This window comes from Syngnathus leptorhynchus, chromosome 1 (assembly GCF_054491065.1).
Source record: "Syngnathus leptorhynchus isolate UIUO chromosome 1, UIUO_Slep, whole genome shotgun sequence".
In the NCBI taxonomy this organism is placed as follows: Eukaryota; Metazoa; Chordata; class Actinopteri; order Syngnathiformes; family Syngnathidae; genus Syngnathus; species Syngnathus leptorhynchus.
In genome coordinates this window covers 10,641,251-10,763,969 of record NC_141195.1, presented here as the reverse complement: position 1 = coordinate 10,763,969, position 122,719 = coordinate 10,641,251, and the positions used below count along the sequence as shown (strand labels likewise).

The 122,719-nt window shown below is 39.5% G+C and overlaps 7 protein-coding genes across 11 annotated transcripts; 1 reads left to right on the top strand and 6 right to left on the bottom strand.

Annotated features, from left to right (window-relative positions):
• Positions 1–1,368: 1,368 nt before the first annotated feature.
• Positions 1,369–10,707, bottom strand: tti1 (TELO2 interacting protein 1). Its single transcript, XM_085924300.1, has 14 exons — positions 10,570–10,707; positions 9,400–10,144; positions 8,862–9,199; positions 8,505–8,787; positions 7,449–7,620; positions 7,073–7,365; positions 6,342–6,731; positions 5,828–5,987; positions 5,590–5,757; positions 5,169–5,320; positions 4,926–5,066; positions 4,620–4,824; positions 2,004–2,091; positions 1,369–1,738 (listed from the first exon to the last, which is right to left on the bottom strand). Exons 2-14 carry the CDS (start codon positions 10,123–10,125, stop codon positions 1,537–1,539), a joined length of 3,318 nt encoding a protein of 1,105 aa, XP_085780426.1. The 5' UTR covers positions 10,126–10,144; positions 10,570–10,707; the 3' UTR covers positions 1,369–1,536.
• A 1,029-nt stretch (positions 10,708–11,736) lies between these two features.
• Positions 11,737–17,314, top strand: zgpat (zinc finger, CCCH-type with G patch domain). 2 transcript variants are annotated; one of them, XM_085914395.1, is made up of 7 exons: positions 11,737–11,901; positions 12,893–13,550; positions 14,151–14,284; positions 14,530–14,688; positions 15,043–15,162; positions 15,998–16,400; positions 16,817–17,314. In XM_085914395.1, exons 2-7 carry the CDS (start codon positions 12,949–12,951, stop codon positions 16,953–16,955), a joined length of 1,557 nt encoding a protein of 518 aa, XP_085770521.1. In that variant the 5' UTR covers positions 11,737–11,901; positions 12,893–12,948; the 3' UTR covers positions 16,956–17,314. The 2 variants fall into 2 exon arrangements, with proteins under 2 accessions (XP_085770521.1, XP_085770528.1); XM_085914402.1 differs by having other exon boundaries at positions 11,737–11,937.
• Positions 17,315–26,068: 8,754 nt separating this feature from the next.
• Positions 26,069–34,699, bottom strand: LOC147061912 (neuronal acetylcholine receptor subunit alpha-4-like). Its single transcript, XM_085905084.1, has 6 exons — positions 34,618–34,699; positions 30,838–30,989; positions 30,116–30,160; positions 29,916–30,025; positions 26,671–28,078; positions 26,069–26,194 (listed from the first exon to the last, which is right to left on the bottom strand). Exons 1-6 carry the CDS (start codon positions 34,697–34,699, stop codon positions 26,069–26,071), a joined length of 1,923 nt encoding a protein of 640 aa, XP_085761210.1.
• Positions 34,700–55,765: 21,066 nt separating this feature from the next.
• Positions 55,766–63,305, bottom strand: tm9sf4 (transmembrane 9 superfamily protein member 4). The gene is made up of 18 exons (XM_085921550.1): positions 63,269–63,305; positions 61,946–62,056; positions 61,355–61,454; positions 61,133–61,289; positions 60,824–60,956; positions 60,435–60,558; positions 60,242–60,363; positions 59,554–59,665; positions 59,213–59,283; positions 58,989–59,121; positions 58,680–58,761; positions 58,514–58,589; positions 58,248–58,331; positions 57,901–58,076; positions 57,742–57,805; positions 57,485–57,604; positions 57,069–57,158; positions 55,766–56,527 (listed from the first exon to the last, which is right to left on the bottom strand). Exons 1-18 carry the CDS (start codon positions 63,284–63,286, stop codon positions 56,378–56,380), a joined length of 1,923 nt encoding a protein of 640 aa, XP_085777676.1. The 5' UTR covers positions 63,287–63,305; the 3' UTR covers positions 55,766–56,377.
• Positions 63,306–63,438: 133 nt separating this feature from the next.
• hck (HCK proto-oncogene, Src family tyrosine kinase) lies at positions 63,439–72,411 on the bottom strand. The gene is made up of 13 exons (XM_085906540.1): positions 72,247–72,411; positions 70,277–70,405; positions 69,472–69,505; positions 69,063–69,153; positions 68,740–68,835; positions 68,293–68,396; positions 67,210–67,359; positions 66,947–67,099; positions 66,692–66,874; positions 65,934–66,010; positions 64,936–65,089; positions 64,622–64,753; positions 63,439–64,419 (listed from the first exon to the last, which is right to left on the bottom strand). Exons 2-13 carry the CDS (start codon positions 70,394–70,396, stop codon positions 64,217–64,219), a joined length of 1,497 nt encoding a protein of 498 aa, XP_085762666.1. The 5' UTR covers positions 70,397–70,405; positions 72,247–72,411; the 3' UTR covers positions 63,439–64,216.
• A 2,953-nt stretch (positions 72,412–75,364) lies between these two features.
• Positions 75,365–82,417, bottom strand: rbbp8nl (RBBP8 N-terminal like). Of its 4 annotated transcripts, none has more exons than XM_085906502.1 (15): positions 82,340–82,417; positions 80,032–80,082; positions 79,873–79,962; positions 79,746–79,788; positions 78,877–78,972; positions 78,663–78,775; positions 78,411–78,486; positions 78,186–78,334; positions 78,041–78,090; positions 77,507–77,571; positions 76,491–77,220; positions 76,300–76,402; positions 76,152–76,213; positions 75,544–75,760; positions 75,365–75,467 (listed from the first exon to the last, which is right to left on the bottom strand). In XM_085906502.1, the coding sequence occupies exons 3-15, from the start codon at positions 79,931–79,933 to the stop codon at positions 75,409–75,411; spliced, it is 1,824 nt and encodes a 607-aa protein (XP_085762628.1). In that variant the 5' UTR covers positions 79,934–79,962; positions 80,032–80,082; positions 82,340–82,417; the 3' UTR covers positions 75,365–75,408. The 4 variants fall into 4 exon arrangements, with proteins under 4 accessions (XP_085762628.1, XP_085762649.1, XP_085762639.1 ...); XM_085906523.1 differs by having other exon boundaries at positions 76,152–76,210; XM_085906513.1 differs by having other exon boundaries at positions 76,300–76,399.
• Positions 82,418–100,273: 17,856 nt separating this feature from the next.
• On the bottom strand, positions 100,274–109,473 carry gata5 (GATA binding protein 5). Its single transcript, XM_085911588.1, has 7 exons — positions 109,195–109,473; positions 107,915–108,569; positions 105,463–105,632; positions 104,139–104,267; positions 102,913–102,997; positions 102,566–102,696; positions 100,274–102,130 (listed from the first exon to the last, which is right to left on the bottom strand). The coding sequence occupies exons 2-7, from the start codon at positions 108,453–108,455 to the stop codon at positions 101,996–101,998; spliced, it is 1,191 nt and encodes a 396-aa protein (XP_085767714.1). The 5' UTR covers positions 108,456–108,569; positions 109,195–109,473; the 3' UTR covers positions 100,274–101,995.
• Between the last annotated feature and the right edge of the window lie 13,246 nt (positions 109,474–122,719).

Sequence of the window (122,719 nt, the reverse complement as noted above, 5' to 3'; positions counted from 1 at the left end):
GTGTTGTGAGCAAAAAACCCAAGATGGTTGACCTATCTTTAGAAATGTTGCTACTTGAGCAAAGGCAAGGAAAAGTTATTAATATGCTGCTGTTTATTGAACTGACAGCGTTAAACACAGAAATATAAAACGAATACGCTCCCAAGGAGCAGTCCTTATATTTAGCGAGTGCTTTCAAATTATTTTATGTTATGCCTCCTGGGAACAGAAAATATTTCACGCCCTCCAATCCAACACTCCTTGGTGACTATAAGTAGGATCATTTGTCTATATATTTGCTATAAGTGCACCTCTGCATAACATTGTATTCTAATTAACATGATGTCACACGCCCCCCTCCCCCTTGGCATTGCACCCCCCCCGGGTGTGCCCGCCTCACTATTTGAGGACTGTATCAAACTAACTGCGTGTTAAATTGCCAACGCGAGATGTATAATTGAGCACCAGACGTCACTTGCCCCAACCCTTAAAACCACACATCAACAGACAAAAACGTAAAACTTTTTGTCCTAATTAGAATTTATAATCCCACTTCATGTATTTGTATTCTACTGTAACATACTAATTTGTCAAATGCTGTGTGTGTGTGTGTGTGTAGCACCATATGCAGGTGTGTGTGTGTGTGTGTGTGTGTGTGTGTGTGTGTGTGTGTGTGTGTGTGTGAGGACCCTCCCACCAGTGTTGCCGCTGATGACTAATGGTGCTGTTGTCAGCGCTGGCAGAGGGATAAATAGCTGCGGCACACAGTTGAGATAAAGACACGGCGCGCCACATTTGCTTTACATTAAGTCGAGCGGCCTAAATAGAAAAGGTGTCGTCCTTGTTTCCTCACACTGGAGGCCTGGTACATTCATCACGGCGCTATGAGGTGGCTTACCCGACCAGAAAGGTGATGCGATAATGGAGAAGGACTGGGCCTCTATTGTTGAAACATAACCTGAATGGTGAAGGCTTAAGAGCAATAACATGCTATGATGGGTGATATGTCGTCTGCTCGTGAATAACAGAAGGAAGGCCGTTCAAAGACTACCGCCACAGTGTTCACCTCGTTTCATTAACTTTTTGCTCGGCAGACGCACTTTCCTTCATTACACTTAGAAGCGTAAAAGCCTATGAATATATAAAAAGGTGCAAATAATAGAAACTAAGTCATTTAAGATGGTTTGTTTTAGCAATGAAGGACAATAATTCAAGCAAGGTTGTAACAATGAGGTATTTATTTGGAATACAGATGAGTGACAAACACACTCAGGTCAATTAATGTTCATTGAATGGAAATGACTTAACATCATGACCATCATTTGCATTTATATTGTTTTGGAAAACAATTTTTCAGTATATTCAGGAAAATTACTTTGTTAATCATAATTAGGTGGGGGTGGGGGAGTACACGATGAAAAGATGTGAGTAACAGGTAAAGATTACCTGGTTGATAATAGAAAATTAGAACTTCAGTGAAAATGTCAACATCTGTACAAACACGAGTCCTCTTCTTAAGTCAATTGTCCATTGGAAGTGCATCAGTCGCAATTAACTTTACTCATCACCAGTTTGCCCAAATTCCTCCCGCAGTAATTTGAGGACATTGTCCGAGTACTCGTCTCTGGGGCGTCCCATCCCGCTCAACTGCACTGGCTGCAGGTCGGGATGCGGTGGAACAAAGGAAGACGGGCAGTGGATCTCATTTAACGTCAACCAGAAAGCATCGGGGTCCACCTGGATCAAGTGGTGGAAGACACTGTAGAAGAGAGAAACATTCAATTCAATCTAGGTGACGTTTTGCAAATATTTGCGAGTAATTGGATTCTTTTCAACACTTCAGCATAAAAGTTGGTTTCAATGAAGTAATTTTGAAGGGTGATGAAGATCCATCATGATTATCTTGAGTTCACACTTGGGCAATTTAAATCTTACCTTATTCACGACTGTATTCCAATAATGAACGATTCGACATTGGCAACTAAAGACGGCTTTTACTGAGATTCGGTGATGTTTGGTTTTACCTCAAGCAGGCCTGTTGCAGTCCGATGGGTTGTCTGCAGCTCAGGTAGTGCAGGCACGCATCGCAAACAACATCTAAGTCTTCTTCATCTGCAAATACACAGTAAACAAAACGGGAACAAAAGATCAAGAAAAACTATCCAAAAGTAGTTTTGGAATTGGAAAGTGAACCAGCGTCATAGACTGGACTGTGTTAAACTTTCAAGGTTCCACAAGATTCTGCCAATTGTTTTGAACTGGTCACTAATTAATTACATCTTGAAGCAAAATGAAGTGCAGTCGGAGACAACAATTTTGCCACCTCAAGAAGGACAACACGAGAACATTAAACTCAATCCACGCCGACCTCCACTGTGGCACAACTCCTTGGGGGCCAAATTATTCTGCTCAATAAAACACTGGTAAGGACAGAAGGCGCTCAGAGCATTTCAGAGTTTGTTCAATATCCCTGTTGCAAGACGATGAAAGATGAAGACAAGAGAAGAATTTTTGAGACTTTGCATCTTTAAACCCTTAGCAGGGCTGGTAGAGCGAGGCAGACTCACAGCAGGGTGGTTGTGCTTATCAGGCTTTCATCTGCTCCCCTTTCCTATTTTAAAGCGGTGGTGGGTTGGTGTAAAAAGCCCAAGCGACTCCTTCATGTCTGGCTGGCTTCTTGCTGCACACCAAGCCATCACCCTGCCTCACCCTAACTGGACTATCGCAACCTGGCAAATGCCCACTTTTCTTTCCCTTCTACGTTGCGTTGCTTCAACTCTTTCATCACATTCTCTTCATTCCGACCTCCCCCACACACACCTCTTGTCCAATCCTCACATTCTCGGCAGACACTTAACCATTCCCTCAGGTGCAAAATGGGCTTCCTTTCAAGCCTCATTTCAAAACGTGTCGATTTCTCTCTCCGGGTCGACCCACACTCGCGGCGTGTCGAGAATAAAAGAAGCAGTGCACATTTCCCAGTTCAATGGGATTATTCAGCTACCACTTCTATCCCCTTTCTTCTCTTCTATCTGCTGCTGCTTGTACTCATGACCAGCTTCTTTGTGGATGCTTGGAATATAGCACCAGCAGTCACAAATACTCAGGTGCTGTTCGTGGTTCTGTGCTAAATGAAGAAAAGGTGGGATTGAAGCAGATAGAGCCGACCGGCGGACAAATAATACTTTAGTTGCCGTCTCGGTGTCCGCGGCTCGCTGTGTGACTGAGGCTCGCTAATTGGCTTGCTGCGGGCGTTCCAAAGGCAAGCTGGAGCCAAATCGGTATTCACGCGAGTGATGCGGCATGCAGACTGTTTCTCTCTTATGTTGCTCGGTGACATGGTCAACAACTCGCTAAGAAAGTCTTTTCTTGTGCTATCGGGGGAAAGCATAAATAAAAGTTCAACTTCATTAAAAACAAAAAAACAACACACTATGTCGCAAAAACTGTAACTTCCACTAACAAATATTAAACTACCATGTAAAGGTAAGGAGAGGTGAATTGCTACCACAGATGACATGGGTATGGGCAGTACTTAGTTTTGGTGGTGTTACCAATGACGTAGCACATCGAGTGCATGCATGACGTGTGCACCTTTTGAGCTGCTGACTGGGCATTCATAATAAGGAGGTGCTTCATTGATTTCAAGTGCTGCAGCGGTAACTTTATCTTATGTAAAACAACAGCTACCAAGGAAAGGGGAAAATCAATGTATACTTTTTTAACTTTTGGAAAATAAAAGAAAAATATTTTTACCTGAAGAAAATTAGACATAATTAAAAAAATATCCATGTTGCCAAAGGCAATTTTTACTCACATTTTGATAGGAGAAAATTTGGTTTTAATGAGTATGGCAAAAAATGAGTGAACTAAACACTACTTGTCGCTACTTGGCTCAACCATACAACAATTCCCTGCAGGATTTTCCTTAAAGAATATAAGCTGTAAATTGACTGGAACGGTTCTCATTACACTGGCAATTAAATTGACCCTGAGGGGGAAAAAAATGCTTGCAGCAGTTTCTGTAAATTAAGGCGTACTACATTCCACTGAGTATTGTGAGACATGAAGTAATATGAATACGTGCACGCCCCCCCCACACACACACACACACACACACACTGTAATTGCTCTCTGTTTATGTATAGATTGCAACGGAGTTAGACTCTTCCAAATAAAGCTAATCTCATGAGCAATAAAACAATTATTTTTAAGGTACAGTGTTTACAGTGTTTAAACAATATAAAAAGTGTTTGGATAAAAAAAATGTCAATCCTGCATGTTTTGATTTCAACTAGTTAATGTCTATTTTGTGTATCTGAATAGACGAATAAAGTAAATAACTCTTTATTAATTGTACACATACCCATTCGGTGTAGTTACTATTTTCCACTGTTGTATGTCTGCCATCTGCTGGTGTAACTGCATATGGACGTGCATGCGGTCATGTACCCACTATATGAGTGGTTTGGCTCCCACATTTTTTGTTTTTCCAATCTCTTAAATATTTTTAAATGAATGGGGGGGGGGGGGCAACCAGTAATTTACAGAATCGTTCTCAAAGCTTGGGTGATGCATTATGCACTGTTACAGCAGCATGCCCGGCCAGGAATTAGGTGGATATTTGTGTGTTCACTCACCCAGGTCCAAGTTCTGACAAAGTGAGCCCAGCCCTTCAAGTACCGTCAGCTGCAGTTTGTAGGCCAGCGTGTGAGTGTAGACCGGTCCTGATTTGGCACTAATGGAAGCCTGCTTAACCAGAGAGGAGGTAAGCTTTGGCAAAACCTCCTTTGAGACTCTCCTCCTCAGGAAGTCACCACAAGTATGACCCAAAGTACACAAAACCTGGAGGGTAGAAGCACATATGTTCTATTTGGTAGGGATCCAAATTGGGATTGTAGGAGCTTCTATGTAAGCATAATACTGTCTGATTATTTTGTACGTACCCTAAAGGCTCTGAGGACGGCTAGTGGGTCATCAGCGGTCAGTCTCTGCAAGAGAGGTGGCCAGCAACGATGGGCCATGGGTAACAATTCGTTTTCCCTCTCACTCAGCACACTAACACACAGCTCCAATACATCCAGCACCTGGTGGAAAACGCAATTAAGGAGGCACGTACAAGAATGCATTCTGTTTGGCTATAAGTCTGCTGTGTGTGCCCCAAGAAAAGTTAGGGTTAGCCACAGTACCTTAAGTCGGAGGTAGAGATTTGAGTCAGACAGCAGATGAATACAACGCTCCATAACGTCTTTGGTAATGCTGAGGTGGGTGGGAAGTTCTGCTTCCACATCACAACCATCAGTATCATTGTTTTCTTGAAAATCTGTGGGGGGACTAATCTCTGCAAAGACAGTTATGTGTCAGTTCATACACTGATGAATCACAAAATAGTACAATTTTCATTGAATCGCACTGGGTTGACATACACATTTCCTAGTAAATAAACAGCCTGGAGACCTGCTTATACTTTGACACTAACTTGACCTCGGAAGGCAAATTCATCCAGCTATCCCTTGCACAAAAAAAAACCCCTCATGATAATGCTGCATACTTGGGTTTACATTGCACATTCCTCTGCATGGGGTTAGTCCTGCAGCTACAAATTCCTACCCAAGTCTTCAGGGTCATCTTCCTCTATTCCAATGCCTTCTGCCAACTCTCTCTGTTTGCGGTAGTCCAGCAGGAACTGGCGGATATTAAAGACTTCCTGGTCGGCACAGGTTTGCTTTGACCGGGAAGACTCTTTGGTGTTTCCAGAAGTCAAAGGAAACCATCTCGCTGGATTAAAAGCACACAGGAATATAAATTAGAGTCCGCTCCTTCCGTGTTATCAAATGTGAGATCTCACCGAGTGCCTTCATGAGGGCGTGCAGTACAGAGCAAAAGAGAGAGGTGGTGTGATCGTAGCTGAGGTCGAGGGCCATGAGAACATCCTGGATGATGTCTCGGACCAGAGGCAGCAAAGTGGAGTCAGAGTGAGTCAACATCACGGTCAGCACCCTTGGAGCCTGGATAACAGGACGACGACAACATCAAACCCAGTAAGTGTCCACAATATGCGCACAGCATTTAAAGTGTATTTCCATGTATCGAGAATGGTGACAATCAAATATTCAAACAGTTGTTGGAGCGGGAGGAAATTACACACATTTTTGGCGGGATGTCAAATACGGGTACAGTACTCGTTTTCACGGCAGGGCTAAATCGATAACACCGAGGTTGAATTACGTGCAGAGGATTCTTAAACTGAATAACATCCTCTAAAACAGATAAAATGTTCTTAGTTGCTTGCGGGGGGTCGGAATGGACCAAGTGTGAGAATAGCAAGAACTTTAAAGGGCTTCTTGCACTATAAAACTGACCTGCGGATGCTGACTGAGCCTCTGCAAGTTAAGCGAGATGTCATTGAGCAGATAGTCTGAGTTCTCATTAATCAATTCCTTCAAGGATAAGTAGCCACAGGCCTTGCTGATGTCCCACATGGAGTCCAGTGCTGCTTGGCTGATCAGAAGCGTTTCCTCGCCCGCTTTCTCAAGTACAGGGTACAATGATGTCATTAGCAGGGGACGGAAGCGGTGTCCGAGGGCCTGAGCGAAGCAGGCCACACCCTCCAGCTGGATGCACAGCTGCCAAATGTTACTATTGAGTTGGTGGACTGTTGAAGTGGGCGGGGAGGCACGAGAAGAAGGGATGACTTGAAGGAGGTCCGCATGACTGTTGGATATGGAAAGGAGGACGGACGGCCGCAGTAGCTACAGAAAGAAAATGGGCAAATAGTAACACAACTTTATGGATTACTGAGATTCCTTGATTTCCTTAAAATACAGTATATCACATGAATTAAATTCAGTCAAATAGCAGTCCCAAATTCTGTCATCATTATGGAATAACCTTTAAAAAAAATCTATAATATTTACGGTTTATTTTGACACTGAACATTTCTTACATTTAGCGTAATGCTTGAACAGTGAATCCAAAATCTAAAAACAAGAACACTAAACAAAAATAAAGAAAAAGGTTTGTGGGTAAGAATTTTGAAGTATTTGCAACCTGAACAAATAATAAGAGCTAAACAAGCCATCTTTGGCTTCACCTGTTGGTCCAGTCGATCTCTGTCAGTCTCCTCATTGACTGTGATCAAGTTCCAGTTGTTGAGGCTGATGTATTCCTCCATGACCAGCATCACAGCTGCTTTAAGGTCTTCCTGAGATGGAGGAAGTCCTCCACCCTCATCCTCCAGGCACTTTCTCTCTGTGATGAGAGTCATGCCAGCAGCGCCTCCGATGATTTCATTAAGAACCATTGCGGCCTGCTTCCGGTACGCTGACGACTGTCGGTACAGATCCAAGAAGTGGTCCGTCAGCAGAAAAATGTTGCCATAGTAACCTACGAGTAAAACATAGTAGAATGACTTCAAGGATTTGGATGGCTACACAACATAAAATGCAAAATAGATGACATCCCAATACCTAATGTCCGACAGATCTCTGTGAGCACAGAAAAAATCTTTTCATCTGTAAAGAAAAGAAAATGCTTCCTCCGTACACGAGTCGAGTGATTGGAATCTGAGCTCGTTTCTATTGTGGTATAGTGACTTCGTTCTTCTACAATACGGACATCTGTGATGTCCAACTCCAGCACCTGAGAAAAAAGCAATTTATTTGAACAGCTTTGCAGAAAGCTGTGATTCTGTAAATAAGTACACACTTGCCTTTAAATGTACTATTACATTTTCTCATTGTCAACTGTGTTTGTGCAATGACAGTAGGTGAAGTGTGGGTGTTGAACTCTTTTAATCAGGAAAAGTGTTAAAAACATCTAAAACAACCTGAACTGTCCAGTTGTCATTTATTCAAAATCTTGAGAAACCCTCGTGAGGTTAAGCGGTTTGCATAATGGATTGATGGATGAATTCTCAATCTCAAAGCTGGTATGTTAAACAGTAGTTTAACTCTCTTTAACATGCTCTCTCTAAGTGGTATTTAAAATAATCACTCCCCCAAGATGAGTTTGATTATTTTTCGTTTGACTTTTAAATTCAATGATGTATTTATATTTAGTAACCAATTTATTTCACTTTTGTGGAGTACATTTTAATGGAGTTAATTTTGAAATGCATTTTTTTTAATTCATGCAATACAAACGAAACCTCCTGCTGCTGCAAATTCAGGAAAGTGAATATTTTCTGTTCTTCGCAACCAATAAAATGTCTTGACACTGCTGTACAAAATAGTTTAGAACAGTGCATTTTAACAAAATGTATGTTTCTATTTTTGAAAAATATATGAAAATATATGAAAAAAAATATATATATATACATATATACACAATAGTTCAAACATTCAAAATATTCTCTAACAGTTGATGACTTTAAAGTTATGCTGAGTTCATTTGCATTGACTATAAAAAAATCTGAGACAAACATCATTTGCATAATAATGTGGAACGTAAATTGGCGACATGTTCCACCCGTGCTATTTCCTTCTACAAAATACGGAATTTATTCACGACACTGTGCTTGTTACCTGCATCAGAGCTTTTGAAATCCTCTCGAGATGCACCGCAGAGTTCAGCACCACAGACACCAGTGGTCCGAGGAGCTTTAAATAACCCAGAAAGACATTCAGGACAAACAGCTTCTTCTGGTCATCAGAGGTCCGCATCAGTCTGGGTAGTGAAGTGGCCAAAGAGTGGAGATTCTCTGACAGGACATCAGTGAATGCTTGAGAGCTGCTTTTACATTTGATATCGTCAGCATTGACAGGCATCTGATTTTTCTGGGAAGCCTTTCTGAGCGCAACTTCGCACCTGCAAAGAAGAAAAGGTAACTGGAATAAGGTAATAAATCACCAGTTATTGAGCTTTCCGCAATAAAAACAAACCTATCTCTGACTCTGGGATCTTCATCATTAATTGCTCCCACCAGTGCCTCCAGAAGCAGCCCAACACACTCGCCCAAAGAGTGAGTACAGTTGTCCAACAGGTGCTCAGCCATCTCTACAATCTCCAGTCGAACTTTCCAGTGCTGGTGTGCCACCGTACTAGACAGGATCTTCTTTAGAAGCATGCACAGTTTTCCTGACGTGTTCTTCACCCAGTCCGATGTGCGATGGATGATCAGCTGGCCAATCTTTCCTAGGTCTGTTGAGGGAGATTTCAACGGCTCACTAGACTGAAGCTGAGTATCTTCCATGACGAGGCTGACGGTCCTGGCCCAAACCTAAATGAAAACATAATGTGAAAAGACTATTTCAAATTGCTTTTCAAAGATCGGTCCATAAACTCTCTTATATTATTCTTATTTTATGTATTTTATGAATGGACAATTACCTATAAATGACTTAAATCTGGTGAGTCGACCACAACTGGACAACTAATTAATAGTAAACCATGTTATGGAATAAATAGAACTTATGGTACCTTGATAGCTCTAACTGTGACTCCGTGGCCTTGTCTCAAATCTCCAGTAATGATCCTGGCAACTGCCATTGTAACGCCAGGTAAGAATGAAGCCATAGCATTGCCTTCAGCTTCGCGTTCATCTGAGGAGAGCACTACATGATCCTTATTGCAGTCACATTGCAGAGTCAACACCTGGAAGAACTTCAAGGCTGCTATTTGAACATCTCTGGATTTCTCCTTCTCAGCTAAAGCCAGAAGCAGTGAAACGGCAGCTCCCAGCTCAGGCAGCATTTTGTTTTCAAAAAACTGGAATACAATATCGCCATATGCAGCGTGAAGCAGGGCGTCCAGGCATCGCAGTGCCGTTAATTTCAGCTCCTCGGATGTATCTGCAGGTTTTCCAGGATTTTCAGGGGAACACAGACAGAGGAAGAGTTCTGAGAAGAGTTCATGGAGGGTCTGCCAGCTCTGAACGCAGGTGTTCTCCAGGACGTGACTCATAGCTTCAACCACAGCTTGCACCACTTTGTCCTTCTTGGGCCCGGGCAATTTGAGCACAAAGCGGAGCGGGAAGAGGACATAATCTTGGAGCTGCTGCAAGGTGGCATCGTTGACCTCTTTTAACTGAGAACTCAAAGTCTCAACATTGCTCAAAGTCGGCACGCGGGTTAACAGGACACAAGCTGGACGCAGGTAGGAAAAGGCAATCTTTGGATCACTGATAAGCGCCATGGTTGGAGGCATCGCAGCTGAGCCCCGTTTTCTGTATGGTAGGATCAAACATGAGAGAGCTCTGTATCATTCATTTATTTATTCATCCTCCAAACCGCATTTCCTCACTAGGATCACCTTTTAGATATGATAAAAAATCTGTTTAACCGTCTCTCTAACTATTATAAGTTGGTGTCACAAACAAATGATTAGTTGATAACTAGGAGAAATACATTTTTCGTATTGGAATTTCAGACATTTGTCTACTTTTAACAGCAATTGACATGATCCATATTTGCATAGAAAAATCTGAAGTCAATATTCACAAATGCACAGTACTATAATCACTGTTCTACTCTACTGAAGTAGGAACCACATTGTTGGCATCTAGCATCTGAGTCATCTAATCTAAATACTGCGAAACGACTTCCTGTCCCGCATGCTGTGTTAGTGCATTATTTAGGACTACCCACATACCTTCAATTTGATACGCTCAGAAAATCCATATTACATCACAAAACGCGCAAAAGATTTTGCAAGAAAAGTAAATAAAAGCGCATTGGCTGCTGGTGACGTTCATTACTTGCGCCAACCATGACGCTTATTATGTTGGACCAAAATGCAAGTAGACGTTAACTAAATCTACTTCTGAAGCGTCTTCAAAAATAAATGCACACGAGTATCAATCGAAAATGCTGAGTATTTTTCAATATTCAAATACAACGATAAATTAAATTTAATTCAGTTTATAAGCACATTTGTTAATTCTTGTGAAAGAAAGGGAAGATTTCAATTGCTGGTTTGTCCACTACACGTGTTTTTACTTTGGAAAAAAATAGACCGGTGTTACATGTCAAGATGCTCCCATGTTATCTTACTCCCCGTCTCGACTTACGACTGTAATGGTAAGGCGAGTTGCGCAGTTTTGTGTTTCGCGACTGCAGATTCGTCACAAGCGACTTGGAACTTTCGACTGCAGATTCGTCACAAGCGACTTGGAACTTTCCTGATTGCAAAACTTTTCAAATTCTCAATAAAAACACTGAACCAAATGTCTCGTTTGCACTTTTTCTTTCTTTTTATAAGCACTTATATATGTGTTTAAAAAAACACACCTCCATGCGCACTCTTCTCTGTTGGAACTTGCTTACCTTAAAGCATCCAAACATCGCATGACAGCTGATGCTGAGGTCCCATCAGACAATGGTAACATTAGCCCCCCCACCAGTTAACATTGGCGGGCCAGATCAACGTGTACCCTCGCTGGGTAATTTTGTGTTGTTGGCTATATTAAACATTATCTATCTTGATGAGTTTGTGTTGCGATAACACAGCTCTGCCATGTAAACTGTTCTTATTTCTTTGTGTCACGGGTTCAAATCCCGTTGACGACTTTTGTATTTTTTTTTTTATTATTATTATTATAATTTTTTTTTGTGTTTACTATTTTTTGCAGCTAGTCGGAAATGCAAACGAGACGTTTCGTTCAGTGTTTTTATTGAGAATTTGAACAGTTTTGGAATCAGGGAATTTCCAAGTCGCTGTGACGAATCTGCAGTGATGAAACACAAAATTGCGCAACTCGTCTTAAAATAACAGTCGTAACTCGAGACAGGGAGCAAGATAACGTCGGAGCAACTTGACATGTAACGCCGGACGTGATATTCGTGAAAACTGTTTTGGTTCAGCCGGTGCACATTTTCACTGTCTTCGTCTCTTATGCAGTATTTCAGTTACTGCTCACGTTTTAGGTTTTAATCACCCTTCCTGTCGTGGCATTAGTTTCAGACAATTAGCCAGATAACGAAGGTAATGCCAGGGGATTATTGTGATCATTTCTAATAGGTGACTCGAAAGCTGCTAACACTTTAGCCACATTTGCTCCTATGTAATTTAGCGCTGGACTTGCTAATTAATGTATTACACTGACAAGTTTGACAAAACCTTATGCGATTTCTAGACGTTTCGTGTACATTAGACGTAGATTTGCATTTGATCCATGCATTTTTCTTTATTCTCTTCATTTTTCTATTTTCTCAATGTTGCATGTGAAGTGCCCTGACCATGTAAACACTGACAAATTTCACTGATGTACACAAGCCGTGTTTACTATTTGGCACCATTTCACCACTCCACCGCAGATATCTTTCTACCCGATGCTATAATATTTTCACACTCTTGCGTTTAGGGGTGTGCCTTTCTCCAATAAATGATGATTCGATACATTCTCTCAATACATCGGGTGCAATACGATTCAAGGACCGATTATTTTGAAGTGGAATGTTTTGGTTCTTTTCATTGAGTGCGATTACGATTTGATTCGACAGTACGATTCGAGAGGGTACAATGTAATGAGTTTCTTGGCATTTTCAATTTCAATGAAATTGCCATTAGGTTACTGTAAATGTGACATTTCCTTCAATTATATCTCTTTCCAATAAAAGATATGGATATCTTTATATTCCAAAGCAAAACAGTTTTGCTTTGATTATAATTACATATCTACTTTTTAAATCAAAACTTATTTTGATTCATGTATTCATTGCAACTATTAATTAACAATTAATTGATTGGATCAGATCAAACAAATGATGTTTTGACTACGATTATTTCAAATCGAAAGTGCGTGTGTGTGTGCGTTTTTAGACAGCCTCATAGTAATTTTACAAGTACATTTTACAAACGCAAGTCAGAAGAGTTACGTTAATACAAAAATAAAGTTCAAATAGTTGTGTGCGTGTATGATACACACGGTGGTTGTTAATCCAAAGTGGTTTTAAATTATCCATTTTCCTTGCAGTTTCCCCAAAGGCTGGATGCCTCTCATTGCCATTCTGCCCAGTGTGGAGTGACACTATGGATGAAGAAACTCTGGAGGGTGCAATCTCGATGTATGAAGCCCAGCTGCAGCAGGTGGATGCCACGCTGGCTGCTGGCCTGGATCCCTCTCAGCAGTGTGACCTGCTCAAACTGAAAGAGGACCTGTGTCAGCTAATAGAACTCACCAAGGCCAGCCTGCTGTCTTTCAGAAAGAGTCTGCTTCTGGCTTCCCTGGAGGACACTAGTGGAGTGCAGGGCAATTCCCAAAAGCCTGCGGCTGACACGAAAGGCCATTTGGAGTCTGAGTTTGCTGCTTTCTACACTGAGCTTGGGGAGCCTTCGGGGACTAGCTCTGAATCGAAGGAACGAGATCAGGACACAGACAATTGTTTAGAAGATGAACGTGAAGAAGAGGAGGAGGAGGAGGACGTAGATACTTTGAGTGGTACCAAAGTAAGAGCACCTTACAGGACATCATGGGGGACCCTGGAGTACCACAATGCCATGGTGGTCGGGGCAGAGGAACCAGATGGAGAGGAGGCACGAGCTAGAGTTTTGTACATTTATCCGACGCAAAAGTCCATGAAACCATGTCCGTTCTATCTTGAAGATAAATGTCGCTTCCAGGATAACTGCAGGTAACAGTTTTTTGGGGAATGTTTTTTTTTACCTACACTTTCATCACTGGTTAGTCATGCATTTGTGCTTGGAAATATTGTCCAGCAGGTGGAAGCAAAGCTATATTGTCAATATTGTCATTGTGTGAGTGATAATGAAGATGATAATTATTATAGTAAGCAAAGCCATATTGTCAAAATTGTCATTGTGTGAGTGATGATGTTGATCATTATTATGATACAAACAGAATTTTCAGTTTCTTTCTTTCTTTCTGGCTAAGTAGTAATATACTGCGATAACGCTGGTATAATTCTACAGCAGTAAATTGACAGTGTATTAAAATTCTAAATTATTACTCCAGAAAATGATTGCATTTACTCTTTTTACTTGAATATAGAATCATATGTATACAAAATACTTTTCTCAATGATGTGTTGTGTCCATTTTGACCTTAGTTTAACTTGCCAAAAATGGCTCTTTGCATGATGTTTCAGTATTTTTCTCCCCTCAATGGGGATACACTCTTATGAACTGAAAATCGTGTCTCTTTTATTGTTGACATCCTTAAACCCACACTAGTAGAATCCCTTGCCTTGTCTTTTTATTCACCTTCCGCAAAGGTTTTCCCATGGTGAAGTGGTGTACGTGTCGGAGCTCAGAGACTTCCTGGACTGTGACCTCAGTAACCTTGAGGAAGGCTCGTCCTGCTTGACACGACATGAGGATGGCATCTGGTACCCAGCCAGAATTACAGGTACTGGGCTCATTTAAGACTTTACTAGTCAAGATTAGAGCTGCACAATCAAAAAACAAATTGACATCTAACCTTTTCTAACATGATAGTGCTCTGTTATAATTGATACTACAGGGTTTTAAATCACAATAATTTGTACTCATTTCCAATCCCTTTGAATCAGCCATGCCAGAAACCTTATTGCTTGACAAATAAAGATCACTGAAAGTCTTGTTTGTTGTTATATTTTTGTTCCTCCCTTTTAGATATCGACAATGGCTTTTACACAGTCAAGTTTGACTCTCTGCTGCTAAAAGATGCTGTGGTTGAAGCCGACTGCATCATCCCACCACTGAGAGAAGACGACCCACTCTCCTCTGACTCGGACCCGGGAGATGCTGAAGATGATTCGGTTTATGCTAAAGGTATTTTTCAATTAGATGTTAGACTCGACTTTGGTTTTGGCGGTACTGTTGAATTTGAGAATGGGAATATTTACTCTACATGGGTTGTGGGAAACTTTGACTTATTACTGCATGACATTGTGGATTGTTCCCTTTTCCAAAAATTTCAGTTATCTGTATATGAAGGACTCTAGAGGAAAAGTTACACTTTGGTACAACACACATTTTCTTCATGATTGTCATTTCCACATGGTCCTTACCCTAAATAAGCAAACATTTGACAAACAATGCCTCTTTTGAAATTTTCTCATGATAAAACTACTTTTGTTATCCCATTTTGAACTTTGTGCTTGATTGAAACTTATTTTCCAACAGTTTTGGAGTCCATGAGTGAATCGACTGCAACAAATACTTCAATTTTTGGAGGTTGGGAGGCTCACACAAGAGGCATCGGATCCAAGCTAATGCTCAAGATGGGTTATGAATATGGCAAAGGTTGGTGAAAATGTACTTATGGCGCAATTATTTTGAATGAAATGTGATGTACTATGTATACTACGCTGTTTGCTAAATGGTTGCAAATTGTCCAAGTCCTTGACTTTCTTTTTTTTTTTTTTTTGAAAACAAACTAATCTGCGGTCAATCTGAGTTCCGCAACAGGTGTTCGACCATTGAGGTTCCACTGTGTATCCTGTAAATATTCCACTTTAGTGTCAGTTTTGGGCAAATTGGGCCTTGAGGGGACAAATATATTCCGCTTGCTAGTTAGGGTAATGAAATTGATGATTGATTTATGACACAAGCCTATAGCCATGCAAAAGCACTCGCTGCCATTGCAATTAAGTAAAAGGTCAAAGTCGTGACACGAAACATCAGCCTGAGTTTCCTTTTTGCTCTTATAATGATCTGAAGTGTAAGGTAACATTGCCAAGACATGCTAAAGCAGGCAATTTATTTGATTACAGCCAGAAATATGAATTACAAGCCGTTGTTTGTCCAGGATGTTTTTTCCACCTTGATGCTTCCAGACAGGGTGAGCTTTCAATTTGAAAGTGAAAACAGAACATGACAGGGTCAAAGGTTCTGAGACGAGAACTGGTTCTTGGTTATTTCTTTCTTCCCGGTGCCATTGATATGCATTACCTCGTTGCTCGGGGTTGCAACATATCAATCAAAAAGGGACCACACCTAAAACAGTACCTTACTTTATCATCTACCTCACTCTAAATGGGAACAAGATTTACGTTTGGAGTGTCACAGACAGTGTATTGAAGGAGACATGAATACAAATGGAGACCATGAACCAAACTTGCCTCTTTTGATTTCTCAGGTTTAGGAAAAACGCAGGAGGGTCGAGTGGAGCCCGTCATGGCGGTGCTTGTACCCAAAGGCAAATCATTGGACCATTGTGCCGAATTAACCCTGAGACGCACTCAGAGCAAGACACAGGATGGCGTGAAAACGAGTCGGCCAAAGCGTCGGCGGAAGCCGAGGGAGACTAACGGAGAGCGCAGAACTGTCTTTGACTTTCTCAACCGCAAGCTCGGCGCATCCGAGGAGGGGGCGCCAACGGCCGCTGGCTCGTCTACACTCACCGGGGTGGAGGCCTACAATGGGGGCAAGATCACCAAGAGGAGCCTGAATGTGAAGTTGTTCCAGGTGGCCCAGAAGGTGGCCCAGACTGAAAAGGAGATCCAGAACCTGACCCAGTCGCTCAGCAGGCAGACCAGCAAGTCAGTATTACTGTTTTTTGGAAATTACCTTCAAGGAGGTTTTATGAATAACATTTCAGGGCATGTCAAAAGTTGGATTTGGCAGTTTTCAACTTTGGTACAAATTAGCCTTCCTCATACTTTAACTAAAGAGTGCCCCAGTGGATGGTGAATCGTTTTTATTAGTTTGGTTTTGTCTATTTTCTACAAGCAAAAAATGTGACATCCTTAATCTCGATGTAATGCATCCCACTTGTTGTGTTGAAGTGATGAGTCATTGTAATTCAGGGATGTGGTAAAAGTGTAAATGAGATGCAGAGATTCAAGGTGAGACTCGGTGTATGCGGCCAACTCATTGGGGAGAGTGCAGCCCGAAATCCAGCCCATCTCTCTCCACATCCTAATCTGTTTGTTGTCTGTGTCATGAAAAATAACAGGGACGCGTCCAGAGTGAAGCAGCTGGAACAGAAGTTGTCGGCCGCTCGTCGGCTGCTGGCCCAGCAGAAAGCCCAGGAGCTGTCCATCCAGAGAGAACAAAACAAGGCGGACACACACAAGAAGATGACCGAGTTCTAAGTTCTTTTTTGTGAGACTTTTTGTAGTACTAAACACTCTCACATAGCAAACAACAAAAAGAGTGTTCGTTATTTGACTTGCTTTAAGTCACAATTTGTCTGAATTTGGTCGGTCCAGAAAGTATTCGATGCTCATTATTGTTTGTAATAAATTTTTATTTCTCTCCACTAAAAATATCAGTTTAAAATTGTTCTCATGGTTTTTTTTTTTTATTTCTCATTGCAAAGCAGCTCTGTCCTTTTGGTCTTCCCGATTATTATTATTATTTTTTAAATCTGTTGGCATTACTCTCCATGTTTCTACCATTATGGTTCTCAGATTGAATTTTACAGTACAAGTGCAATATTTTATAAATAATTCCTTACAAATTGGAGGGGCCTGTTCCTGCTGTAGCTGTAAAACTCAAATACATTTATAAATCCCTAGAAAGATTTGTGTTTGTCCACATGGTTTCATAGCATTCTTATAGTGGGTAAAAGGAGAAAGAATTTACCATTCTGACTAATGTGCTCCGTTTTGGTAGCAAATGGTCATAATGTGCACAGTTTTAAAATGAAATATTAATAATAACTGAGGCCAAGTCTCTATTTAGCCAATCAAATTTGCGTGTCTCTAGGCTTTCAGTTCCACCGCATTTTTATGAGAATTATTGGACATTATGTTTTTTAAAAGGTCATTCCCTTCCTTCCCACTTATCTTGGCTTGCTCACTGAGCTACTTAAAGAATTATTGGAGGAAGAAAATAAAATGGCACCCACACTCAGGAACATTGCCACTTGCCTGTTAAAGAAAGAAAAACCCACCGTGCTCATTGAAATAACATTGACGTGACTACTAATGAAAAGCAAACATTGCTTTGTAAGGCTCCAACAGTTGGAGCATAATTAAAAAAAAAAAAATCTTGACAAAAATTATAGTATGAAAGGTGCCCTCTCCATCCTGCATGTTTTGGCTCTTTCTCACAGTCTTTTAATACTCAGAGTTGTCCAATGTTTTGTTCTTAGTTTTTCCTGGGTGTTTAAGGTCATTCATCTGAAAGACCCATGACCTGTGACAGAAACCAAGCTTTCTGACACTGGAAAGGCCATTTCACTCCAGAATCACTTGATCCTCAAGAGATTTCATGTATTTTCACATTCAAGACACTCTTCGACAGTGTTTTTTTTGTGTGTGTGTGTGTGTGTGTGTGTGCCTCATTATTGCAACTGCCAACCAAGCTCTAGTTTTGTCTACTGTCCAACAGACTTTCTCCCAGAAGCTTTGTGGCTTGACTATGTGCTTTTGGACAAATTCCAGTCTTTTAGTTGTGAGGTTTTCTCCCATTTACGGAAGGGTACCGACAATGCTGTTCGTGCTGTATGACCAATTCCTCTGATAGTGAAGCTTTCATTTATCTTTCGCCAAACTGGGTTGCTATATTGGGCCTTAGCGAGGAATCTCAACGGCTGCAAGCAAATAATTAACAAGAAAATTGATTGAATTTATGACACCCAACTAAACCCTGCTTCACCTATTTCAAAGACCACCTGCCCCCACTGCAGCCAAGGAAAGGTCGATATCATGGACATAAGGCGGCAGCCAATTAGTTTCTCTATCTGGGGCCACATGGACAGATGGGATTATATTGTCATACCTGTACGATCAGAACACATACCTGTGGACGGGAACTAAAACCCACACTAAACCATGGTGTTTTTGACGTCAGTAATTCCAAGATGACAAGGGTTATGATTTAAAGAAAAGCAGGCTGATGAGAATAAGTCAGGTTTTCACCCACCTGTGAAGGCTCACCAAGAGAATATCCTAAGAAGAGCACCATTTGGGATTTGGAAAGACTTTGACAGACCATGGAAGGTGGCACAAACACAGTGCGTCTCCATATAATGATATCCCAAGAGGGCTGGGCTCCATGCACCATGCTTTAAGTCATTCATGAGCCTCATCTCTCCGATGTTTTTGCTTCCAAGCCAGATTGGACCGTCTGTGAGTGTGTCGGTATGCTCTGCACACCTTCTGCAGACATGCACCTCACATATGGATTGAGAGAGGTCCATTAGGGAAGCCTTGGCCACCAATCAGTATTTATCGGGGCCTGGATTATGTGATTAAGGAGATGTGATGGACCAATTGATTTGGAGACCACCTTGACAGATGTTTCACCCTGAAATTCACCAGAAGCTGTTTAGCCAAAGGTGCTTGCACCAAAGGGTTAACCTATGAAAGTGTGTGACAGATTGAGCTGTCTAATTAAGCATTATATCAGCAGTAGTGGGAAGAAAAATACACACTGAAATGTATAAAGATTGAAAGTATATACACTACCTCTTGCTAATTTACCACGATGAAATTGGAAACATACTGCTAAAAAAAAAACCACAAGAAAAATCACATATCTGCGACCTAGATTCTGACAAAATAATCAGTACGAAACTCAAAATAAATTCTGCATGAGGATAACAAAACATTTATCCATCCATTTTCTATGGTGCACATTCTTAAGGTCACAGCCTATCCCAGTTGACTTTGACCAGTTACCCCTTAGACATTTGCAATTTCACGTTTTGATTCTTCAACTAACCTAACATGCTCAGCAAGGCTGATCTTAACGACTGTAGTTTTGCATTCTGGAAATGACAGTACCATGTCATTCGGGGCATGCCTCCAACTTGGAGCACAAATCGGCTGAAACCCAGGCGAGTGCTGTCCTACTAGCCTTGTGCATGAACTAAATGAGAAATTATTCTCAACTGGTTAAATAAAGGTTAAATACATAAGTCAATAAAAACACCTTCCAAGAAAACTGAAACAGTCCAGATGTGATCAATTGTTTGCCTTGAGATTGAAATGACTGATGAATAAAAATAATCTTAAGCAACATCACTGGTATGTTCTTGGAATGTGGAAAATTGACCGGTGAAAACCCGCACAAGCGTTGAGCAAAACATGTTCATAGGGTTAGGGCTAGGGTTAGGGTTGGGGCTAGGGTTGGGCCTAAGGTTGGGGTTAGTTAGTAATTAACTAATTCAGGTCAAGACGCTCGTCCTGGTCACGTGACAAGTTTCCCCAGTTGACTCCGCAAAGCTAGCAAAAAATGAGTAACAATTTGTTTTGAAAAATATTAAAAAATTGGAGGCGGCTCGGGTTAGGGTTATTGGTTGAATGTCCTAGTACAGTTTCAAAGTAAAGTCAGCTTTTCATCCTAGGTTTGGGTTTCATAGTGTGTAAAACTAGGGTTAAGGTTTCATACTGGGGTTCACATTTCAAAATAGGGTTTCAAATTAAATTTAGGGTTAGTTAGCTGTGGTAGGAATTGGGGGTTAAGTTTGGGAGTGAGAATTACGGCTTAGCGTTAGGTTATTTGTTATGTGCTGTAGTACGGTTTCAAACTAAAATCAGCTTTTCAAACTACGGTTCAAACTGGGTTTAGGGTTTTAAAATGGTCCCAAACTAGGGTTTGGTTGTCAAAGTAGGGTTTTAAACTAAATTAATGGTTTCAAATTTGGGTCTGGGTTCCAAATATTGGTTTAACATTACAATTAAATTTTCAAAGTAGGGTTTAAACTAATTTGATGGTTTTAAATTTGGGTTTGGGTTTCAAATCTGGGTTTAAAATTACAGTTCAGATTTCAAAGTAGGGTTTTAAACTTCAAACTAGGATTAAGGTTTCACAGTAAGGTTTCAAAGAAGGTTTAGGGTTTCAAACTCAGCTAAGTGTTTCAAAGTAGGGTTTCAAAATAGTGTGCCTGACTGGGCGTAGTAGCAATAATGCTTAAAGGGGCACTTTCAATTTATTCATTTAGTTCATTCTGGTACTCTTGTCAACCACAGATACTTTTTAACAGTATTTCAGGCTATTGTTAGGCCTACTATAAATGATGTGCCAAAATCAATTAGGCATGTGCTGAAATCAATAAAGAACTGTGCAGTGGGGTGAGTATCTCACCTTGTTAAATGCCGTGTTTCCATATTTCTTTGCCTAATTGCCATTGTCACCTGTCTGTATTTTCAGAAAAATAATCAATAGATTCTCTGCTGAGCCAGTGGAAATACAATACAATAGTTGGCTGGCTAAGGACAGAGGGAAGGTCATCATGGCGGGCGTTCAAGTGTAAACGTCCCATGCTGTTAAATAGAAACTGTTTCGAGGGGGAGGGTCACGTGAGAGAGCAGCATGCTGATGTGTGTACTGGGAATAGAATAAAGAGACAAAGCCTTCTAAAATTTAGAGTTAAAAAAAATGGCATGTTTTCGGGACGAAAACTATTAACATTCTGGTAATATTGTACACCCCGAATATTGTTGTGCTAACTGAAAGTCTGTAAATGAACCGAATTGACTGTGATTTTTTATGTTCATCTGATTAAAAATGCATTTCTAAAATTTATCATGAGGGCTTTGTGATGTAGTGGCCAGTATCATTGCTACGCTCTAGCCATATATCTCGCAAGGTTGACGAGGGAGCGAGGAAATGAGAAAGACCGTAACTTTGTGACTTGGTGTCACAAAGCCAAAGACAGACAGACTACTTTCATCTATTCTATGTTGCAGTAGTTAAATCTTGACAAATGTCACAACTTTCTATCTCTATCTAGTATCGACTGTCGGCTGAGGCGGCACGCAACGGAATTAACTGCAGGAGCAATTCCTTTGTCTTTTAAAAAAATGACAATACTTTGGATAACCTTTCTACCTTGAAAAGCAGCAGCTCCAAGCTATTAAGACCCTCATTAACACAATTTGAAAGAATTAGATTATTTTTCCTCCAGATGGTATCACGGTAGCTTGGAAATAACGGAAAGTGGTCCACATCAATCTTTCAACAATCTTGAGGTGCTTACTGTATTGTGTCCAAATGTGGTTCTCAACGTCTCCCTCATCCAATACACCTGATTCAAATGACCAGGATCATTACCGGGCTCCTTCAGAACTTGCTAATCAGCTGATTTCGTACATACATATGCTTGTGGTCGCCTGCGAATCAATGTGCTTCCTCCCACCCTGTGTCTTGTCAGTCCTGATGTTTATAACCTCGTGTCCTATTCTGTCTCATCACCATCTCATTGGAAATTACTGCCACATTCTTAGCAATTGTTCTCCTTCTGTTGACTCAGCTAAGCTCTGACCTTTATTTTTTTTAGACCTTGGCTTTCTTTGTATTCGCTGACCGGTAACCCTGGTAGTGAAACCAATATGTTTCTTCAATAGTGTGATTTTGTTGTTCCTATTCGCCCCTGACTCGCGCATTTGTGACGTCTTACCTCTTGAGCTGACAGAAAGCGCTGCTGTTTTTGTACAAAAGCACTGACTGGAACAGAATTTCACTGACATAAATGACTCAAGTGAACCGTATCACTTTAGTGAATGTCTCAGGGTAACCTGAGTCCATAAAATGGAGTGACTTCACCATCGCCAGGATAGAAAGCTTAGAATATGAGTGGATTCATTCCAGGAAGGACAAACACAAGTATTTTTTGTTAGATTTATAATTATGCACTTGTGAGAGGAATTGATTATTTATTATAAGAGCAGGTACTGGTGTCATGTTTTAATTGGTTGGTATGAAAACAGCTTTTCTTAAATATTGAAAGAGAATTATCAGCAGATAGGCGGCTCGGTGTGGCAGTGGGTAGCACGTCCGCCTCACAGTTAGGAGGGTGCGGGTTCGATTCCACCTCCGGCCCTCCCTGTGTGGAGTTTGCATGTTCTCCCCGTGTCCGCGTGGGTTTTCTCCGGGCACTCCGGTTTCCTCCCACATCCCAAAAACATGCTTGATAGGCCGATTGAGCACTCCAATTTGTCCCTAAGTGCGAGTGCGAATGGTTGTTCGTCTCTGTGTGCCCTGCGATTGGTTGGCAACCAGTTCAGGGTGTCCCCCGCCCACTGCCCGATGACGGCTGGGATAGGCTCCAGCACGCCCGCGACCCCCGTGGGGACTAAGCGGTTCAGAAAATGGATGGATGGATGGATGGATGGATGGATGGATGGATGGATGGATGAATTATCAGCAGCGTTCATGCATTCATAGCTTGTTTAAAAAACTTAGCCTTCAAAAATGTAAGAAATAAAAAGAAAAGTGGTGACATTTTTCTGACAAGGGAGACTTTTAGTGATGGAAATCCACAATCCTGAAAGACTGCCGCTGTGCTAATGGTTCTGCAAGGTTGCACAGCACTGCTTTTGTGTTTTGATTTTTATCACCCGGATATCTTGAGACATTCACTTATCTTGCCATACTGGCAGCGCCAGTCTGGCACAAAAGGTTTAAAGAGGAACATGTTAAAAGTGTTTTCATGATATCGGATTGTTGTCTCATCTGATCTTATTTTCAAATATTTGCATTCGCTAAAGGAAAGCCTTAAACTTTATAGGCTAATCCAGATACCTCATAAATGTTGTTAATGATTTACTTTTAAATGATAGTTCTTTAGACAAAAGAAAAATATTGAAATAACTCACAAAATCTGATAAGAAGGTTAATTGACTGTGATTTTATCATCAGAATTGTGGAGCTTTTTAATTATAAGAGTATCCTAAAATTAATCAATCTGCAGTGGTAGCGCACACTATTTTTTCTTTTGATTCATTAATGTCTCCCATGTAACCTTGTGCAAAAATCTGCATCATTTTGAGCTTGCCATTACTCACCGCCATTCTGTGCAGTGGGGTATGCCGATACAAAAATGCCTTTCATTGCCTTCACAACTTGGGGCTGAGCTAGAGAGTGGCAACTCGGTGAGTCCAGTGTGTAAAAAACAAGGGCACTTGAGTTCCTAAAAAGAAATCAAAAACCGGCATTTTGGTTTGTTTTAGTTTCAATCCTCGAGTAGCACTTACTTAGCATCAACAAGCTGCCAATTTGTGTGCTCATCCATGTGTACGGCGCATCCAGCGATTTAAACGCCACTCACGGTATATTAGTGGTGGGACTTGTATTTGTCAACTGTGTGTGGGAATTGACCTGACTCATCTTAATACCATCACTGACTCTTCTGTCGTGATGCTGCAGACACAATTATACCAACCAATATAACTATGCTATGGACATACTCATCTTGAACACCTCTGAATCAATATTTATCTAATGACATGTTAAAGAATAAATAAATAAAAAATCAATCAACCAATCAGTCAATCAATCAATCAATCAATCAATCAATCAATCAATCAATCAATCAATCAATCAATCAATCAACCAACCAATCAATCAATCGATCAATCAATCAACCAATCAATCAATCAATCAATCAATGTAGAAATAAATGGGCTTCATCATCTCAGCTTTCCTGGCACTGAACATGGAAATACCTCAAGGCTCTTTTCTGAGCCCTCTACTGTATTCCATATACACCCACGATTGTGTGAGCACATTATTCCACCCCAGTGGTCAAGTTTGCTAAAGACACAATTGTGCTTGTCTAGCTCACTCATGGGGATGAGAGACATGGCATGGAGGACTAAGAAGATCTATGACCTCAGATCCACCAACCACCAGGCTGTCGGACTTAAGCCATATTTAATCATACATATTTAGTAGTGTTTAATGTTTTTAATGTTGCAGTTACACTACTTTTGCATTTTTGTACAAATATCCCAAATCTGTTTTGAAATTGAAAAAGAATTCTTAGTAAGCTGTTTTTTTAGCTGTTTGTTTGGAAATGCTTTTAGGTGTTGAGCTTTGGGTTGTGTGGGATTTCCAAGAATCCACTTACAAAACCAATTTTCTGTTTAATTCCCTTTCATTGAGTGTTTTCTATAAATCTATAAACATTCCATCAAGACTTCATATGATAGGCCCAACATTCCAGTCACAAGTTTGCAGTGTACTTTTGTGAGAGTTTATGAATACCACATTTTGTCCTCATCGCCAGACAGATTTATAATTATAAAAGTCTTGATAAACTGTCTGCCAGTGTGGCCTTTTGCTGACGTTTGTCGGCTTTTCTTCACATTCAAAATCTCAAAACTGCCCTTCAATAATTCCTTTATGTAATGTTTTCAAACTATATAAGTTCAGAGTGAAATGATAACTGCTTCACTGTTGTAATATTGCAGTTGTCACAAGTGGAATGTGAAGAAAAAAAATCACCCAGGTTTTTATTTCATCACATCTTCCGTGGACTAGCGCAACATTCCTCCTTATTTACCGCAAGGTCTGCGATAGGTCAAATGAGAACACTTGAAACAAATCTAGAAGTGTGAATGTGTGAAGTCAACTGCTAACAATGCATAGCTGCATCTGTCTCACACATCACACATGTACGATACATTTCAGAATGATCAAGGTAGAAAGAAAGAGTTTGATGCTAAATTGTTATTCTCATTATTAGTGGAATGCTTTACTGTGTGAAGCAAAACACGATGATACGGGTAGTACAGCAAATCACTTTATTTTGTTACGTTTTTAACTTAAATTTTAATAAAAGGTGGTGCTGGTTTTCACAATGCTGCAGAATTAAGGACTGTGACACTTTTTATGGGATTAAATCAATTTCCTTGATTTACTATGGGGAAAACTTCTGAATGAATGAACATTACAAATACTTTTAAAAAGGATGGCAAGTACCCGTCGGAATGTTCTGAACAACTGTTTCCATGCTGGTGTCGTACTGAATGAATAAAATGACACTACCTGCTGGTGTAAAAAATTCTGAATTCACACTTACGTATTGACTATCCTACCCATCGGTAATTCCAAGAGATGTTAATATTTACTTTGATTTCTCACTGAATAATGCACATATTATGTGCAACGTATCGTGTTGACAAATTCTGGCAGATACAAGGAAGTGTGCATCTAGGAAGGCGATTGAAATTAGTATTGTTCAACCTTGGTGGAGGTCTGTTCCCTACTGAGTGACATTCTGGTTACATAGGTGTTATTTAGAGATGCAAAGCTCAATGTCAAAACGGAGAAGTGAAAAGGGATGCTTTCACAGCCCCATAAATTATTTACTGTGCTCCGAGGAACTGTTGATAGACTTCCCTCCTTGTCCGTAACCTTTATGTTAATCTGGGACAAAACACTTGAAGCTCCTTTGCAAAAAGAAAAAGAAGAAAATCAATAAAATACAAAAAGTTAAATCACGGTCTTCTCTTTCTTGGGCCAGTAGATTTCAGATCATTCCAGCCAGCCAAGGAGGGAGAAAGAGTCCCACTGATCCCAGTATACACACCAGAACAAACATCCAGAGGAATATTCTGTCGATGACCATGGCGACGTACTTCCAGTCCTCCTTCACCTAACAGACAGGGAAAACAACAAGAAGGGACATTGAGCACAGCATTCCAAGACACCAACGTCCTGTTAGTCAGCTGTCTCTTTTCACCCTTGAGTGATTTATCACGAATGGATGACTTTTTTTGATTGGGGCGTCTAGCCCCTTAATGTCATTCCATCTTGTCCTCTCGTGAAAAATTCAACATTGAATAGCTGAGTTCCAGTTGTTTCAGTTATTGACTTTTGCATTGAGCGTCAGTCACATCTTTTTCTTTCTAATTATTTTTTTCAACTGCATCGTCCATACAGATATTTAGAAAATGGCTAGAAATCACCCCTTTCAGCAATTTCCTAACCAAAGTGCCTTATGTCATAAGATATGACATTTTTTCAACTGCATCGTCCATACAGATATTTAGAAAATGGCTAGAAATAACCCCTTTCAGCAATTTCCTAACCAAAGTGCCTTATGTCATAAGATAACCTGGCACAACTCACCGAGAAGTCGTCATCCTCTGCCCTGAGATGATCAGCTATGTATTGAACACCCTCAAGGGCTCGTTGCATAGCAGGAGACATACGATGGATCACGGCTTCTTGTTGGTTTCTTGGGTCTTTAGCGGGCTCTGCTTTGAGGGTTTCTGTGAGGCAATTTGTCGAGGCTTGTTTGGTTTGGTCTGGGGTCCCAGTCCATTTCTCCGGCCCTTCGTTGTGCAGGCAACAGTATTGGAAGCCACCCGAGTGACAACGTTGTGCAGCTCTCAGGGGAACCTCCCTCTGCAGGTCGCACATTTGCTCTACGCTGAGTGAGCGGCCCTTTGACGACAGTTTATTTGTGTCTTCCGTGGAAAGGGTGTGAAGGGGTCCGAGAGGCAAAGTTGGGGGTAAGGAAAGTTGAGAAGATGACAAGATGGAAGTGTTTTGCCCTCGTTGGAGAACTGAATACTGTTTAAGGGGTGACTGGCAGAAAATGTTGGCCTTAACTGGAGGATCTTCCTGGTTGAGTTCCTTGATGGGGGAGGAGGATGGCGAAGGGGAGCAGACGCGGATGTTTGGGCTGTCGGATGGAATTTGGACCTGTCCTATTTGCGCCAGCCCTGTCTCTAAACCCGTCCAAAAGGTCTGGGAGTTGCCCGTTGCTGATATTATGGTTGGGCGGTGCATCATCTCGATCAGCTTCTTGCAGTGTTGTTTGGCTGTGCCCGGGGGCCGCTTCATGAACAGGACCCTGGGCACCATGTCCAAAAAGACCCTTCGCACCCAATGGGGCATTCCGTGGGTTTGAGGTGATCGGTGGTGTACGTTCAAAACAAATACGGTGATTATAATTGAAAGGGTAACAAAGACCATGGTAAACAGTAGATATTCGCCAATGAGTGGAATCACCAAGGATGTGGATGGTATTATCTCTGTGATCAACAGCAGGAATACAGTTAGAGACAATAAAACGGAAATACACAAGGTGATCTTCTCTCCACATTGTGACGGTAAATAAAACACCAGCACAGTCAAACAGGAGATAAGCAGACAGGGGATGATAAGATTAATGGTGTAGAACAGCGGGAGCCTTCGGATGATGAAGTAGTATGTGATGTCTGCATAGATCTCAGTGCAGCACTCGTACTTTTTGGTGTTGTACTTGCCCACGGCATTCATGATAACCCACTCGCCGCTCTCCCAGTAGTCCATCTGGTCCACATCGCTGGCCATGCTGATAAGGTCAATCTTGGCCCGGTCATAGGTCCATGAGCCAAACTTCATCTTGCAGCTTTGTTGGTCAAAGGGGAAAAAGGTGACATCAATGCTGCATGAAGATTTGTAGATGGCTGGTGGCATCCACTTTATCCGTCCATCATGGAATAGGTGTGCCTTGGTTAGGTGGGTTACCGCAAAGTCACCATCAGCACTGCAGATAAGTAACAGTATATAAATTAGAGGTGTGATTACCAATATATGAAACGCGCCATGAAAGATTATTCAATTTTTCATTTACATGATTTAAAACAAAAAAAGTATAATCCACGTTTGTTTACTGAGAGGCCTTTTCAAGTACAAAACATACAAAAGGACGACTACAATTTTCTATCCTTGGAAAAAAGTTCCCCATTTAAAAATATACATAAAGTCACAAATTGATTGGACAGAAATTGGGAGGTAAGTATGTATTTGTGACCTTCTTCTTTAAGCCGTCTCACTCCACTTGTTTGATGTGCACCAGGGTTCAGAATCACACATATCTTGACAAAAAGTCTATGTCAACTGTGAAGACAAGCCATAAATAGAAATTCCCATGTCTAACAGTTTTACAGCAAGGACATGCCCCCTTACCTTCCCTTTATTATCTTCTGCCTCAAGGCAACCACATCCACAATACACGACCTTTTCCCAAGGCTGAGTTATGCCATGTAAATTATAAACGTAAACCTCTCATGTACATCACCTTGAATATGTTCAATCTTCTCAGAGGAGGGCAAATGCTCAGGTTTACAAACATACTGCTTTAAAAATACATACACTATGCCTGAAATTCCATGCATGAAATGTCATGATGAGCGCTTCATTTTGGGCATCAGGAAAGCCACACAAATAGCTCTAAGTTAATGAGAAGTTGGGAGATGTAACTAACTAACTAAAAATGAATCCCGCTCTAGTTTTAGCTGGATGTTAATTTCAGTGTCATATGCTTTCAAACTACGGCAACCTGTGAGCAGTTCTCTCTTTGTCTTGTCCTATTCGTTTTATAGTGTGTAGGGCATTTAATCACAAGACCACAATATACGTATTTTTGAATGACAAGTCGATTTGGTGATTGTATTGCTCATATGTCATATCTAATAAATTTCTTTGTTATAATGGGTATTTTGAATTTCCTTCACACATAATAAGAGTCACACTGGATGCATTTTATCTGAGGCTCTTTCAAACACATTTAATTACATTTTATCTCCGAGTTCTTCAGCCTAATGTATTGCCTTGTGCAATGTAGCAAGTTTGTTTATGGCCATTCCCATTAAGGATGACCTTGTTCACAGCCAAAGTACTTTATGACGTTGGCACAGGACAAGAGTGTTGGCACGGCCGAGGCATTTTCTTGTTTTCTTCCAGTAACGCTTTCTGCTGGAATTGAATCAGCAAATTCTGCACATTAATGCTGATGTGATTCCGCTCGCTTCAGGCATGGTGATTGCGCCGGTCAAAGTAATGTTTTACTGTATTCTACCCAAGGATGTCCATGATAAATTGATTTATATACTACATAGTCATGATGGTTGTGAACTTTGATGAATAATGATGTTGTCAAAGGATTAAATGAAGTTGTATTCAATTTTAGAGCAGCAAGCAAAGAAACCAAAATGTCTGATAGCAATTTTGCTTGTGGTAGAAATAAAAAAAGACACATTTTATGGTCTGGCTTCTAAGTCTAGGCAAACCATAGGATAAAACTTTCTGTCTAACTTTTTTTTTGTTTCTTCAAACATTTAAGGGAATACATTTGAATGTTTACCACAAAAAAAAAAATCACACTCAAGTAATGTACTTAAGCGTGGTGAGTAAATGTAAAAAATTGAGTGTGTGTGTAGTTCATCCTCGGGAACGTTCCTGTTAAATGTTTACACAATTACAAAGTACATATACTGATGATGTTGTTCACGTGCCAGCAAAGTGTGAGTTATTCTCATAGTAAGATACAACAATTTTTGGTTGATACATAATTTTAAAAATTTACAAGAGGAGACCCTCACTTGTTATAAAGGACGATGTCAGGCCTCCAGATAATCTCTGAAGGAATGCGGATTGAAGTGACGTTTTCGTATTCCTCTGGGTTCCAGCGCAGCTTGTAATCGTTCCATTCCTGAAGGAGAACATTCATCATGCTGTAGTTACCATGCTACAGTTCCATATTGAATTCAGTGGAGCTATTTGTATCTTATCATTTACATACTTGCTTGAGCCAGACGTTTGTGGTCATCATCTGGTTCTTCTCATCCTTTTAGGTGAAAACAGAAATCAACTTCTTTTAAAACACTTTAGAGATGATCATGTGGAATTATGATCTGTATCATGCAAATCTGTTCAAAAACATCAGTGTTTTGTTCATAAGTAAATGTGAAATAAAGGCACCCATAGTTTATGATAATACTGGTGAAAGAAAACAATGTAACACTGCATGGCTGCAAAATTTGCCAAGCTCTTCTCAGCTCTGACGCATTCTGTCGGAGACAACTTGGCCAAGAGCTGGCTTAAACTCTTAGGCATGTGGCACAAGTGCTGTCTCTAATTGTGAGTCAAAACAATCCTCACGGTCATGCAGGCTTTGCATTTTCAATCATATGAGCTCACTCTAAAAAAAAATTGTGTTCCCAGCACCAAATGTCACGTTTTTCCTGAGTCAACAGAATTTCTTGAATAGGATTTATGTAAAGTGTTGAATTTTACACAGGGCTTGCAAAAACTATTTATAGGAAGACAGGAGAAAATATCAGATTTACTGGTTTACATAAGCCTCTTTTTTGAATGAACATTGGTGTTTTACATGTAAAAATGCTGTTGCTGATGAACTGCAAAGAAACAAGTTTGAGTCACCGGTGTTTCTGTGCAGATTTGCGACACAAACAAACCCACAAAAGAGACATTGTGTTTTAAAGTACTGAAGATTTTGCTCACCACATCGATAAGCTGAGCAATAGAGAGACCAAAGTGGACCAGCACTGTGTCTGACGAGTTTTCCACAGGCCTGGAGAGCTTATTGTAACGCACAAACAGATCCTGGAGTAGTTTCTCCTCAGCGTGAGCCCGGGGTCCAGTGTAGCAGTAGACTAGAGGTGATTACAAGAAATTTGAAACTGTTGATTAAAATGCTTCATTCAGGCAGTTTAAGTTAGAAAGTAGTTGTTGCCACACACACATTTGTCATTATTAGATTGTTTGATTTTCTAAACATGAATATTTCATATGCTATTCACTGACTAGTTTACTTTATGCAATAGAGATCCACAGTTGTGATGAAAACAGAAGGCCACCTCTGCTAGACCAAGCTGGCGTCATGGTTACACGAGACAGTGGGGAACAGCAAAACGAAGGATGAATGTGGATCAGAGGACACGTCGCGTCTACCCTCGCACAGTACTCCCACCTGTGCACCGGTGTCCCTTCGCTACTCAACTAATGGAACCCTCCCTCTCTTTTAAAACCAACTCACATTACGCAGAAGATGACCTCGCGAGGTCCCAGAACAATTAGAGACTTGTCCCGAGGCTTACACAGTGCATTTTCAATCTGTGTACGCAGCAATTTCTTTTTTATATTGAGATGGAGCTTTCTTCTATTTGCGCCATTCATCATAGAGTGATTCATATATAAGTGACTTCAATTACTACTACTCTGGTACTGCTGCATTATTTAGTATGTTTGATGTGATGGAGTCATCCATCATTGCATCTATCATTTTGCCTCACTATACTGTATTTATTATTTTGAAATGGACACTTGCAGCCAAAACAGCCTTCAGGAGACTGACCTTGTCAAATCGATTTTATTCTCATTGGCAATGGGGTTCATTAAATGATTTTGTTTTGGGGGTGTTGAATTTTCTTCCTAGTAAGTACAAAAAGTACCAAAAAAATCACCCAAAAAGAAGTGGACAGCATAAGCAGAGTAACGACAAAGAACAGTTGTACACACAAGTTTTATATAAAATAAAAACTAAATATAAAAAAAAAAACAGACAGCTAAAACAATAAATTGATAACATAAAATTACTAAATACAATAAAGCCCTTTAGCGCCACTCCCTAGCTGTCAACGTAACAGAAACCAAACTCACCATTGGCCTGCCACCATATGGGGCTCGACGTAAAATAATTCGATAACATTTCATTCTTGCCGTATTTTGATGAAAACAAGTTTTCGGATATTACTGGGAAAATGTGTATACTTGTGTGGAAAATATATCATTTCAAACAAAGCAATACTGAATCTCAGCTATAAGGCAAAACCGGCTGCATTACTGAGCTACAACCAGAAGAGGTGCTGTTGATTCGGTCTGAACGAGTACAAGGCTTACGGTCTGTCCACCTACTGCATGTTAGAACAGAAGAACAGATGTTACTGTTGTCCTCCTACACATTCAATCAAAGCTGATGTGCTGTCCTTTACTTGCCTGCAAACAGGCATCCTCAGATTTTAAAGGCCGAGAATCAATATATGTTTAGTCATACCTATTTTATGCTGGAATCCATGTGCAGGTGCCCATTAAGCAAACAGCAAGAAAGCATAGTAGCCTACACAGAAACCTTTGTTTCATCTTTATTAGCCTGCAACGCCCCTCCATTGGATCGGATATTAAATGAAGCACACTCTGAACTAAATAATAGCTAGTAAGGTATGTGAGGCAAAGCAGTGGTGTTTTGTAAAAGGCAATACATGTTTCATGGTGAACTACTTGACCTTGAAGGCACCTTTCGTTCCATTTGATCAATAAACAAAAGGCCATTTATTTCATTTGAAGGATACAGCCTGGGAAAAGTGTATTTGTGTTCTCACATATTCAAATAAAAATATACATTAGTGTGTTGTATCTCATAGACGTACAATCGATTTGTCTATTGTTTAATCTTCAAGCTTATGGTTTATGGTGGTAACTAAACGTGGCTTTTTGTGCGATGCGGCAACATCTTAAGATGTTGTACAAACTCAAACATTAACTTCAAAATGCCCTTTCCTGTAATTCTAGCCCAACCTGCCTAGACAAGTTGATGGAGCAACTGAAAAATAAAATTAAACAGACACATGGTTCTAACAATACTAACAAAATAGGGCTCTGCTGCCTTTCCTCATGCTGTTTCAACCTTTTTCTTCAGTATTCAAACCATGTAATGACATGCACCCAATTAATATTAAAACCATGACTTTCACTGCTGTTACATCACACCATATAAAACCAGTGTAAAATCTCAAATTTAGGGATAACAGACAGGACTTACATATGTTAAATAGATCTGGAATATATAAAGAATTTCTGAAGTCAAATTAAGAAATACTACTGAAACCTTTGAATTAAAAACCCACTTCTAAACACTATTTACAAATTTAGGCAAAACAGTAAGCAATGCTTAAAGAGACAGTATGTAGAATGTTGTGCCATCTAGTGGTGAACTAATTGAATGCAATGACCCATTTTTTTTGGTAAGCACGCTCTATGGTACACAGAGAGACCACATGTTGCAAGCCTTCCACCCATTTCTTCAGCAGAGGTGCAAGCAAAATATCATCACAAATGACTTGTAATAGTCCCTCAAGTGAGAAAGTGGATTGAATTTGTTACGCAAGCTGTAATCATTGATCCAGCAAATTTACAATGAGGTGAGCGTCTCCTTCAAATATCTGTTGCAGAAAGATGGTGGCAAGACATGTACGGTGAGGCGTGACCCAATCTTATGTCGGAACAGATAACGATAATTTAATATTAAAAACATTGACGTGCAAGATTTTTTTTTGTATATCAAGGAAATTAAAGATGGGTTTTTAAAGTGAATGACATTGAAAAATTAAAACATGTTACACACTGCCACTTAACCTGATTTTACTTTTATGACAGTTGACAATGTGTGGTCATTATTTCCTGAAAGATAAATATTTTCATTTGCTAATAAAATGAATAGGAGCTCTACCTGTGACATAAGAGAAATGTATTGTTTGAATCCCCATCGAGTTATAATCTTAGATCTGTAAATTACAATAATAAAGCAAACATGACAAATGAACAAATATCCTGCAGAGTTTCTCACTTTCAACAATGATTTAACACACATTCGCCAAACTGGTGCGTCCAGGATAGTTAGCTGCTGGTTTTCCGGCGCTACTGAACCCAATTCTGTCCTCTTTGATCAATGTGCTCTCTGAGGCCAATAGTGCACGAGCAGCAAATATTTGTGAGCAGCGTTTGCTCTCTGTCGCCGACAACACTTTTTAGCAGGTCGCCAAAGCAACAGAGGTGTTCATCCTCATCCAGTGGAAGACATAGAAAAATGATGCTTTTTATTTGTTACATCTTGTCCAAAAGGATATGGGAATATAAAGAGCAAAACAGGGTATTAAACAAATTTGCTTTGATTGTTTTTAAAACTATATGGTATATGATCACAGAATAACAATAAAGCAATGGCCAAACCAAGCAACATGTCCCCTCCCACCTAAAAAAAAACAATTAAAAAAAATCACACGCCATACTATCACAATGATGTATTAATAAGATGGAAACATGATGCACTTCCCTCAGTAGGAAAAAATCCTCCATCCATCCTACCATTTTAGTTTCAGCTGAAAATGACTTCAGAACATTTTCAACATGACTGAAAGTTTTAAAAGGAGGACACACCTTCAAAACACAAAGCAAATATAAAATATCTCTCATATCGCACCGTTGTATATGAGGAATAAAAATTACCTTGTGTGCTGAGAGTGAGCAAAAGTAAGCTGAAACATTTGTTTACACCCATGGTGCTTTTCAAGCTGCACGATGTCGCCATAGAAACAGTGCGGTCTTGCTTCAGATGATCTTATTAAAGAGCCAAATTTTGAATGAGTCAATGTCAGCCTGGTGCTGCTCCGCCTCATCCATCTGGCCGCTCCTGTCACTCTGCTGTCCACTTTGAGTTGAGACAGACGGACGCCTGCCTGCCTGGATTCAACACGAGCAGGTGCCTCCTCGCTCTGGTGAAATCCTCGGATCACATGAGTTCCCTTCCCTGCCCCTGTATATGGATGAGTTGACTCCCTCACTCCACTCACTCATCTCTCAGCCTCCTCCCTCCTTCTCTCCCTCTCTCTCTTTCTCTACCTTCTCCCTCCCTCACCTGAGCTTCGAACAGTTCTCTAAGTATGTACAATGGATTCACCGAGTGTGAACAGAATTCATTCGACTGTTGTTTTGAAATACTTTTCCCCCCATTTGCTGGTTCAGATCGTGACGAAAATTCTTGTTTTGAGTGCAACTTTGCCTTCCTCAAAAAATCTATTTTTAATTCACTTAAATAGCACGTGATTTGAATAAACTATATTTTCCAGGCAATTTTCCTTGGAGTATGAAAAAAACATTGACTTTGATGTCGTTCCATATCCAGTAAGAACATATTATGTCAAAACACGATCACTGTAGCATGTTATAGGTATGATATTAAGGCATTATCTATGAAAAATTTTGATACAACTCTCACACACACACACACACACACACACACACACACACACACACACACACACACACACACTTATGAAGATAATCTGTTAAATTACTTTGACCTTGACTATGACACTTTCCTCTGTAAAGGTCATATGATAAGTCTCTCCAGCCTTCCCTCTCTTTGTTTCTCCCTCTCCTTACCCCACACACCCGCACACACACGTCTTTGCATTCTCAGCCTCCCACATATTGTCTCTTCTCTCCAGCCCAATCTTCCAGTTGTCTCTTTCGGGTTGTGTGTGTATGTGTTCATATGTGTGTGTTGCAATGTAGCTGACAGCAGATATCGTATACAAAATATAAACAGAAAACCAATATATGCATGACTGCAAAATATCTGTCAAAGTCCTGACTGCTCAAAATATCAGTGTGCATAAAATAACATCTTGGATACACTTCAGGCTGAACTTAATCTCGCCTCCTTGGTTGTTGAACCCTGACCCACACTGCTAGCAGAGTTCTCTCTCCCAATTGGAGATTTCTATGTCAGGCAATGCCCGGTAGGCTCTACCTGTAGATAAATGTGTCAGTATTTGCCCAGGTTATCTGCACTGGATGAGCTCACCGTGGATCACAACACCGTGTAAGCTCCTAAAAAGTGGGAGACCCTTAGAAGTGCGATCACCTTAAATCCACCACAATCAATGTCACAAAAGAGAGAAAATTACATGGACATTGTTTAAATGTTAGTTAACAAACACAGTTCTTGCGTAAAGGTTTGTGAAACTTAATGAAGCTAGAAAATTTAATTTCTCTCACTCAACTTAGATCTGTCAATAAAAGCAATTTAAAACCAACTGCGGCTGCAAACAAAAGCCTGAACATAAAGTAAAAATAAGACATATAAAAAGAAAGAGTTGAAACAGTAAATTAGTATGGAGAATATAACAGAAAAACAAATCCTACTCACATGCTGGCTGAGTTGAAAGCCAAAGAATAAAAAGGTGTAATATTACATTGGACAAACTTAAACCAATTACACATTATTAAGTAATAGTAGTAGTATTTTGTATTCCAAGCATGTGTACATGTGTGCATATGTAAGGACATTATGTCATCACATGAGTGAAAGGTAAACAAATCACTCATGACACTATTATAGGCAAAGCAAAAAAAATCCCAGATGCCAAGGGTTAGATGATATTGGTAGATAAATTCAGCTATATTAACTACGAAAGTAACAAATCATTCATTATGGGAAACTGTGACATATTTAAAAGTTGCGAGCACAGTTACGAGATCTGTCTTTGCGCTTCACCATGGAAACCAGAGGTCTGGATGATTTTGAACGAATGATTGAATCTTGATTGTCACTGCCCGTTGCCAGGCAACAAAATGTACTTTGAAGGCTCAATTCGCACAAGAAACATGAAACAATGACCAACATGGGGAGACCTAACGGGATTCGCTATTACAGCGCGCCAAGATCTTAAATGGAAAGAGAACACAAGGGAGGAGGAGAAAGAGGAAAAGATGGGGCTCTCCTCGGTGGAAGCTAGTTGGTAGATGATTTTTACAGCTCACATATTTATTTATGTATGTTATGTAAAATAAAGAAGTCTTCCAGCAAATATAATGCAAAACAGACATCATCCATTCACTTTTGGACCTGTGCGCTTTAAAACGTACACACGTCAAATAACCAGTCTCATTTAATTGTTGGCCAACAAATACCTTATGTGGGAGGAGCAATAGCAATGCCAGTCCATTAATCTGTATTGTGACCAGTTATCAACTTGACTCGTTTGAGCGCGGGCGAGGAGTTACACTCCACAAAAGTGCCCCATGGCTAAAATGGGATATCTAGAAATCATTTCAAAATTGTTTGGGGCTTCTGGTTTGGTCACATCCCAAACAATAGCGCTATGCTACTTAGGGCATAAAAAAAGAAAACATCAGATGTGTGCTATGTTATCCAACATATTGTGTGGACATGGTCGATAAAATGCTACTTTGAGACCATTTGTGGACCTCCTGCATTCATCTAAAGAGACCAGAGGAAAAAAAACTGCTGTGTTCAAGTGTTTATTAATTAGCTCATTTCCACCCACTGGGTCTACCAACTGCTGAGTTTCTTTCTCTACACTCCTACTGGACTTTTATCAGCTATCAACACACATCATCAGCAAATGAAAGTCAGGTAGTTGTGTAGCACAGGGTTGGCGTGAAGGTGAGGGGCTCACTTTATCTCGGTCACATGACTGTTAGTCATGACTGGATAGAGTGAACAATGTCTTTGATTAGAAAAATATTGATGTGTACACTGCAGAGGCACTACTCTGTGGGTGCAAAAAAAATCTGATGGCAGCGAAAATAAATACATATCTGCTACAGTATATTAATTTTTCACTCGTGAAGAAAGAAAAAATCATGTAATGTACCTAAAACGCAGCAACTCCATGAAGTGAAAAGCCGGAGAGCCTGCTAAAGCTTTTATTGCGTGTGTGTGTGTGTGCATGTGTGCCTGTGTGCCTGTGTGTGTGACTGCTTTGTTTTCCCCATCTAAACATGCTGGGAGTGATATGACAATATATGGACATATTGGAACACAATTCCTTAAATCCAATTTGTTGCACTAGCTTAGATTTGTAGATGGAGCCTCTCACAGCTGGATGAAAAGCAAACTACTCCCTGGATCGAACTTTAACCAATCAGAGGGCACATCCTGTAAAGCAATCTGCCATGATATGTGTTTTGGTGTTGTTAGTTTTATTTTGTTTGTTTTTGAATGAGCAAACAAAATAAAGTTTCTTAAGAACTTTGAAACAAAATAATGTTTCGAAGTCCTTGTGATCACTCAAACATCATCAGTCCTGGCACAAAGACTGTTCCAATTCGAATTACAAATAAACAGAGAACGCGCGGAATACCCGGATGCATCTCTTGTCAGCTATCTTAAGTCAAGGATTCGTCGGTTGGGTATTTGTGAACACAGCTCGGATGCATTTAGGGCCGCTATCATGGAAGCACAAGCATTCCAGTACATTCAGAGACTCGCGTTTGGGAAGACGGCTTCACAAGACCGTACTCTGCATTCTTGATATTGATGGACAGCTTTTGTCATTTAATTGCTTCTGTATTTGTTTCTCTCTGTTATTAAATATGCTAATGATATCATGCTATTTTGTTGTGAGTTAATTTCCTGAGTTTCTTTGTTGTTTTGAATAGCTGTGTTCATTTGCTTCTTTGATAATCCCACGTACCTTTGTTCTTTTGTGGAATAAATCATTTTGGAGATTACTAGTGCTCCAAAGGTTTTGCCTTCCTGCAACCCTAAAAATTTGTGACACAATCATATTCTACATTCATGCATGTTCTCCCCATACTGCATGTTTTCCCCACGCTGGTGTGGATTTCTCATCTTAGTATTTTCCCCACATTCCCCAAAACATGTATGTTACATTTATTGACTGCTCAATTTTTTTTTCCGGAACTCAAGATGTGCTATGAACGGCTGTCTTTTTTGTCAAGGGCGCTCCCCGCCTTTCGCCCAATTTATGCAATGCTGGGATAAGCTCCAGATCACTTGTCACCCTATGCGAGGGCAAGCAGGACAAAATGAATGGATGGAAGCACATCTGGTGACAGATGTTTAACTAATAAAAAAACTGACACTAACATATAATTGGAATGTTCTCTATTCGTCTGACATACTGAATAGCATAACTAAGGTCTGTAGCTCATCCTCTTATTTTAAGGAAGTCTTTCACAATGTAGGGTACCGTAATTTCTGGACTATAAGCCCCACCAGCAAAATTTGAGGCCGCACCATACTAAAAGCCGCATGTTCACGTGAGTTATTTACAAAGAAAGACTGTACACAGGAAGTATTTTGAAAGTTTTAATAACATACTGACATTTATTTCCACACACTGCCTGTGATGGGGCAGTAATACCGCAGCAACACGGAAGTAACAGCGAGAATACGGTTGGATAAAAAAACATACCAGTAAAAGTCACTGAGACGCGGCGGTAACAAAGCAGCAACACGGTAGCACAGCACTAACAGGACTGGTTAAAAAAAATACCAGTAAAAGTCACTGAGAGCTGTCGTCTTCATCTTCCTCCTGTGCACTGAAACCATCAAAATCTTCCTGCTCAGTGTCTGATTGGAATACTTGGTACTTTGCCACACACTTTCTCAGTTTCTCTGATGATGAGGGTCTGTTCATGCTAATTTTATTCACGCACAAAGAGCTAAGTTACATTAAACTAGCGAGCTACACGTATAGCTCCAGAGTAAACGTGACTAGGAAATAAAGAAAAGGGTGACGCAACAAGACGTCATCAACAATAGCCCCCTCGTGACTGGAAGAAACCTCTACAATCCATGAGAAGCTGTAGTTCCAACGTTAAGAGCCAAATTGACTGCCTTTAACTTAAAAGCGCCATCATATGCATTTCTTTTGTCTTCCATATTGAGGGTTTGTGTAGAAAAGCTTCCTTTCTTCAGTAATGTACGTCTTGAGCTTGTTCTGTCTCTTCTTTGTGTGAATTTTACGGCACTAATTGGTGGATGGCCATGTGATCAACACACCACTCTTCTCCCCAGTGACCGTGTCATATAGCCCTCTGCCCAGCAAAGAGGTGCCGAACAACAGTGGTCTATAGCCTTTTTTACGAGTGTATAAAAGTGATCAAGTCATCACAAAAATAATGACAAATCCATAGATACGCCGCACCGGACGACAAGCCGCAGGGTTCAAAACCTGAGCAAAAGGTAGCGACTTATAGTCCGGAAATTACGGTACTGTGATTCTTCCTTTATATCAACAACAGTGGGAGTGCAACTATACTGTAGATTTAAGGATAATCTCACAACGCTCAATAAATCCCGAGGGCTGAATCATACCCGACAATAGTTGAATTATTGATGAGTGTCCCGTGAAGAAACTTTGACATTGATCACCTCACAAGAAATGCCTTTTTCACTGAAGTCATTGTGTGTGTGGAACAATGGCAAAGAACAGCCTGGGGGAAGTGACATCAGTGATATTGGTCAGTTATCTGTTTATAGCGCTCAACAAAGCATTCTTTTTTTTGTACCTTCATGATTCACACATACTGCTTACTTTGTATGTATTCTCCTTCAGCATACACGCCACACACACACAAACGCACGCGCGCACACATACTCATATACTCATGCATGCATAACATGCCTACCCGCTAAAACAGCCCAGATCACCTGTCAATCATGGCTTTAAAAAAAAAAACCTTTTATGCACTTTTGCAAATTTATGGGCCGAACATAAGGTGTTTGGTTCCTACTATGAATGTTAAGTAGTTACATGCATGACAAGCTATCAGGCTCCAATAATATAATTGGACTCTACCATACTGACTTAACACGATACATGGCACTCAATGAATTAGAACTATAAGACTTTTTACTTTTCGAAAAATGACTAGAGTTATCTTTTTTTGTAATATGACAGTGGTGACTAACCGCATAGCGTTCATTTTTCCTTAGTGAGTCAAGTATGTAGCTTGCCTTTTCACGCACACACACACGCACACACGCACACATATGTATATGTATGTGTACATTAAATTTTCAATATAAATATGTTGTTATAGCTATTGACAGAGAAATATCATGCATCTACTCTGCCCTCAAGAGTCATGTGGGTCTATTCTCATCAGTCACTTGACGTGACTAATATATTTGGTTCCCTGACGGATATGGGGTTCATATTCTTGTCATCACTCAATGTGGACATTGAAGCGTTCATGCATGCTGAGAACTAAACCAAATATTGACAGAGCTGGATACAACCGAGAGGAGCCGGTAAACAGGTACCCACATAGGACATGGAACCATGGACCATGTCCTATTTATACATTTATTTGATAAAGCAGTGCCCGGTTCTAAAATTAAAGCAATGAACGCTTTAAATCCTTATTATGATGTCCATAGCAATTATGAAGACCAATAGCTTTGGACCTGGCTCTTTGAAATCAATATTGTTTTGATTAAGGTGGGGGTGGGGATCAATCATTGAATTAAATTAATGCTATGTCCACCCGAACATTACCATATCTTTGTGTGTTATGCTCTATTGATTGGTGACGTTAATTGGCCTTTCCTTATCACAGGTCCTCGCTGATGATGGCTGGGATAGGCTCCAGCACGCCCGCGACGCCCGTGGGGACAAAGCGATACAGAAAATGGATGGATGGATGGATATACTACGCACATGACAACCCCCTTTCAGGCTAGATATGCACGAAAGGTCTAATTAAGTGTATCCAAATAGTAAGGCACAGTTCCATCAAGTCCAATCGTCCATAGTGTGGCTCCATATTGAATATGTGTTCCAGGACCATGGACAGCAACCATGCAGAAAAAGCAGCAATGAGGATTCCACCGAGCAGTCACACATTTTTGAGCAGATGGGTGGATGGATGATGGATGGATGGATGGATGGATGGATGGATGGATGGATGGATGGATGGATGGATGGATGGATGGATGGATGGATGGATGGATGGATGGATGGATGGACGGATGGACGGACGGATGGATGGATGGATATATGTGGAGAATCCATATGAACGTCTTCAAAGCCACATGAGGTATACACCAGCAAAAAAAACAACAACAACAACAACACTGCTAAGAGGAGTTTAATTCCATCTTAATTACTGTACACAATCCTTATAATCCTCTGTGGTCTCTGCTTAATCTGGTTTTCTTTTCTTCCAGGTGCCATTAATTATTCCTAAACTACACACTGTTTAGAGTGTAGGCCTGACAGCATTGGGATTTTATTTGAGAAAGGCCATTGTAAATCCACTCATCCATTTTCTATAATGCATATCTTGTTCAAGGTCGAAGGGGAGCCCATGTTCACCCGAGCTGACATTAGCTGAAAGGCAGACTAAACTTCTGATCCACATATACATAATGAATGATAATAAATGTGTTTTGCAAAATTTGTGATTTACCTTATAGTTACCAAATATGGTTTTCTGCAAATAGCAGTTCTCAGTGGATATGAATAAAAAAAAACGTATTACTATTCCTACAACAATTTGACAGTCGAATTTCTTCAGATTCTTTTTATGCAAGAGGATCAAGTGTTATGTAGCCTAAAGTCATGGATAATGACATTACATTGCCCAAGTCACCCAGAAGTCCAGTTAGACCAAGTAACCAAGAAGTCCAGTTAGATAGCGCTGACATATTTGCCATAAACGCAAACGCGCAAGCAACATCTCTACAGACCCTTCTCACCCAAGTTACAGTCTGTTTGAACTACTCCCCTCCGGACGGCGTTATAGAGATCTGTACGCCAAAACCAGCAGACACAGAGACAGCTTCTTCCCCCAGGCTGTTGCTCTTATGAACTCACACTACTCTTAGAGTCTCAGAGTCATTGCTGTGCAATAACATCCTGCTCTCCACACCTTTTTGGATTGTCTACACTGTTTGCACTGTGTCTTCATGCATCCATTGCAGCCTGGTCATCCTGGAAGAGGGACCCTCCCATCTGTGGTCTCTTCTCAAGGTTTCTCACTTCCCCTAGTCGGAGATTTGAGTTTTTCCTTGCCCTCATGGGAGTTTAAGATCAGGGGATGGCTGAGAATATTGTCATTTGTCATTTTGTCCGGAGTGTTGTTAGTCACCTAAATGTTGAACAGAGACTGTGATGTAACGAAGTCAAATTCCTTGTTTGGCACGCTCAAACATGGCAAATAAATTCTTCTTGAATCTTGAATCTTGAATAATATTTGCAGCGACACATTACAATTCCAAACATTTTATTGGACAAAAAGAGAAGTCACTAAAATGTGACAAAAGTCAAATATAATAAAATTTGAATATTTTTGGATCCATTTTCTGAGCCATTAATTTTCATGTATGCCTCGCTTATCCCTCCTTCAGAAAGTTGTTCAATTTCTTCAGAATAATATTTTTTATTTAATTCCACAGTGGTTCCTCAATACCCGGATGAAGTGAAGAGTGTGTACAGCAATACTTTTTTCGCAAGCATGTTTCCTATATCAAGACATTTCTCATCCCCCTTTATTGCTTTCTAATGTAATAAAATATCACATTAGCCAGCAATATACATAAGCAGCAGTCAGATTCCAATTTTGCACACATAGTAAATCACAATAAGAAGTGTTTCTGCCAAGCCTCCCTTCAATGATATTTCTGCAGGATGTTATACTGAGCAACTGTTAAACATGTGTCAGCAAAATATCAGAAAAAAAAAAAAGAACCGGAGGAGGCCGTGTGGTGTTAGATGTAAATTCCCTTAACCTTCATGGAAATGACATTCTAATTTTATGAAGAGCCATGAATGCAGTTGACTTCTGGAGTCTATCTAGCAGATGACATCTTGGGCTGGTTGCTAATCAATCCCAGATTGTGAATAAGGAAAATGGAAATACACCCAACAACAGTACCAAGTAAGTCGGCTGAACCACTAAATAACCTTAAGATCTATTTTGTAATCATAGCACAAAGAAGTAAGAAATAAACAAACAAATAAAACTTGAATTCCCTAATGGTGAATCACCATAAGATGGTACAGCAAACAATGAAAACGTGCACCCTGCATTACTAGTTGAGAGAGCTTCATGAACATCAGTCTTCAGTCTAACTAAATTCTTATGAAGTGGAATCTTTTCACTGTGCCTCGTTTGAAGCACCAACATCTTGCAATTCCAACAAGATAGAAAAAGATTCTAGAAGCCGGATCAGAAAAGGGTTATTGCGGTATCAGCTCTATTCACAGCAAATCATATATTACATTCAAAATGTTCATATTTCTAGGGATGTTCGAGACCACTTTTTTTTTTTTTGGACCGATACCGGTCCGAGTACTCAATTATGAAGTAGTCATCCATACTGATACTAACTACAGATACCAGGAGTACCTATAATACAGAAAACCTCCCCTAAGAAACAATAACAGATAAAAGACCTACATAGCCCAATATCACAGTTTTTCTTAAAATTACAGGAAATTGATGATGATATTTATTCTTCCAATTTCTACGTTGTAATTTCTAAAAATAGAATGGCCATAAAACGGCAACCAATTGTGGAATTATATTAACAAATTGACAATTCAGAATTTATAAATACATAAATAATGTGTACCTGTCTGTATTTACTAATGTTTAATTAGCCATAAAACTCACAGCACACTCACCAAACAAAAATGTCCCTAAAAGTATGTAAATACAGGTATACTGCAATTATAAATTTGTGTCATCTCATCTTAATTTATTCCCAAATATATTCAAAAGGTTACTCACATGCTCCTTTTATACTAAATATTTAATATTAAATTGGCAGCTCAGGATGGCTTCTTTTCGGATTCACGGGAGACGTTTTACAATTAACAAGGCATTTCCAAAATGTCAAGTGAATTAGGAGAAATCTCCAGCGCATATTAAAAGTCACTCGTCTATCTTAAAGGATGTGCCGCTTCCAATGTTTGTGGCATGTTACAAGACGTTCTCTTATCCATGGTGAGTTATAGGTGGCAGCACGCCGTTCACCTGGATGTTCGCATCTGATCCCGCCTCCTGTAGCTTCCACATCGCCACCTCCCCCCCCAAAGTCCTCATCCATCAATGACATCATTAGTACTTGTAACATTTTATCAGGCCACCACCATTATCATATATATTACGAAGAAAGGATAATCAGTCTGTCACTAAAGGATAACATGTTAATAAATCACTCTTATGTTATCCGATATGCAGGAAGCATACTTTGCAATATGACAATCACAAATTTACAAGAATGTCAAGATAGAGCGTTGGGTTTGTAACCTCCTGTTTGCAAGTCAATTGCCCTTCAACTCTGACCACACCCCAAATCCTGTTTTGGGTACTTCCGACATCATAAGAAGACATGGTTGTCACAGCCCACATTCTTTTATGAAAACAGAATTTATTAAATTGAAAATGTGACAGATGAAATTGCGAGGAGCGGCAGTTTGTGTAATCACAAGGGTGTAGTCTGACAGGAACAAGGCAGATGGCGATGAACTGTCTTTTACCGAACAAAACACAGAAGTCTAATTCAATGACACAAACTTAAATGCCGGGAATGCAACTAATTATAGCAGATGTTTGCAAAAGTCTCATTTTGATTCAAGACAAAGAATCAAAACCAACCACCAGTTTGTTTTTTGGAGGACCACAGAAATCCAAAATAAGTACTTTCTACAGGCTAAAATTCCAAGGATTTAGACAATTTTAAGTTAAACGTTCATTCAACTGTCATAATATTTGATAAAACATTTTATAACTTAAAATATTCTATAATTTGATTGACTAGTTGCGGATTAAACATTTAATTGTTTCTCTATTTTGTATTGTAGCACAGTACAAAGTCCAATGAATAAAAATAATGAAGGGTATAAAACGTGTCATGTTGGCCGACATATCTACCTTAACAGGCTACCTTCTAGTTTACAGAGAACAATATAGGGTAGAAGACCAGATAGAAAGTGGCCTACCATATTTTCTTTTAGGAGTGGAGGTAATGGAATTGGGGATGGTTCAATTATGACTCAAAAGGAAAACAGAGCACATAAATTCTCTTATCAACTGTCTAATGTGTGACAGACTCTTCCTCACCACTTAGGAGTTTCCTAAAACAAAACAAAAACAAAGGACATGTTTCTAGTTTTGGTTGAATCCTTCTGAACAAACCATGTCAACTCAAAACCATACCTCGATGCTTTATTTGGCAAAGGCATCAAAGTTACCTCTAGTACGTCCCGCATAATGGCATCAAGATTCATGTATTATTCACTCACATATTAAAAAGAAATTAAAACACGTGCCTCTTGTCAGATCTGCATCCAAATTTAAGAGGCTCTTCTGCCCCTTCCAAAAATATAACAGAAATGAGTTGGAGTAATGTAGTATTTGTAAAGTACTAGAAATAAAGTGATGTATGTTAAAAACTCACATCTACTTTAAAACAGAACGCACAGTCAAAGGATGTATTTCTTTCACGTTTGTAAAGGTCAATACATTCTTTCGACTTCAAACTTGAGGGCTTCAGTCTGTCTCTCTTGCCTTCATTTCTCTTTTCATTTAAAGTTACAAAACAAGTTAAACTTTTGTTTCCTCTTTTCATCCATCTCTCATCCTTTCAAATATCATCCATCACAATGTGTCAGCCTGAAAGCACCTCCTGTTGTTCTCATAGCGACCAGGGTCAAGAGTGCATGCGAGCATGTGTGTGTGTGTGTGTGTGTGTGTGTGTGTGTGTGTGTGTGTGTGTGTGTGTGTGTGTGGACTATTTTTAACAATGTGCTGAAGACAACTGACAACCTCCCCATCTGCAAACCGTAGCAGTAGCCCGTGTCAAAATGATGGGGAAAGTAAACTTGGAAACATATATTTATTCCAATTCCATCTATCGATTTTCTCTCATTTTTTTCTCTCTGTGTTTATTTTGCTTCCTCAATTTGATTTGGTTTTATGCAGGGGTTTTGTCTGATAGCAAATGGGAAGCTCAGTATTGTTTGTGTATTTGAATGTTTGGAATAAAAGTTGTCAAACAAACAAACAAACAAAATAGCTCTTGCATAAAATAGAGCTTATACCCGCTGACATTGTGTAAGAGGCACTATATGCACACTGAAATGGTCGCCAATCTATCGCATCACACATACAAACAACCATTAACACTCAATCTCACCCATGGTTGAATTTCAAATGAAACTACTATCCATGTTTTATATGTAATATAGTGTGAATAGTTGTTTGACTGTGTGCCCGGCAATTGGCTGGAGACCAGTTCAGGGTGTCCCCCGTCTACTGCCCAAAGTCAACTGGGATAGATTTCAAAATGCCCGCGGGCCGCGACCCTCGTGAGGATAAAGTGGTTTGGAAAAAGATATTAAATACAGTGTTTAATTGTAAAATCATGGTTTGAAATAAATTGCTGATTTTGCTATTTTTAATCAAATATTTTCCTTTGACTTCCAAGGGACACATCATTCATTGTCATTCAAAGACCACGTGATTGGTACAGACAGTGGCTGCACAAGCATTTGACCTGACAAAGAATAAGAATGCTTAGAATTGATTGTTGGGCAGCAAATGTTATTCATGAGGTTTCATATTGAGTCTCACATGATTGGCGTTGTTGGAATTACTCAATGTGGAGTGCCCTTGCGGCATCAAACTAACACTGTTTGTCTATTCCAAAATAGCTCAATGCGTGTTCGTTTTTCCTTTGATTAAGGAAGGTATTCACGCCAACACAATAAGAACTATACACAAGGTGGGTTGTGTTTGATCCGATCTGTTATTGATTTTCTGCGTTCAGGAAAAGTGCACAGCGCTGGACCGCTTTTTCTACCATGCCGAAGCTCCGCTGAGTCAAAAAAGTCGGTACCACTCCACTCCTGCAGTTCACACACTTAGTATATAGTAGCCTGCCAATGTTACAAAAACATGTCGGTTGAGGTCTCATCAGTCTCATCAATTCTTGGGCGACAGCCTGAGTATCTGGTTTCTTAGGGTGTCTCAGTCAAAAAGGCAAACCACCTTTGCTGGCACCGTGGAGTTGTTCTCCCGTGTCAAATTTCCCTACATACATGAAACTTACATGGCCTATACACATTCTTGGGCTATATTTAATGTCCAAAATTTTGTACTGACTGTGAACAGACTGTTTACTGCTAATATTATTAAATGTTCAAAATACTTTCAGACCTTATCGTCTATTTGGCATCTCAGAATGCTTTATCAGGTCCTAGCTCATTGTCTGTCATGCTGACCTTCTAAACATGCAGGCTGCTAATGTTGTCGGAGTATAGGTACACAAAAGTATGAGTACATGCTTATACAGGTAAAATATATAAATCATATAAACACATGGGCTTTAAAACAATGGATATGTATAGATTGTTTTGCTAACAGGGAATTTAACTATAGACCTTCAGTGCCTACAATGTATTGAAGGACAAATTGAAACAAAAAAAAACAAGCATATTCTGGGATGTAGCCTAGCTAAATATCTGATGCCCCATCTAGTTTTTTAAATCACATAAATTACATTTTAATAGCTACAGAAAATATAAAAGAATTATTCTTGACAGTCAAAGTCCCACATAGAGTTTGGATTTAAGTAACAAAAGATTTCCAGACTTGATTCTGTGACCTGACGAAAAGAGGTTTGAACCCTTTGGCTTCAATTTTAAAATGCATGTGTGGAGGGAATCAGCACTGCTTATCATCTGCCCTCCTGCCAACACACAAAGGAAAATTCTCCTTGCCACTGCTGCGCGATGACAATCCAACAAATTTAACTTTGATTGGATTTATTTTTTTATTTTCATTTTCGAGGGGGGGGGCACTCATTTTTTTCCTCATTTTGCCAAGAAGGAATTGAGCAATAATGAGGAATCGTATTGGGCTTCCATTGTAACAGCCCTGTTTGATGCATCTTAATTGTTTTACGGGCAGTTGTGATCAGAAGTGCTGTTTCATTAGTCCTAGTAGTATTTGGGATGGAAGTGGCAGTAGCTGTTAGGTGCCAAAGACTTGACACATAGGCAATTCATGGCAATGTGGAGTTTTTGCATTGAGTTCAACTGAATTTTGCATCAACAATAAGCATGACAAATGTTGAAATCGTACTGAAAACGTTATTTATTGGTGACCACAACCACAGTTAAAACAAAGCAAAGTGAATCGTTCTATCCGTGTATTACTTGTCCACTAACACAATACCGCTACAATGCTAACGGCTGTTATAAAACTGCAGTTGTTGGTTTACATTAAAAATTCAGCTTGTAGCAAACACAAGTAACGTCATGCACACTGTGAATTTCTGCATTCAGGCGCCGTCAAATTTTTCAGTGGAGACTGCTTTAATGTGTCCCCATATTTGACGAACAACTTTACACAACACGGAGACTATAAAACATGAGGAAATAAAACTTTACAGCCTCCTGTACGTGAAATGCCAATATGAAGGTCTTAAATTTTATAAAGTTGAGTTGTGAATTTAAAGCAGCAGTTGATTTGAGCCTTTGATGTGGCCCATCGTGCAATTCTAAAACCATATAAAACACAGGAGAAACAGTTAGAAACAGCTCAATAAAATATACTCATAAGTGTTCACAGCATGAAAAAAGAAACATGACATCATATTTCTAGGGCTGTAGTCAACCCCAAAAATATTTGGTTGACTTTCAGTCATCCAAATCTTTGACCATTTGATTGGTAGCTAGGGAAAAAAAAAAACAACTCAGTTATCTCTACATTAATTAAATCAGCTCCAATTCACTGTGTGCTCCCTACCTGACTGGTCTTTAACACAACACTAAATTAGTCCAAACAATGAAATGTGGCAACATGCTTGATGGAGCTAAATCAGACAAGCAGAAAAGAGATGGATTTAAATGTGTGGCTCGGCATCGTTACCAGGTTACGCTGGCGAGATGACGCACACCGGTCGGTTGACTGGTTGGCGCATCAGTCCTGACAGTCTTGTCAGAGTGTAATCTATCACTCCCAGAATGCTCAGGTCACATTTTTTAATCATTACTTCCATCCAAATGTCAGATAGGACACCGGCGCCGGCCAACGCAGTGGTCTCTCCTATCGGTCGCAGAGTTCAAATGAGTAAAAAAGAGGCATGAATGATTTCACGTCTATGAGTTTTAGATATTTATTAGGAAAAATACAGATTTATTTAATGATGTTATTTTAATTCAGAATCAATTTTACAGCTAATTCAAGATCCTCCAACCAACCGACTGACGGAGATCAGCCCTACGTATTTTCTCATTACATTCATTGAGGCCCTCTATGGCTTCTCCAGCTCTGATTTTGTGTTTTGTAGGTGAGGAGAAGGAGGAAGTTTAACTTAGCGACTTACTGCCAACAGCTTTAGATTAAATCCCACAAAGCCAATTTCATTTCCCCGCTGAAAGGGAAATGTCCTTGTCTATTACCAAAGCAGCGTGCTGGAGCAAGTCAAAGAGTACTTTTTTTTTCAGAGAGGTGTACAGTCTATTTCAATGTCAAACACCCACCTTGCTTTTCGTTGTTTGCTCCGTCAAGGCTGATCTCACTCAATTGCAGAAGTTGACATTTAACTGGAAACCCCCCCACACGCAAAAAAAAAAGTTCTATTTTTCTTCTCCTTTTCAAACGAAACCATGAAGGGATGTGATGAAGGCATATGTCTGACTTTTCTGACTCACTGCAATGATGTATCTGTGCACTCAAGCAGCTCCGTGGTCGGACAACATCTAGTTTTGAAGAAAAAAAAATGACGTAAAAATGGCAAAAATAACTTAAATGTTATCAACCACAACTACTTGCATAAAGTAAATGACAATTAACTTTGCTAAAAACTTCAAAATCATTAGCTTTGTAGTACTTAAACACTGTTTTTAACTCATGCATCTTGATTTATTCTTCAGTGAATCATCTGATACAACTCTGAAGTCATACATTTTATAGTTCAACCAGCGCATATCGGGTGAGACCTTGACGTAGGCTACATGACAAGACTTCAGTCTAAGTTGTCTAGGCTTAAAGGGGAAGTCAAGCAAAACAAAAAATGTTTACAATATTAATAATAATTAATTATTATATTATAATATATCTTTACCATTTGTCTTAAAATAGCATTCTGATTGCCGCTTGCTGTCGACTGAAAATGACATCAATGTTGCTCAGGGCTCAGGTAATGACCAACCACAGCCCACTTCTCTTCTGGGCTTGGTCATGTCATGCTCGCAAGCTCATGCACTGTGATGATGTTTTTAGTTGACATCAAGTGGCAAAATGGCCGCTGCCTAAGATGGTTAATAACAGGTGAATTTTGCTGCCAAACGCATTATTAATCGGAATGCCTTGTTTAGCATATAGTAAATATAGTACATATGTTTTTTACTTGACTTGAATTCCTAACTATGCTTTCTTTGTGGCTGTTTAATGATGTCAATACCAAAAGAAAAATAAGAAAATGCTAAGAATATACAAAACAGTAAGCAGCAGCACATTTATTACATAATGTTTCTTATCACGTTTTTGTAAATGATTTTCCTACATCAACATACTGCAACATAAGACAATAACATCAGCTAAACCTGCTAATACAATGAATGAAGGTACAATGATGCCGACAGTTTGACCCTGGAATTAATTTGGTTTTTAAATGATTAAATATGTTCAACAAATGTGGTTCAATTGTATTTCAACTATTTCTCATTATTTCTTATGGGAAAATGAATATTTAAAAAAAATCTCATGTTTCATATCCAAAGTCCAAGGTTTGTGTCTGGAGGGAAAAGCCACTTGCCCCACATGTTAGATCAGCTGCTCTTTCATTTGAAACTTGTGTTTTTAATGGATAGCGATGAAAAATTACTGGACACATTAATAGCACACTAGAATTGATTGTAATATCTAGTCCACCCACTTGTCAAATGATATTCATTGTAAATATCTAGAGATCCTCTATTGTTATTGCGATCTACTGTGATGCATCACAGTGAACACTTTTGTATTATACTTTCAAGAGAAATTTAAATATGATTTTTAATTCATGTCATTTCATTGAAATGCTTTTTATTTGGTTCTCAGATTGACAATATCGAAATATGACTGTGACATTGTGCAATATAAGTGGGCACCACCATGGGCAACCAGTGAAAATACTGTACACCATGAATATGTAATGGTAAAATGAATGTACCCCTCTGTGAACATGTAAACTTCTTTCTTAAAAGACAAACATAATTTCAAACAAATTAGTCACGTCAGTGTTTGTATCAATACAATTGATGTGTGACAACTTCTGAGAAAAATTGCTTCAGGCAAAAGCCAGGAGGGAAACGGGATCAATCCATTTTGGTAATTGTCTGATGAGGAATGATGTGCTCTGCACACTCAATTAGGTTCAGTCCTCAAAAACCATTAAGTGAATCCCCTCCATATGTTAAATAATGGCCACAATTCTATTATAACTGCCTGCTCCATTTTTTTAATTGTGTTGGTACTAGAAAAATGAAATGCTTTTCCATCATTACATGCTATATACATAAATAAGGTTTCAGGGAGTTAATGGAACAAGGTACAAATAACACCCACTTGTTATGTTGTGTCTCATACAATTGGCTTCCTACGGCACCCTCATCTTTTTATTCTGGTCTTTTCATGCCAATTCCAAATTGATGCCATTAAAAGAGTGAAACGAGACCTTGTTCATCTCACCAGTATCGATGCAGCCAAACACCAAGCTGTGATTCACCAAATCTGTTTGTTCGAAAAATTCATCAAGTACCAGAACAAGACAATATAGGCTACCTTACTGTACAGACCTCCTGCATGAGGTGCATCATGTCAAGGGAAAACTATCCATCATCATTTTGTGGGAATATTTAGATGAGATTGTCGTTATTTCAGTATGTATAGACCAGGGGTGTCAAACTCATTTTTGTCGCTGGCCACATCCTAATTATGTTTTCCCTCAGAGGGCCGTTATGATGTGAACCCATATAAATGGGGGATTGCCTCATATAGCTATATACACAAATTGATGGATGATTAGCACTGAAAACTGAGGCCAGTAAAAAAAAAAAAAAAAAAGATTCAACTATCCTTTTTTAAATAAAAACTGCTTGCACTACGTGAACATTAGTAAAAGTGAACACATTTTAGTATTTTGATATTTTACAAAACAACGACGTGCAGAACATAATCTGTCTTGATGGATCACATAAAAAAAATTGGTGGGCTGATTCTTGCACGCAAACCTTGAGTTTGACACCTGTTGTATGGGCCTTTTTTTTTTTTTTTTTTTGAGGGGGAGGGAGTGCCGTGAGAATTTTCAGACGTAAACTATGTACCCCCTGCAAAACTGAAGAGGATAAGCAGTCTAGAAAATGCACATTGTCACAATAAAAGCACTCAAACATTGAATTAGGGTGTATTTGTATTTAGTTTAGAACGGTAGAAAAAAGTGCCATTATTGTGTAACTTATCTGTATGTGTAGGCTTTAGTAGATAGTTTGTGGGATATAATCAAAAACATTTTCTCTTGTTGCTATCATAGAATAATAATATTTTACATTAGTAAATCAACACAGCCTGTCCTTGTCACAAAGACGTTGAAACCTCCCACCACCAATATTATTTATCCAAACATTTATCCCAACCCCCTGTTGTGCAAGGAAAGTCTGTTGCGTTTGTCCTCATTGGGATTTGGAAGATGCTGTTTTTTTTCCTAATGATAAGTAACACTGTAAAATGTTTTCAAAGAGCTGGTGCCAAGGACAAAATGGTTATCCCGGTCTTAGCTGTGATTACGCAAAGCTTTGAAAAGCGTCAAAGCGCTTATTTACAATGATGACTTTAGAATATAGTATTCAACGCTAAGGCTGCATATTTATTGCAGAGCATGTCATGTGCACATAGCGCGAGGGTCAGTCCATCTGTTTTTTTTTTTGAGTCCCTATTTGGACAAGGAAGAGTTAGTTGCATCACTAATGCTTTCATTGATCACTGGGCCTTTTCATTCATCACCAAAGGTTCATTATAATACCTCCATCTAATGACATTGTTTAAGCGCCAATCACTCACGTCTGAACAAATAGCCTGCATGTGCCACTTTTGTGACAGCAGTGCACACATTGTGTGAGCCACGGGGGATGAAAAAAAAGGAACATTTTGTGGATACATTCCGATATATACTCTATGTGAAGGCAGACATTTGATGGCTGGGTGGTGACAGACAAGAGAGACTCTTAAAACAGCTGGATCAAAACAATAACAACGATAATTTTGGTCAAAATTGAACTGACTCTCTACTTGGGACAATCTGATTTAGGAAAAAAACCCACCCATTTATTTGGCTTATGTTTAAGGGTAATGCAATAGATACATCTATTTGTGATGACGTACAACAAATAGGATCGTGCGATTTAATTCCACAAAAGAGCATGTCTACATGGCCGTCCTCTCAAATGAAAGCCCACGATTGCCACCTGGTGGTGATAAATGACATCTACTGCACATGACATCTATTGCATACAAAATTGTGTCAAACTGGGTAACCCTTTGGATTACTAGGAAGCTTGCAAGTTCAAAAGGTTGGTTAGGCCTGCTTTAGAGTTTTGGAGCTGCAAAAGGTGCATGGCTTGACAGTTTCAGCCCTAAATTTTAGTTGTCTGTCCACTTTATTCCTACACCCCCAGGATTGTTTGCATAAAATATGGGAGGCACTTTTGGTAAAGCGAAACAGGCATTTTGTTTCTATGAATGGGTGCGACTTCACTTCACAGACTAGCAATGTGGGAACGCCAGGTGCTGCACCTTTAAAGATAAAACATTTTAATCTCGCTCCTTGCTCATCAAGCAGGGTAGGGACGACGAAAAAGCGCCCGGGGACAAGTTTCAATCACGTTTAACTACAAAAACTTTGACGCTTCAGATGTAATGAATCTAAAAAAAAGGTGAACCCAGTCTTATTTAGCATAGAGCAGACGTATGTTTGCAGCAATGTAAACAAGCTTCATGTCAATGCCATACAACTGCAGTTATTCTTCAAAATTCAAATGAACATCTTTACTTATGTCAGCTTTAAACGCCTGCTGAAAATAGAGCGATAGGCTTCAGCGTTTTGAATTTCATGAGCAGAACGTCTTCCCCGTCGCAGGAGCACAAAAAATTGAGTGGCAGACCAGATCTGGGCGTCAGTCCTTGAGTTTGAAAGCTACGACATGAGGCATAAAAAGTGACCTTATTTATGTCATATTAAAAATCATGGTATTTCTCAGAAAATCCAGATTTCTTCAGATGCTGAAATATGTTTTTTCATTCATTAGAGAACTGGCATCTCTTTGACAACTTTGAGATTACAATTTATTCTGCTCGCAGCGGGATTTAGACTGTGGCCATCCAGTTCTAAAGGCCAAATTCTAAAAGTTGAGCAACAGATATAACCCCATGAGTTTATATGAATACAAGTGGAAAGATAATTACCTCCAATAAAATATGATTAACTACCACCGGCTGTCAGAAAATGTGTAGCTTTATTTAGATCCATAACCAGTGGGAAGAAAGAAAAAAAAAAAAGGTTCTTGGATTAAAAATACTACACCTGTCACCTATTGAGCATAAAAACGATTTTTCTTTTTTTTTTTTTTTAAATTACAACTGGAATTCTAAACACATTCTTAGTATGAGTCTTGAATAAAATCTCAGACCACTGCTTTCACATCTTTCAATCATCAGGCAATACAACGTATTTGGTACATTGAGACGTTTGAGGGTAAAAGGTGCTACTTTGATCCAGTTGTGATTTAAGTGATCACACAGAAAATGTATGGAAACATCATTTAAAAAATAAGAGAGCATTTAATATACCGTATGCATTTCTGTGTCACAACGTAGATCAGTTTAACATAAGACACAAATGCGGCACAACCACAGTTCACCTCTCCTTCGACAAAGTCTCTCAAATGAAACAGAGGTGAAAATGAAGTAACTGGGAATATTTGGATGAAAACAGATCTGGAGCCAACAAATTAAATGAATAGCAATAGCAGAACTGAAAACATGGATAAATTAGGTTCAAAACACAAGAAGAAATAAAGACAAAATGTTCAGAAAACTATTGTTTGGCCTACTGTGTTGTGTGCAAGGGGAACCAGCTGAAGACGCAAACAATCCCATCAACGGAAACCTCCTCCGAGTCTCCATCTCAGTATACGCGGGAAAAAAAAAAAAGCTGGAGTGGCAGGGAAGGAGACACCATTTTACGTGATCCTGCCAGCGGGTTTAGCTGTTTAACTGAGGGGTATAAAAGCAACTCTTGCTTTCCCTCCTCAACACACAAGTCAGTGCTTGTTGGACAATAAAAATCCTTGTATAAAAAAAAAAAAAAAATGTGAATGTGGCAAAAAAAAAAAAAAAAAAAAAAAAAAAAAAGACCACAGCAGCAATTGGCTCAGTCTATCTTGACTGCGGCGTAGATCTTCCTAATGAACATGTAGGCGGCATAGAAACCGATTGTGCCAGTTAGCAGCCAGAAAGACAGGACCATCAAGGTGGTGTAGCCAAAGTATAACAATGACGGGATGAACTCCACAATGTCCAACTGCAGAAGAACCAAGAGGAGATAAATTGTCAGATCACATTTCTTATCTCATGTTTGTCTTTTTGTTAAAAATACAGATTTTTCACACCTTAAAATCCTTTGACTGAAAAATCAACAGTGCACCTTATAATTTGGAGCACATGGATGGATGTCAACTTTTCAGTTTGTCTTTGATTCAAATTCCTATTTGATATGTTCTCATCACCATCTAATCGCTAGAGTCTGTGTGACTCATACTGGGTCTCTGACTACTCCCTGTTTCCAAATCTAAGAATCATGGGAAACGTCCTACTAGCCCAGTGGTTCCCAAACTTTTTATTTGCAACGCCCCTTTGGAGATGAAATTACTTTGGATTTCATTAACAAGCAGCCCTACTTTAATATGCATTTTTTTTTTAGAATGTCATATGGAGGAGAAAACCAACATGAGCAAAGAAAGAGCATAAAAACTCCACATTAGCATTTCAACATACATTCAATGAGTGGAGCAATTATTATTGAGCCCCATGTACTCTTCATTGATAACAGTGTGAACTTTTACCTTGTTGACAAAGTAGAAAACGGCATACACGAGGACATAAAATGCTGACCCTCCTGAAACCAGGAACGTTCTCCACCACCATCGATAGTCCTGTTTATGAGCGTTAAGAGACACAAAGTAAATACACAGTAAAAGTTGTGTATGGCACTTTGGCCAAAGTTAATTCTGAAATTTCACCCAAAAGCTGAATAACTGAATAATATATACTAAGAAAGATTTATATTAAAAAAAACAAAAAACAGGCGGGGTCACTCAGTGGCTACTGCTCAACTATCACAATGTAACAAAAAATATATAATATATATAATTTTACACCAAATCAAAGATTTTATCATAATCTTTCTTTAAAATAATAGTATAAAAATGTGAACATGGTGACATTCATAAAAAATGTCTTTATGAAAAATTATACATACCTCTGCACACAGCTGGAAATAAACCATGACAATGCTGATCTGAGAGCAGGAGACTACCAATATGATGAAGACCAGAAACAAGAAGCCAAAGAGATAATAGAATTGATTCTCCCAGATGGCCTAAAGAAGTCAAAGTACAAGTTAATGTGCATGACTGCAAGGGATTCATTACTATGGTCTGTATGGCAAATAAACATATTAAAATTTACCTAACAGTGAGAAGACTGCCTTCAATGTGTAACAATAATGGCACTTACACTAAAAATGAAGAAGAGCTCTATGAACATGGCACCAAAGGGTAGGATCCCCGCCATCAGGATTCTAATGAAAAAGGGGAAAATAAAATCATTGTCGCATAAACGAACAAGCCTTGAATAAGCCATCGAAAAGATGATTGGAGTTGTGTCAACGCTCACCCCACAAACTTGTTCATGTACCAGCGCTGCTCAGGGACCTGTCGAGGAATTTGGTTGGTGCGCACGGGGTTGTCATATGGCTGCTTGCGGAAACCAAAGTAGTAACCCAGGTAGACCAAGGGCATGGAGATACCAAACCACATGCACAGCAGAGCCAGCATGGTCGTGAAAGGCACCTGAATAAGGCATAATGACGCTTCAATTGTTAATTTTGTGTCCATGTAGTGGAAACCCGCTGCAGGGCTTGTATCAAGAAGTCCATAACATCTGGCATTTTGAGAAGCTGTGCTAATTGTCATTAATACAACATGCAGATCGCTTGGTCTACATCCTGTTTTGCCACTCACCGCTCCAGAGGAGTGCTCTCCCCAGATGAAACAGTTTAGGATGAAGCAGATTCCAAACACCACAGCTGGATATAAAGTTGCAGTCTACGAGAGATAGCACAAAGCTTTTCACATTTCCAAGAAACAAACTGAGTTCACAAATAAAAGTTTTTCTTTGTGATATACTGTATGTGAATGGGGCCTGGGCCACTTTGTACAAGTAAAGTTGGGACCCAAGGTCAAAAAGGTTATGTGCCCCTGTGACTGAAGCTAATTTAAACACTCACACAAAATGCTCCTTTTCTCCACCGATGGCCTTTCAGTGTGCGGTAGAGTCTCCCAGCAAAGTAACCTCCGAATACCCTGCAAAACGCCAACAACCCAAGAGAAGACATCTAAACACCACAATCGCTGCATCTTCTTGAGGAGGATTCAAAAGTCAAAAGATCTCACCCCATAAACATGAAGAGGAAGCATGCAGTGGTCATCAAAGCTCCTCTACTCGAAGGAGATAACATGCCCAACATGGCAACAACTACACAGACAGAAAGAGGAGAAACAATCACCCATTATTGATGAATATTTGCTGTCTGTGGCAAACTATTATTCCAGCTGTTTTGTTGTACAAAGATTTAATTTCACTTCAAAAAAAAAAATTGTTTGCAAGTTCTCTTGAAGCACTGTATGATGATATGTACACTGACATTTCGTTTTTATACAAAAGTAAAGGGCATGATTAGCGCAAATTCAATAAACACTCACAGATGACAATGAGAATCATGCAAAACAGCTGGATCCCTGATCCTAGAAGTGAGCTGAGAATCATGGGATACTGAGGCGGCCTGAAGACATCACCATGGACATTCTTCCATCCTGACTCTTCCATTGTGTCCTCCTGATTTGTGCAAGGCAGAAAAGAAAACAGTCACACTGCTGCAGCATCTTGGTCCAGCAGGCAGAACAATCACATTTCACCGAAGACTTACAATATCATCCTCTCTGTTGTAATTAGCAATGTCCTTCCTTAAAGTTCTGATGATGATCATACTTAAGATACCTGAAAGAGAAAAGACATAACAGACGCTTTTTTTTTTTTTTTTTTTTTTTTTTTTAAAACCATTTGAGCACGGTGAAAGCAATTTAACAAAAAGTCCCTCTACAGACTTTAGGACGGATTTGTTTTCTTGAAGTAATTTTCACTAGTAATGCTAACCCAGAAGAAGAAAGGTAGTGACACTCTTGTCCATTGTGAGTATATGTTCATTTAGGACCTCATCTGGGGATCTTAATGTAAAGCACACATTTGTGTAAGACTTGAAAAGCATACCAGAGAGAAAGAAAACAACCACCACAGAGTTGACAATCGAGAACCAGTGTATCTGCACGTCGCTCATAGTCAGGTAGGTGTCCCATCGAGAAGCCCATTTCACCTCACTCTCCTGCGAAGGTCAAAAGGCCATTCAGATGTTTTTACCATATATTAATCTAGCAGTAAAATAAAAAAAGAAAAGAAAAAAAGATTAAACTACAAAGACACCCTTTAGAAAGTAATGCTCATTTCATTGATTGCTTCAATCTTACTATCCCGGACATTCTTGCCACTTTAAAACTGTAGCATAACATCTTCTTTCGTAAGCTCTTTCTTTAGTAACTCTTCATTATGATGTCTGTGAAGAGAAGTATTAACCCTAACGCTAACATTTCCCATGAGACAGCAATTAAAGTAATTGTAATAACATCTCATATGTGATTGAGATTTGTGTTGCTATTGTACTGCTATCTCGATTGGCCTCATTCACTAACAGTGCATACACACAAGTCATGCTGAAATTGTGCTGACACACAATTAATGTACAAATCTGTGAATCATGATGTCTGTACTTGACATACTCTTTCTAGCCAGGTTAAGCTTCAAGACTGATGGTTTGTGTGTCAAAACGTATTGAGTCTGTTGTTCGGGGTCTGAGCGACGCGAACGTGTTTTGTTTTCGAGAAAAGTCACAACAGCCACTGACCTCCCAGTGCACAGAGTACGTGAAGAGAACCTCGTTCTCCTTGGTGGGGTCAATCTCCAGTGGAGCGGAGCTGCTCGCCTCGGGCAAGGTGCAAGTTTTCTCTTTTTGCACAGCCATCAGATCTGGGAATAAACATAGGTCAAGTTCTCATGTGGATTCAGACAAAAGCGTTGCAACAAGTGACGACAACTACCTTCTACTTTTACACTTTGGGGTACGACCTCAAATCGCACCACTCTGTAGTTGTGCTGCTCTCCCTCTTCCAGCTTCTCCCTATGGAAGTAAATGATGAAGGAAAGGTGGTTGTGCAGATAAAACTGTGAGGGAGGGGAGAAAAAAACACAGAATTAGTAAAAACAATAATAAGTGGCATTTAACCAAAATATTCAAACACATTTTGACTCAACTCTCAAAGTTCTAAAATTATGGAACTGAAGCAACTCTCCATTTTAGCTTGACGAAATGTTGACATTATATAAAAACACGGAAAAATTCAACAACCAACCAGATTGTAACGGAAGTTGGAAGTAGCTAAAACAAACAAAAACATACTCTGCGTTCGGAAATGCAGACATGATCTACCTTGTTGTTGTCCACAAAGCCCAGCCTGTAGCCATGTTCAAACTGGACATCCTTCATATCCTTCTCTTCTGCTCCTGCTTCTCGATTGAGATACACCTCCAACCTGGTGGCTACTGGCAGATTATCTGCAATGCTAAACAAGTATAGGAAGAAGTTGGAGATTGGTTTCCTTTACGGAATAACATCTTCAAATCTTGAGATAATGGGCATATTGATGGAAATGTGGTTCATATCGAGACGGAGTGATTAGTCTTTCTATTTGCACTAGGGGTTACTGGCTCTGGTAATGGATAATCAAAAAATACTCACAGGTGGACGTAATACTCTTCCTGTATTCTCTCTGCAAACAACTTGCTCTCGCCTTTGCTAAGTTTCTTCTTGTCACACACCACCTCACAGTTCTTGTCCTTGTTCATTTCCACATTGAAGGGGGTGTTGACAATTCGGTCTCCACGCAACACCTCACCTGCAAGAAAAGGATATTTTGAGTCCAACATTAACACATTACTGATATGTCTGGCCATCACTTACCAAGGTTTTCTCCCTTGTAGACAACAGACTGAGGTTTACAATACGGCAGGGAGTAGTATTCATAAGGAAGCTGGGTATGAGAGCTTGTCATCTTCACAGCCTGCAAGACAAACGACGAGACAGGTTTTGTTTGACATTCAGAGATTTCTTCATGATCAAAGCAGTTTTGACCATCATGAGACGGGGCCATCGATGGAGGCATCCACTTTCCAGGATGACCAGGCTGCAAGTGGGCCACATTGAACACATAACTCAATGCTGTATAATAATCATTGAAACAATATCGAAGTCCATTCAATCAGATGAAGCGCTGCAGGAAGACCCCTTCCGTGAAGGTTCATGCGGAAATTAGCACCCATCAGTTATGTTTCCACGAATCAGACAATGGTGCAGCTGAAGCCTTGAGCCAAATATTTTATGTGGACTTATTTTTGTGGTCGACTTATTCAACTTTTTTTCCCTCCCCAGCGCCTAAATGGACGCATAATTACATTCCTTCCTCTCGTTAAATTTCCAGCTCCGAGAAAAGAAAGACGCAGGTCTTTAAAAAACAAAAAACAAAAAAACTGTTCTAGTTGAGAGTGTTCATACCTTAATATCTACAATATCTCCTTCATGGAAGTCCCGGGGAGCAACACCAGGAACGTAGAAGGGCAACACCACAGGGAACAAGGACAGAAGCAACAAGGCCCACCACCTTTCCTGTAAGTCACATAACAGGTTATGTCAGGAATCAATCAAAAGAAATTCATCAGCGTTTCTTCAGTGTAGACTACAAAAAAATGGCACTGCAGACAAAGACAAACACAAAATGCACCCCTTTAAAAAGTCAATACCAAAGTTCCTTGGAAAGTGTTTAAGCAGTTGATTGAACAATGCTGTTAGCAAACAAACCCAGAAAAAGACTCAAGATCTTTTCTTATTACAGACGGATGATTAACGCTGGCAACGCTTTGTTAGTCTTTGTTGGACGGCTGGTCGGAGGGTATCATTCGGAGAATCTACAGTGTAGATTTCCATTTGTATACATGTTTTTGTGCCAGGTGTCAAGTGTCTCAGCATTTTCATCACTTGCTTTTTTTTTTTCAGAGAAAATTCTCATCTCTGAATTGATTTTGATCTAACATATCCAAATGTTTGTGTCGCTGCCTTCTCCTGTGGCCCAAATTCAAGATGCGGCCAGTGGTTGGGGATCGTTGCCACAACATGGATCATTCAGTTAGTTCCTGAAGTTACAATAATTGACAGTAAGGTAGCTGGTCATACAACTCAGTCAGAAACAACAGTTAACATCTCACACACGCTTGAATTGTGTTATTTGGAACCGATAGAATAAAACTGGACGTCTATGCGAAAAGGGAATTCAGACAGGATAGGCATCTGAAAAGCCGTACGTTCTACATTCCTCTGGTGTATATCTTAAATCTGGAAAAGCTTCACTTAATGTAGATAGATTTCCAAGTAGCTTGCCCAACACTAGTTGTTGGAAGTTCCTACCCGCTAGCAACTGATGCACTGTCAGCAATATGAGTGATGCAGCCTGGGATGATAACAGCTAATACAGATCCCAAGTTCGGCTGTCTGTTCAAACATCAGTGAATAAATGAATGACAGTCTGACAAATTTGTCCCTGGCCTCCCTCTACGTTGTCAACATAGTTTAATGGAGCTGACCAATACGTTTTATGAGGCACAATAAATAAAGCTAAGTGACGTTAGCTAACTACCAGGAAGTTAGCAAGCACGTCAACACCGGACAGCTGCCAAATCGGCCAAATCGCTTCTAATTCTCAAACATTTATCTACCGAATAATCTCGAGACGCAAGTGACCCATCAAGACACTGCGTCCGTTTTAAAATTAGAAGAGACAATCAGAAATGGGTGGTTAAAATGAGTACAGATTGCTTCTCTCACCATAGCCGCAGCCGCCATTTTGAATACGTGTCATTGGTGACGTCATAGAATGCATTTTATATTTTTGGTAGGATTACAATGCAATGTGGATGTGACTCATTCATTACAATGGACCCGCATATAGCATGAAAAAAGCATTTCTTTTGGAATCACTCACCGAGACAAATACATGTATCTTAAATATTAAAATATTTTATTTTAAAAGTGTCAATATTTGTTGAATTGCCACAAACGAAACAAGCAAAGGGACTTTAGGTTAAAAAAAATAATAATAATAATCTGGACTCTCGAGTCTAGGTATGGAATCAACATAATTAATGTCATTCATCACTTCTTGACAAACATTCCAAAAAGACCATTGAGAAGTTGTTTTGCTTTTATGTGAGCAATTCTTTAAGGCAGATTTTTACATGTAAGTATAAGTTATTTTTCCAAAGAGCAAAATGAAGGCTAATACGTAACTGAGCTTTCCTTTCTTCACAGAATAAATGACTAAATCAAAACAAAAAACAAAAAAAACATTCATGGATATCTCACATAAAAGAAAGCAAAACATAATTTAAAGGCACAAATACCAAGACATTTTGAAAGTCCTTAATAAAAGTGGTCATTCAATCATTCTTTCTCAAATTTGGATTAAGCAGCTATCCTTGAGTCTCCACGACTTTTTTTTTTGCAATTCATACTCCGACATACAACTCTAATCTACTGACAATTTGTGCAAATAGTGGAAATTCTTTAGACTTCTGACAACAAAATGTCAGGAAATTGTTAATTGTTAATCATTAAAATTGCGCTTTTTTATTTAAAAATGTTTTGCCCACAGCTGGCTGAGACATCAAGCTATTGAGAAATACAGATGGATTGACAGAGGATACAGGAAAATACTAAAACACTTTTGTACAAATATTACATCATGAAACGGACCCAAAAAATGATGAATGTGAGTCACGGTTGCTGCTGGTACTGGCTCTCTGTGGCTGTGTAGAAATCCTCCAGGACGCTCTTTAGGTAGTCAAAGGTTGGACGGTCATCTGGTTTGTTCTTCCAACACTCTAGCATGATGTCATAGAGTTCCTTGGGACAACTGTCCTGACGCTGCATTCGATAGCCTTTCTCCAGTGAACGGATCACCTCTGGGTTTGTCATCCCTAAAAATAAAATCAATTTGATAAATAGCCTCTTGAACATTGAGAGGTATTACGATGATCTCCTGGAGAATGTTTTGCGAAGGAAATCTCGAAATACCAAAAGAGACAAAACTACACATTTGGTGATATACTGGATAGTAGTGACTTGAATTGTTATAGTGCGAGGGAGCACTGTATATTGCATCAATATTGAAGTTGTTACCTGGGTACGGTGTACGTCCATAACCGATGACCTCAGTCAGCAAAATGCCAAAAGACCAGACATCTGACTTAATAGTGAAACAGCCGTAGTTGATAGCTTCAGGTGCTGTCCACTTAATGGGAAATCTTGCTCCTGATGAACCATAAAATAGTATTTAAGTTTGCATTCCACACATCTTCACATAGAATAGTTGTAAACATTCAGCCAGTTCACAAATCTCTCTTCTTTAAATTTAGAAACCATGGCTGCGCCTGGTCCGTTACTTTCTTCTGTTCCCAGTTAAATTAAGAGCAAATTAAACAATACTGTCGTACCTTCCCTTGCTGTGTATTCATTGTCTTCAATGATGCGAGCGAGGCCAAAGTCAGCGATTTTGCATACTAAAGCCTTATTGACCAGAATGTTGGCGGCCCTCAAGTCTCGGTGGATGTAGTTCCTCTGCTCAATGAAGGCCATACCCTCTGCTATCTATGGATAAACAAGTCACAGTAATGGAGTAAGAAGGTAATTCCTCGCAGTCGGTGTGACAAAATCATGAAAATGGGAAATCGTTCAGTTCAGAACACATTGGTCAGTTTCTGTTTGGCACCCTTTTGCTGGTTTCCTACGGCAGTGATACAATATTCCACAAAGTGTTATCGTATAGTTTGCTGTCTGGGGATTAGCCAAGAATCAAAACAAAACTTCAAAGGACTATTGGGACTACATTAAAAATAAATACATACTCTGACAATAATGCCATAAAATGATCAGAATAAGCTTTTTTTTCTGGAAAAAAAATAGTTTTTTTTTTCATGTACATTTTTAAATTGGGATTATTTTTGCATTTCAGTGTGACAAAACTATTCTTATGTACTAAACTACTTATTTGTCATTGGCAAATAAAAAAGTTGTTCAGTAACAAAGAGGGCTGTTATAGCACAACTTAATTAAATTGGCTAGGACCAACACGAATAAATCAATATTAACGCACGTATATACACACAGATGTCACAAATATTTGATCATAATCTTCCATGTTTGGAGCGGAGAACTGATGAAAATAAGCACAGTTGACATTACGAGTGAATAAGACATTAAAAGCTAAATGGTATGGATTTTTCTACAAATCAGATCAAATTATGTTTGCAATAGCACTTTGATGCCTTACTTTGGTCTCATCATGTGTATGGCTCAACTAATCCGAAACAAATACTTTTTGTACAACATGGATAACATAAATTCTCTGGTTTATGAACATATGCACCTGTGGATGTGCTTCAATGATTAAAGATAACGGTTAAAGATCGTGATGTGATAGAGAGATTCTTACCTGGGCAGAGAAGTCGATGAGCTTGGCAAGTGGGATGCGACTGCCTTCATCACTCTTGAGGAAGTCTAATAAACTACCTGTATGCATGAGCACAGAAAAATGCATGTTGGGCTTTCATTGGTAGTGAAGAGAACATTTTCAATTTTGTATTTTATTCCCCCATGCACTACAATGAGTCAAATATTTAAAAAGAAAAAAAAAAAAACTGACTGCATAGGTGTCTAAACAAGAGTATGAGAAGGTGGTCGACTGTATCACAACTCACCGCTAGATGGCAGACATGGCATAGTTGCGCTTGACGTGTTTTACTTTATACATAGTGCCGACATTTTCTTGCGAATTTAGAATGCCACGCTGAACAAATACAGTCCGTCAGTCATATTAAAAAATTGAGTCAGTTGATTTTTGTGCGAGAAAAAATAATCCACAAAATGAGTTGTTGCATGTAATGTTGGCTTGCTCAGCAGTATTGCGTCATCCTTGAATCTTAATTTTTATGTATAACAATAGCACACTCTTTCTCTCCAAACATCCGCTCTGAAAGTAATGCACGGGCGTTAGAGTGCTTTGCGAACATACAAAGCATTGTGATGAAGAAATGTGACACCGCAGCAGTAGTTCACAATGTAAATGCAAAATTTGAATTCAGATATAATTTAATGAAATTTGAATTCCAATATAATTTAAACTATATCTGTAGTCTTTGGTTATCTTCATCACCAGCCTTTATCACAAGCTGTTTTGTGCACATATCTTACCTTTTTCCATTAATTCTGTGATAATATAAATGGGCTCTTCCTTGGTGACCACAGCATGGAGTCGCACCAGTTTGTCATGCTGTAAGGTCTTCATCAGATTGGCCTCAGCCATAAAGGCTTCTACCGACATGCTCCCAGGTTTCATGGTCTTCACTGCTACCTTGGTGTGTTTGTTGTATGTCGCTGAAAGCAAAACGCAAGATATTCAAATGCAACCCACTAGCAGAGTGGGAAAGATGCTCAAATGCATCATACCCAGCCAGACTTCTCCAAACTGGCCAGCACCGAGCCTTTTCTCCAGTTTAAGTGATGACCTTTGGATCTCCCAGGCGTCTTTCTCCCAGGGCTTCTCTGGTTTAGGACTCAGGCAAGGGTTGGTCAGGGGTTGGCAAAGGCCATCACCTTGCTCTGGAGGGAATAAAAAAAAACACATTGCGGTGAATCACAAATCTACAAGACTATCCAGATGACTTCTGCGTTTAGGTCTAGCTCATCAAGTTGAGCCAAGTCACACTCACTCTTATAATGCTTGACCAGGTCCTGCAGGGTGCTGAACGTAATGCGGGGAGAGATGTAAAATCCTCCATTGTCCAGCATACGGATCTTATAATGTTTAACAGTGTCACCAGATGGGCCATCACTGTCCCTGACGGACAGGGAGAAGCTTCCTGTGGTTAAAGAGAGAGAGATGTTCAATTAAACTTTTTTTCATATTAGTCACTTTCCTGGCACATGTACGACCACTTTGAGTAGAGCCAATAAATCACTGCTGAAAAATCACCTTTTCATTTATGTACAAGCATACACGTACCAAGTGTTACTGTGATCTCGACTTGTGTCAATTATTTACATATGAACCTTTCAAAGTCAAAAAGTCAAAGTCCGCTTTATTGTCAATTTCTTCACATGCCAGGCACACAAAGAGATCGAAATTACGTTTCCCACCGTCCCACGGTGACTAGACAGTACACAACACTCACATCAAATAGCACAAAGAGTAAAAACGAACAGACAAGAGCAACGAATGAGTAATAAGCAAATAACCCAAATAATAAACGAGCAGCAAAATGGAGCAAGCGCGCTAATAGCAGACAGTTGTTTCTTGCAAAACAAGAAAGAATAATTGTTTTTTTGTTCTCTACTTTTTATAACGGTCATATTTTATATTGCTTTGTTTGCGCACTGAATAAACTGGACTTGTGTACTTCCTCAATCGTATCTGTTTTCAAAATTACAGTTCGAGAATACTGTCTGTACGTACGTATAGTATGTTAATATATCTGGAATTTTTACACTACTGTGAGCAATAAAAAATAAAAAAAAACACTTCTTCAATTGGATATGGGGTGAACAATGGACTGGTCCATCAAAACGGGCAAAGCTTATAAATACTCAGTAATTCTTGATCCTAAAGGTTTTCAAAGCATTACACGAACACGTTAGGATACTTGGGGACTGCTTTGAATTGTGGGAAAAAAACAAAAAAAACAATGACTCCCTTAATGACGAAATGTTCAAAAGTTAACTATCACAATTTGGCACAATTTATACGAAAACAAGTTGGGCTCTACTAAGTTATGAATAGTTTATACTTGACTCACCTTTGTTGGACTCACTGTCTCGAATCATAAACGATCCTACTTTGTTTCCAGGGGCCAGAAGCTGCCTCTCGGCATCTCTCCTGCTCACTCCCTTAAAAAACCACCTCAACAACAGGAAACAACCATTAGAGCAGAAACCACATGTCAGTCCAAAACAAGGTGCTCTTTCCTTTCAAGCTGTGTTTTGTGCTTCTATTTTCCTCAACTGCCAGGTTAAATTAAAAATCACATTTGTGCAGCACTCCCATGAAAAATACAGAGCAATACAGAACAAGAAATGCATTAGTTGATTTATTTAGACTTGAGAGGACAGACGTTTTATGATTTTACGACGCAAAGTGAGACAAACCACGATTTGACAAACAGACACGCTTCTCTTCTTATTTTAATAATTTTAAGGTTATTGCTGTATTCAGGTAATTTCATTACTTGTGTAAGTCTACTTACTCCTCTGCCTCCAGGGTGTCTTTACCAACATAATTGCTGGGGATGAAGCCTTCTTGACCTGTACTGATTGACATGGCTCGCCACCACTCCCCTGATCTATAGACAGAGAAAACCGCAGATTTTATGGCATAGTAGTGGTGTCTTAAATATTAAAATATTTATATTTTAGATATAAATGAAAACATTTATTTTTATATTAAATATTTACATTCTATGTAAATATAGAATGGATGTTGCAAAAACTCATTTTTGCATTTACTTTAACTTCTATCAACAATCCAACAAGAAAGAAAAGCTACGTCACGGGTGATTCTCCTACTCACTCCTCCAAAATTTTAAGTTTGTCCCCCTTCTTGAAGCCCAGGTCTCCATCATGAATGGCATCATAATCGTAAAGTGCAATAGCAATGTCTCCTATGTAAATATGGGGAAAAGAGACAAAACATCTTTAACCATGTATAATTACAGTGCTTATGGATGAATATCGATTCTTAGATTTGCAATGTCCATCATGTCCATCGGATAAAAAAAGCTTGAACAGAAAACAGCTTGCACTCAAGTGTTTAGTGAATTAGTTTAGCCTAAACTAATTCTCTTCTTACTTGTGTGTATTGCTCTACATGATGCTGAGCAACGTTGCATAAGGGCAATGTGATACATTGCAGATGATGCAAGTACAAGTAGCCGAGGTTGACAATAAAGCAGAAGAATTGAAGAGACAGAGATACGAACCATCTGTTATATTTGCACTGGATGGCGGTTTGCTCTGTGGATCAAAAAAAAAAATGACAAATCAAAACTTGGATGTTAACAACATTATACATGACATTACACGACATCCTTTTGCAAGTTGAAGTACTTATTTGACAGACAGGAAGGACTTGTAGAAGTAAAACTAGCTGTGTGTGCTATATCTTGCTGCATCTACAGGTTGACTGATCTTGGGTGTTGCTTAATAGTGAGAATTCAATCACGCATCTGCTGCCATTTTGACGCTCTGCTTCTGCTTTCGTCAATTCTTATTTCTCCACTTTGGGTGAAAGACAGGAAGCAATGGCCAGAGGAACCACTTAATACGAAGTAGATAGCAGCAGTGCACTTCTACCCATGACACACATCCAAGTCCTTACAATATGCAAATTGGCTGCACATAGATCTTCCCATTCTTAATTTTGCAGTACAACAATCAAACAAATCATTCATTCACAGAGACATGCCACACTTTCAAAATGGCAAAAAATTGTAATGTATAAAATGTTCTGTTTTGTTTATCGAGTATTATTTTGTCAAAAGCATGTCACAAACATGCTATGACATCTGGGAACTGTTTAAAATTGAAGGGGGAAAGTACGACATACTTCTTTAAGGAAAAGAAGAGGATAAGAGGTTATCACCGATCAAAGGTTTGTTACACTTTCGGTTGGTTTGAGTTTTTCAATTGTAAAAGGATTGTAAAAAATACTTTGTTTCAAATGGATTAGATGGAAGAAATCTTTGTGCTACATTGCTCCACATTCCTTACACAGTGATTGCTTACCATTTTAGAATTTCCCGCTGTGGGATCTTTGACGTAGTGGGTTGTTTGTGCACTTTTCTGGATCTCACTGCTCCCTTTCCGAAGATTCTCCCGATCCTTCTTTGAGCTCACACAACCCATGGTGATGTCCTGGTGGTTGAGAAGGAGATACAGCTTTTAGATGCCATTGAAGACCTATGCAATATTTGCTTGTAGTTTTGTTGTGAAAGGGTTGGCTGATATATGAAAGAGATTCTTTATGTATGATAATTTTGTGCATAAGAAAACATCTCATTTCACTTTCATCATTAAAGTTAAGACTGAGTGTTTTGTCATTTCACTAACCATAGTGGTGAGATTATTTTAGCACTTGTATTGTTAAAATTTGAGAGTGGAGCATAACTTTATGGTATTACCCTATTGAACTTGGTAAGCATGGTAAACAAGGAAGAGGAAGTGTGAAAATGATACAAGAGGATACTCAGGTGAAGGCAAAAAAGAAAGGAAAGAATTTCATGTGAGAAATTAAATGAACTTGAAATGAACCTACAGGGGTGAAGAGGTGATATGTACATTTTTGATCAGGCCAAACATATGACAGTTTAAACAGTTGAAGTTAACAATATATGTTACTGTAATATTATACACAGTTTGAAGATTTAATTACTGGATATTTTGCGTATCGCTGGACAGAGCCCACGTTCTACTTTGAGAAGAATTAAATTAGATCATTAATTAGAGCCTCGGAGTAAACAATGCATTTAAAAAAAACGTAATACAGTCCCAAAATATGGGATTTCGATGTTATGTGCGGAACCCAGTTAACTAGCATGGAAAACAACAGCACAGGAAGCCATGCGCAGATACAGAGTACGTTTAAGATCATGGCCTGCCTAAAAAAAATTTCATGCAAATGTTAGGTGTAACTTCACTATTTTTCATTTTATGTTTTGTGTTCTATTACAAGTCATGTGGGGCAGCAAACTTGCGTTTTGATGCTGGACTTGAACTGAACATTCAGTTGGTTGCAATCTAATTGAGAAAGTCATTGAGCTTCCTTTTCTTCAAACCAACAACTACAACGCATAACCCCATAGACAAGGGGTGTCAAATTGTTTTATGCATAGTCATCTCAATCTCTCATCTTAATACATACAGTATACATGAATGTTCTTATAATTGATTGTTGCACTTTTCTTTTTTTTTTTTTTTTTTTACAAAAAGGAAGTTTAAATCAGATCGTCATGGAAAGCAAATGTATACTGAAAAAAAATGCTATAAATTCAGTTAAATTTCTGTTAGAGATCTGGTTTAAAATGTTCTGTTAAAATTGAATAAAAATAAATTCAGTTCAGTTCAGTTCTTCTGTCAAAATAAAAATACAAAAACAATTTTACAAGAAGACACCATATCAATTCAATCTCCAAAATTGACAAGTGAATGAGGCCACAGCCTCTTAAATATAAAACAATTCATTTCGGAGAATTGTAGGTTATTGAACTTTGCCTGGAATTTTATAGTTTTGACTATAGACGATTTATGGGTTGGGGTATGATGTAATGTTGGCATTTTTAAAAAGAGTTTGTGTAACATACAGAAGAACTCTCCTATTTTAATTGAATATAGTCTACATAAAGTATTTTCAAAGAGTAATCATCCAAAGATAAAGCAGATATGAATAGGATAGTGCATTCATACATAACTATGATACCCTAGGGCATGATATTTATTCATTAGTGACTTCACATTGAAACAGTGCTAGAATCACTCAGTTAGTGTATTTTGGAATGTATTTTCAACTTGTCTTTTATCAGAAAATAAATATTTAAAATTGCAATAGCATCTTTCAGGTATGCGCACACTAATATTTTGTTAAATCACCCCATGTGTTAATGATCACAATTAATGATTGAGAATATTTATAATTTTATTTTTGAAGACATTTTTGCTAAACAGTGACGTCACAATACTTAAAACTACAACAAACTCACCGTCGCTTTAACCAAGTACTCCTACGACGATGAGTTTAACAAGATAGTGATTCTTCTGCCAGAGTCCCGTGGCTGAAATTATTCCTCATTTCGGTCAAATCGCTTCCATTTTTTGCGAATGCGCTTCAAGATGAGGAGCGCAGCAACGCGTCTGCGACTTGGACGAGGAAGTTGTGAGTGTGCTGTTAAGCTTGAGCGAGCCGAGGAAAAGGGGAACCGGAACTTTGAACCTATCACTTTTGCACTCTTCCCCTCTTTACATTTAAAGCACAACTTTGTTTTTCAGTATTCGCTTTTACTAGAATTGTAAATAAAAATGTTTCAAACGTAAGAGAGCTCAGTGGTCTTTTTTAGTCAATTGTTTTGACGCCTTTGGAAGTCGCTCCAAATGCGTCATCCTTTCTGTCTTCTTGCACCTACTGAATATTCTGCATCCTCCTCTCCAACGCCAACATCTTTCCTCCCTACAGTGTATATACTGTATCAGGCTTCTCTAAAAGGACTTCCACTCTCTCTAGCTCAATCCTCATTGTCCTTTTGTCAGTAAACCATGGAAACAAGTTGAAAGTGATTGATTACTGCTTATTTGAAATAAAATGTTGACAAAAACTTGTTGATCTTGGAGTTGCATTGGCAATACATCTCAAAGTGTGGGAAATGACTGAAGATTCACAACCTAAGTACAGTTCAGCGATTTTAAACTCAATACATTTGCATTTTTAAAGGTTTGCGATTGCTTTTGCACTTGACGCGTGTGGAAAGTATGCTAAGTGACATTTGACATAAATTGGTGTATATATGTATATTATGTCTTTATTTATTATATCTTTCAATCTTGAAATAAACCATTGAATTGAATGAAATATTTGACAAATTGGTGTATATATGTATATTATTTCTTCATTTATTTATTATATTTTTTAATCTTGAAATAAACCATTGAATTGAATTAAATATTTGACATGAATTGGTGTATATATGTATATTATTCATTCATTTATTTATTATATCTTTCAATCTTGAAATAAACCATTGAATTGAAGGAAATATTTGTCAGGAATTCTTTCTGTCCAAATAATTCCTTGACAGCTGTCTATGAGTTCAGTCTGTTGTGGGAGGCGGCTCACCAATGATGCTCAAGAGAAAACCACCAGATTTCAAAACATAATCCTTAATCAGCAACCAGGATTAGAAATTCCGCTGAAACCTAGCAGGGGGGAGGAGGGCGGCGATGTGGGTGAATTGTGGGGATGTGGATAGAATGTAAATTGGATGAGAGGAATGAAGAGGAAGGGGGGAAGCAGTAAAAGGTTAAATGTAAGAGTTTTAAAATTTTGGGACAATGATGAGTCAAGGGATAAAGAATTGTGACCCTGCAGCTGTTGACTCCAAGTACTATTGTCAACCATTGCCACCACATATAAGGACTTGAAAGGACTAATTAATTCACTGCCTACTGCCTGATGACGGCTGGGACAGGCATCAACATTGACCCCAAATAATCCAATGATAGTCACTTTGGACTCAGTTCCTCTGGATAACATTTTTAAGGAACCAAAAGTCCTGATGAGGCTAAGCACAGAGATGATCATCAAAGTTGCTCGACCAGTTGAAAAACTTGATGATCAAAGATCAATACACCCCAAGACTTTGCATAATCCCTTTCCCAAAATGTGAAGTGGGCTGTTGCTTCTTTTTGCCAACTGTCATTCCCACATTACATGTTGCATTTCTGGTAACAAAAAAATATAACAGCAACCTAATAGCAGTCCTAATTGACAATCATGGTAGACAGATCAACAAACGACTGTTAGTTTACAAAATATCTTTAATGATCTGATATATAACAGCAAAATATTTGACTGTTTATCCGCATAATGGAAAGATGACCAGATCGGATCATGGTTGCTCACAAAAAGGCTACAATGAAGTGGACATGAATACAAAAATAAAGTCCAAAAGTGCAAATGTTATTGAAATTAAAATTAATAACTACTTTTATGGAATTACCTATGACACGGAATTAACTGAGCATTGCCGAGGTGGACAAGCACCACAGTGACTTTGCAGCAGTCTATTATTAAACCAACATCGTAACTGTAGTTTTATCACACGCACCCTTCCGCATGAACAGATGCTGTCACAGCTGTAAGTGGAAACTTAGTAGTTGCAAAATATGTGCATTTTCAAAATGAAAAAGAGGAAGAGGAAGTTGTTTTACTCATTTTTTCCCTTTTGTTGGGCCACTTAAGTATCTAAAGGCAGCAGGAGGGGGACGTTATGGTAAAAATATCCAAGTGGTGACACCACTGCCAGGAAAGTGAAATAATTACAAACATGTTTCATAAACAAAATGACACTATGTACTGAGACTCGGCGAGCGAGTCCGAAAGCACCTGATACATACTACAACTCTAGGTTAGTTGCGACTTAGCCAAATGTGGAAAATAATTATTATTTATCATTACTGTATGACATACACTAAATACTAAGGAAACCTAAAGCAAGATAGTCATCTGCGGGTGAATTAGTAGACTGCATGTGCAATGTTTGATAAAGCCCATTTTCATTTAAGTGTATTTAATAGACAGAGATCAGATATCACACCACTTCCTGCACTGGTGTGAATTCAATATAATATCTACTTGTAGAATTGACAAGTGAAGAGCAGCCTCTTTGCAACCGTTCACCTCACAATGAAAGTTGCTTTGACAGGATAGTCTTGCATACATTACATGGCTGGTGTCATTCGTGTTTTCGGGCATTGAGAAAACAAGCCGCAGTAAGTCACATGGGAAGAATTTGTAAGCATCTCCGGAGAGCTTGAGACACTTGGGGATTGACATTCTCTGATGTCATAAGCGGTATTGCTCAGTGATTAGGGGAAGGTTTGCATGGAATGCTTTTAAGAAGCTTTATGCTTATTTATTTATTTATGTATTTATTTATTTATTGGGCATTCTGTCTGGCCAAGAGTCTGTCTCAGCATTTACATGTTGGACAGTCTCCATTTGAAGTTTTTTATTTTGAAAATACATTTCAAGACATAAGAGATGATACGATATGTTTTTGAATCCCCGATTCTGAGTAAAATCTTGGGTCATTACTGTATTGTGAGTTCTTTTTTTTTTTCTTATGTGATATTGCTCATGTCCACTCCAGTCAGCTGGAGGCCTCTGGAGCTCTCACTGTGATCTTGACCTGTTTTGCTTTGGCCATGACTGTGAGGAAAAAAGAAGAGCATTTAAAAATCGGTATGAACGATAAACTTACTTAAACATTTGAACTGATGCTTACAGTCTGTGTCTGAGTCTTGGTCCATTTCTGTATCAGCAAATGATTTCTTCCTCTTATAGCTGTGGCGGGTCTCCTGTTCTGATATGTTGTCCTCTTCTTCCTCCTCCTCCTCTTCCTCCTCCTCTTCTTCATCTTGCTTCTCTTCTTCCTCCTCTTCCTCCACCTCCTCCTCCACCTGTTCCTCTGAGCCTCCTGGCTCGACTTTTGGTGGTGGTGACTGTGATGAGGCAGAAGAATTTTACAAAATTGTTACAAAATTTGTTGGTGAACATGTTTCTAGCCGAAACAAGGTAAACAACAAAACAAAGTGCCTTTTGTTGCTGTTGTTGATGCTTGTGCATTCATGTTCAGTAGGCTACACAATGCAAGAGACAGTGATGGGAGAAAGCTCAGAATTTTGGAATTGTCTCAACTCTGTGCCATTCACACGAGCATGCCAGAAAATCGTGCAATGGTTAGGAGTGGACAATCGATCCTTGTCCCCACTCACACATAGCCCTTAATAAGACTTGAAATCCACTACAAAAGTCGTGCGTGAGTTTCCTCATATGTAGCTGGTGCCCCTCAACTTCTTTTCATATAAAAAATGACCGGTGTCAGCACCTTACCTTGCCGTTTGTTGGTGGGGAGTCTTGTATTTGAGTGTAATTGATACTCTCCAGCACCACTACTGTGACAGAAAAACAAGACAGAACTGCGTTAGAGACCTTCTTCACATGGATTCTGACACACTTTTGTCATATGAATAGCGGTTACCTGGCCGTAATGATATTGTGAGGGCAGGGACCTTCTTTCCATTGCTTGGCTCTGTCTTTCCAGCGGCCTCTTTTTTCTGCTCCACATTTTCTTTTACCACCTGCTGGGTAAGACCAATACATGACAGACCAGATGATCTCCACGTGTTCTCTTTTGCACTCTTGTCATCGTTCACTGACTGGTGAAGGTACCTCGTGTTTTTCTCGCGTAGCTTCTTCTTGATGCGTGACCATAACTAAGGATGGCGCCAAAGATCGAGAAGTGGGAGGTGATGCGGCTTGATCATGAATGGGAAGACTCTGCATCAATTCCTTGTCAATTCTCTTGTTTACACCCTCACCCTCTTGTGGGGACAAAAACGGTTCATGTTTCGTTGTTTGGCCGGGTTTCAACTTTCCTCTGTCCGACAGATCTAGAGGACCCTCGCAGAGATCTTGGAAGCCGTCCCCCAAAACCCTTTTGGTGCTGGATGTTTGTATATCCTTCTCCTGAGACTTACCCGGAATCTCCGTGTGCTCGGATTGATTCTTCAACCTAAATACCACAGTTGGTTCTTTCATGGGGCCTTGAAAGCCACTATGCTTGTGCCACTGAGACCCATAAACATGATCTTGATTGCTGGAAACGCTGATGTGCTGGCTACTTTGGACCAAGCATGGAAATCGAGGGAGATTTGTTTTGGGATATGGGTGCCTCACCAGGTTTATGCCTGAAGCGGCCATTGAAGCCCAGGCAGAAGATTCCGGTAGAGCCCAAGGGAAGGGAACAGGGCTGTTTTTGATTGGTTGAGGACGACAGAGGACGGGGGCTTTGATTGTATGTCTGGTTGGATTCACATCAGAATTGAGAGAGGACGAGGACATCCTCAGAGGAAGAGCTTGACAGGGGACTGGGTGTTCCAGGGCTCCCACATTGAGAGATCTAAGGCAAGATATCACCCATGAGAGGAATGCCCAAGCTTAATTAATACAGTTGATTTTGTTGTATTATTACGGCTAATACAAGAAATACAGGAGGAGCAGTGTGGTTTTTGCTCAGGTAGTGTGGAAAAGTATTCTTCTCTCAGCAGGCTCTGAAGGGCACATAAGACTTTGCCCCACCAGTTTACATGCGTTTTGTGGACTTGGAGAAGGCGTCGGACCATGTTCCTCAAGTAGTACGTAATAACTTATGCTGTGAATCAGTAAGATTGAATTGATATGATTACCTCCTCTCGGCGTGTGCCACATTGTTTTCTGTATTCCAGGATGGTGAGGTGTAAGTTGGAGTAGCCTAAAGGAAAGAGAAAGATGAATAGTTCATTCTTTTTTGCTTTCAGTGAGTTTCATTTCATATTTGGGGTATTTATTGTATTTCCGGCCGACTTTCTGAAAAGCAGAATGCTCTGGCTGTCATATAAGTTGACCAAATGATCTCTGTCTGCTCTGTATAAAATAAGTCAGAAAAAAAAGGAAATTGAGCGACATAGACGACGCAGGAAAATGAGCTGTGATTAGTCTTGTTGTGTTGCGACCGTTCTTCCAGGCACAGCTGTAATCTTTCTCAGTCCAAATAATCGCCATCATCACACTTTAGGGAATCTACCCCCTTTGCAGGACTAAGAAGGGGATGATCCATTTGATGGGACGGGGGGTCATCTACAGCCGCCAAGCCCCCATTTAATAAATGCAAGTAATAACATTTACATAGCATCCGAGAGAGATGTGTGTGGAATTATACAGAGTGTAAAAATGAAACTTACATAGTGGCTCTTGCTTATTCCTTGCAGTTGTCTGAGCTCTTCGTGAGGTTCTGTGAGGTCAAGAAACAAGAAAGAAAAAAAAAAGAATAATTTACATGAAAACAAAAAAAACCTTCCCTTACTGCCATGTCATTTTCAATCTCACCGTCAGCCATTTGGTTTGTGTCTGTTTTCACTGCAACATTGCCATCTACTGGCAGGTCGGAAGTGGCCCTGCTAGTTGGCATGGAGATGGGTCCAGATAAAGGTGAAAAGTCAGGAGAGATGTCAGGTTTGACCTCCACAGGTGTGCGGCTGTATGATGAGGGGCCATTGTTGAATCTGTTGCTCGCACCTTAAATGAGCTCTCTTCTTGTTATCATCTACTTACTTTAGTGCTTCTCTTAGATGATCAATCTCGTCTCGTAGACTCCTGTTTTCCTTTTTCAGGTTATTGGTCTCTCCAGCTATGACACAGAGGGAATGCATGAAAACTGTAGAGGGAACCCTGGAGCCAAAACAAGGCTAAATGCTACCTCATTATATGCATATCTTTTTCATATGACATGAAGGACTCAAGAATTTAAAGACGTTAACAAGTAAAGAAGTTGATGGCATGGTCACCATGAATGAGAAAGACTACCTAGCAGTGTGATGTGCTGGATGGTCTGCATCTGAGACATTTCAAACTCTCGCTGTCTTCTTTTAGCCACCTCTTGAGTGACGGTACATCTGTCACACAGGCCTGCCCTCAGCCTGCATGTTGAGAAAATACATTGAGAAAATAAAAAATGGAATCTAAAGTTGAATATTTTTTTTTTCAAACCTCTTTTCAAAAGTGACTAAAAAGTGTGCACCTGTTTTCAAGTGTCTTGATGTTTTCAGTGAGTAATCGCTGGTGCTCCTTCATTTGCTGGTTCTTGGTGAACAGCTCCTCCATTCGCTTTGTATCACTGAAAACATATAGGAAACATTGAAATAGTTGAATAAACCATGCATGTTTCTGGAATGTAGGAGGAACCACAGAACGGCGAGGCAAGTGTGCCAAAAGCTAGATTGCTAATTACTCATGTGTATGTATGGATGAAATGTAAAGAGTATACATTATGCCCAAGGCTTTATCTAGTATAGGTATTAAAAAAACAACAACAACAACCAAAAACACTTGAACTGGAGCTCAGTTTCGAACGAGACAATTTCAAAAGTGTGGCATTGGTACTCCACTCTCCCACACACGCTTAATTGGGAATTGTAACTTTTCTTCCTTAAACATCTCTTAATGTTTTCCTTTTCATAGGACGACTCGATCCGCATTCTGTCTCCCTCTGTTGGTCATTGCTTTCAAATTTCTTGGACGGGTTGCACCCGGTAGGTGCATTTTATTGCTCTGTATGTACTTGGGCATGTGAAAGGACCATAAATTTAATTGTATTCAATTCTTTGGAAAAAAATGTCTACATGCATCTATCTTATTTAATTCCACTACAATACAATCCGTTCACAACTTGTAAGAAAAGAATAAAACAGAATCTTTTTTGGACCGTGTACTGAACATGTTCAAACATGAACTTCCTTAAGTGTTTAACATGACAAGATGTAACAGGTGAAGTGCACAGTTTAGTTGTTGTGGCCCAACTCATCGACTGCTCATGTTGAATGTCATAAATCTTAGAAACAAGATTTTGTCTACAGATTATTCAAGTGTGAGGTTGAAGCCTTCACTCACCAGCCCTTTTTGTTGGACAGTTCTTGCACTTTCATCTGCCACGCTGAGAAGTGAAGCAGCACAATAACAATTATGCATTTTTCCAAATCAATAAAACAACCCATTATTATCTGTTATTTCCTCTTACCCTCAAGCTCTCGCTCATGGACCTCCCTGAGTTTAAGAAGCAGCTCATTGAAGCTCTCCATCGTTCTCACATCAAATTACGAGTGTCAGTCTAGAGGCAGGATTATTATATTTAAAGGCGTTACAGATATAAAGCATATAGCGACACGTTGGGACTGACCTATGGAGTCATGTGTTTTTCTGCTCAGGCCTCACTATTGTTGATGAAAACCTTGAAAAGAAACAGAAAAACAGAAGCAGGGTGTTATTAGGCCATTATACTTATCAACCAATATATAGACATACGATATATAACATTTATCATATACTCAAATACACTCACTGAGTGGTGAGTGTACCCCTACGTCATCAAGTGACTCACTTTTTCTGCAATACCTCCCTATTGAAAGGTGAATGACCTTTTGAGGTATTACAAACCAACACCATTAATAAGCAACAGGATAAGCAATAGGAAATGAAATGAATTCATCAATTGGACATTTTTTACAATTTCCAACTCTAGCATGTGCTATAATATTAAATAACAAAACGTTACGCCCAAGGACCTTGTCATGCACCTGTGTGTGCATGTAATGCACCACATTTTGGCTGTCAAATTCAGTTCTCATATTGACGATTGGTAAAACTGGCTGGACCGGTCTTGCCAGACCTGAGGAAGCCAATGTGAACTTTGTGTATCAAGTGCACAAAACTTAACCCGCTCCTGAATGTGCATGTGTCAGCAGAGTGTGTGTGAGGGATGTCTTCACGTGGGAATAACCAAAGACGGGATGGATGGGAGAATATGACAGCATCTCCATGCCATTGCTGTGTTTTTTTACACTTGACTTGTATCTTTCGGTGTAGTCTAACTCAAGTTGCACAATGGAGGATGGCAGTGCCTGCAGCAGAGGTGCTTGTTAATTTTGCCGACACTGCTTTGATGGCCTTGAACAAGACACCAATGACCGAGTTGCTTGGGGGATTTCTTTTTGTGAAGCCCCTCTTTTGGTGCCCCGTTAATGCGACTTTTGCAAGGTCCTGAAGTCATAATCAATTTAACAAAGTGTTTTGACCTTTGCGAATGCAAGACAATTAGGAATGTGATTACAAAATGGTACTGCATAAGTCAAATCACAGAAGAGCAAGTGCCACGACATCTTTACAAAAGTGAAAAAGTTATTTATACTTACTACACAATACAATGTTATTTATATCGCCCAGTGAGATTATGCTAACACTACTTAACAGACCCATTTTGTTGAAGGCTAGGAGGGATTGTGAATATTTTTGATGTTTTTTTGAATCATCATGTTGATTTTATATTATAGTAGGATCCGAGGGTTCAGAGGTCAGCAGAATATAAGTGAATCCCGGAGGTCCAAGCAAACATGGTGCATCAGCATAAGCTGTTATGGTGGACAAAGCAGCCAACAGAACTGAAGTAAGCCCCGAGTGAAACTGCTTTTAATTCTAGGTTTAAAACGATCAGATAAGCTTAATCAGCATTGCATGACAGCCTTTAGTAGTGCCTTGGGGGAAAGCACCTAAATTGCTTAACAAAATGAAATAAAAAACAGGAAGCTTCTATTTGAAGTTTTAGCTTTCACAGTCATGCTTTGTGTTGAAATATGTGATCAGCAAACTCAGATGCTTTGAATGATCATTTCAGAACCTTATTATTCATATCATTCCCTTATTTTTGACCCCAATTTAATTGCAAAATGATTTTGACACTAGCTGGATAATTGTCAGATGAATTAATGTGTCATTTTTATGAGCTACTTGTAATGCTTCGAATGAGGACAAACAGCCTTTTTCAGATCTTTTTTACCCTAACCCTTGATAAAAAAGAGGGAAAACGTATTAAGTACCTGGGGTTCAATATAGACTCTATAATTTTGTCTCTGGGTTTTAATCATATGCTGGCCATAAATGCAAGCTGGTAATATTGGCTTTCATTTAGATAAAAGAGCTTCACACTCCCTCCTCAACAAGTCAGGATATGTCAGGCAAAAAGCCCATCTCTGTGGTGCAAGAGAAGACCTGTCTGTCTTTCTGATGACAAACACATACGCAAATACACACACTCCCACACAAACACACATTAACACATACACAACCAAGCACAAGCAAAAGTACACGTCCCATCCTTACCATGGCTTTAAAAAGTTTTGATACTCGGACCTCATTCACCACTGATGCATGCTGGGGTAGGGGGAATAACAGTCACAATGTAATATGACTTCCCCTGTTCAGAAATCCGTGACCACCCAATATCGATAACGTTGGAAAAGCGCCAATACCGGCGCTGATACCACTTCCCCTGCGCACACACGAGCAGCTAATGAGCATGCATGCTGATGTCGATTGAGGGCATGAACATTTCTTGTCCTCACACCACCACAGCAGATATCTCCTCTAATGCTACACACCGGCCGACGCAAAGTGTGACCTTAAAGGCAATACCTCACCATCCAACAACTCACCTCAGAAAGTCGGCTCCCCCTGTTTTTTTCTCATACGCTCCAGAGATAGACTGAGTGATATGGACACATAGAGAAAAGTATTGCAAGTGAGATTGTCTTACACCCTCCCATCCTTCATCTCCCCACCCCAGGAAACCGGTCCGAGCAGTTGTTCCCTTGAAGAACACAAACACTGAAGCCTGGGCAAGTTCTCCCTTGATATTCCAGTTCCGCTGAAATCTCATATAACCAGCCAAACCGGTCCCATAAAGCCCTGTGGTGATAGAGGAACAGCACCAATTGTGTAACTGCCGGAGCTCAATCCACATCCCTATTCGTGTATGATATACTGAATATGTTAGTTGATATTCATTTTAAAAGTCATACTTAATACATTCTCCTCCAATACTATAAAATAAGAAAGTAATCTTTTGCATGACAGCACAAATTAGAAGGGACAAAGATTTCGTGATTCCCTAAAAGGTAGTAATAAAGTAATGAAGAATTAGCTCTCAATATCATCAAGATTGGTGACAACTGCTCTAAATTTTCCATAGGTGTGAATGGTTGTTTTTAATCTCTTGGTTTCCTAGCAACTAGTTACCCCATGTTGCCCAAGGTCAGCATAGTAAGGCCTCTGTGACCCTAACAAACGCTACAGAATATAATTGGATGGTTTGATTAATTAATAGGTTCCATATTCATTCAGTGAGTGTTCCGTTTTGTTTAATGCAGTTAGAATAAAATGCCAGCAGATGTCAGTGCCGCCAATTGAACCGTTTTCTTGAACAAGTGCTGTGACAAAATTGTAATTTTCTCTTTCGTTCACTAGAGGTCTCAATTACCTTGCCAAAATAGATGTCGGGGGCGGAACTGATGAATCCTCAATTTTTAAAGTTGAAACTTTTCTTTTTTTTTTTCGTTGGTAATCTGGTTTGGAGGTGGGGGTGGTTCCAAGCAGCGAGTTTGGCGTGTGCAGAGTGACGCCAGGGTGAAAGGTCAACACTGTAATTGATCACCAAGCTGTAATTCTTCCCAACTCCCAAGCTAGGAAAGAGGATTTCATTGAAAAACACTATAGAACATACAAAGTGCAAGATCAGCATGCAGATTTTCAGCAATAGACTACCGAGACATGCTCTTTGTTTTGCATGTACATGGGACAGCTTTTAATTTGCCCTCCAGGTACTCATTAGATGATGTAAAAAATTGCAGCTGGTGAAACGTGATAAAAACTAAGTAACTAACTAAGTAAACTAACGGCATGGGTAAACATATCACTACAAGTACACAATCCTATCAGAACTACACGCGTGTGTTTTACAGGGCGAGCCTGTCTCAAGAGCTGTGGTGGCATACTGTGACATGGACTGGGCGGTTGAGTGTGTCATTGTGCAACATGTATTGTGCATGATTGCGATTGTGTGGTAATTATTGCCGATTTAAATATCTCAGTTGGTACACGTTGCAGAATATAGTCCAGCAATGACAATTTGATTTGATTTGTTTTTAATGGTTTGTATAGTGTTTAAACAGGAAGAGGATATAGTACTCTTTTGAATTTTATCATCATTTGAATGACAGATTTGACTCTTGAGCTCTTAACTGCCTCCAGGTGGTAGTGTACACAAAACAATAAACATGAGTTACATGAGTTACACTTTCACATTACGCTTTTGTCATTAACAATTTTCTATTTTACTTTTAGCAGTGGACAAGTTTACACTTTCTCAATTATTTTCTATGGGAAAATTTGTCTCCTAAAATAAATGTCAAAGATCGAGGGACATCTTGGAAAATATTCAGTTTGACATCAGAGGTTGTCATTTAGTTATGTGTACTGAACATACTTTTCCATTATTTTAAAGCATTCTTCAAAATAATGAACCCAAGAAAAATATTCTAAATTTGCACGTTAGCAGGCTCCATTGTACCTGGATACAAATTGTTATCAGGTTGTGAAAGTTTAACCAATGTACTTTACATAGCAGAACATAAACTTCGGGTCTTAAGTCTGGTGCACGATTTAGATGACAGTTCATTTCATAAACCATGTAGAAAAAGAGATGTAAAGATCATTAAGAGCAGTGGTCTCACACAAATGTTCTCTAAGTTACGACACATGCGGGCTAAAGGAATTTGAACTTGTCCACTTGTTATGATGTTCATGCAGCCTCTCTTTGTCCCCCTTCTCTCCTGAGCCTCTTATTTATGATTATTACCTTGACCTGCTGCAGCCCGCACATGCTTGTAAATCACCAGCGTCTTTCCCTCTCGCTCACATGCTTACATAAGCAACATTTAACACATCTATTGAGCAGGTTGCACGCCTGAGTGAGAGCTGTCGTTCCAAAGACATAATCATTTGGTTTGCTCAGTCTATGAAAGAACATTTTACTCACCTGTAAGAGTAATACTTGAGTATTTCCTGTTGTCTGAAACATTACCTGGCTGATGATGACTTTCCCCACAGAAGGATACAGTGCAAGTCCACTTTGAGTTTACCTAATCAAATATTTTGAAGTAGAAATATTGGTTGATCTTAGATGGGCAGTAGAATACACCCTAGAATGACTCCCATTCAAATGTCTCCACAAAGCACCATAAAATGCAAAAGGTAGGTGTTGTAGAGACAAGTTGAAAGCAGATAAGTGTGAAGCATGCTCAGAATTTATACATTCAACCTGCATCCTGGCACAATAACAGCCTTGTTTGCCCCCCCCCCAGGTATTAAAGCTTAAATCACTGAGGTGCTCATTCAGAATGGCTGCATCATATATCACACAAAAAGGTGGAAGGAGGATAATTGCGTAAGGGCACACCAAAAACCCACCACTCAAAACTGAGCGTCAAATTACTTTAATAAAAACTAATATCTGCTCGCCTACATGTACATGTTTGTGTATAATTCTAACTTTTATAGGGAAAGATGATACAATGCCGATTGCATGGCAGGCAATGACACACATACACACAGCAGTACTGTAGATAAGGCATCAAAGAGTCAAGCAGATTTACAAGACACCATGGAGGGCCTTTAAAAATTACTGCTGCGTAAATGTTTATGCAGCTCTAAGCATGTCAGGTACTAAGGGGAGGAGAGCATGGCTGTGCTGTGAACAACCAGACACTTTGCAAATTAACAGCCTGGAATCAGACGTTTGTATTTCTCCTCAGGAGGAATGATCACGGCTTTAAATCTCTTGTGCTTAGAGAGGTTCTGGAGGATTTGACACGAGTATTCTATGGAGGGTTCCGAGAAGTGGCGAGCAATAATGGAGCAGAGAGCCATTACCTATGGCAAAAGCAGCACGTGCGATTCCACTGTTGCTATAACACAGCACTACGTCTCGAGTATGTGTACATCTAATGACACCTTACACATTAAGACTCGACAGCTACGGCGCAGATCAATGAAATACATCTTCTTGAGTGTAAATGACCCTCGACCCCCCCAAACAGCTTTGTTTCCAGTCGGAGGCCTCATCATATAGAGGTGTAAATACTAAAAGGTATTTTAAGCATAATGATCAATCATCAGTATACATTAAATACTGGCTTTTCATATGCATTTTATATATATATATATATATATATATATATATATATATATATATATATATATATATATATATATATATATATATATATATATATATATATATATATATATATAGTCATTTACCCAAAGACACAATGGCAGGTATATTTAGATCTGAGGATATGTAATCTAATGTGGTTCCCCCTTCCACTTTCATGATCCACTGAGACGTCAGGATTGGCAAGTGAGGCAGTGCCACCCCCTGCTGTCCCTTCCTCTGCTAGTCAAGAGTAAAATAAAAAAATAGAATTTAAGATTATAGTTATGTGCCTCCAGTGACCATGCACACACTAATTGCTGACCCAGGCAGTTGGCGCGAGCATTCACACACAGCAGGGCACTCACACAAGAGACGGTGGTGTTTGTCATTTTATCGTCAATAAAAATGGTTTATATTGCACATGCTGACATTCAACAGTGTCTAATATACTGTATTTAATGAATGCATGTTATATATTTACTCACTCTTACAGCCAGATAAGCCACGCCAAAGTGCACACTGGAGTCAAGAAAGTGCATTGCCAGCATGTGCCATTGGTGGAATGCGAAGATGAGGCCCATAAAGCCTCGTGTAGATGTGTAGAGCGAGCCGCCATCTTGAATTGAGAGTCCACTGCCCTAGCTTCCAATTTTCCTGTATTGAGGTCAGCAAAACGAAGAACAACAATTGACTTTACCTTGTATCGTATCCTTATTAGCTTTGCATATTCGAAAATGATTTGTGACCTTATTCTAAACATATCCTACATTTAAAATGAACTACAGGTTAATCTTTATTTGTGGGTTCATATTTTTGTATCTGTAACTTGCTGGTAGTGAAGGGGTACACACGCCTGACTAGTGTGCAGGCAGCGTGGGATCCATCCTGCTTTGTGGCGGTGTACCTGCGGCTGTGATTGTGTGCCCTACGACTGGCTGGCGACCAGTTCAACCCTTTTGCCCAGTGTCAGCTGGAATAGGCTTCAGCACTCCCCATGACACTGAACAGGATAAGCAATGTTGAAGATGGATAGATGGATGAATTTTTTTCTCTGACTCCAGAGTAATGCCTCACCAGTCATAAATCTCACAGTGCGTGTTGAGGTGTAGTGACTCTAAAAGAGGAAGAAAATCAACTTCACTCCAGTTTTTGTGTGCTCAGCTGAATGCAAGCATTGTAGATTTATAGATGGACAATGCTGATTTGAAGATTCCCACATCCAGCTCAGTTAAACCCCAACTGGTAATAATATCAAACACATTTGCCATCTGCGACTATCACGCATTCTCACTAGGAGATGCAATGCCCTACATTTAAACCTGGTCAGATGGTTTTTATAATCCTGCACTGAACATGGCATCAAAGAACCCGACACTGTAGCATGGTAGGAAAATTGCATCCATAGGTCTATTGCAATCTGTAGGGATCGTATCAGAGGACCAAAATCCCAACGACAGCAAGCAAGCAGCATATTTTTTAGTTTTTTAAACGAAATGCTAGTGAGGTTTCCTTCCTTGCATTACCTCTGGTAAAGTCCAAATTTTTCAAGCGTTATCAGCCTTGGCCGATTCCTGTCACTTTTCGAGGCATGCATGCACATAGTCCAGACACGCAGTCACCTTTTCAATTGATTTGTTTGTTTATCAGCAGTTTACAATCATGAAAAAATTGCCGACGTTGTTGTGCGACTCTCGCTGGCTTCCTGCCTATACCGGCCTGTTTCCTGTCTACTTCCGCCACCAGGACGTCTGTGGACTTCCTGCTTCGGATTACAGTAATGTGCGACTGCTGATAAAAGCAACGTGGCACTCTAATGCGTCACTCTATTGCTGTTTTTTTTAGGTATTTTTTTTCTACTCGTGCGTCACTGTGTGCGTTTTTTTTTTTGCATGCTTTCAGTGAGAAATTCATGTGAAATGGATGACCGGTGAGCGTATCCAATGTCTGCATCCATCTTCATTCCACGTAATAGAGATGGACAGATGGCCTCTGGGAGATGGCGTACGTAACTCCACAACACATGCGGCTTTCCAGCAAGCCAGACTGATGGACTGAAGACAGGCTGAGAGAGGTGGCTAACAAATGGCTCTCTGATGGTCAATATTAGGCACTTCTTATAAAGTTCTCTGCACCCCCATCAGGGTCTCCTCTGCCTGGAAAGACAGATTGGCTGGCCTTAGATGGGGTGAATGTGCTCAAGTCAAGGGAGGAGAGAAACCCTGATTTAAACACTGAATCCTTTCTAGGCCATGGCCTTCAGGTGACATAGTATTGAACGGAACAGAGTTATTACCTATGGAAAAAATGTGGGTTAAAAGTGAACTTTCTGTCTTTCTCTTGTCATAATGATTATTGTAGAATATAACATCACCCAAAAGATGCGACAGTGGAGACATAACAGGCTGGCGCCTGCGCTCTTGTCTTAAAAGGGCCGAACTTCATTTTTATGTGAACGGAAGTCGAGTCTACTGCGTTACAGCCTGCCCTCTTTGGGCGGAGCACAGAGTTGCCTCACCCTTGAATCATTTGACAATTTGGTAACAGAAAGTAGTCTGCTGTCAGCAAAACGGCACCATCGTCATTTCCGTGCTGGTGTGATGGTCTTGTTCAGCGTGTTTGTGAATTTAGGCCACACGCTGCATCTGGAAAATCGGTTACAAAAAGTAGACTATGTTTTAGATTCGCAAAAAGCAGGTCTAACTTCGGGCACAGATAGTATAACATGATTTTATCGTCTTTGAGTGAGGCACAGGTGCACATATTCGTGGACGTCGTAGTATTTCATTCACTAATGTGACAATCCCTCCGAGAAATATTAGGAAAAAATTCATTGAATAAATTATAATCATTTTCATCGGACTGAACTAAATTCATCCCACAAAGCCGCAAATGGTCCCTTATGAACAATTATACTATTGATATATGAAAATAAATCCCCGGTTGTAGGCTTAAATATAAACAAATTGCACATTGTGGTCCACTCGCTTATTTTAGGAACCCGCTCATCCTGTTTCGGCCTCATTGACTTTCTTTAAAGCCATTTGTTCTGAGAGCAACCAATGAGCAATGATGTCTACGCTAAACCAATCAAACAGCATGAGAGAGTGACACAGGGAGAGATTCTGGGAATTTCAGGCCTGTTTAGAGTCTCCTGCCGCTCTGACAGAAAGCAGAACCCCCGATGGGAGAAAAAAAAGCAATTAGGCAATTACAGCACAGAGTCCTATAAGAATCCCACATCACTCTATTTTCATAGACTCTCTGTGGGCCGATAACGGACAGCCACCGCAATAGTTGCGGTCCAGCTAACAAATGAGCACTGTAAGGACTTGAGCATGGAAAGTGACGAGCGATCGCAAGCATAGCAGGATTTAAGAAGCTGGAAGAAAGGCAGGAAGCCAATGGGAAGAGGGAGAAAGCTATAGATCAAGGAAAGGCTCAATGAAATGCAGACATTTTACTTTGAAAGACAATTTCCAGCAATTTCACTGCACCTGTGCTAACACTGTGAAATGCACAACAATCAAAACATGGTCCTTCTTTTCGACGTGAACAATACAAATCAGATTCAGGCAAATTCATTCATGAGTGTTTACATAAGCGTACAATTTGGAGCTGTCCATAATTACAATTGTTTCAATTTAGCACAAGAAGATGGTGTTCTTCCCATTCAGTTGGATGCATGGACCCACCAACAGACTGCTGTGTGTTCAGCTCTCTCCCTTTTATGGTGGACTGCCACAATTGGTACCCCCAGCTTGAGGGGTACCTTTCTAGATTGTATTCCACTATAATGTAAATAAACTTTTAAAAAAAATACGGGTTATGGATTAAAGAGGTACATTTAATCGTCTCACAGTTACAGTCACATGTTCCTGCGGAATGATGCTGAGTCAAAGAATCAGTGAGGCAGGAGATGCACTGCGCAGAATCCATTTTTCTATTTAGTAAACTTGGGTGGTCCACAAGCAGTTCCTTCTTCCCTATTATTTCTCCTTTCTTCTGTATTATTTCCTCCCTTCACTCCCACATGTCTATCCAGCTAGTACATTGTCAAGCATGTCTATGCAAACATTTCGGTGCAGCAGCACAACTCAGATAGAAGCCATAAACACCTTCCTTCCAAATTCCTTCATTCAATTTCTTTGGTCCTCTCCTCTGCATCCCATCATTTGACTGTGTTTCAAAGGCAAACTTTCTCTCTCTTTACTGAGAAATATGAGGTCCGCAAAGAACATCTCCAATGTAATAAACAATTGTCAAGCAAGAGGGAAAGCAGAGCAAGAGCATGGGCCACTTTAAAAGCACATCAAAGGCTCGGAGCGAGTCACACACACGCACACGCAAAATTGTGTACAGAAATAACTTCAAAGCCTTTGTAGGAAAATGATAATAAAAATGATCATAGTTTATGTTTTACTTTGTCGCACTTTAATGTGATACCACTGCAAAGCTACAGATATGCAACCCGTTATACCGCATACAGTCCACTTACACAGATGTTACATGTTGTATTAGACCTTATACTACAGACCGCAGTTATTCTATGGAGATATTCCAGGAGCTCTAGAACAGGTGGAATCTTATTTGGCTATTAAAACAGGTGAGTGTGTGGTAAGTCAGTGTCAAGGGTCAGAGTGTTCCAGAAGGTTGTGGCGTGGGTGATGTCGCTGAGATGGTTGGTGTGAGGAGAACAGAGGCAGCAAGTGGGTGTGTGGCAATGGAGGCGATCAGTTTCTTCAGGTATGAGTATATTGTGGGTACTAAAGAAATGACTGTATGCTAACTTTGGCATATTTATGCGGTGATTGTACCTGTGTTCATCAATGTTCATTAAAATCAAGTATTTTGTATGGTATCTTAAAATTGCTATGATATATAGCCACTTAATCCATTTCCCATCTTGCTTGTGACCATGAGCAACAGCCATCTTCCATGGCAGGTGGATGTCCCATCAAGGAACTCTCCCCTCACACTCCCGCTGGTGAATTCAACCCAACCCACATGATTCCTCCCTGTTGGGGGTTGCCAAGCTGGCTGAGGAGGAGGGATCCATCCCTGTGTAGGGCCAGCGGAGAGCAGGGAGATAAGTAGACTTCACAGCCTGTGACGTAAATCACATCAAGACATGACAGTGGGACATTGAGCAGGACCACTGATAAACCTCGGCAGGGAGGCAGACAGAGTGTGAGCACTGTTGAGGACAGAAGGAGGAGGAGAGTTGCCCTCTCGGGTTATTATTATTACTCCCAACAAACTTGGAGAGGTGCTCAGTGAGTGGGTGGCATTGTTCTGTCTCTTACACTCCACACGCCTAAATCACTATAGTCTGATGATGTCACCTGTAAAGCGATAATATGGTCGGACGTCCAAAGAGGGGATTGAAGTCCTCTGTTTTGATTGCAATAGTTTCATTATTTGGGACCACGCTAGATAATGATCTTCGAACGTTGCTAAAATGTTAAACATGTAATTAAGCCCTGCCCTTTATTTTTAAATGATTTATTTTAAATATTAAACACTAGTCAAATCATTTGAATAATGAACATTACAATGAGAATAAGTCACATTTTGTTTCCACCTATTCAGTACAGTATTTTTTGTGTCTACAATGTGCAATACTACAATTGCACATGTAAATAGTTGTAATTGCTAGAGCACCATTAATAAAAGAAATCTAACCAAACCCGCAGAAAATGACAAAATAAAGTTGGTGGATTTAAAGATATAGTTTAAAAAATAATTTACCAAATTAAAAAAAGGAGTCATTAGAAAGTCATCATAATAGGTTAGTAAAATTGTGGTATTTGTTTTTATTCATTTCAATTACTGTATTCAAAGACAAATTTATAGGACTGGTATGTATTGTAAAATACAGAACGAAAGAAATTATTCAGATTTTATTCCCTGAAATTTTCACTTCATTATCAATATTCTAAGGATGTATTTTTGTTGTTTTTCTTCTCCCATTGACTGCAGGATACAAGCCTCACCCTGTTGGTACATTATCAATGAAGTTGGTACCCAAACTTGAGGTTGCCAATAAAAAGGGGCATACTTTACATCAGTTCTATTTGTAGCCTTTTAAAATGTTCACATTGTAGACACGAAAACAAATTGTACTCTAGTGAACTAATTTGGACTGGTAGGTGCAAACGAAATGTGACTTATTCTCCTTGTAATGTTACCCCATTGGCTCATTCACTTTGTGTGTTTTCACACTGGGATTCTTCATGCCTGTCTTATTGTCCATTGGTCCTGTAAGACAAAGGGTTAAGTAAATGTTTGGGAAAGATAAGACCACTCAGCCTGACAGGCAGCAGACCCCACAGCGAAGGGGGACCAAGTTTCTTCCCCCCACCCGCCAACACACACACACTCACACACTGGTCACATAGACAGTTTGCGTTCTACCCAGCACACTGCTCATCCTTCATCCCAAATGGACATAGATCAGTCATCATGGTGGCAAGTAATTAAATTACCAAAGTGGGTGATGTAAAGTTCCTGGTGCAAAAGCTTTGGATGTATCTGGCGTTTATGAACAAACACCCAAATCATTCGAGGGCAGGAGTTTGGCAATTATGTCTCAATACAAAACGTTTCGGAAATAATCAGTTCCAATGTCAATCTGACCACTGTTCAACCTTTATCAATCCACATTTTAACTGTCACATCAGTATTTTTTTTCCTGACATTTTGGTCAAATTCTGACAAGTAATTTACATGCTGGTTGTTTATTTAAATGCTCCAGTATAAAGTGTGAGTATTAAACTATATTTCTCATCTCAACAATAATGAACACAACAATAATCCGCTTTGTGTTTACTCAGAATATGACTTTATCCAGGCTGTTACATCATCATTTTTAATCCATGTCAGTCTTGCTAAATATACACTAAAAGGTGGTAACAACATTTTTTGTTTACGGTGATCTCAATGGTCTCACCTCACCTATCCTGGTATGCCATGCGGCTCCAATTAGGCCATTTTGCTTAATTGCTGTCTTTTGTTCTGGATGAGCTGACTGGAAGTATTTATTTCTTCTTTACATTTGGCTGCTGTAAAGACCCTTATCTGTATGTAGAGCTGCCGTATGGAAGGAATGCAGCTACTAAGCTTTGTTTCTGTGTCAGCTTAGTCATACTGGGATACAAAGATTCAGAACAGTAATGCAGAGCGTAATGGTGCCAAAGGTCTGTAAATGTACTTGATGCTATGTATACAGTACCTCTTGGAGTTATGTCCTTTTTGGACTAATGTTTGTTGCACATTGTAAAGAATGTAACTCAAGGTAACTCTGTTGCACGATCCAAAATTATACAATTAAGAAATTGTTTAAATTCTCAAGTCCCAAGTGCACAATACAATATCCCACTTGACTTCATACTGTCATGCCACTGGGGTTTGAGACATACGTTCTTCATTCCTATAATTTTGAAAGGGTTCAAACTAAAGTTTTTACAGTTGCTTAATTTAATGCATTGCATTTTACTAGACAAAACTCAGTTAATGTGTTAAACAATAAATGTTTCATTTTCAAACCACAAGCCTTGCTTTTTTATTTTATTTCCTTCCTTGGAGCATGGAAAATATTGTTAATCATGGACAAAAATGATTGAAAATATCTTTGTTTATACTCTGTAAACAATAGATAAGTATATGCAGCAGTTATTCAAATATAATCATATTCCTCCATTTTGTGATCGGTGACCAATTTGTCTAAAACCGTTGATCGGCCTGAAAAAATATGAATCTGAACATTTAAGTGTAGAATAAAGTACGTCAAGTTAAGCATAGAATACCTTTTTGTTTATAAATCAACAATATCCAACCATGCTGCTACTAGTGATTTTTTGTCCAGAGCTGGAAAAGTTTCAAATTCAAATACAAGACCTACTACTGTCTTATACATTATTGGCAGGACACTTCTGAAACAATCCCCATTAAAGTCTAAAGCTACATAGAGCAACATAAATGTTCTGCCGATTAAATTGCAACTCATTTTTAACTACTATTTTACTCTGTAGTTTATAAAGGCTATTAACAGTATCACATTACTGTTTATCTTTTTCCCTGGAGTGTGGAGTATAACGTGCTAGGTATAGCCTTCAAAGATGCGAATAGCACCTTAACGGATTGGATCCAGGAACATTCCTCAGGTTCTTAAATCAACATGTCCTCACCGCTGCAGAGATGTTTTTGTCCTAAAAGCTCACTGATGCATTCTCCTAAGCTCTTGAAATGCAAGATGGAGAAAAAGGAGTAAATTAGCCAAAGACAAAAAGTTCCCACGCTATGCTATCAACCCCAACATGACTCATGAATATATATCGCTCCACCCGGAAAAAAAAAAGGGAAAGTATCCCATCAGCTCTACTTGGCTAAATCCACTGCAGCCAGTCAGTCTTTGGTCTGCACATTCTTCCCCTCAGAAAAACTACTGAAACAAATAGGGTGCATCTCAGCGCAGGAAACATTGGGGAGGCTGTCCAGAGGGTTATCCAGAGTGCACATCCAGAAGCCGAGACAGAAACAGATGACGCTAAGAAACAAGAGGCAGAGAAACGAGGGAGACGGATGGAGATGACTGCCAAAGGGCGGCAAGAAGTAAATGGATGAACGTTGAGGGAATGAGCAGAGATGGAGGAAAAGCACGAAGCATAGACTTGAATATGCAACAGAAGAGGAGCAACTTGAGAGGACAACATCAGCCATCCATTCTTTATACCGCTTACACAACTGTTTTATGTAAACCTGGACAACAAACAATTGTGTGCCGATGAAGGAATTACCTTCCTATACCACAGCCATAGAAATGTTGTTGTTTATATTTGATGAGAGCCATTCTCATCCGCTAGAGAAGGAACTACAGAAGAGATGAGGGCTGGCGAGGAACTGATGTAGGAGATAATGAGTCTTTACGACGGCCGTAATGATGATTATTTAGCGATGACTGGAGCGCCGTCAGAAGATCAAACGATACTCGCCGGGTAGCTCAGAGCCCCCGACCGCACTCCACTGATCTATCTTCAAAGCTTTAGTGCATCATTGGATGCACACCAGGCAGCAAAACTGTTTAAGAAAAGATTCTAGATGCAGTTGTGAAGTAGACTGTTGTGAAGCATCAAATTAGAAACGGAATTTTAATACTTGAGATAATTGTGATGAATCACACATGTTACCTGTTCATCCAGTTGGCAGGGGCTAGTTCAATCCAACAAAATATGACTTACACTAGCTTCCTTCCTGGGGCAATAATGACGTTCCGTAACTCAGTATTCTTGCTTACCTCTTCCACTAACACTTTCTCTATCACTTCAAATTTCATTTTGAACTGGAGCAGCTCCCCCAAATCTTCCATGGTAAAAACCATGAGGGTTACACTTGAAGCACACAACCCATTATTAAAGACTGCGGTCTATCACAACTTTCATACCTGTTGTTGCTGTGTAGTGACCACACAATTTAATGGCTGCTATCTGGGATCTTAGTAAATCAGTAATTTGAACATTAATAAATGAGAGCCTTTACTTTTACAATTAAAGCAAAGACTGAGCATGATATTTAGTTAACATTAACAGCTTTTAATATTCACAAAAACCATTGTTTGGAGAGGCAATGGCCCCAAAAAAGACTATTTCTATTTATCTAGAGAGAAAATGGGCATTCTCAACTAGATTGTACTGACTTCAAAACTATTTTAACGTGTTTCTTTAAGTGTTGTTTTTAAGTGTGTTTGAGTATTTGTTCAAAACACCAAAAGACCAGCAGACCCTCGGAGCCGGTCATCAACACCACACTGACACCTAACTGAGTTGGTGTTCTGAGAACTGTGTGACTAAAGGCTAGTACCTGTCATACATCACTCTACACCGGCCCCCACACACTATACCCACATCCACACATTATAGAGCTGTGGTTCTTAACCTGGGTTCGATCGAACCCTAGAGGTTCGGTGAGTCGGGCTCAGGGGTTCGGTAGAGCCTCCATTGTGGAGGGCCAAACACACCTGATTTAGCGTATAAATTTGCGATGACGCATATCTGAACTGGTCTCTCCAAGGCAACAGCAGAAGTCACAGTGATTTACAGGTATGTAATTTGTTGTGAGTTCATGCATTGTGTTGGTTTTGTTCTTGATCATGCACGGCTCATTTTGTGCACGAGTAAAAAAACATCTACGTATTTCTTGTATTTGAATTTTATTTTTTTTTTTTTTTCACTAAAGGGGGGTTCGGTGAACGCGCATATGAAACTGGTGGGGTTCGATACCTCCAACAAGGTCAAGAACCACTGCTAAAGAGACTAATGGAGCCGTCTTGCCTTCATATCTATAGGAAATGAAAAATGAAGAAACCCTTACAGGTAAAACATCTACACTTCTGGAAAGACAACGTGTTGGAGTGGGCCTGTGTGAGAATTTTTGCAATTCATCCTGAAAGGGTTAATTAACTGATAAACCCAAGACAGGACTTGCTGTCGTGCAATCTCTGTTCTAGTTCATTCCAAAACCGAGGTTATGGTTAGGGCTCTCTGGTTCTTTCATACCAAACATATCCGAGGCTGCGAGCGTGTTTAACCGCGCCATGGAAACTTGTCAACCCTTCCACTCCTGCACAGTCAAAACTTAAGATACTTGTACGTCAAAGAACTTTGAGAAAATTTGGAATTGAGCCTTGGAAAATTATAATCTGACACCTGCTCACATTGTCGTAAGGTCAAGACTAGGAAAAGACGGTTCTAAAACAGATGAGATGTTTGCTATACAATAAAAGATCGAGCTGAATTCTTCATTGATGTCATACATGCAGGCAATGCTATTCAAAGGATTAGAGGTTGAAGGAATATAGCGAGTTGCGGTCGTCTGTATTGTGATGATATCATTGACTTCTTTTCATTACAGTATAGTGATCGTATGGTTATTTTAAGTCTTATCCAAAGTGAGTGACACTAACTAAGATTTTTATGCATAGCAAACTTATTTTTTCCCAACTGTGCTCTCATTTATTGCTCCTTCCCTGCTCACAAATCTCCTCCTCTCGTCAGCTCTTCTTTTGACCCATTCCACACCTCCTTCCCCCACTCTGTAAAATCAACTAGTTCTCCTCCCTCCTTGGCCCTTCATCCTTCATGTGAGGGTGATGGAGAGAGAGGAGGAAGAGGAGGAGGAGCGCCTGTGGGGGTTGAGTAAGCCTGGACTTGACCCCTGCTTTCTGGGCTCCGAGCAGTCTCCTCTAAACCCGGGCCAATGACTGATGGAGAGACAACCAGGCACGACACACGCGCACGTACACACAAAAACACACACACACACATACGCATTTTTTTTTGGTGCAGGCTGGAGGCGGGAAACTACGGCATTGAGGTCCATTTGGGGCCAATAAATCCAACACTGCATTCGTGTGCTAGATAGTGAAATATGGCTATTTTTAGAAACATAGCCAGTTATGTAAGTTACATGGCTCAACATAAATGAGTGTTTGCCCAGTTTACTTTCATAATTGATACTTTCTCATCATTAAAATTCTCAAAATTGTTGTGCGCACAGAGAAATGAATGCAAATGATAATAATAATAATAATAATATGGTTTGGCATGTATATGTTTTTCTCACCCCCTTAAGAAGGAAAAATAGTTTTTAAAGTTGATTTGGCCCTACTACTTGCTATTGAGAAGGATTTGCACTGCTTTCTGTGTGTACGTGTCCTGTGTGTGTGCATGCATGTGTGTGAGTGTGCTTAGAATCTAAAGGAAGGACATGAATCTTGCTCATAGGCACTTTCACCTCACCTCCCTCAAGGCTGACATTGTCAATATTACTTGAGGTGTCTCGGAGGTAATAAGGAGGGAAGGTGTGAGGCAGATATTTGTGAGGGGTGATTCATCTCCTGCACTCAATGGAGTGCAGACCTCTGCCAAGGACAAACATCCGCTTTCGCCATGCATTCTCTATAAATTGGTGCATTAACCAAATTTCATGAATTTCAAAGTGCACATATTTTTAGGTGCTGAGTGAAACCGCTTTTCGGGGCGCAATTTCTCAATTGGTCCCTATACTCAAGGCCTGAGTTTACATCCCTCCCTTCCCTTCTAACTTTTTTTCTTCCTCAAGGAAACAATCAAACTCACGGGCACGGAAGTCATCGTTCACGAGTGTCACCGAGCAATCCGTCATCCTGCTGTTTTCAGCTCTTATTTTAGGTCTCCCAGTCATTTATAATATGTCTGTGAATAGCAGTCTGACTCCAGAGCTAATTATATTCAAGGGATATTTTGATTCATGGTCTTTACATAGAGAACATAAAAACATCTGCATGTTCCAAACTCAGCAAATAGTGGAAGTCATCAAGCACATTGGCTAGCATGTTAGCTCTCTGCTGTATTGCTGCTGTCCAGGTTGAGTATTGTTGACTCAGCCTGATAAAAGAGTGAAGGATAACATGGGTTCACTGTGGCCTTAAAACAACCTTTTAAAGAGGCTTGACTGGGCTGGGATTTGGGTTACAAGCTGTCCCAAGCTGTGTTTCTCGCTATTCGGTTATGTATTCTGTGAGGTTGTTGTTATTGTCGTTTTACTCCAGCAAAAGGAAGTCAACCAACAGATCACTTAGGAGGTGTGTAAGGAGAATCATTCAGGGGGACATGTTTAAAACAATAGTTCATGACCCCAAAACCAAAGGTCACCAGAGTTTCCGTAAATACCAAAAGATGAGCTCTCATGTTAAAGTTAACTCACGCATAAGTCTGACCATTTGGATGTTTATTTGTTGCAACAGAATTAAGTTAGATGAACAGCAGCACAATTTTGATTGGTGTTATTTTCTATTGTTAGGTGATGTCAACAAGGTACAGGATGCACTTTGGTTTATAGTTGTTGACAACCTTTGCCCTGATTGATCAGTGACCTCTGAGGATGTTTCAGCCTGTGCACAACAGTAGTTGCAAGCAAACAATAAATGAATATACCAATATATGACATTAGGTTTTGAAAGCCCAATTCGCTGTTGGATCATAATCTCATGTTGAGTACAGTATAAAGGAAATTTAGCAAATACTCGGGCACAGTATGTGTGGTCTGTTCAAGGATGATCTATGTGTTTGGGCTTAGTATTAACAGCACACACTGAGATGCAGTTAGTCACTTGGGCCTTGACGCCTGCTCAACCCCCGGCCTTGCTTTCAGGTCCAAATTCAGTTCAGGGTTTATTTGTCTGAAGAAATGAACCAAAGGCAGAGCTGTGTTTGTGGAGTTCACCAAATAAGTGGGAATGCCTAACGCTTGAGAGTATTCATATATAGAAATGCATAGAAATAATTATAAATGTACACATAATGTACAGTGACTTAAATGGCTACTCTTGAGTATAATGTTGATGTTGTAAAAAGACATGACACCAGGAAAAGGATAAAAATGAAATAACTCAAGCGATACACCTGCAATCTTTCTAGAGAATCTTCAAAACACACTTTTACATATGTGTGTCTCCAAAGACTTCAAGTCATTTAGCTAAATTCATGATATGAAGAATGTGGCTTGAAAGAATTGTCTTTTTAGTCAAGTGTACATTGCAATTTCAATTGCTGGAATGGTGACTGCAGCACATACTTGCAGTGCCTTTTTCCCACTGAACAATATACTTGCTTACTTGATTGCTCAAATTGGATTTGAGAGGAAGTTGACGGTAGCAGCAAAGTGGAGATTGTATCTGCAGCATCCAGAGCTACGTTGAATTTTGTCATTTTTAGCTGTATCTCAAATGTTACAATTATGAGACAATGACAACCAATGATAATTAAAATTGCACAGCCTAGTCACGCTACTAGCATCAATATTGACATAAAGCGCCAAAGGTGATTCTAAGAACTATACGGGGATACGTGATGAAACATACGTCATTGAATTGAATCGGCTCCTTAACTCCTCATTTGGAGCATGCCCTTTGTTACCCTTTGCCTGAAAAACAGTTGATCACGCTGCACGTGATGAAGGCCTTTCCCAGGAATTGCGAGGATGTGTCTCACCCGGCGCCATAAAGCAGGGCGGCGTTGTTGGCGCAGTGGTGCCTCCATGTCGCCGTGGTGGCAGTAAAGCAGCCTTGTTGCTGACTGCCACGCATTCTCCTCCTCAGCATGGATTAGCGCCATAAAGCACAGTTGGAACACAACCTTTGGACACCCACTTGGTACACACACACACATAGATACACACACTCATTTCTCACGGAATGAAGTCATACAGGTGTGTATTATGCTGCAATGAGGGGCGGTGTGGCCATCGGTAATTTCGGGAGCGCCGTGAACGGCCGGTGGCCCAGCTAAAAATTGCAGCATATCACAGCTGGCCAGGAGGAGGTTAGATTTACACTCAACTTTATTAATCCCTTGGGATTGCTCCTTCAGGAAATTCTGGTTCCAGTAGTTTACACAGAAAAATAGTACAATGGAGAATATTGCACATTGGTAATAATACAAAGAGGAACTTTCTGTGAGGGGCCGGAGCTACTTCAAAAAGTTTTGTTTATATATATTTTTCTATTTTTTGGAATAATAGCGAGGGACAATTAATAGTTGAAAACTATTCAAAATGCGATACATTATTTTCCACAATCAATCAGAAATGAGTTGGGCAGCTTGAGTCATTAAGAGGGATATTTTATATACACATATTACATTTTAATACAATTGAGATATTCAAGTACATGTTAGCAGCAGGGATAATATATGCATTTCTTCTAATGTTTATAAATAATTATTGGAACAATTTTGAAATGATAACAAAGACAGTGCAAATGATTTTTATTTTTTTTTCCGCATATTGCATTTATTGCACTGTGTGTAATAAGAAAACCTATTTTGGGTTACTTAGATCGTGGTTTTTTTTTTTCAGAATAAAATGTTTAATCAAGCTTCTTTGTTACCAAAAGTGACACTTTTTAGAGTATGTGATAACAGGACTCTGCATCACAGGCTGCATGATTGAATTCTTGTGAAAACACAGTATATTGAGTTTGGGGGATGATTATAGGTTTGTTTTTATGACCCACTGAGAATAACGTGCAGATTACAGACCTGCATTGGTAAATGTCATCTATTCTCATATAAATAAATTGTAATCGGTTAAATCCCAAAGGTGTGGAATTAACAAATATGGAACAAACTGGACTTTAAAAGGTCACTATTTGGACAGAAATATGATCTCTATATGCAGTGAGACTTACTTTTTTTATTATATTCATTCTTTTCTGATCAATCAAATTAATAAATAGTAAACTAGTTCACGCTGCAAAGATTCCAAAGGACTTTGATAAGAGACAAGAAACAGAGGGTGACATACTATTTAAAATATTACAATGACACAAATTTCATTATTGTCATAATACAAACTTACATTGTTTTTAACTATTTCACATAATGGAACCATTGCACTTTTACAGTCAATTGTTTGGGAAAACCCCTGATACATATGCAACACCTGAAAACGAACAATTTGAAATTATCTCTTACAAACTAATTGCTCACAAAACCCTGCAAGAAGATCATGCAAAATGGCCAACCCGCAGGGAGAAGTGGAGTCAAATGATATATGGTGACTTAACTGCCCTTATCTCAACATAAATAATGCGCCTATAAAAGTCAATCATCTACGTGCTGAAGATGAGTTGTGTTCAACAGCCATAAAAAACTTTTTTTTTCCATTTTATTTCTGCCGCGATAGTAACATGTTCTCGATGTGTTTGTTAAAATCCCCCCCCCCAAAAAAAATCAACAACACAACAATAACAACTTCAAAGAAAATATTATGGAAGTAAAATCTGTGTACGTTTCTCTCTCTTTCCGAGTCATATGGTTAGATTTTTGCATTGGTGCTTTTGCTTGCTCCATAATAGGTAGTTTGTTAAGTCCTGCATCTTGGAGGTCGGTTGACTTTCATTTAAGTCTATGGAGTTGCAAAGTCGGTGGTACATTGTAAGTGGATCAAATGCTTTCATTCCCTCCTCACTTGTGGATCAAATGTGTGCGCGCGTGTGTGTGTGTGTGTGCATCAAATGTCCCGGCCAGTAAGACATTGAGACTGAGTGACTGTGCTTTTGGGCTCAGGCTTGAGATAGAGCTTGAGATAGAGCACACCAGGAGTTCTGTGGGGCCATTGATGTTGGAGTAAAGGCATAATCGTCATATTTAATGTCCATATGTGCTGAGGACACTGTAGTGTTTAACTGGGTAGCCGTCTGCAGAGGGAAGCAAATAAAAATGATTAGGATTCTTACAAAACCAGAGTGGTTTGTTTTAATGTCCAACTAAGATTTCAACTTAGGTTGAGGGAATGGATGCTTCAAGTATCATATCGTATAATATCCATTCATTTTCAACACCACTTATTCTTTTCAATGTTGCAGGAACCTATCCCAGCTGACATCGGGCTAAAGACAGTCAACATCCTGAACTGATCGCCAGCCAGTCGCAGAGACGAATAACCAATAATAACAACATGAAGATCGCCACGGAGCGGAAATCGATCCCATGCTGCCCCCGCACACGTCAGGCGAGAGTGCCGAAGCTCCTCTTCATTTTCAAATGACAGCCAAAGCTAAATGGAAGGTTTAAATACTCTGCATTTGCCTGTGGATACTAATTGCATTGCAATTCTCTGAGAAAGAGATTACCTGGGAGGTGGATGTGACAGTCTGCCCGGCGTAGGGTGAAGAGGTCATGTTGGGTTCACTCTTGATGGTTGAGGCGTGTTCAGACACTGAGAGCGACGATGGCGAGCTGCTGTCAGAGGTGATGGGTGCTCCTAAACAATGACAAAGTGTTTCTGAGATTGGACTATTTAGGTCTACTGTACATTGTGTACAAGGAACAATGACAATAAGGAACACTTAACACAAGGAACAATAAAATAAATCAGACATTTAAACTATGTGCATACTGATGATGTGACAGTTTGTTTTCCCCTCATGGAATGAGTCAAGTATCTACTGGCAACTCCACAGATGCACTTTTGCTCTACCTGTTGGTAATTTGTTCTTGGGCATCTTGGGTTTGCGCTTTCTTGTCTGTATACTTTCTTTCTTCATGGCCAGAGGTCTGGGCACCTGTACGGAGGAGAGAAGCAGTCATTAGTTGACTCACTGTTACAACAAAGGCCACGGTGTCATGACAACCCACATAAGGTCCACTCCCACACTGCAACTCTGATAACAACAACAACCACAATGCCCTTGGAGAGGCATTATGTTGTACAAATATAAACCGCTCGACACTGTAAAGCCATCTTCTCCCCAAACGGTATGGTTTAATTCAGGTCACGACAGTACGGTTTGGAAACAGCAAACCCGAATCTGGAACGTGCGTAGGCAGTTAGTCATTAAGTGGCATGACATCACTGTGTAAACCCACCGATAAATTCAACAATGATGAATGTAACATTGCACAGTGCTTCGCTCTGAAATCGAACATCAATGGCTTTGAATCCTCTCTTGTTTGGAGAAAAAAATGATGGGTTTGAAAAATGAAGTCAAATTGTCTGGGATTCATCTCTTGGCGGTTCGTTTTGTGGTTGACTGTTTCTTTTCTACTATGCAATTAACAGTTATTAAAGCAATAGCTATCCATTTTTGCACGTCAGCTTGCCCTATCCAAGTTGACTGGAAGAGAGGCGGGGTCAACCCAGGACCGGTTTCCAGCCAATCGCAGGGCATGTACTAATTAGACAAACAACCATTCACACTCTTATTTCCAAAAATGGACAGTTTAGAGCAGTGGTTTTAAATCCGGGTCCTCAAGGGTCAGTTTCTTGGATGCTGTATATGACTCTCTGCAATATACATGATTTAAATGATCAGCAAGGTCTGCAGAATCCGGATAACCACCCTGACCATATAAAATACTCAACAAACTGGCCCTCGAGGACCACCATTGAAGGTCCTTGGTTTAGAGCTTTCAAGTTAAGTATATTTAAGCAGTCTTTGAACTTGAGACCTTCACCATCACTCACCCTCTCGCTACCACACACCACATGGGTAAGGTGTCTAAAAATGGCACAGTAATTGTTTATGCACCTTTTGTCACTGTTGACAATGGAAACCAAACTGTACCGTTTTACCAAACTCAAAGATGTAGGCTTGATCGAATGTTCATATCTCATAGTGAAAAGAAGAAAGAATGGAATAACTGAACATCAAGTTTTCTCAAATTGCCTAATACGCACGACTAGGCCCATGAGACGCAACATACCCCGTGCAGTTTCATGTAGAGACCACAGGCGTTACACACTGGCTCTCCCTCAGCGTTTCGTCTCCACAGCGTGGTGGTGCTAGTATGACAGTTGGTACAGCACAGGCCGGCTCGGCGAGATGTGCTCTGCTGTAGGTGAGGACAAAAAGAAAAGCATAAACTTTGGATTTTTTGCTTTGGCTTAGATCCAAGACAGCGCTCCCCCGGGGACTCCATTTTAACTCAAACTGTTCCCCTTGAAAAAGAATCACAGGATGCCAGTGTGGGACACGAAACATACGACAGTGATGAATTATTGCCGCAAGGTTCGGATGTGAAAATAACTAATGAGTCATTAGTTGGACAGCCTTTTAACAGCAACATAAATAGAGACAAAAGCAATTGATCTTGTTTTGTAAAGCAGAAACAACAGCAGCTTCGTTTGCACTGAGAATTTCCAAAACACCTCATCCAAGGGCAAGGTCATCACGGAACAAATAGAAGGAGCTTGTGAGGTAAGGGAGCGGAGTGCTTTTGGAAAGACCAACCACAGCTGCTCTACAAAAGGTAGCAAGCTTGTGGGAAATAACCAGACGTGTGACGCCTTGCCTTGACACCCCACTCACCACTTGCAAAGCAGCCTTTTTTTTCCCCCTGCAGTCTCATAAATGACAGCCAACTTTCTTTTGCATCTTTGCTCTTCTTCGTCCAGTTAGTTTGGCAAGAATTTTGTTTGTTGGACAGGGACAGTGTACATCGATAAACATTTCTGTAGATGCACCAGAAATGAGCCAAGGGGCTATTTCACAGACTTTTTTTTTGTTTACTCTTGCTCTTTGCCATTTAATTATCTGGCTACTTAATGGCTTACTGTGATTGTGTTGTTTACTCCTGAAGAATTTACCCCATCCAATTCTATGACTCTGAAAATTGTGCCATAGAAAATAAATGTCAATGGCTAAAAAGTTACATTTACCGAGCAAAATCAATTGACATCATATTTATAAATTATCCAAACATTAAGACAAATAAAAATTCACTAAATGCGTAGCCAAATAAAAAAATGCATTTTCATAATAAATAAACAAATTTAACTCAAATAAATAATTCACTGTACAATTAATTATCAAATGAATTCACCATTCAAAGTATTGATAATGCTAAGATTGTAGTTTGCTACTATTTCTTCTTGACTGAACTTTTTTTTTTGCTTCCATTAGACATAATATTGTAATTCCTGATGTTTTTTTTCATAATGGCCCTATATTAAATGCATTGTTCCGTGTGTCCAAATAAGTCATGTGTATTTGCAGACATTGTTGACAATAATAAAGCTTTATCTTACCAGTCGTTTCTGAGGTTTGATGAGCGGCCTGTTGATGCCATTCATCTTGTGGTAGAGGCCACAGGCGTTGCAGAGGTAGTGTCCGGTGCCATCTCTGCGCCACAGTGGCGTGGAGATGGAGCCACAGTTAACGCATTCCCTGCCTTCGGCGGCCATGTCTTCCACCAGATCTGAGTAAAACAATTTCAGCACTTTTAATAAAACACTCAGTCTCAAAACATTACCATGCCTCATTCCACCAAGATGCATTTTTTTTCCTGTGAACAACACAAAGCAACGGAAGCGTTGTCCCACTACATTGTTGCATGCGGAGCAGCGGTTGTCCAGTGTCTCGGTCAAGCTGCTTTTTTTGAAACCCATACCTCAACTGGTTTAAATTGTAATCATGCATATCGCTGGCGTCAGCACAAAATCTGTCCAAATTAGGTCAATTTCACATTTTACACAAATCTTTAGAATAGGTCAATCCACACCTGTACGTATTATTTCCCAAGCTCCCAAAGTTTTTTTTTCTTTTATGTTTCCTGAAAAGGGATATTTTTAGAGATGTAAAATTTACACCCAATAGCAGTAATTTGCATTTTTAATTCATTGTATGCATTTGGGCTGTAAAACTTCTGCCTCTCAACAAACTACCATGCATTCTTATGATGTGAACATTCAACTAGCTGAAACATGTATCTTCAAACCTATAGAATTTTGCTTTATCACGTTGTAGGGGTGGGGGTCTGTTTTAGGCACAAGGGTGTGATGAATAGCTGTGGAGGAATTTAAAATAACACCACTCTCATTCCCTGAGCTATGTGATGGAGAGAGATCAAAACCTGAGTTGGGGAGACAGACTAATGGAAGGAATGGAGAGCTGGGGGTGTTAGTCAGAAAAGATCCAGGGGTCTCTTCTATCAATCACAGCCTTGACACGCAACGGACTCCTGGCATGAATTGGCCAAAACTCCTTATTACTCATCCAAAAGAATGATGCCCTGCCTGGGGACTTGGTATCGGCACATCCTCAAAGTGACTTCAACTCGAACTCAGTCCCAAAAAAAAAGTGATCAGGATATCCCTACAAAAATTACACTGACAACAACAAATGGACTGTGATCGATTTGCTATTGCAGGCCAAGGATGGCATTTTTGACATCACTTTAATGCCTTTGAAAAGACAATTTCTGGAAAGTGATGGTTATGCTACAACTATACAAAGGACACCAGTAAATTGTAGTTAATTAGGATAACAGATCTATTTTTACTTATTAATATTTTCTTAGCGGATGCATATGAATTTGAGAGCTTTTGTATTCATTCGGCCTTAAAAAAATAAATGTCTGGTGGAATTGAGTTTGGTCAATTTTGTGTGGATGTTACCTTAGCATTAATCTTGTTTAATTGGTGAAAGACCAGTAACAACAACAAATCTTGACTGAATGAATCAAAAATGCTAAATATCAATGAAGAGTCAATTTACTGTCAAATTATGCAGGCACAGGGACATTTTGAGTATTCTTGATCACACTCTTTGTGATGGTGGAGGTGATAACTGCTGCCAATGGCTTGGGACAATGGGCTCTCGTGTCAGTGTGTATTGAGCCCTAAAATCAAAACACTGCACTGTTGCTCAGGGATTAGATTAACATTTAAATTGATTGTTTTTACTTGGCTTTTGTCTAGAAGAATGTGGATTGTCTTGCTCCAATTTGGGGGACATTTTAAAAGAATATGATTAAATTCATACCTCTCACCCAAAGGGTGCCACCTCCTTATAAATAGCAGAACCATATGATCATGTAATAAAATTATCGTTGAATACAGTTGGCACGGGTGATACTGTTAAAAACCGTACTATTGAAAATCAACACAATAACCAAGATGATAACAGAAGGTCCACTACAAATGCTGATATATGATTACAATTAACAACATTGTTTAGTTATGATTTTGCTTTTTTGGCCTAAAAGGAGCAGACCTGTTTTTCATTGAGTATTAATCTAATGGCATTGTCATATGGAAAATTGCATCATACTGAGAAGATCGTTCTAAAATTTAAACTCGTTTTTTTATTTTTTTATTTTACAACAATATAAAATAGCCTTTGCATCAGTTCAAACTACAATCACAAAATGTGCAACTATTTTTGTTCCCAAATTGTATTAGTGTGTTTTCTTATCTGATTTATACTAAAAAAAAAAAAAAATCTGTAGTGTAGATTTAAAAATGTGACAACAATATCAAAATGAGTCGAGGTAAAATGAAGATTTGTGCACTATGTTAGATTCTTGATTAACATAAAAGTTCATTTAATTTCAATGTAATTTAAGATATAACGTATCCGCCCCCCCTCTAAATTTGTTCAATAAAAGACACTTCCCAAAGTTTGCCGTGAAATATCTCGACTGCATTATTATGTTAAATCCCCGGGCAGAAATATTATGCACATGACAGGACATCTTACCGAGACTGGAGCGCCGTGTTGACATGCCTCCTTGACGGGCCTGCAGGCTCATCACTCCGCTCTCGAAGGGTCCCGGCGTCCACGAGGATGTTGCCATCTCCGGGCTCATGTAGGCGTACGGGCCAGTGTAAGAGCCTCCCACTGGGCGCACCAGAGCCCCGCCGAGTTGCTCCGATCGGCCGCTGTTGCCGAGCACAAACTGGCTCTGATAGGCGGCGTCCCGCCCGTTGTTGGTGCTCAGCGGCGGACTGTGAGAGTACGAGAAGCCGTGTGACGGGTGAGGGCTACTGGGCGCGAACGACGAGCCGTCCCCGTTGCTCTGGGGCCATGCGTGGTGGGCGTGATGATGGTGGTGGTGGGCACCGAGGCCGTGGGACTGGTGAGGCGGCTCGCAGGTCTGCAGGTAGGAGAGGGTGGGCAGCATGCCCGGGACCCTGCTGGTGGGGACGTAGACTGGAGAGTTGGCCGAGGGGTGCATATAATTCCCGGTGTCGTGTGAGTAAGGGGACTGGTTGGACGACAAGGCAAGGCTTTGATACATTTTCCTCTCTTCCTTCAGGTCTTGATTTAAAAAAAAAAAATTTGGGTCGAGGGCTGGTCTCAGTCCGTGCACGGGAAACCTTGTCCACGCTCCTTCGATCTCTTCCCAGGGTTCCTTGCAGCAAAAGAACAGAAAATACAAGACAGTCATTCCAGAATAGGAGATTCTCTGCCATCTCGCGAAATTTAATCCATGCGAAATATTATAACGCGCATGTTCTGTAAATTGCCACAAAACGCAGCTTGATTTTATGTAAAATAGAAATAACGATTGAGCGCACTTTGTTGGTCTGGCCTAATTCTCTTGACCATTTTCATATAGAACAGATACAATAACGGTTCAATTCATTTTTGCTATAATTTTATTAGGTGTTGCTTGTTGCTATAAATTATGTTTCATCAGAGAGGGGTTTAAAAAGTGGTAAATATACGCAAGTTTAATATCCGATCAACATTAAGCTGTGGAAAAGAATAAATCATTTTCATCACGTCAACCATTTTCTATCTGCATCAAGAGGATGAACTTGATTTAACTGGTCATAGTAATTGAACCTCATAACGTGGAGACATTGAGCGCTGCAAAAATAAAAAAAAATAAAAATAAATCACGCACAAACAGGCATGCGCACGCAGACACACGCACACACACACACACATGCCCAACATTGATGACAACGCGCGGAAGGACGCACGAAAAACATTATTTGATTCCAAGGGCTCTCTGCAGTGTCTTATCTTACCAGATAAGACCAACCAGGTGATAAAAAAACAAAAACAAATCAGCCCAGTTCTGTAGCGGTCCAAACGTCGCCCAAAGGAGAGCGCCCCGAAAACAAACTTTGTGCAAGGAAGGAGCCGAGTGACACCAAAGCATGCAGGCGCTTCTACGCAATAGTCCTGTCAAGTAAGTCCCGGATTTTTGAATGATCCTCCCGTGGTCCTCCGTCGCGTGGAGATAGAGACCGTGGCTGATAATTACTGATAGGCGTGTGTGTCGAGTTGCTCTCCCCACTGGAAATTTTGTATGCGCTCGAGGAACACGTGACCCAGCACGGAGGTAGGCCCAAAGAAAGGCTCCTGGTGGAGGAGGGCCATAGCTGGCCCCCCACCCCAATTGAAAGGCCTCTGGGTGCTTACACCTGCATGCGCTATTACTTTTTATTTTAACAAAGCAAAATAATTATAAATCCAAATTTAAACACGGAATGGAATGCCTCTTAATTAGTTGATTTGTTATGTTACTCTATGCAAAATTTACTGATCTGTAAAAAGGTTTTGGACCTGTTGCTACTAATACAAATTTAAATGTATGCTGACTTAAATTGATTGACGAATTAAACTTTAATTTCGTAAACGTATTGGCAACATGAATACAACAACAACATATTTTTTGATATTATGTGCTTTCCTAGAAAGCCACATGCAGCAAATTAAAATTTGGACCTGAACTTTTATTCGAATTATTTATTCATTTAACGACCATTACTCAGCGAACATTCGTTCTAAGACAAAATGAGGTATGATAAATAAATATTGAAATAAATAAATGAATCAATAAATAAACGTGGTGCTCATGTCCATAGTTTCAGATAGATAGATAGATAGAGAGAGAGAGAGAGAGAGAGAGAGAGAGAGAGAGAGATAGATAGATAGAGAGAGAGAGAGAGAGAGAGAGAGAGAGAGAGAGAGAGAGAGAGAGAGAGAGAGAGAGAGAGAGAGAGAGAGAGAGAGAGAGAGAGAGAGAGAGAGAAAAGTTGACAACTAAACACGCTATAACAAATACACAATGAAATAAAAATTTCAGCCCTGATAAATCAACAGAACACTTGGTCTTGTAAATTTTTAGTAGGGTGCGTGTTTCTGCACGCGCGTAGAGGATAAAGGCCTGAGCGTGTGCGCATGTGCGTGCGCATCACTCGTATTAAGGGCTTTAAAATATATTTCCCATTGTGGGTAAAAGTCCTTTTTATAAAGTTATAGTTTGACTATACGAATCGCATTTGTACACAATATGTAGTTGTATTTCTATTTATACACTGTAATAGATGACATTTTAGTATTAAATAAATGACAAAAGTTTGGATGGTAACATAAATTTGCCCGTAACAAAAACATGAAGATTTGTTATCGAATAAAACATTTGTCACACATGAGTTAAAATGAGTGACAGGAGTTTTAAATATACCTATCAAGTTGGTTAATTATAAAAGATTCAAAGAAATGACTAAATAATAAAAAAAAATCGTATGTTAAGTGGAGATCCTAATGAGGAGAATTATATCGCGACTTTTTTTCCCCCGCCACTTCAAAGTATTAACATTGATCGTCTGGTCTCTACTCCCCAAGTGAGCCTCACATGAGTGTGGACGGACTTTAGTTCACAATGACTGGAGTCAGTCTTCTAGCTTCTTGTTCTAATCGTCCAACTTCCTCAGGAGTAAGTGCATTCATTCGTATAGCTGGAAGATATTACCGCGATTGTGAATGAAACGTAGCAAAACAATTTTTGCATGCATGTTTTTATTGTTTCTATGCTTATTTCAGCATAATATACCTACAAAACAAAACAATTACGCAAGCTGAGAAAAAATTGTCTCACATAAGCCTAATGTGTATGAGCTCGTCTTAAACTAAAACACTTGATTTCACCTTAATCCTTAACATAATTGAGGCTTATTGGAAATTATTCAGAGAGACAGTTACCAAAGTGCTATAAAACAATTGGCTTGATGGTTTCTAAAGGATTGTTGTTATTAATGTTTTCATTTATTTACTTATGTATATTCTGAGTAAATTTGTTGTTCACACTAAAAATTCCCATTTGATACTGTTTTGTGTTGTAATGTTTACCAAAACAATAAAAAGAAGAAGAGCAGGTTTACATTAAGTTACCAATAATTTAGCAACCACAAACTTGCTTTTAAATTTACTTTCATTGTTGATCATGCTACTTCAATGAAATTATACAATCATCTGCAGCAAATACACTAACACTGAAAACGTTTGTTTTATTACTTTCAAGATAAAATTGCATTTTAGGAAGACAAAATACTGTAGATAGTGCTCTACTGGTGAGGAATGTATTTTCGTCTATCACAGTTTTAAAAAAAAAAGTAAGTCATTTTATTGAGCTGAGAACTTTGCTCTGAATACTTTTTCAAACAGCACATAATGGTAATAACAAAGTAGGGTGGTCCCCTAATAAAGATGCTACTGTATAGTTGTATTGATTTTTTATTTTTATTTTGCAAAGGCTCAGTACTCCCTTTTGTTTGTTTTAACAAAATTGACCAGTTAAGGTTATTCAAATCCTGTCATGTGCTGCCATGACAATGACAGAAATGCTCTTATCTTCAGAATGTATCAGTGTACCGGTACCTAATCCTTCTACGGCAAACAAATCTGATTATTCCTTTTAACCAAAGTTTGTCAGTTTGTAATTTAGTTGGCTGGGTCATAGAAAGTGATGGTAGAAATGGAGTGACTGTCATTTTGATTGACAGAACCTCGATAGATGACAAACATTCAAATGACTTTGATCTCCACTACTGAAACTGCTGATGTGGTTTTCGCTCTAACTACTACTACACCGAGACCAACAATGTTCATATCTGTACACTGGAAGGAAAAGCATTTGTAGGAATCCAATGGAATTCTTCAGGAAATCCCAATGTTCTTCTTTTGATAGTCGAACTTTAGTAGTTCTGGGACACTTTTTAGTCTTATTTCAATCCATTTTTACTGTTAAAAAAATAAAAATCAACAGATGGCCTTTTGCCATCATAAAGCCTTCTTTTAGGAAATGATACGTACACCAACTCTTTTGCGTGCACAAATAAGTAAACTTGCTTTATAAAAATTCCATGAAAACCAAATAATGTAGTGAACCCTAAAAGAAACAATATGCTTCTAACAATAAAATCTCTACCCTTGACTTTGATGCTGAGAACTGATGGTTTGGACTGGGCTCTAAATCACATCCAATGCACAATTGCCCACACAACTCACGATTCGATGCTAGTCTGTTCTTATTTTGCTTTTTATGACCATTACATTAATGACTATGATGCATTGAGCAGCCACATCAGACATTTTTGCTCTTTTACTTATGTTGTAACATTGTCATCGCTGGTACTGTTCTGTGATGGCCTTTGGATGAATGACAAAAACAGAGCGAGAACAGGGAAAAGAAACAAGGTAAAATCCCCCCAAAAATTTGAGTCAATCATTTGGACGCTGATTCACTCCCACAAGATTATTGTTCATCAGACTTGGAAGTGTATATTTCTTGAAAAAATGTGAATTTTGATTCGTTCGCCAGGTGAACCGTTCGAGTTAAGCGGGCCAGGCGTGCTTGTTTTTTTACTAGCTGGATTCGATTTCTTACATTTGCTCAGTCTCCTGTATAAACTTTGGGTGCACCATCTTGCATCAGACCTGAGGCAAAGCCAACGAGAGGGTTTAGCACACGGAGTAATTCTCGTCTCTCACTATAGGAGTCAGATAGCGAACATATGAATGAGGTGATTGGTGAGGACTCGCTCCACCACAGCCTCATTTACACCCTTCATCATGCTTGGTGCTCATTGGTTTGTGTCAAGGGGCCTGTGGTAATACCGCTCACCACGGTCAAACAGTGGTTATGTCAATAAGAAGCCGGCTGCGTAAATGTGGCGCGTATTCCGCTGCAAGCCACATATTTGCTGTTTGCGTCAGTTTTTGTTTCTTTTTCGGACTGTCTCCCTTTTTGGCGTCGCCTTCCGGTCCACAAAATACCTTTCGACTTCGATCACCGTTAACTGCGTCTTAACTGTCCTTTATGCCAACATTCTTTGGGTCGAAGTGGAATTTCAGTCTCTATCTTTAATTCACATGCCTGCAAGATAAGTCAGGAATTTCCCCAAGGTATTTATTGACTATCAAAGAACATGCTGCTGTGCATGTATAAATGTGTGTGCTGTCATTCATGTTTTCGAGGTTTTCCCCCTAATTCTTTGTCATCATTGCAAATTGATGCAACGATCTGTCCAGATAAGATCTCGACTGTGCTTCATTCATCACGAGGGAAAAGCGTAATCACCATCGGCCTAACCCAAAACCACCATGACCTGTTAGCAGTGACATGCTGGAATAGCAGCCATGTTGGAGAAGACGCCGGCTAAGGAGTAAACGTTAGATAGCCGCTATCTCTGTAGCTGATTCCCGCTTCATTCCTCCTCTCCACGTGATGGCAGATGACTGTGTTCACATAAAGCTGAGACTTTTGTTGGCCTCTCCTTTGCTACGGATGGAGTGACGCTGGATGTGGACAGACAGAACTCATGCATGGTTAGAATCAGTCTGCACTCCACGTGTGTTTGCATGTCAGGGTGTGTGTTGGGGAGCGTAGGCATGTTTGAACATCATTTTATGAGCGTTTAGTAGAAAATCATTCAAAAGTTCAGTGCTTTATAATGGTTTTGACGGACAAGGTGGTTGAACATGTGATTAGCACGTTTGAATTTAGACTGTGGAGTTTTCAACTTCCCCCGGTGCTTGCGAGGGTTTTCACTGGGTTCTCCGGGGTCCTCCCACGTTTGAAAAATATTTAAGATTCGCAATTGTACACTGGTGTCGATGGGCGTGTGAATAGTTGTTGATGCTTTATGATCATGCAACTTGTTGACAACCATGCAGTTCAAAACACTCAAATTAGCACTTAATTGCCAATTTAAAATCCGTTGAAGGGTTAGCATGACCGTAATGGACTACAAAAACATGACGAAAAAATTCTCATGGTATTGACCTTGTTTCTAGGTCAACTATAGTTTGCATCCAAATCAAAGAAGGTTAAAATATCTGTGAAGTTTGGCCCCATCTACAAAACGATCAACGCAAAGAAATTGCAGTATTGATTCTTAATCATTGATGGAGATAAGAAAATACTTAAGGCTAAGCATAGACCCTTGAGGCACACCAGTTTTGAAATTTTCAATTGTCATTCCAAAGTTAACCTTCACACTGCAAGGCAAGTAGCGCAATTCAGATTTTTCTGTTGAATCTAATGTTTTAATATAGTCGTTCGCTTTCATACAAAATTAAATGTGGTCTCTTCTGTGAACAGACATTGTCTGTGAAGTGACACACGCATGCGCACAAAACACAACGTCAAGTAAATATGGTCCTACTCATCTCAGATTAGCAGAGGAGCGAGGCGGGAGGAGGTACAAATATTTTGTGGAAATGAATTGACTCTCCTCAAAAAAGAAAAGTGTTTGATAGTAATATGATAAGGAAATTCCAATAGTCCCATTAAAATACAAACCCTAGTGGGGGGGGATTGTTAATTGAACCATATTGCAGAAATGGTTGACATTCTATTACATGTTTCTGATTGACAAAATGGGTTTCCCTAATTAATGAATATATGACTATTTGAATCAATTCAAAGTTGATATACTGTTTTACAGGCGAGAGTGTGTGTGCTGTAATTGAATAATAGTAGGGAGGGGCCTCACTTCCCGCTCCAAGTGATGCTTTATCCAAAATGATGTCATCGTCCACCTTTTCTATTCCAAGTTGCCACCAGTGTGACTCAGAGCTCCCAGAAAAAGGATTTAAAGGGGTCGCAACAGGCTCCACGTGTTTCTTGCTTGGCTGGGGAATGTGAAGTAGGAGTCAGCCTAATCTCCAGCACCCATGGGAGACTGGCTCCTGTCTGCCTGGACTCCGTGTCACTATCTGTATGTTTCATTTCAGCCTGTCAGGTCCTATCTGGACTGCTGGTGCTGCTACTACCTCTGTTGGGTCCAGGCCCTGGGAGTAGAATATACACACATGCACACAGGACTGCCAAGTACTGATAGTAACTGCTGGTTCTCATGAGAGTTCAGTAGGATTCCACACAAAAACATTTAGTCGGGAAAAAAAAAGGTGTATGTCAAAAATTTGGCCATACTTTAATAAGATAGTATGTGTACAGTACCGGTATATTTTTTTTAATGGAATGCCATAATGTGTGGAAACTGTTGTTTTGGACTGTGGACATTGTAAGGATGTGTTTTTTTTTCGTGGTGACAAAACTGATTAATACACAAGGAGGCCGATATACTATACTTTAAACTGATATTCATTTTCAGTAAAAGGGAAAATACTGGCATCAAAATAATAATAATAATAACAATAACAATAATACTACTACTACTACTACTACTAATAATAATAATAATAATAAATAATCAGTATAGCACCAAGTTGCAATAAAAAATTATTGTCTATACGCTTTATAGTTTATGTCGGGAGGTTTTAAAACATTATTGTTTTTAAAGGAATCCTTTCACTTTATGTCAACAAGTATTGCTGAACCGATTTTTACTTTATAGGCATGAATAGAATAGAATGCCTTTATTGTCATTGTACAACGGGTATACAACAATTATTGATCATTAAAAACATAAAGGTTGATCTTTCGCTTGTGAAATTATGTTTTTATTTGATTGTCGTGAAAATGGCTCCCGATTGAGGCGAAGGAGGAAAAAAAAAAACCTAGACGGCATAGATAGCCACGTGCACGTAAGAGTCATGTGTTCGCTTGCGGTTCTTTCACACCGGTGCAGTTGAATTAGCAGGCAAGTCTGTGACAGCTGGTTGTATGGCTATATTGAGCAGTCAAAGTGCTGGTAAATGATCTGTGTAAATTGGCCTTTTATGGGACTATAGGGAAAGAGCTTTCACACCCTGTTTAACTCTTTATCATTATTTACTGTAGTCCGAAAGGTCTCAGTTTGGAAGAAACCTAATTGGTGGGATGCTAGTTAACACTGACTCAATAGAGAGACATTGTCTTTAAATGGCACAGTCCTCTCTTATTTTCACTGTGAATTTGAATGATATGAATTAAGAACATGGTGAAAGCTAGGTCAACCCACTCATCGTTTTCCCGAGAAAAAAATCATAATGAGTGATCGCGAAATACTTATATAGCGTTTTATCTACACAAAATGTTATCATTCAATTACTTGAAAATGTATGATTTAAATATTGAAAACATATTCTCATAATCTGTAGGGAAATTGCTGCCTTTATGTTCAAACTACGGGTTGTTGTTTTTTTTTCCCCCTGCAGTTTCTAATGGCTTACCTTAAGTAGAATCCCACATTGCGTTGTGGCCAACAGTAGAATCTGGGTCGGTTATTATTGCACACGTTAGCATGTGTCCTCATCGCTTTGGGCATCCAACAAGTGATCAAATTCCCTTTGAAGGCTGTCATTATTTTGCGAAAGACCTTATCTTCCTCCTCACTACATAACTAGGAAGCAAGATTTCTTAGTAGGAAGCAGCAAGCTGCTCGTGACAGGCCACGGCACACAGTTTTTGTTTTCTGTTAAGAGATGGTCCAAATAGCTTTTTGAGTAGGTAAGGTTGTCACCCGTCACGAAAGACCTCGATCAAATTTTAGTCCCCTTTCTGAATTCTATCACTTCAGAGGCATTCCACCTTAGTGATCCCAACTACTTATTTCTAGCTCATTTACAAATCTTAATAATCACTCACCTTACCTCAAACCATATTGTAGCACTAAATACAGTGCAACCACGCAACTGCAGGCACATTCTACATGCATTGCATGTGAAATCACACACACGTCACACACACACATACACATTCAGACTAAGCTGATAATAAAGTGGGGGAAAACTTGCAATTGGCCATTAAGTGACCTTGAGAGCGCCATGTAGACTTGAAAAAATGTCATGGCTACAAACACAGAAACACATCGCATAATATATAATACATAAGTACCATCAAATTCATTCATGTGGAAAACAAACTGGAAATGTATTGTTGGTCAAAACAAATGTGATTTTTGGCTTGTTTGTCGAGTTTCTCTCTAATCTAATCTCTAATTAGTTGAGGTTACGCAAGAGCTACCGACCACCTGTGTCAGCATTGCCTTTTACCTCCTGCACACATTGCACAATTTCTCACAGCACACAATATCCAAGCACAAAGATTACTTTCAACATGATCATTCTTTAGGTTGCAATCTTCATCATTTTTGTCTTTTTCCGGGCATGGTCACCTTCCAACAATTTATACCAGGGAAGTGGTGACCTTTAAAACAGATCATTCTCAATACCAATTAGAACACATGAAGCTGTCTAAAATGTCAGCGAGGGATTTATGTTGGGACATGTGCTTTACACGTATGATTGTTTTGTCCAAAGTCAACTGGGATAAACTCAAGATCACCTGTGGCCTAAATGATGATGAGTGGCGTAGCAATTGGTGGGTGCGCTATTGTTATCACTATGCACTATGGCCCTTTGTCAGAAGTGGAAAGCAACAGAGTATTTGCACTAAAATAGATTTGTCAGGAATTCACTTGAGTCATTTTCTGACTGTTTTCGCTTTTCCCATTTACATTCCCACTCATTACTTTGTCACAACAGTCATAGAGAAGTGAGATCTTGATTGATGAACATCTTCATGTAATTCCAATACATGGGAAAAAAAAAAAACAAGGACAGCAGAGAACCCGAGAGCAATAACGATGACCGCAACAGATTTGAAATTCTTCATCCATGGCCCTAAACAAGAACTGATCATTGCAATTGCATTGTGACTTGGAACAAATGTCTGTAAAAGCCACAAGATTTTGGCATTTGAAAATATTCCTTATAATCTGTAAAAAAAACAAAAAACATATTGCATATGTTGTCAGTTGTTATAAAGAATGCTATTTTTTTATATATGTTTTACCACCATTGCCTCTCCTAAAACAAATTATTGAGCTTCCATTCTCCTACTGCAGGGACTCCTGGAGATGCAGCACACACATCAACCAGAGGGGAGCAGCATGGACTTTCTCACCAGTGGTACAGATACCATCTGCACTGCGTCGACTGTACTTGCAGTGAAGATGCAGACATGTGACAGGGGCTTCTGAGAACTATGTGCTCAGTTCCAGGATATTTTAGATTTCCAGAGATCACTTAAGTTACAAACAATGTAATAAATACATTGAATATATGAACACTCAACAATACATAAAACGTCTGACATTTTATTTCAAATTAACTTAAGAGTTCTTACATTTTATTTTAACATCCTTACATATGCAATAGTATTCAAAGTAATGATCATAAAAATATTTTAACAATGTGTAGCTGATCGATGCATGATGCAGTTTCATTCCAGCTCCAAATGAGCATAAGTTGAAAGTGTACATTTTCACATAGTTATGCACTTATAGTTGGTTTAAAATTTGTCTTAACTTTGTGAAGGGCTTTTTTTTAAATTATTACATTAACTGCCGCATTGTGTGCTTAAAATTCAGATTGAGGTAAAAGGACCCCATAAAGGTTAGATCCTAGAATAGCCCCTGTACATGACGTTGACTGAATGACTCGCTAAGCAATGCATTTAAAAGTTTCTACTGCACAGGATCCAACATTTAGGGGGGGTGTTCTGAACCACAAGACTTGTAAAACACGCTATAATGTGTACAAGTGTTAAAACCTTCCATCCATTGCCATATATATCATCTCTACAGGAATATGTCATGCGGAGGAGAAACTGCTCTAGTTTGACTGGATTGAAGCAATGTGGTCAAGTCAGCCCCAGTATACTTGAAGTAAGCCATCTGAATAATCCATAATATTGGTCATGAGCTCACATCAACCAATTATAAAATGTACAAACATTTGAAATCGTTTGTGTAAACTCTTAAAAAGCAGTTGAATCAAACATTGAGCTACAATTTTATTTAAAAAAAAATTATCAACTGTGTTATGTTATGCTAAGAAAAATGAAATTACCTTTTTGCATTGTATGCTGTGGTAACACTTTTACGGCAACACATTGCAGTCATAGTGAAGATAATTTACACCATCTGTTACCTTATTTTTCAGTGGATGAATACAACACTATTTAAGGAGGACAGAGGCATTAAATTGCAGGAAAACAAAATACCTTACGTTTATCTTTAGGTCTTCAAAGAGGGAGTTAGACTCTGGGGGTTGTGTTCATAGCCTGTTTGATCTTCACTGTGGGCCACACGTAGGATAATAATCACATTAGGCAGCACTTCACTAAATAAAATAAAAAGCCTTTCTCATCACATCCTCACCAAGTGGACCGATGAGGTACGAGGGCATCCCCTCTCAGGTACGTGTGCATTGCGACTTGTGTAAGAGAATAAATTGAGATGCTGATAGAAACCGGCAATTTGTTATCATGTGGAGAACACTTTTGGTTTTCATTTCATGCCATAATAATTTGTGCTTCATCTAGTTTGGAGTAGTGTGTCCTTGTAGCTGTGAGCTACTCAGGTTTGCTCATCGAAGCAGTTTTTTTGACGACAGCCGGTTTTGTGTACGAGGGACATTTGAGCTTGTTATAAAGTCACAAAGAGAGACAGCGGGGGTGGGGGGCTATGGTGCCCTATAGAATGCAGATGCTGTTTATTAAAATGTGTCACAAGGCTTACTGCATAGGTGTATTCTTGTTCAGCAGCAAGGTCACATGACAGTAAGACCTTTACAAGCACAGGATAGAAGTACATCAAAAGTATAAAGGACTCGCTTGTTTTTTTATATTGCCGTTCTAGAAATAATAGTAATAAAACAATAAAATAATCTGCCGATCAAACACAGACAAGCAGCACAACACAGACAGAAAAACGAAATCAGATAAAGTCCAATGAGGAAATCAAAAGACCCAACAGGATTTCAGTGAGAAGACAGATAACATTATTGTACAATCTACTCTTCATAGAACGATATGCAATAATGTAACCATGATTTCATTTCAGCACTTTCATACAAATCATAATTACGTAGTTAACTAGAACTTGGTGATGGCTCAGCTATCTTTTAGTGTTTGCACTAATATGATGAAATCCTTGTCCGTGGAACTAAGAATCACTCTCCCTGCATCTTGATCAAAATCTTCAAAATAACACTTATACAGCAAACCGTGAGTGTAATTTTCCCTTGATTGTGTTTGATCTCAGAGTTGCTACTGGAACTTTACAGACGTTGCATCTTTTCCTATTTTGAGATCATTTGAAGTGCTGCTCATCTTTGCAGCTGGCAATGAAGAAAAATCAGAACACAGCAAATGAAGATGAGATGACTTCACGCTTTCTAACTCACTAATGAATCTATTAATTGAATAAATGCAGAATGTTGTTTTGACTTCAGTGGCCCATGAAATGAGTGACTGTGCACTGTGTATATTTGCATGCAAGTACGTTTGTGCCGCTGCCCTTGCCTGCAATTGCTTGTGTGTGTGTGTGTGTGTGTGTGTGTGTGTGTGCGTGTGTGTGTGTGTGTGTGTGTGTGTGTGTGTGTGTGTGCGTGTGTGTGTGTTGGGCTACAACAGAGTGACAGTACGCACAGTAAGCACATTTCCAACAGGCTAATTAAAGCTCCTCCGGTATAAGGCCAGGCTTATTAACATCTCAGCACAGCCTCTAAAGTCTGCTCATAACCCAACAAGGATCAATGCTCTTCATTAGGGCAAGACCTGATACTGCGGCCCTGCCAAAGCCACCTTAGCCACCCAAATGAATACTTGAGGGGGGATGCAGAGCTGCTGAAAAGGCAGGAAGTGAGAAGTCGCCGGCAGTATATTGGCGCATCACTCTGTAGTTTATAGACACTGGCCAGAAGCTTCATCAGGTACCCCTGCAAAATCAGGAATGAGATTCCACCAAAGATCCAGATCAAAACCCCACCTTGTTAAAGGTCGACACACTCAAAGTACTTTGTACATCAAAGAGCAAAAAGTGCCGACCTTTCTCTTGAAAAGTTTACCACCTTGCTACTTCTGGCATCAAACCCACAAAAAGCCTTGCCTGCCCATTAGATGCTGGTCATTCTCGAGGCGGCAGGCTCGTGGCTAACAGAGGTAGCTGAAAGTTGTATGTTACATTCTTTAGAAAAATGGTGAAAGGGGAATCCTGGATAGGATTTTTTTTAGCATTTGCAATCTTATACGAAAGGAAAAACAGAGCACTTTTGAGCTTCAACTTTATTATTCATCTTGCTGACAAACTGGGAGAAATGTACGTTTCCACAGTTCACGAGCAGGCAACTTGTAAAGGCTTTTTCCTCCATTTTTGGCGGTAAAAAAAAAGAGTTTCCTTCTCGTAATGTCATCAGTTCATAATGTCCCTCGCGAAGGGTTAAGATGGGTGCACTCCTCACACATGCACACACATGCACACACACACGCACACGCACACATACACGCATGCACACACAGATTTCTGTTCATAAAACAAGTAATTCATCTGTAGGCAGATCAGATTTACTGATGTGTAGGCACGACATATATCCTCTCTACCTCGAGGGCATCGTTGCTGACTCGTGTCATATTTACTGTGTAATTGATTTTTAAACACACACGTCTCTCCGTTTCAGCACTATAAGTTATTCTATTTATTTCGAGGGGCTTTCTTTCCTCAGTTACCCCTGACAGTTAATCCTTTTAGTGGGAGTCTGTATTTGTATAGTCATCTCTTCTTTGTAAAATACACGTAATCTCATCATCCCATTAAATATTCGGTTCCCTTATGATGAGGAGTAGATTATTACACCCTCGGGGTTGGTATGTAGCTGGTAGATGAAAGTATAGGAATAGATGGAGTGAAGGGAGTGATCAACATGACTGAGGAAAGTACAGTCCATGGAAAGACTGAGGGCGCACAAAAATGCAAATATTTTCACAAAAAAAAAACATTCACGTCAATTGGCCAAATGCCACAATTTTGGCTGAAAGCTAGTTGTATTGGGTCTCGTTAGATAGTGTGCAGAACCATATTGTGGCTTGAGAGTGGAATATGGTTTAATTAATCGTGCATTATTGTAATACTACAAATTTTGGGTGGCAAACCATCTTTGGCAGTAAGAAAAAACACCATTGAGACAAAATTCATGATGGAAATAATTATTTATTTGAAGAAAAAAAACAAAAACAAAAGAAGTCTCCAAATTCCAACCAAGACCATTGTGAGTGTTGGAGTTAAAAAAACAGATTGGTAGCAATTTGGTGTCTTGCTGATGAGGTTTAAATATGCTTTGAATATTTCAATGTACCCTCATTTTACTCATGACAAATGTCTGTCTCCAATTGGTTGTTATTCCTCAGGTGCAGTGTTTCCCTGAAAATAAAATTAGAGGTACAACAAGAGGAATACATTTGACTGATTTACTTTTGTCAAATCAGTTTTGACTCATATTTGGCAACCCTTTTTAACACCAAAACCATGCATTGTA

Excerpts from the sequence above, each read along its gene's own strand:
- tm9sf4 (XM_085921550.1), bottom strand. Across the intron at positions 58,590-58,679 it reads TTCCTCTTCATGTTTATGGG|GGTATTCGGAGGTTACTTTG; the intron begins GTGAGATCTTTT and ends GGCGTTTTGCAG. Across the intron at positions 56,528-57,068 it reads TTTTCTACTTTGTCAACAAG|TTGGACATTGTGGAGTTCAT; the intron begins GTAAAAGTTCAC and ends GTTCTTCTGCAG.
- gata5 (XM_085911588.1), bottom strand. The coding sequence starts at position 108,455 with ATGTATCAAAGCCTTGCCTTGTCGTCCAACCAGTCCCCTTACTCACAC. Across the intron at positions 104,268-105,462 it reads TCAAACCTCAGAAACGACTG|CAGAGCACATCTCGCCGAGC; the intron begins GTAAGATAAAGC and ends CCTCACCTACAG. Across the intron at positions 102,998-104,138 it reads TCTACATGAAACTGCACGGG|GTGCCCAGACCTCTGGCCAT; the intron begins GTATGTTGCGTC and ends TCCTCCGTACAG.
- hck (XM_085906540.1), bottom strand. The coding sequence starts at position 70,396 with ATGGGTTGTGTGAGCTCAAAGAAGGATCGGGAGAATCTTCGGAAAGGG. Across the intron at positions 68,397-68,739 it reads GACACCCTGGAGGCAGAGGA|GTGGTTTTTTAAGGGAGTGA; the intron begins GTAAGTAGACTT and ends CCTGTTGTTGAG. Across the intron at positions 67,100-67,209 it reads CCTGGTCAAGCATTATAAGA|AGCAAGGTGATGGCCTTTGC; the intron begins GTGAGTGTGACT and ends TATTCCCTCCAG.
- rbbp8nl (XM_085906502.1), bottom strand. The coding sequence starts at position 79,933 with ATGGAGAGCTTCAATGAGCTGCTTCTTAAACTCAGGGAGGTCCATGAG. Across the intron at positions 78,973-79,745 it reads CTGTCCAACAAAAAGGGCTG|TGATACAAAGCGAATGGAGG; the intron begins GTGAGTGAAGGC and ends ATATGTTTTCAG. Across the intron at positions 78,335-78,410 it reads CATCTAAGAGAAGCACTAAA|CCGCACACCTGTGGAGGTCA; the intron begins GTAAGTAGATGA and ends CTCATCATACAG.
- LOC147061912 (XM_085905084.1), bottom strand. The coding sequence starts at position 34,699 with ATGGCGACATCGTGCAGCTTGAAAAGCACCATGGGTGTAAACAAATGT. Across the intron at positions 30,161-30,837 it reads TTGCTCAGCTTATCGATGTG|GATGAGAAGAACCAGATGAT; the intron begins GTGAGCAAAATC and ends TTCACCTAAAAG. Across the intron at positions 30,026-30,115 it reads CAAACGTCTGGCTCAAGCAA|GAATGGAACGATTACAAGCT; the intron begins GTATGTAAATGA and ends GTTCTCCTTCAG.
- tti1 (XM_085924300.1), bottom strand. The coding sequence starts at position 10,125 with ATGCCTCCAACCATGGCGCTTATCAGTGATCCAAAGATTGCCTTTTCC. Across the intron at positions 7,621-8,504 it reads TTTCAAAAGCTCTGATGCAG|GTGCTGGAGTTGGACATCAC; the intron begins GTAACAAGCACA and ends CTTTTTTCTCAG. Across the intron at positions 1,739-2,003 it reads CTGCAACAGGCCTGCTTGAG|TGTCTTCCACCACTTGATCC; the intron begins GTAAAACCAAAC and ends TCTCTTCTACAG.
- zgpat (XM_085914395.1), top strand. The coding sequence starts at position 12,949 with ATGGATGAAGAAACTCTGGAGGGTGCAATCTCGATGTATGAAGCCCAG. Across the intron at positions 14,285-14,529 it reads GTACCCAGCCAGAATTACAG|ATATCGACAATGGCTTTTAC; the intron begins GTACTGGGCTCA and ends CCTCCCTTTTAG. Across the intron at positions 14,689-15,042 it reads TGATTCGGTTTATGCTAAAG|TTTTGGAGTCCATGAGTGAA; the intron begins GTATTTTTCAAT and ends ATTTTCCAACAG.